The 144,179-nt window shown below is 40.2% G+C and overlaps 1 protein-coding gene, 1 long non-coding RNA gene and 1 other non-coding gene across 3 annotated transcripts; 2 read left to right on the top strand and 1 right to left on the bottom strand.

The window, feature by feature from the left end:
- Positions 1-35,123: 35,123 nt before the first annotated feature.
- Positions 35,124-99,187, top strand: LOC132237921 (uncharacterized). The gene is made up of 4 exons (XR_009453694.1): positions 35,124-35,243; positions 39,767-39,914; positions 74,057-74,192; positions 99,065-99,187. It is a non-coding gene; the product is annotated as an uncharacterized LOC132237921 (long non-coding RNA).
- A 27,543-nt stretch (positions 99,188-126,730) lies between these two features.
- On the bottom strand, positions 126,731-127,951 carry LOC132238805 (PC-esterase domain-containing protein 1B-like). Its single transcript, XM_059704855.1, has one exon. The coding sequence runs from the start codon at positions 127,949-127,951 to the stop codon at positions 126,731-126,733; it is 1,221 nt and encodes a 406-aa protein (XP_059560838.1).
- Positions 127,952-140,898: 12,947 nt separating this feature from the next.
- LOC132238958 (small nucleolar RNA SNORA28) lies at positions 140,899-141,022 on the top strand. Its single transcript, XR_009453924.1, has one exon. It is a non-coding gene; the product is annotated as a small nucleolar RNA SNORA28 (small nucleolar RNA).
- Positions 141,023-144,179: the final 3,157 nt, after the last annotated feature.

Raw genomic sequence — 144,179 nt, 5'->3', positions numbered from 1 at the left:
TGAAAAAAAAAAGGCCAGTGTATGGTGATTTATTAGATTAGGAAAGTAGGACAGAGCTAAGTCAAAGATGAAGTTTCATATTTGAGTGACAGGAGAAGAATCATGGAGGGGCTAACATATGAAACTGGGAGGGATAATTCATGAGGAATGTCAGATGAGAAGTTCTGAGCTTGAAGAACTCAGATTTCTACTATAGTTGTCTGTAAACTGGAAGACCTACAGGCCTCGAACTCAAAGGAGAAGCTAGGCCTAGTAGTAGTTCTGCTTTTTTTTTTTTTTTTAGAGGCTTCAGCAAAAAAAAAAAAAAAAAAAGTGTTTATGGAAATTGTGAGAAAGTTTCCAGAATTCATTAAGGCTAGTCACATTTAGAGATAAAAGTTCAAGCCAACAATAGTACCAACAGGAATAGCCACAGTTGGGGAATTTTAAAGGGAAGGAGAAGAAGAACAAAGTTGGAAGCTAACTGTACCTGATTTCCAGATTTATTATAAAGCTACATTAGTGAAGATGCTGTGATATTGCTGTAAGAATAGACAAATAAGGCAATGCAATTAAATAGAAAGAAAGCCAAATGCAATTAAATGGAAAGAAATCCATACACATACAGGCAACTGATTTTCACTTAATTACCAGGGCATTTCAATGATGAAAGGATAGTCTTTTTGACAAATGATGCTGGAACAGTTGAAATTGCATATGCCCACAAAATGACCATTGACTCATACCTCACATATTAAGTAAAAAATTTAACTAAAAATTGGACCACAGACCTAAGTGCAACATTTAAAATTAAAATTTCCAAAGAGAAACAAAATATTTTTATTTTGGGTTAGGCAAAGATTTCTTAGATACAACACCAAAGCATGACCCAGCAGAAAAAAAAACAAAAAAAAATCAAAACATTGATAAATTGGAGTTCATCAAAATTAAAAAAATTTTGGAAGAAGTTCTTAAGAAGAAAGTCACAAACTGGAAGAATAGTATTTGAAAATCATATATCTGATAAAGGACATTTATCCAGAATAAATAAAGGATTCTCAAACTCAACATAAGAAAACAAAAACAATTTTAAAAATCTGGTAAAGGTAAAAAAGACACATCACCAAAGAAGATATACAGATAGCAAAAGCATGAAAAGATTTTCAATATCATTATTCATTAGAAAGATGCAAATTAAAACTACAATGAGATACTAATTCACATACATTAGAATAGTTACAATTCAAATGCTGACCATAGCAAGTGTTAGGAAGGGTGTGAAGGAGCTGAAACTCATGCACTGCTGGTGGGAATGTAAAATGTACTGCACTTTGGAGGACAGTTTACCAGTTTTCTAAAAGGTAAATATACTACCATGTGATGTATGCACTTCACTCTTAATTATTGCTTAGGGATGAAGTGGGTGGCAATTAGAGGAGAGAGAGAAGAGAGTGATCACAAGGGTCATGAGAGGTCTTTTGGGGATGATGGAAATGTTCACTCTGTTGTGATGATATAATAATAAAAGTGTAATATGCTTATTAGACCAGACATCCTTCCAGACGACCTTCCAGGTGAAGCTGGGGATGCGAGGGAAGCCTGGGTCCTGGGTGCTGGAGGGAAGCTGGTGCTGGCAACTGGGGGGAAGGAAGGCCTACTCTTGCACAAATTTCGTGCATTGGGCCTCTAGTATACATATATCAAAACATCAAGTTGAACACTTTAAATGTGTTCCATTTATTGCACATCAATTATATCTTAATAAAGCTGCCAAAAAGATTAATAAACTCATTAAGTCACCACTATACAGAAGCTCTAAAATAGAAGAAAATAAATGTAAAAACAAAAAACAACACAAGGGAAATAGGACAGATAGCTACTGAAAGCTGTAGGAAGAGACAAAAGGAAACCAAGAATAAAGCCAGTGTTTGAAAGAGGAGTGAGCAGTTAGAACAACATGACATAGCTATAGCAGGGATGAAGACTGTCCGATGAACTTGGCAACGAGGACATCACTGAGCCTCACATGGTAATGGTGTGGGAGCCAGAATGTCAGAGCCCAAAGGGAGGTTGCATGAAGCAAGGAGGACAGTAGCGCATTGAAATTACTTGTTTTAAAAGCCAGCACATGAGAATGAGAGAAACGAGACAGTAGCTAGAAGGGACAGCAGCACAAACTCAGTTTTTTTGAGTGAAGTTTGAAGGCAGAAAAAAAATAAAAAGGGAATGAAGAAGAAAACTGAAGATTCTAGAGATGAAGGTAAAACATGTGGAAACAAGTTCCTAGAGGAATTTGGAAGTGACTGGATCTAAGGCACAGGTGCCAGAGTGAGCCTTGGAAAGAAATCTGTAATTGTTAACTCCTGACAGCCCTCCACAATGAGGGGTTACAGAGCACCTACGTGCATTATTTTAAGCTTGGAGAGAAAAAAATATCTTTTTTGCTGGCAGATTTCTTAGAAAACATGAATGACTGAACCTTCTGACATTTCTTCAAATTGATCTCAATAAAAGAAGACATTATATTAATCCTCACCTCTGACCCCCCAAACTGTGACCTATGCAGGCTGTAATCTACTGACCACAGCCCCTTAGGTCACTGTCCCATGTGACATCATAGTGCTTCTACTTCATTAACCTCAGTGCCTTGCTACTTCAGGAAGATTACTCTGAGTCAGATGTTTTAGAAGGAACAGAGGGCAGGAAAACAGTCTGGGATAAACTGTGGGCGTATGTGTACAAGGTGATGGGGAAATCTCCCTGGAGGGAAAACACAGCCATTACTGGATGTCTGAAAGGCATTGCTGCGGCCTACAGGGAGTGGAAGGGATATGAACTTTAGAACTAGACAGACTTGGTCTCCAATCAGCCTCTTCCTCCTGGATATGCTATCACATGGGTACGTATTTTTGTTTCCATTATTCTCGTTGCCTCATCTACATCTACGTAGTGGCTATACTGTTTACCTTCCGTGGTTGTTCAAAGAATGAAATAACCAGTTGGATTTAAACATTCAATAGAAACCAGGCAAGCCATATAGGGTAGTTATATTTCTTATACTATTCCATAGTAAGTGTTCTGAACCCATAAAATAATACCCCAAGCTGTCATTTGTCTTCCGTTGAGGGTCAATTAATGCCTGTTGACCTTTACGTGATTAATTTAGCAGGACTCTCCAAACAACAGTGGCAAACTGTCTAAAGGTCAGGCAACACATCGGCACACAAGGATGAAGTGTCAATGCAAGCAGTTGGCCTTTCTCCATGTCACCATGTTGCTTTCTCTCTTGATGCATACGAAGACTTACTACAACCATTCTCCCTTCTTATTACAACTGAAGCTCTTATTACAACTGAGGAGGAGATAGTAACTGAGGAGTTCTGTGATCCCAGCAGTTGAATCCCTAAGGAGCAGTGGATTCCTCAAGTTCTTGATATTTTGTGAGGGTCTGAAATATGGCTCATGTCCCAGCATATGCTCACACTTTTAAATTTGTAAGTGTAAGAGCCTGATCCAGAGTGAAGGATCGGAACTCAACTGTTCTCTGGGATCAAAGGGAACCTCTCTTTAAAGCAAATTAATCCTTTAAATGCATACCACATATTACCTTGAAATACTTTAATTATAGCATTAGGCCCACTGCTGAATTATGGCATTTTGATATAATTGAACTGTGCCTTTTTAGAACAACTTGACGTACATTTCAGGCATTTGCTGCCTGGCAAGTTAAAGGATCTAGAATTTGTGGACTATATCTCTTTGCAATTCATCAAGGTAAAAGAAAAAAATGTGTGATAAATCCTTAGAGTGAGAGCACAGACTCGGTATTAAGGCCTCTGAGTCATTACTGGAAATGCAAATATGCACCGCGAACATATCACGATAACCTTAATCACTGGTGTTTGAGCGTGGATCAGTTTTATGCTATCATCAAGAATTAGTTCCAGTTTGAAGCTACCATCAAGCATTAGTTCAAGTGCGAAAGGGAATGTGGTCTTGGTGATCAGGATACATCTGCTAAAGATAGCACACCCCTTGCCCATCTGATCCTCCTGGTGGCAGTTAGCTGCATACTGAGTCCTATGACTTCAGAGCTATAAAGGGTCTGGCATGAACCTTTCCTTGCACTCTATCATGGCTAGAATTAGTTGATAACCCAATCCTGGGCTTTGGGTTAGCTCTAGGCACGACTAAATTAAGTCCTATTACTGTTAGAGGATCTGCCACCAAAAACGTATTGTATTCCTTTCCTAGGACTCTAGAAACTATGTGATTGGGCAGAATATCATTGAAGCAAATACTGTCTTTGAGGGAAAAGAGAGGAAAATATCCTACGTGAGTCAAAACCTATAAAAACTGCCTAAACTTGTACTGAGCTAATTGTGTAAAATGAACATTACAAAGTTGGTATTTAAAGTTAATTTGACACATGTTTTCTTTTTTAAAACCTTTATTGTTGGAAGTATTACACATGTCCCCTTTTCCCCCCGTTGAGCGCTCCTAGCCTGCCCTACCCTCCACACCAGAACCTCACCACTTAATGACACAATTAGGCATAAATGGTAAGCAATTCATATATATGGCTGAAAGTAGAAGTTTTACCCAAACCAAGTTGGAATTGATCTTTTTCCTCGTGCTTCCTTAATTTCCCATAAATAGCATGGACGCTGACAGCTTCTTTGGCACCTTGCCTTAGGAATCTCAGTAGAATATTATTGTGCTGTTTTTAAAAAGTGCTTACTCTAAATCGCTCATTCAAGAGTTTGTGCTGCCCACCAACCCATACTGGCTGCATAGATACGTATGGTAAAAAGTATTTCTACTGTAAATTTTATTTTTCGATTAAAGTTTTCATTTGATATTATTTTGTATTGCCTTCAGGGTGCCTAGTGGTTAGACAATTGTATACTTTATAAAGCATTCTCCCTCCCCTGATATGCCCAGTATCCACCTGGCACCATACGGAGTTAATACAATATTATTGACAATATCCCCAATGCTATACTTTACAATCCCCTGACTACTCTGTAACTACCAGTTTGTACTCTTTTTTTTTTTAATATTTGTATTGGTTTTTATTAAGAGAGGGAGGGGGGAGAGAGAAACATTGATGTGAGAGCACATCGATCCGCTGCCTCCTGCACGCCCCCCACCAGGAACTGAGCCAGCAACCAAGGCATGTGCCCTGACAGGGAATCAAACTGACACCCTTCGGTGCCGGGAGTGATGCCCAAGCAACGGAGCCACAAGGACCAGGGTAGTTCGCTCCTCTTCACCCTTTGCCCGTTTTATGATAAGGTATTAAAGGAGAGCTGAACAACGTCCCCTCTGGGTCTCTGCTCCATTCTCCGCACTGCCTGCGCCTGGGAGGCTGAGGTGTGTGGGCCCATCAGTGAGCCGCCTTCTCTGACTTCTCCACAGGAGGGTGAGGGGATGCTGAGAGGGAGGGGATATGGATGACTCAGGCCCCAGCCCCATGGGGTTTCCCAGGTTTCAGCTCTGCCCTGCTGCCTCTTCATGAACACCCTGTTTGTCTCCAGGTTCCAGAACTCCCCTCTGCCCATTGCCCCTCAGGTTATGGGCTCTGGGACTAGCGCACCGCACTGGCCCCGTGTCTCCTTTCTTCCAGCTCATAAAAGGGACATGATACTCTTCTCAAACCTTCCTAGCTCAAATATGCCATCCGTTTTGTGCTTGGACCCTGACTAATGCCACAGGTATGGTTTTTACCTGTAAGCATTTAGTTTTTCATAGTTAACAAAAAGCAAGGCTCTCACAACACCCCAGTATTTGTTTAGCTCCTGTTGCATTTTTTCCAGTCTTGGTGTGTGGAATGTGGTAGGTACTGAGTATCTACTTGTTGATTGATGGAATGCATCTATGTAATGTCTAATATTTCCTGAATTACAGTTCCTAACATCAGTATAATTCCAGTAACACAATTAATTGTATGTTGTATATAGAATAGTGTAGATAGATAAATAATTATTATTTGGCTATGAATAAAAAAACATGCTCTACTCTGCAGTCATATTGATGAATTTAGAGCAAACTACATACTTCATACTCAAACCTTGTTTTCCAAATTGAGTTTCTTACTCTTTAAATTGTCAAAGTTTTACCTTCTTATTACAGCATATGATTGATATAACCATTTGAATCACCAAGGTATCTGTCTTTCTTTGCATAAAATATACGCTTAATCAATTCAGCAAAACAACTGGTTATTGAGTGCCTCACATAGGTTAAGATCATTTGAACCTTCGTGTGGGGAATGTATTGGACAGGAGAGACTGGAGGTAAAAAGATTAGTTAGGAATCTATTGCAATATTCCAAGACAAGCTTAATATTTACTGAGCTTTGCTATGACTGTGCTTTGGCCATTCCATCCTGCTTAGTTTTGGGGTGGGGCTTGTGGAGCGAAGCTGGTATTTGAGTTGTTCTGGCAAATTCTTCTGAGTGACCTTGTTTACTTTCTTTTTCAGCCTTGCCTTTCCTCTTCTTTCTTTGGTCAACTAATTAAAAGAGAAAAACTTAACTCTACTTACAATGTACTTGGGAAACAAAATATTAACATGGGAAACGTAATAGCAACATATTAAAGTGGCAGAGGAGTTCTCAGAATGTAGCTTGGGATTAATGTTCAAACAAATGGAATGACAACAAATGCCAGAACTTTATGAGACTAAGAGGCGACTGTAGGCTGGGACCTTGGGAAATTTTTCTGAAGCGCTTGGCACTGAATGATTGTCAGGGACCTAGAAAGAGAAAGGAAGACATTCATGGAAAGACGAATTCTAAGAAAAGCAGGGATTAAAAAAAAAAAAAAAGACGTATTTTTTTTTTTTTATCTTTCCTTTTATCCCTTGTCCTCTTCTCCTCAAAGTGCAGAGCTGTCTGAGTTAAGAGCAGGGTGGGGAGGTGTTATCTCTGAATGGGGGAGGCTAACTCGTTTCCTTTTTTCCCATTCCTCCAGGCTTAGCCAGAGCTGAAATGCTTGTCCAATATGCTGAGTTACTGCATTTTCAAGTCTAAGTTCATGCTAAAGACCCACTGAAATTTCAAACAAGAACTAATATTATTTGTTTTACATTTTAATTCTAAAATTTATAGCGGTGTTCTTTCTTTCAGGGATGTTGTACCCATGGAAGACATCTCTATATTCTTTAAATGATTCTAAAAGTCACGAGGAAAAGCTAAAATGCCTCTCAAAAAGGGGAGTTGCCCAAAGAGTTTATCATTTTTTTAAGTGCAGATTAGCAGCAAGTGCTGATTTCAGTGGTTTGTATATATGAGTAGATTCGTGTATTCCTTGCAACGAATCATCCCAACTCTGTAGGCAGAAAACTATGGCAAAGAAGGATAAACATGCTTACTGCCCGACCAGTGAAAAATGCTGGAGCCCGTCATCACGCTGAGGTTGTCTGACTCCCAGGCACTTGCCAAGAAATGCCTCGAGAAGTTATGTAACCGATCTGGTTCCTTGTCTGTAAAATCTGGGAGGTTGAATGAGATAATCTTGACATCTACCCTCATGTCAGAAACTAAATGTTAGGTTCACATCCTCAATTTCTACTTTTCTCACATGACTCAAGCTTGAAGCACTCTGTCCTCACTTCCAAAGGAATGAGTTCTCCCTTCATAGAAATACTGACATTGATTGTTCTGGGTTTTTGAATGACTTCCTTCAAGAGGATCAGATTGCGGGGCAATAATGAGCAACTCCTGACTCAGGTTTGCAAACTTCCTGACTTTTCCATGTGATCGAGGACCTATTTTCTGTAGGCAATTAGAAAACTGCCCCATATAATGACAAACACTGACATGTTGGTAACTGAAAGTGGCTCCCATTCTTGTTACTGACATTAAATAAGTCATCTAAATTGAGTGACTACACCTACTCTCACAAAAGACCAAATGAAGCGATTCTCATATTGAATTGTTGAAGTGGCCTGTAGAGTTTTTCCTGAATTGGTCTAAAGGAAAAGGCAATTTCTGTTCCTTACACTAGCTCATGACCTCTGCATCACCAGCCTGGTAGGACATACACATATTCCACATCTTTCCCAGCTGCTTCAGAATCTGAATGACCATGGGTACCAGACAGGGAGAAAAGAGAGGCAAGGTCTGGGGCGGGGGTAGTTAGAAGAGGGCAAAAGGATGATAAATGATGACAGAAGGAGAGTAAACTTGGGTGGTGAACATGAACATGATGTATTATAGAATTGTACGCTTGAAACATATAATTTTAGTAACCAATGTCACCTCAATAAATTCAATAAAAATTTTGGGAAAAGGAGAAGGGTGAGGTCTGCTTTAGAAGCAGAATCCAATCCTGCTTGTTCATCACGAGTTCCATGTCTCAGTTTTGACCAGAAGACTTTCAAACCAGCCCCAAGTTCCGTTGTTATCTATACGTCCTGCAACTGGGTGTGCAGCACGGGCCCTGGGAGCAGCCTCTTGCGTTCCCTCCAATGCAAAAGAGAAGGTGGGGATGAGGGCAAAAATCACCCTCCACCACCACTTCCTCTATCTTAGACTCAGTGAAGGAAGTTTACTGTCAGAGCCAGTCTCTTAAGTTAACATGATGCAATAACTGAAATGTCTTAGGGAAAAGGCTTTACAATGCAGAACTGGATGCAAGGGTTAACATGCAAATGCCCCTGAGGAAAGCAGCACAGTGCTAGACACTCCCAGGCAAGTGTAAAGGAGAGAAGAGGGGCCAGAGAGTTTTCTAGCTGAGATCCCAAGAGGAGAGAAGAGGACAGAATTGGGGTTGAGATCTGAAAACAGATGTAGTGTACTCAATTCTTCGTGTTTACCAAACTAAAAAGATCCCATGCATTTAGTATTTTCCATCTTAAATAACAACAAAGAGGCAGCCAACAGAGCCATGGATTGAATCTGTAACAAGCCTAGAGATTATCCTTCACTTCATGTCCAAGTTCCCACAATAAATATGAAGCATCTAAATTTAGAAGAAAAAAAAAACCACACACATTATGTTCTCCTCTTTATGATACACAATAAATTCTAGGAAAACAGTCTATAGAAAAGAACATTTGAGATGGAGGTGGGTATTTGGGGATAGGAGGGTCTGTTTCAGGATTTAGCCCCTCATCTTGTTTAAGCAAAGGTGCTGACAACACATAGGATAGACGGGAGGATGGTGAGGACTGTGGCCTTGGAATTCAGGGATGTGCGCCTGAGGGGCAGAAGGATGAACTTGGAAGCTGCATGCTCTCCCCTGCAGTGTGGTTAAATGGCATGGAGATGAGTCCTGAAGTTAGAAGCTTCACAATATCTTGATATCTTCTATGTTAGCCCTTGTCTTTCTTTCTTCCTGTTTTCCTTTTCATTTTTTCCCCCTAGCAACCTACACAAGGTTTAATTCATTTCCATCACCTTTATACTTTTGTTTCTGTTATGTGTATGAATTAACCTTCAGTATTTAAAGGTAGTTCCTCTCTTCCATTTCCATTATATTAGCTCAAGGAAACACGTATTTGTCCTCCCCAGTTACAGATCATTCTGGACTTAAGCCCTTTACCACTGGATCTTGGCTACAGCGGCAGGGGGCGGGGGGTGTTCTTGCCACTGTTTTTTTTTGTTTCATTTGTTTGTTTTTTAAACGTCAGGGTATTGCTGCTGGTTTGAAAAACTGATGGTTCTTAAATTAAATAGAGTTTGTCTGGGAAAACGTCTATGCTGTGGATGAGCATACTACCTTTTATAGCAGTTTCTGACTTCACCAAAAGTCAAAGTGGAATATATTGACAAAAATGTAAATTACTGCTAAATATGACATATAGAGATGGGATAATGGTTCTGTATGTCTTTGATAATTAAAGAAAGGGGAAGGGAGCAAAGACATATTTAACTTGATTTTTTAAGAGGTAGCAGCTGGAAGAGAATTCAAGTTCCAACATGGTTCATTAACAATGACTACATATATCATTCTAAATATTTTAATCGCAGGTAGACAACTAAAGAACTGAAGAGTTCAATCCCAAATAAAAATACATTTGAGCCCACCTGCTTATTTGGCCTTCTAGCTAATGTTACCTGATGAGTCTCTTCCTGTTCACTTATTAGCATACAAGAAGGTTCCACTGGGGTCTTTTCTTCACAAGCTTACCTTATAAGGATAAAAGATAAAGAGAGGGCCCTAGCCTGCTTGGCTCAGTGGACAGTGTCAGACTGTGGACTGAAGGCTCAATCCTCAATAGGGGACATGCAGGAGGCAACCAATCAATAATTCTCTCTCAGTATTGATGTTTCTGTCTCTCCCTCTCCCTTCCTCTCTGAAATCAATAAAAATATATTTAAAACAAAAAATAGCAACCACAAAAAAAAGATAGAGATGTAATATTTGCTTTATTTAGCTTTTTGTTGTATTTTCAAATAGAGGACACCTAGTTCTAATTTTCTAAGTATTGAATAGTTAAACTTTAGTTAAAAGTTTGCATTTTATTCCCTAAAGAGACCCAGACAGGTAATTGAATATGAATTTCTACTTCAGTGATGACAATTAGTTTGGAGTAAATAGATCACTGAAGAGTATTTTGTCTCCTCTGCTAAGACTGGAGAAAATTAGGGTCTCCATATACCACTGTCCAAGCAAAATGAAGCATATTCTCAGTGGTAACATAAACCACAAAGAAATTCAGTTGTTCACTTATTAAGTGTGACACAGATTAGGACAAACTCAGGGAGGCGAAGAGCAATTCCCGGTTCCTCTATAGAGAACAGACTTCTATCCTATTGTCTTGAAGTTATTGTGGTCAATGTAGGAGGTGCGGTACTGACGTGAGTCAACTTTTTCTAAACCTTGAGTAATGAGGAAAATGAACAAGTTGGGTGGAGCTCAGGAATAAACAGAAAATACTTAGCATGTACAGGCGTGATTGAGACTGGTATCAGCTTTGAGGGAGGAGGGGACATATTTGTAAACAAAATGCAAATTGCTGCAGACAATTTGCAAGCAAAACAGAATGAAAGGAGTGCTATACATATACATATAAGCTGCTTGGAATTAACCCTTTTGTCCTAAAGGAAATAGAAAGCAGAATCACTTGGTCTCTTGCCTTCGAAGTTCTTTCTTGTCTCTGGAGTAGTTCAAGTTACCTATCCGCCCCGGAATTCTGTATACTGAGGGTGGAGTGTAGACTGCGTGCTTTCTACTGGGCCGTCTTCTTGACATGGGATCTTGACTCACTGTGTGAATTCTCACTAATTGCTCAGTACCTCCAGGCCACTGGTTTCCCCCAGCAGCATAGGAAGTGCCTACTTGCAAAAATGTCCAGGCATGAAAATTGTGTGAAAGACCCACTTAAAGGTAATTCATAAACATGTTTTAGAATCACAGGTATTCGTTATATTCAGAAATACATTTAGAAGTTTCAGTTTGTATGTGGACTGTTTTTGTTTGTTTGTTTTTCGAGAACAGACATAAAATAGCCTTTATTGGATTAAACACATTTTACCAGCTTTTCGTCTTACCAGTGGGCCATTCACAATATGCTATTGAAGTACAGTTGTGGTTTTCTTCTATGGACAGAATAAACTTCATAAGTAAAAATGAAAACACTACAGCAGATTTTTTGGCATTTGGACACAAAAATAAACGGGGGTTAGGAAATACCTTCTATTTCAGTGTAAACCTCATCGTCACACTGCATCGTATGTGTTGTTTTGCTGAATATGGTAGATATATGGCTTTTTCCCCCGCTTAATCCATTCACCTTCTGTCATCCATACCCCCTCCCAAAGTGTCTTCATGCCCCAGCTTTTGTTTCTTTCTCTTCTTCCTAGGGGTTAAATTTATGATATTTATGATAATTACCTGTAGGGTTGCATTCAGAATTTGAATAGATTTCTGCACACTCTTTAAAGGTTCCTGCAGGGTAGGATAAACTTACTCTCACATACAGCTCTGTGATGTTTTCACTGATCTGTTTGGTGATTCCCAGTTTATTACCCTAATTATGAGCTAATGAGCACACAGCTTTGCAAGGAAATTTGCATTACTTGCTTAAGTAGGACAGATTATCAGCTTAACCAAGATAAAACATCTCATTGTTTGAGACCCTAGAATTCACCAAAAGAGATGCCTGGCATGTAGAAGGATGCTGACTGCTCCCTTGAAAACAATAAGTCCACTGCAATTTTAAGGAGTTTGCTCGGCAGGGTCCAGTCATCTTTAGCATCCCTTTCAATTCCTGTTTTTGTTTTGTTTTAGCTACCTTTACATCCATCTCCTAATACCAAGACAGAAGAATGTCTCCTTACAACCACAACAGAAATGCAGGAGCAAATTTAACATAAAGAAAATATAGCGCAAGTACAGACTTTTTACATCAACTGTTAAGCTTGCTTCTCTCCACAAAGTGCAAATTATTACATTTTAATGTTTTTCCCTCTTGGAGCCAGAAAAATATAGAGCTGGCCGTTTATTTTCATATCTCTTTCCTTCATATTTTCACTTACAGAGAAACAACTTTGGGATTTGTTGTGGTGTTAAATAATCATCACTTTAATAAGTAAGTTAAAGGCCTTGATTTTAACATCCATTTCCTCTTTTCAAGTTTTTCCTTCTTATATTAAAGATTATTTTGAGAATTTTCTGAGAAATGATACAAAGTTTAATATTAGGGGACTGACCGGATATCACTAAGAGATTAAGCAGAAAAGGTGAGTAGGCAAATCAGCCAGCTAAATTAACTAGTTGTTCTAGAAGACGTGAGCTCTTTAGTGCCATCACATTATGCCTCGTTAGCTCCATTAGCTGCTTGACATTGTCATTATTCTACCTACTTTTCTCTGTGCAGTTTCACTGTGTCAGCTTTGATTTCCCCTGTACTTATTTTTTCCCCCAACTTAAAGCTATTATATCACCTTCCAGGAGCATTGATTTTTAGTCAGGTGTCACAAATTCCCCACTCATCATTTCCTTGCAGGCATAAAACTGACGATTGCAGCTAGCGTTGCACCCTTTCATTATTTCAGAATTAATCGCTTATTCCTATCAGCCAGTGCTGGCATCCTCCTCCCCTATTAAACTCAATGTTTAATTTCTAAATGTGTTCATCGACAAACATTGCAATAACTTCCCATCACTGTGGTTTGGCAAAAATAAATCATTAAGAGGGCAAAGAGGAGGTAGGTGATTTAAACATTTGTTTGAAACAATCAGGCATCTGTAGAGCTTCCAGTATTTGTCCAGAATGGTAATAGGTGATGTTGGAGGGGTGACAGAAATGGAAGGTGGCATCACTCCTAACCCTGATAGTACTTAAAATCTTGCTGCGTGAAGCAATTTTGAAAGGTTTAGAACCTTGACTAGAAAGTTCACAGTCTTTATGCTTCACTTAGTTTTAACTTGCCTGATTACTTGAATCATTGAGAAAACATCAGTAACCAGTGAAGGAGCTTTATTTATTTATTTATTATTTATCTTAACAATGTACGTAGCCATCCTTTTTAGAGCTTCAAACAATAAATTGACATTTTAGACCCAGAAATTAAAAGCGTTGCATGTTGAAATTTTAGTACAGTTCTCACTAGAGAAATTTATATGCCCATACCAAACCATAACACATCTCTCAGAAATTGGTATATACACCACAGCCTCACCAGTGTTTTAGATTGAAAAATTTTGTAACGAACCAAATATTTTATTTCTCTAGAGAAATAAAAACTAAAATGACCTTTAGCAAAAATTCCTAGAAAAGAACTCTTTCACAATAGTATCTGTTGTAACTGGCCTGGAGACCATTACTTTTTAAGAAGATGATGTAAATTCACAGGACACAGCCACATAGAAGGCATGGCATATATACACTATTTCTAGGAAGGACATCGACATTATAAATATAGTCACTTCATTTTGTCAAATGTTATATACCTCCAGGCTGGAAATGATAACAATGGCGATTTTAGGGGAAAAGAGTGAGGATCGTGGTCAGGAGGAATTTATATCATGATTCATTGAAATTCAGATATTTTAAACTTCCTTTTGAGATATGTAGTAAAGAATACTTTTCAAAGCATGTAACATGTGTAAAAAAATACTGTAAGAAAAAATGTTATTTCTCCAAAGTGTAAGGGGATGGATTACGAATGCCAACCAAATCAACCTGAAGTATTATAAAACGGCATAATCTTTACCTGGCAAACCACCTGTCTGTCTCTCTTTTTAAAATAATTTCTTCTTTTCATGGTACTTTCCAATTTTCTGTTGAATTCCATCCTGCCTCTAATTTTAAAAGGCAAGCAGCAAGTTTTATTGAAAGAACGCCATGGTGGCAGAATTGTTTTCTGAATGCAAATTCCATATTTCTCTCCTTAAGCAGGTAGCAAGTTCATTTTCTACAGTGAAATTTGATTAATTTTCAAGGCCGCATTTACCCATATCATAGGAATGTTGTCAAAATAAAACAAGGTAATGGTTTGCAAGGACACGGAGGGAAAACGCCTTTACACAAATGCCAAGTGATATTCTATTCTCTCCACGTTTTGTGAACTTCTGCTTCTCCGCATTTCCAAATCATGAGCTCTGTCCTTACATTTGGTCTGTTTAAGCTCTATTAAACTTGAAAGCACTATGGGAGGTATCATTGAAATGGTACTGGAATGCATTAGAGTAAAAAAAAAACTTGAAGAAAGGACTTTTCATCTGACTGCTAAGCATTGGTAATGCTGGATCAGATATGCAGAAGTTTTCTGGATGGCCATTCCTGTCTCAGATGCCATTTATAGTTTTGGGTAGCCTGAGTTCAGGGTTTGACTGAATTTACATTGGTTTTTATGTTTTTATTTTTAACTGCATTATATTGATTGTTATCAATATGCCTGTAATTCTCAACACAATATATCATTTGATGTTACCAGAAATAATTACAAGGTCTCTTTGTATTTTTGTTCCATTGATTCTGATGCACCATGTAGAGTACTTTGGTGAACACATATCCCTCTGCAGTCTTCCCTTAGGGAGATTGCCTGCTTATACACCTATTTCCATATTATATATTCTGTTAAATGAGCAGCATATAAAACCTGCTCTACAGATAGTAATACAATACCACAATATCATATACCTAGAATAGATGATTTTTCTTTTCCTTTTATTTATAATGACACTTCGCAATTTTAGAAATTCCAATTTAGTTTGCTCTATTACTTAAGACAGATTAAAACATAATATTGGGCAGCTCTATTATTTAAATTGAAAGACAGCAAACATTTATTACTTGCTTAATGTGACTTGGAATTATCTTTTCTAATCCCATGCACTACATCAAGAGACACCTCAAAAAAGTGCCAGAGAATGTAGAGTAATTGACACATTAGCATATTTTTTCTGGAGTAGCTAGTATTTTCTGTCTTAATGTGAAGCATTGTAGAAAAATGCATTTTCAGCACTGGCCGGTGTGTCTGAGTTGGTTGGGAGTTGTCCTATGCATGAAAAGGTTGCTGGTTTGATTCCTGGTCAGAGCACATGCCCCATCCTCTGTAGGGGATATGCAGGAGGCAGCCTATCAATGTTTCTCTCTCACACAGAGTTGTTGTTGTCCCTCTCCCCCTCTCCTTTCCTCTCTCTCTAAAAATAAATGTAAGTTATTTTTTAGAAAATGCATCTTCAGGGCTTTCAACTTGATGCTTCTTTGGGAATGTGCACCATGACCTACACACCTATGTACTCAACATGTGTTTGTGGACTCAAAATATAATTCTTTTATAAGTAATGAATCTTCCAATCAAGATATCTAAAGATATAGGCCTAGCTTTTCCAGTCATATACAGAAATATGAGTCTTGCTTAAGATTATCTTGCATCTATGCTAATATTGCTCAAGATTCCTAATCATACAAAAATTTACTCATCACCCGTGGAAACAGAAGTAGATTACAATTATTGCAGTAATGCCTAAGAAAGTACATCAAATGATTCAAAATACTAGCTTTTCTGCCCTAATGTTGCTAAAATCCAACCATGCATGTCTATAGAACTTTTAATTCTAAAATTAAAAGGATCCTTTGTGGGATCCTTTTCTTTCTCCTTTTCTTTTTTTCTTCTTTTTTTCTTTCTTTCTTTTTTTCTTTCTTTCTTTCTTTCTTTCTTTCTTTCTTTCTTTCTTTCTTTCTTTCTTTCTTTCTTTCTTTCTTTCTTTCTTTCTTCTTTGAAAATAAAATTGCTATCTAGATAGCTACCTATATACTTTAATGTTAAACTTGTCCAACAAATCCCTAAATTTCTTATATTTTCTTAAGATCTCCATTTTCATGTGGCTACCATTTCACACTAATTTTTGCCTCAACTCATTCCTTCTTTCAAAAAAATTAAGTTGATGAGCAATATTATATGCAATGTGCAGTAAAGGTTTTATTTAAAACAGAAAGAGATGCACTGGAATACCTATAGAGAACAATAATTCAATATTTAGAAAAACATAGAAAGCCCCTTGCATAGAACTCAACTTCTAAGATGCCTAGTAATTATTAAACATTATTATTTGGCACTCTCCTTACTCAGCCCTGTCAACATTTTTAATAATAAACTTAAGGCATTATAAGAAACTGAAGTACTTTTTGAATCCGAAAATATAGGATTGTATATCATATAATTCAAAAGTTTATGTTATACATTACTTATTTAAAATTAGAATGAAATCCATTAGCAAATGTGTAGGGAGAAAGAGGAAAAAGAAGAGATTATTTTACTGTGTTAACTGTAGACAGAGCCAGCCTTTGACCCCAGAAAATTTAGAGATGTCAGGTCCTAGTGAATTCCAATCTATAATAACAAAAGAGTAATATGCTAATTAGACTGGACATCCTTCCGGATGTCCTTCTGGATGACCTTCTGGATGACCTTCTGGATTTAGCCAGGGCTGGGAGGGCCAAGCCCCTTGCACAAATTTTGTGCATCGGGCATCTAGTTTGTAATAATGTCAGAGTTTATCACATTGATAATACTTTGCTATTCTACATTGTTTTAGTTACATTTCTCATCTCAGTTTTGATTATCTTTGATGTTTCTTGGTTCACCATTCATATTTAAGAGCCCTTTTGCTACAGATATGTTCATCTAAATGCTGCAAACTAGTTTCCATTGCTGGGATCACATAATTCTTTGCTGAAAATCCCTTAAGTGCCTGAATTGGGTTTTGAGGTCATCTATCAACATTCCCATTGTTATACCTGGCTATTGCTCTATTTTTCCTACCTGCTTCTTCTCCATGACCTGGCCGTTAGCCATACTTTCATCTGCACTCATTTCTAAACTTTTTCCCAATACTCAGCTCAAAATCCACTTTAAGTCATAAAACCGTTCTCATTTTTTATAAAGGCAAATGGAGCCCTTAGGCCATTTTAAGAGATATCAGTGCACACCTGTTTCCAACTTGACCAATGCACACTTTTCCCTGCTTGAAATGAGGTTAGAGATTTGTTATGTACAATCATGTGAACACGATCACGTATAATTAATTGACTTTTCTTTTCTCAGATTACCTCAAAGGTAGAGACTACAACACATATGTTAAGCTTCTCACCACAACTCACATGCATTGATATAAATATCAAGCTCTCACTTAAACATATTTCATGTGGTTCATAAATAAAGTCTATATAGATATATGATCAGGTGCATAGATCCATAATTGAATTGGCAAATACAAATACCAATCTTCTCCTATCCGGCTACAGTTCTCTAATCGCCACTGCAACTCACAGTAATTCTGTCTCCCATCTTTCCAAAGAATTTATCTGCTTCCCAGATGTGTTGGAAGATGATACTTTATATTGGCAAGTGGGGCAGTGAAAATACTAGCTTTGGGAGAACTACTTTTCTGTGTTCTTTTGTACTCTTTTAGTTATTTCTTTACTCATAGTAATGTTACAGTTTTTGTAGTGTTTGGTTTACTTTTTGTCCATAGTCTTCTTAATCTTTGGTCACAAAGTCACATCTGCTTGATCAGCCAAAGGCATCTTGGCCCTAAAACCCAATTCAGGACAAAACCACGAGTCTAAAGTCTTATTAGAAGATATCGCCGGATTCCCAGAAGGGCTGCTGGTCACAAGCTGCTAACAGAGATGACATCTGGTTACCAGTTTGTCTTTACACACCATGCAATCTCCTGTTTTTGTTTTTGTTGTTGTTTGTGCTCCACAAAATGAGTGCTCTGAATCCCGGGCTAATTTTTCTAGAGGGGAAATAATGTCAAATGAGTCGCCTCAAGTGTTCAAATAAACAACCGACCAAGATGGCTGTGGAATTGGGAAATAGGATGCTGAGGTGGAGTCACTTAAAATGGCATGAAGTCCCTGGATAAGATCAGAGAAAGTTCCCTTTTCGGTTGATACCACCTCTGGGATGGGAAATGGCACCTTGCTGTGGTCAGTACTCTGTCTGCACAAGCCTGAGACAGGCTTATCTCTGGTCCCACAGTGCGAACGCCTTTGAAATAGACTTGGGTTACCCAAGAGCGTGCGGAGCGGAGGGGACTGCAGAGGGCAGGGGCAGCCCGGCCCGCTGGGCAGCTCGGTTAGGGAGATTTCAGGATTATCTATAGATGCCATTACAGGGAGGGAAAAAGATGTTTCTGGCTCATGCTTCTGAATTGGAAAATTATTTCTCACATTTTATTACTAATTATATGTCCAGAGAATGTTATTTTTAAGCTAAAACTGATGTACTAGGCAGGGGTGGGCAAACTTTTTGACTCGAGGGCCACAATGGGTTCTTAAACTGGACCGGAGGGCCGGAACAAAAGCATGGATGGAGTGTTTGTGTGAACTAATATAAATTCAAAGTAAACATCATTACATAAAAGGGTATGGTCTTTCTTTTTTTTAGTTTTATTCATTTCAAACGGGCCGGATCCGGCCCGCGGGCCGTAGTTTGCCCACGGCTGTTAGTGTTTAACAGCGGTTAAAAGTCTGCTTCTCAAATATGGTTTAGAACTTCATGTATACAAACACTAATCCTTTCCTTTAATCAGTTATAGTTCTTAATGATATAATTCCCTTACTTTGGACATTTTACATGTAGTGTCCTAACAAATACCTTTCTCCTCCCTTCTTCCCCTTGCTCCTGTTTGTGCTTTGCAAACTTTCCATGAGACTCACTCCATGATTCTCTTTCTTTGTATTTATCTCTTAGAAATAGACAGTGAGCACACACATCGACACTGAGGACAACAAAGTACCTCTCATTGTAAAGATAAAGGACTACAGGTAAGAAATAGGGAACCTGGAGCTTTAATAAGCATGGAAGGAGAAGACAATGTCCTCCTAAAAGAAAGACTTTCAACTCATTCACCAAAAATCCACAGCAAAACATCAACAACAAATGCAGGTGATGTCTGTGTCATGGGTTTAGATTTTATAGAAACCCCTCTTAGATTTTAGAATTAGAGGGAATAGTCAGTATCAAACAGACCAACCTTTCCACTTTACAAATGAGAGAACCAAAGCTCAGAAATGCCTACGGTTCACCTCCAGGCTACACAGCTAGTGAGGTCTGCCTCCTCATTCATCTCTTATTTCATTTCTCTTTTTAAGCAACCACAGTGTCTCCCATAGCATTGTGAAAGAATGAAATGGTTGTGCTGTAAAGATAAACTCTCATTTGGAAATGAAAAAGGTAGGAAAAAAACAGTTTAAAAAATTAGAGGATGAGAGATATTTAATAATTAAACCTAGATTCTAGTTATTTCAATCATGTCACTTTTCAAAAGAGTATTTTTAAAATACATTTTTATTGATTTCAGAGAAGAAGGAAGAGAGAGATAGGCACATCCAGCCCGCAACCGGGGCATGTGCCCTGACTGGTTCATAGGTGGACACTCAACCATTGAGCCACACTGGCCTGGAAAGATTATGTTTTTAAATAAATAAAACAAGCCTATGTTGTGAGTCATCAAAGTCACATACAATCAGTTAAAACCTCCTAGGAAGGCAAGGGAGGTTAGAGACTACATCACCAGTCACCAGTATATTTTTCTCACGTAGCATTGTCCTCAAATAATTATTTTTCAGTGCTCATCACCTATTTTAATTTTAGACCATTTGAAACTCGGGGCTTCATTCTTTTCTTTGGAAATATGATTTCAGTGTAATCTGTCTTGAGGATCAAGGTATGATACTTAGGAAACTGATGCGCCCCACAGGAGAATTTTGTATGGCATCTGATAGGGAGGCCATCAATCCGATCTGAAGATGTGAAATCGCCTGGGAATCTCCCAACATCACTTGACAAGTGACACATAACCAGGGCAAGGAACATGATTGCATTCCTCCTTAACCAGCCAGGGCCATTTTGTAACTGGAATATCATCTGGAAGGGATAGCCAGCCAGGATGCCTGAAATGTAAAGTAGATTCAGGCTGGCTTGCCCGGACTAGTCCCCAGAAGGAGAAAATGTATAGTGCCGTTGCTTGGTTGCCATGGAAGGATTTACTAGCCAGCTGAGCAGAGTGAGTGACATTTGGTTGGGGCAGGGTGTGGGCACAGCACTCCAGGCAATCTGGCTTTCCTTTTCTCTAGTATTTATTTGGCAAACTCAGCCATCGATCCTCGCTACTCCCCCTCGTATCTGAAGTAGGCATCCTGGGGTGAGATGATGTATGATGAATTTCACATAGTATCACTTAAAGAGCTTTCCGAGGGAGGCAGGTCCTCCTGCAGGACACCGCCAGGTCCAAGAGGAATGGATGGCAGCCCCGACTCTGGCCTGGCCTGACTGACCTCAAGTTCTGGCTTCCTTGTGTTTCTGAGACCTCCCTTTGTGCTTGTAGATGAGCCCTAATCAAGTTGCAGCCTCTTTAGATAGGGGAGAGAGAACACACCGTGAGACAGAAGCTGCATTTTCCCCAAGAAGCTGAGAAGCTTTGAGGCTTGGAAGGAAGAAAGGCATACAGACATCTTCTTTGTTTACTGCTTCTATTTAGGGGAAGGTCAGGGTTTCCTCAGCCGATAAAGGGTGGTGAGGAGAGCACGTATTCCCAGGTGACTTCTTGGTTTTTAGGTTTCTTTGTTCTCCCAGTGCCTCACCTGCTTTATTCAGGTCAAAGGCAGGGAATCAGCTGTAAGGCATTCTCTAGTGCATCAGCAGTCAAAGGAGGACAGACACGTGTGTGCAAGCACATACATGCACACACATAAGTGGGGGCGGTTTTGTTCCCCAGTGTCACAGTCAGCCTTTTGATTTCCTTTGTGCTTGGACCATAAGTAGGGCATGTGACTAGGACAAGGAGGTGACCGTTTGAAGGTGGTAATGGAATGGGTTACATTTGTTCCATTTCCTATGCTCTTTACATTCATGAGATCATTATCATGAAAACGGATTTGTGCTGTGCCATTTCCTGTTCTTGTTACAATCTTTATCATGACAAGAAGGTACCAGGTTTTAACGCCTGGTGTAATATTTAACTGTCTTCAATAACTGCTGTGGAGTGTGACTTTTCTTCCCACATCATGTTGTCTGCACAAAGAGTAAAGATAGTGCTATCTGGGTGTTTGAATGATGGTGTACTGAGTTCCTTTGAGGCTCTAAAATAATGAGGGTCAGGAAGCACACCTTCTTCCTTCTATACCCCAACCTAACCAATGTGAAAACTTCTCCAGAGGCTCTGACTTGCTCCTGTAGCCCCCACCTTAACCCCTGTAGCCCCTACATTGATATTATAGCCCCTGCATTGACTCCTGTAGCCCTCTCATTGACTCCTGTAGCCCTCTCATTGACTCCTGTAGCCCACACTGAATCTTGTAGCCCACATTGACTCCTGTAACCTCCACATTGACTCCTGTAGCCTCCACACTGACTCCTGTAGCCTCCACACTGACTCCTGTAACCTCCACATTGACTCCTGCATCCCCCACACTGAATCCTGTAGCCTGCACATTGACTTCTGTACCCCCTACACCAGCGATGGCGAACGTATGACACGCATGTCAGAGGTGACACGCGAACTCATTTTTTTTGGTTGATTTTTTGTTGTTGTTAAATGGCATTTAAATATATAAAATAAATATCAAAAATATAAGTTTTGTTTTACTATGGTTGCAAATATCAAAAAAATTCTATATGTGACACGGCACCAGAGTTAAGTTAGGGTTTTTCAAAATGCTGACACGCTGAGCTCAAAAGGTTCGCCATCACTGCCCTACACTGACTCCTGTAGCCTTCACATTGACTCCTGTAACCCCACACTGACTCCTGTAGCCTTCACATTGACTCCTGTAACCCCACACTGACTCCTGTAGCCTTCACATTGACTCCTGTAACCCCCAAATGGAATCCTGTAGCCCCACATTGACTCCTGTAGCCCCCACATTGACTCCTATAACCCCCACATTGAATCCTGTACCCCCCACACTGACTCCTGTAGCCTTCACATTGACTCCTGTAACCCCCACACTAACTCCTGTAGCCTCCACATTGACTCCTGTAGCCCCCACATTGACTACTGTAGCCCCCACACTGACTCCTGTAACCCCCACACTGACTCCTGTAACCCCCCACATTGATTCCTGTACCCCCACATTGACTCCTGTAGCCTCCACATTGACTACTGTAGCCCCCACACTGACTCCTGTAACCCCCACACTGACTCCTGTAACCCCCCACATTGATTCCTGTACCCCCACATTGACTCCTGTAGCCTCCACATTGACTACTGTAGCCCCCACACTGACTCCTGTAACCCCCACACTGACTCCTGTAACCCCCCACATTGATTCCTGTACCCCCACATTGACTCCTGTAGCCTCCACATTGACTACTGTAGCCCCCACACTGACTCCTGTAACCCCCACACTGACTCCTGTAACCCCCCACATTGATTCCTGTACCCCCACATTGACTCCTGTAGCCTCCACATTGACTACTGTAGCCCCCACACTGACTCCTGTAACCCCCACACTGACTCCTGTAACCCCCCACATTGATTCCTGTACCCCCACATTGACTCCTGTACCCCCACACTGACTCCTGTACCCCCACACTGACTCCTGTAGCCCCCACATTGACTCCTGTACCCCCACACTGACTCCTGTAGCCCCCACACTGACTCCTGTACCCCCACACTGACTCCTGTACCCCCACACTGACTCCTGTAGCCCCCACATTGACTCCTGTACCCCCACACTGACTCCTGTACCCCACATTGATTTCAGATGCCCATTTTTCTTATCCCTGGCTCTTTATAGCCCAAGTGACACTCCCAGTGACAGTCAGATTGTTTAACTTAAGGGGCATGGCAGTGAACTTTCCAATTATCATCAAAGAATTTCCCCAGCATTACCATGCTGAGACTTCAGGCTGTTGATACGGATTAGATCAAAAATAGAACAAGGTATAATAAGAACCTTTGCTTCCTGGTATGGACTAGAATCAGAATAGCTAATGGTACAACACTTTCAAGTTCTCTCTCTCTCTCTCTCTTTTTAAAATTGGTTTAGTTCCTGTGAGAGCTGCTGAATTGACAGCTCAGGATACGACGGATAGGAAAACGACAAGCTTCCCCTCTTTGCCTTCCCCAGTGTACCTTCGGCCTGCCCCGGAGGAACTGTCTCAAGAAGAGAGAGGTTTGTTCTGTCTCCAGATACTTTTAAAGCTTGAATTCAGGAGTAGGAGTACTCTCCAAGCTGCTTATTATGAAGAATGTATCAAGAAGTGGCTATGTGTTTTCTAAAATCAAAGCTAAAATTGTCAGATCATTTCATATAAGCAACTGCAAAACCACCCAGCTAGAGCCAGGTTTGAAATCTTGTACATCTTTCTCATAAGTGAATCCCTGAGCGCTCCAAGTGAGTTATGCAATGTGTGGTCTGTGGTTGAAATTTGAAAAACTCAACTTTTAGGGGAAGATAGGGTAGGACATCTGCCATTTGCTTCATGACCGGCACTTACGAAGAATCCAGTTCTTGCTATTGAAGACTGACCTGTATTTTTTATTTTTTTTTTATAGTAGAGCTCAGAGCAATGGGGCTAACTAAGAAGCCCTAAAGACTTCATCCATAGGCTGAGATATAGTGGGGCATGCAAAGTCTTCCAAAACTCAGTAAATATTCATACCCTTTCATTATACAGGACTTATCTAATATTCATAAACTTTTGGGTGAGGGACCATTGTGCATGTTAGCAGGATTCTGAAGTTCCCTAGATCTTATATAATATTAGAGGCCCAGTGCACGAAATTCCTGCACTCAGGGGAGGGGTCCCTCAGCCCAGCCTGCACCCTCTCACAGTCCAGGAGCCCTCAGCAGACATCCTTAGCGCTGCCACAGAGGCGGGAGAGGCTCCCATCACCGCTGCTGCACTTGCTAGCCATGAGCCTGGCTTCTGGCTGAGCAGTGCGCGCCCTGTAGGAGCACACTGACCACCAGGGGGAAGCTCCTGCATTGAGTGTCTGCCCCCTGGTGGTCAGTGTGCACCATAGTAACCATTCGTTACACCATTTGGTTGATTTGCATATTAGCCTTTTATTATATAGTATTTTTTTGTGAGCATATAAACATTTTTTTCTCTCTAATGTACCGTCTTAGTTTTTTACCAAGTTTTCAAGGAAACCTGTGACATCCACAACCTTTGACCCTCCCACCTTTTCCTGCCCAAGAGATTTAGACAGAGAAACCTGGTTCAGGAAGAAGAACTAAAAATGTCATCTGAGCCTAATTTGAATTAAATTAGTAATTACTCTTACTAGGTACCCCAGGTCTCATTATTTTTGAGTCGTCCAGCAGGGATTTTACTAGCATGTATATTCTGCTCTTCCTCAATGACCTGTAAATTGCCCATTTTCACTTCTGAAATCTAATACTCTGTCTCCTCCCCCTTTCTCTTTAGTATAAAAATGTCTTATATACTCAATGTTTCATGCCTATGTAAATTCCACATGCACATGTATTAAGCTTTAATTTTCTCCTGTTAAAAAAAAAAATCCCACATTCTAAGAGTCACTGCTTTAGGCTGGACCCCGGCAGACAGTGAAGTCTCACTCCTCACTTTTCTCCAGATTTCTGAGACCTGTTGTCACCAGTCCCACTCAGAAAACACAGAGAAAAAAAAGGTGGTAGATCACAAAAAACACAATAATGTCTTCTTAAAAGTGAACTATTAGAGCACTTCTATAGTCATGGACATGCTTATCTATCAGCAACACCCTCTGTAAGAGAAAAAATATTTCCCTAATGAACAGTGTCATTTTAAGAAAAGGAAACTAAAAAATATTATCCAATCTACAAAGGATGAAAGTCCATAACAAAATATAACAATTCAATTCTGTCTGAGAGATAATCAGTGAATGACAATACAAACCACCACATTACCTGCTTTAATGAGAGAGAGAGAGAGAGAGAGAGAGAGAGAGAGAGAGAGAGAGGTAGGTTATGGAGAACAGCTCCTCCTTTTCCATCTGGGAGTTCATAAGGTCAGGAACCTGACACTGGTTTCGAGTGGGAGCCAGTCGGGCAGGGTTTCTTCGCCCTCTGGACAAATGGTTGGCCTATTTCAGGAATTTTGAGTAATTGTGGCTGTTCTCTTCAGCCAGGAGAAGTTTAGCTTTCACAAAGAGAAGAGTTTGTGGAGTTCATTTAATCCCATTGCCTGAGTGCACAAAATCGACTTTGCTCCCGAAGTTATTGTTCCCAGTTTATGAGTCTGAGACTTATTTTGTCTTACTTTTCAGGGTCCTCATGAAAACGAAGCACCCATAGCTTTGCTTAGAGGCTATAGTGCCCAGCACCCTGTACTCCCCCCAAAAGAAATTCCTTCACAAATGCAAGGTAGTAAGAGGAGTGTGCTGCTGTTTCTGCTATGTGCAATGTCATTTTCCCCTAAGGGGCATGGAGGCAACAGCTTGTACCTGCAACCGTGACACTCAAGAGATTTTTATCCTTGCTCTCTTTCCACTCAAACTATTCCCAGTCATTCCCATACAGATCATCTTGTAGCAGCTGAATAATATGAGGCAGCAAAGAGAGTGAGCAGTCAGATGTCTTCGCTGAAATTATTATTGTGATGAAACAAGTAGTTGAATAAGCTCAATTCTTCCATAGTCAGGTTCTTGCACAAAATTAGCATCTAAGATGATGTGAAGAGGACATAGCATTGGAAGCCACTGGCCAAAATTGCCTGCAGCTCTCTTTTCATCAGAAAAGCAAGGTTCCCTTCATTTTTAACTCCGTCTTACTATTCCTTAGTGATTTCTATTGTTTTGGAATCATCCTCTGCCATGCATAACAAGTACTTTTAACCATATGGGATTGCCCATCTAAATTCCCAGGGAACAGAGAGTAGCTGTGAACATTTTTGTATGCTTGCTGTATTATTGCCTTAATGCCGCTCAGATTACTAGAATGATTTTCACCAAGAATCCCCAAATAATTGATATCTCAGGAATTATTCTTCTCCTAATGAGAAGCCCATTACCCCTGAGAAAGAATATGTTAGTCTTGTTTCACAAGTGCTGTGCTGACTTAAAAATGTGTATATACTTTGATCTACTATAGAAAAATCTTGTTTTGGTAATCTCTGAGGATTTAAAAATTTCGGTGTGTGTGTGTGTGTGTTTCATAACATCAATCAATCAAGGCATTTAGTCTTTCAGCCCAGTGAAAACACACATAGCTCAAATCTCCAAAAAATGTTTTTGCAACCTATGCAACTAATCCTGTACGCAACTGAGCAGGCAACGACTAGTGTTTTGCACAGAGTTAATCTCTCAATATTTTTGATTCATGTTTGATGACTGCTTTATCATTATTGCAGTACCATCGTTTCTAGATTTACTAAAACATAGTTTAGCTCAGTGAGTTCTTACACAATTTGCTTTTGTGTCTTGCAAACCAAGATTTTAATTTGCATCTTTATATCCCATTTCATGGACATAGTAAGCAACAAGTGTTAATAACATTTATTTATTTACCAAGTGCTTTGAACTCCTTGGATAAAATTCAATATTCACAAGGAACTTTAAGTTAGTATTTGATTATATAATTTGGCCTAACTTTTGAGATGGGACAGAGTTAAATTTGTAGGCACGCTCTATTTCAGATTCTGTTGTAGGATTTATCTTTATTTTTTGCATATATACTAGGCCATGCAAATCAAGTGGCCCAAACTGATGAATCCTGATTTAGAAATGTTCACTTTTTTTGCTCAAGAAAATCCAGATTTTTTTTTTACCCCTTTTTAAACCTAAACATGAGTTCTACTCTCTTAACATTTTAACTGTACAGTACAGTATTGTTCACTATAGCTATTATACTGTATAGCTCTCCAGAACATATTCATCTTGTATAACTGACACTTTATATCCTTTGAATAGCAACTCACTATTTCCCCCTCCTCCAGCCGCTGGCCACCACCATTCTCATCCCTGCTTCTATGAGTTTGACTATTTTGTAATCCATACTAATAAAAGGGTAATATGCTCATTAGACCAGATAGACAGGACATCTTCCAATGTCCTTACGGAAAAAGCCACAGCAGCTGTGAGGGTCGAGGGCAGGCAGCTGCGGCGGCTGGCAGTGGTAATAGCAGCAGGATGATGGGGGTGGCGCCTTCCCCTGATTGGCCCAGTCACCTCCCGCAGGGGGAGGCCAGACTGTGGCTTAGACCCGCTCCCTGCTTAACCCGTCAGTAGGACATCCCCTGAAAGTTCCTGGACTGTAAGAGGAGGCAGGCCAGGCTGAGGCCCCCCTCCCCCAGTGCATGAATTTTCATGCACTGGGCCTCTAGTCTTCATATAAGTGGAATCATAAGTATGTGTCCTTCTGTGACTAGCTTATTTCACTTAGCATAATGTCATCAAAGCTTGTGTTGTCCCATATGGCAGGATTGCCTTCTTTAAGGCTGAATAATATTCTATTTTATGCATATGCCACCTTTCCTTTACCCAGTCATCTGTAGGTGGTTACTACAACTTGAATACCGGAAATATGCTGTAATGAACATATCTCATGGACAACCTTATGTCAATTATTTTAAATAACTATCCAGAAGTAGAATTACTGGATTGTTACAGAATTTACCAGGCTACCAGAAAATATGGTACACACAGGAGTACTCAGAGATATAGGAAAAAAAACATTTATTTCCAGATGTACTAGTACCATGACTCAGGAGAGCCTGTTTCCAAATCCTGAGCAAGCCAATATGGAGGAAGCTTTTTCTTTTTTTCTTTTTTTCTTTTTAAATATTTTATTGATTTTTTACAGAGAAGAAGGGAGAGGGATAGAGAGTTAGAAACATCGATGAGAGAGAAACATCGATCAGCTGCCTCCTGCACATCTCCTACTGCGGATGTGCCCGCAACCCAGGTACATGCCCTTGACCGGAATCGAACCTGGGACCTTTCAGTCCGCAGGCCAACGCTCTATCCACTGAGCCAAACCGGTTTTGGCAGGAAGCTTTTTCTTTATACCCTTTGGTTTCTTTGTCCCCCAAATATGGATCAGACTTCTGTACCTTTCATGGGCTTTGCAAAAAGCCCTGTGTGTTGGGATGGAGGACATGAGACCACGCCTAAAGGCCTCGCTTGACACCAGCACTGATAACCTCCTCTGGGGTTCTGTATTGTTCATGATTTATGTCCTCTGTAAAATGTGAGTATTTAGGTAAATAGGTCTTGCAAGACCAGATAATTAAGGAAGGGCAGTGAGTTGATTATCAGCTAGCAAGAATGTGCATTAGGGATACTGATTAACTAGGTACAGAGTCAGATTGCTAGCCCCCTCCCAAAAATCTATTTTTATGTTTCCCATCAGGATCACATGATAATTCTGTTTTATTTTTTTATTTTTGAGGAATCTCCATATTGTTTTCCAGAGTGGCTGAACCATTTTTATATTCCCACCAATAGTACATAAGTGTTCGAATTTCTCCCCAACACTAAAAAATATAGGCATCCGAACAAGTGTGAGGTGATAGCTCATTGTGGTTTTCATTTACATCGCCCTAAAAATATTTTCATGTGCCTATTGGCCATTTATGCCTTTTTTTTTTTTTTGGAAAAATGTCTACTTGAGTCATTTGCCTATTTCTTTTTTTAAAATATATTTTTATTGATTTCAGAGAGGAGGGGAGGGAGAGAGAGACAGAGAGAGAGAGAGAGAGAGAGAGAGAGAGAGAGAGAGAGAGAGAGAGAGAGAGAGAGAGAGAAATGATGAGAGAGAATCATTGATCAGCTGACTCCTGCATGCCACCCTCCTTGGGGATTGAGCCTGCAACCTGGGCATGTGCTCTGACCAGGAATTGAACTGTGACCTCCTGGTCCAGAGGTCCCAGACACCATATCTAACAAACCTCTCTTGAGTCCCAAATCCCTCTCTTGCTACAGCCCCATGTCTTTGTTCTGCTCTGTAATAGAACTGCACCCAAGAGTTGTGTAAGGCTATGGTTCCCACTTCCTACTTTCTGCTTACTTGTTAATCCCCATCTGTCTATCTTTTATCACCATGTGACCCTGAAAAAGCTATCTCTACTGAAACAACCCATCTCCATGTTACAAATACAATGACTATTTTCCTGTCATTGTATTTTGTCTCTCAGTAAAGTTTGACATCTTTTTTTTTATTTTTGGAAGGGGATAGAAAAGCTACTTTTCTTTTGCAAAAGCTGCTTTTCTTTTAGAGAGCAATGTTGAACTTGGGCAAAATGTTTAATTCACTGTGCCTCAGTTTCCCTGCCTATAAAATAGTATAACAACAGCACCTTGCTCTTGAAATGGTAAGAATTAAATTAGTTTAAGGCAATTAAAGCAGTACTTGGCACAGGAATTGCTAATCATCATTGTTATTATTCAATTACACATTCTTTGGTTTTTCTTCCATTTCTGACAATTTCTATTATTCTTTGCTGGCTTCTTCTTATAAATGAGACCTCTCAATGTGGAAGGTTATATTTCCTCCTAGCCCAGTGAATTTACATTCACCCAGGTGCCATTAGCTCCTGAATGTGTCTTTAGCCTTGACCCATATCCAACAGTGTATTTGACATTTCTCCTTGTATAGTATAACATATAATAAAGTTTCACTTTCAAAAATAGAATTCTTGATAATGCTTCATCTTACACTAGGCTTCCCATTCCACTTTTTCTTTTCATTTGCTCAAGTTGAATATCTAAGACTCTATGATGTCCCCCCTTCTCTTCATCTTTACTACCACCACCTTCATATAAACCACACTAGCTCTGGCCTGGGTTATGGAAATAGCCACCAACCTGGACTCCTAGATTTTTGTTCACTTCTGCAGAGGATTAAGCATACAATTGCCAAGTTTACTGTTTTAATATGTAGTAAAATTATGTCATCCCTTCCTTAAAATCTTCTTTGGCTTCTGACTGAATTTAGAATAAAGTCTAAACATACTCCTTTGGACTATACTAGCACTATAGGATCAGGTCCCTGCCTACTTCACCCACCACCTCCTTCCAGATGTGTTTATTCATTATGCCTCCAGCCCTACTGGTCCACTGGTCCTTGAACATGCTAAACTCTTACCTGCTCAGGGGCCTTAGGTTTGCTCTCTCCTCTAAATGCAATATTTTCCCTTGGCTTACTTTACCTGGGTGGTTACTTCAGTTCGAATTTCAGGGTTTTGCTCAGTTGGCATCACCCCGGGAGGCTTCCATTGAGCAGTAATGTAGAGGAACATACACTACTCTTATTCCTTATTTTTCAGCCTTTTCTAGCACTTTTAAAAATTTGAAATTTCCCTGGTTGTTTATTTGCTTATTATTATTACTTTTTTAAATTCTAAAATGGGATTTAATTGTCTTCAGGAGAAAGACACTACCTGTATTATTCACTTCTATATGTCCACCACCTAGAACAGTGCCTGGTACACAGCAGACACTTCATAAATATTGACTCAATTAATGCATAGCTGAATCTTGGCAGGCAGTGAACATTACAGTAAAAGAGTGACATAACAATGATTGACAGCTTACAGGGACCACTCTGGATAACAGAATGTACAGTAGGTAATCATCTCTTACTGTCTGCACTAGAAATTATAGAAGTCAGGTAGATGAACAAAGCAATAATATTAAAAATATAAACTAATATCTAAAAAACGGAAATGTTAACATTTTAGTTTATGTTAAAGTTTACATAGATATAGGAGTGAAGGGGAGTTCAAATTTCTTAAATGTATCTTATACTAGAGGCCCTGTGCATGAATTCATGCACAGGTGAGGTCCCTCCGGGTGGCCTGCGGAGATCGGGCCCCAACTCAAGCCCCAGCCTCACAACCCCAGCTCACGCCTGCAGCCTCACAGCCCCACAGCGTCACCTGGCACCCTGCCTTGGCCTGGCACCACCCCCTCACCTGCTCCACCATCCTGCCTGCAGGGTGATTGGTTGGGGTTGCGCCCCCACCCCCAGCTCCCTTAGCGCCTGGGAGCCAGGTGGTGCCCCCCCCCCCCCAGCCGCTGTCACTGGTCGCTGTCTGCCTGGCGCCACCTGCTCACCTACTCCACCATCTCACCGCGGTCCAGCTCTTGTTGGGGCCCATAAGAGCTGGCAGTAACTCCACTGCTGCCCACTGCCATCTTCTGTGCCAGCCCCTGTGGCGCAGGTTATAGCGAGCAGTCAAACTCCTGGTCTTCTGGTAGAATGACCGCCGGACAGGACAATTTGCATATTAGGCTTTTATTATATAGGATGCTTAGAACTCTTCCTATAAATAAAAGAAAAATAATATATATGTTAGTCAGCAAGTGTTCACCTTCTACTTTCACGTTAAATTATAAATAAGCTATAGTATTTATGTGTAATTATACAGTTGAACTTTTACAATTTAATACTATTTTATATTTGTAAAATAATATTTGATAAAGTTCTTACATAATATGAAAATTGGCTTCTTAAAATAAGAGCTTAGGAACCTATAAAGCCATTTTCCATTTGAGGGATAATACATTTTACATGTTAATACACTGTAAATTAGAAATAAAAAGTATGCCATGTTTTATTATAAGTAGAATACCTTCCTGAATATTTTTAGTGATTACATAAGGGAAAGGGAGGCATTTAAAAGATAAAAATGACAGCTACCAGCTAAAACTTGCTCCATGGAAATTATTTGCTAAGTACCAATAGGACTTCAGTGAAGGGATTGACTGTCCATTTTACAGGTTTCAAAAACTGAGGCTTAGAAAGGTGGAGTAACTCACCTACATACACTCAGTAATTATCTCAACCAAGACTTGAGTCCACTGTTAAGGGCTGAATGTTTGCACGTTCTGCTCTTCAAATAGTACGTTGAAGCCCTAACCCTAATGTAATGATGTTTGGAAGTAGGGCCTTTGGGAAATACAAGTCTAGGTTTAGATTTGGCCATGAGTGTGGGACCCTCATGATGAGATTAGTGGCCTTTTAAGAAGAGGAAGACAGCTGCTCTCTTTTTTGTTCTCTCCAAGGCATGTCCCGGGAGAAGGCCATCTGAGCACACAGCTGGAAATCGGGAAGCAGGCTCTTCCCAGGAAAGGAGTCTGTGGGATCCTTGATCTTGGACTACCCAGGCTGCAGAGAATTAAATTTCTCCTATTGACACCACCAGGTCTACAGTATTGTGTCATAGCAGCCCAGCAGACCAATACCACCACATTGCTAAAAATCACTATATCGCTTCTACCATATGAAAAAGAAATGTCACCTTAATGAGAAAAAGCTGATTTCCTTACTGCTCCAGTTCTAATGCTAAAACCCACAAGGGATTTTTCTCTTGGTTCAAATAACGTTTTATTAGAAATTAAGTTATAAAAGTATACGATGAGCTTCGTCACCAGAGAGACCTAGATCTCTCTCTCTCTGCAGAGTGCTGGTGGGGGCTCTGTGGATCCTTTAGTGCCTCTGCGCGCCGTGAACTCTCCGGGGCACTGGGCTTTCATGAGCACTGTACACCGGCATGAGTACTGAAGGGAAGACTTGACAAGCTCTCTGCTCTGACCCAGAGTCTGAATGTTCCTTGTGGGAGCTCCCTGGTAGGAGATTTTCTCAGATTTTCACTCATAGCCGGCAGCAACTGTACATGCTGCACAGGCGGTGCTTGAGGCTCCCGGAGGGATGAAACGCCTCATCATCACTCGGCAACCACTTTGGCAGACTAAAGGGTGACATTGATCGGCTCTGAACAAGTGAGTAAGAGAAACAGTACCCAAATCTCAGGAGGAAAATATGATAGAAAAAAAAAAAAAAAGAAGAAGCAAGCCCCTTTAACCCAATCTCGCAATGTTTCAGATCCATAAAATAAATGCAAATCCATTTGCAGTGGGAAATCCAGTCACTCGAATGAGGGTTCCAACAAAGTCATCCTTAGAAAGTGACACATCAGTTATTTTATTCATTCATTCACTGTGGACTGAGCTCCCACTGTGTGCCAGATACTGTTCCAGGCCCCAGGGATGCAGCCCGAACAAAATGTCCCTGATCTGGAGGAGAAAGACAAATAACTAGATAACAATCAGGTGGTGATAAGGCTGAGGAAGACAAGTGAAGTGAAGGAAGAAACAGAGTGTACTGTTAGGAGGGAAATGGATGCCATCTCCACACGGTGGTCAGGGAAGGAAGGCCGGATTGATAAGAGACCTGAAGGAAAGGAAGGGGCGAGCCTTCCTGATATTTGTGGAAAGACAAACTAGCAAGAGCAGGGTGGCACATAAGCCTTTGGAAGACATCAAAGTGGCTGGAGCAGAGCGAAGCGAAGCAAGGAAAGAGGCGATGTAAGGGGTAGTGTGGGGCCAGGCCTGATGGGTTGTGCTACGTCTTAAGCTTTACTCTGAAAGAGATGGAGGATGATTGCAGGGTCTTGAGCAAAGAGGTACCATGACAATGGGTCACAATTTAAAGGGACCACTCTGGATAAAATAATTTAGGAAGGAAGGTGGAAGCTGAGAAACCAGTTCAAAGTTACTCCAGTTGTTCAAGAAAGAATTGATCATTTGAACCAGATTAAGGGCAGGGGAGATGATAAGAAATGGTCAACTCCAGATATATTTTGAAATTAGAATGGACAGCCTTTGCTGGTAGCTTTTCATTTTTCATTTTTATTTATTTATGTTTACAAGTTATCATTTTGATATTAGTAAAACAAATGTAGATATATCCGAGTTATTTCCTCTGTAGATGTACAGCAACTCATTTTCCAGCCTGATAGCTTTTTGAAAGGAGAATAGCTGTGTTAAGGGCCATGCTTGGATATGGTAGGTTCACAGCAAATACTTTGAAGAAAATAAATATTGAATAAATTAATGAACGTACTGAGAGTTGGCCGCATTTCAGAGGAACTGGCCTAATGCTTTCAGCTTAAGCATGTATATATAACAGTTCCACTCTGTGTCTCAACAACAACAGTATGCATGGGAACCCCGAAACACACACAGAACACAGAAACATACACAGTGTGTTTAGGCAGCAGTGTGTTTGCATAAAGGTTTGTCTAGTTAAGTGGGTACCTAAACATTTTAGAGGTCTAGTCTTAGATTTGGAGGTTTAAGTCTACGAAAGGGAAAGGAAACTCTTCCCTTCAAGGGCCTTCCTCTTTGTTTAGTTAGTAATGATTGATTGATTGATTGATTGATTGATTGAAGGAAAGAATGAGTGAATGAGTGAATGCTCAACTCAGCTACTACTCTCTTCCATCTGAGCTTTCTCAACTATCCCAAATGATTTTTATAAATGAGTATAAAAATTTTTATAAATGATTTTTGTAAAATTGAGATTGATTTTGAATGACACATCTTTTATCATTACTGTTTTTACATTACTGTTTCCTCACAAAAGTGATATTCAAGATTACATTTATGTAACTTCACTGGAAATCTTTTCCTCTCTCACTTACTCCTTCCTTTCTTTCAAAAATCTATTTTCTTTATGGATCTGTGTGTTTGCAATGAAATAATGTTAGCATTCTTGTCCTAATCTTGAATCCACATTGTATTATAAATGTGTACTATTTCTTCATTTTGTAATTAGAAAAAGAAATTATTCATAGCACTAAGGGAATTATAGTGGGTATTACTCATTGTATTACCTGAATAAAATGTTAAGGTTATTAATACCTGGAGATTACTGAGATTTCTATTAAAATTTATATTTTAAACCCTGAGTGGGTTTGCCCCTTTTTGAGGTACTACGGAAATAAATGCAATTAGACCATTTGTCATCAAGAAGAACAAGTCCATAAGAGCAGAAGAGAACAGACCTGCAGCTGGTGTGACCACATTAGCCGGAGACTCAGAGAAGCCTTTAAGGTATAAGACTCTAATGTATGCAAGAAACATAGACTAGGATGTCTTTAACCAGTTAAACAAAAATCCTAAATACTTGTGTTAATTTAGAGAGACTGGATCTGTGTTCAGAGGATTGGTGCAGATTCATATGATTTTTTTAAAGAAGGATGACAAAAGGAAAGGTCTTGGCATTTGTAGGTTGACTTGAGCAAGTTCCAAGGGCCAGCAACTGAAGGTGAACTCTGATTCTTTCCTGGCTTCTTCGCATTTTTTGGAATTGAAATGGATTAAATACCATGAGTAATTTGGAAGTTCTCTGGAGGGTAAGTTAGTGCTCTGATTAACACTTAATTTCTGATCATTCAACTGGAAAGATAGTTGAGACACTTGGCCGGGGCAGTTTCTTGGGGTTGGGAGTGATATGCAGAGTCACTGTGCTTGGAACTTCATCAGTTTATTCCTAAATCCTGGCAGAAGAAATTCATCACTGGCTTGGTCATTGCTGTTGCCTTTTCATGCTTAGGAAACAGGGCCTAGTCCTTAAATAACTACTCTCCTCATCCTTAAATCCACAGCACACCTTCCTCTCTCTCTATGCTCTCATTGCAAACTTTATAGAATATTCTACTCAGGATATTTCTAAAAATTAAGTGATATAGTATGCTATGCTGTTCTCTGAAAATACTCGAAGTTTTGAGTTTACAGCTTATAAGGATTCCACTGATATTTCTTTACATCCCAACTCTTATGAAGATCGTGCTTGGATAAGGTTTTAGCCTATGGGCTTTGGTGATTAAGAGTAACACAAATTATACTGGTATAACACTTGCCATTTCTCATATTCCTCACTAGAGGAATTCAACATCCTTTAGATATTTTTCTCTTTGTGTCAAAATGCTTTTTAAGTACGGGCACTGGCTTATTTTCAAGTAGTTTACTTTTATTATTAAAATACTTAAATAGTCATGCAAAATTAAATGTCTCTTATAAAATTATGATACAAAGAACAGGTTTCACTTCTTTCACTCATTCTTTTCTCAGTCACCTAATGGGGCTTTATATCTTTGGGCTCCAGCAAATTCTATCGGGGCCTTGCATAATTACATGGATGGCCAAATGCATATGTGTTTTAATCCACGGCTAAGAAAAACCACCTGTAGATAACATTTCAAGCTACAAATTAGTGAAATAAGCACCACATTGTAACCATGTTTTAGAAATAATTTTATGGTTCTTTAGCTTTTTATTGAGTTAGAATCCTTTTTTTTTTTAAATACATCTTAATCACTCTTTCTGTATCCAGAGCACCAAAAACAAAAGTTATAGTGCTAAGCTTTTACTATTATAATTTTCAAGAAAATGGCATCTGAGATCATTATTTAAGGTAAATTTTGCATGTATAGAAAAGAGACTTTTGGTCAATATTTCCTGATTCAGTAATATAGTAATAGTAATTGCAAGTGATGAAGGCTCTTAAGCCACAGAAAACTACTAGGTTTTTTTTCATACTTTTGTGTGATATGATATTAAAAAGCTGTGAAGAAGGTTCTAGAAGAGTTTTTAAAATATATTAACAATAAAGTCAAGGTGTCCTTGTTTTTTACTGCACATTCATAGACCTTCAGCTCCTTAAAGTTCATGGCAGAATTAGAATCTAATAATGCTGCCTAGCTCAAAGTTTGTTCTCAATTTATAGGTAGAAGTAATTAGAAATCTTCATTGTAAACCATTCACAATATGGTCAAATCACTGAATGACATTTCTAAGAACTTTCTATTTAAATAAGAGGAACAAATAGATCATGTCACTTTCTTGACATTTGTAGTGGTAAAAACCCTTCACTGAAACGATTGCTTTTGGCTTTCTTACAGAAAGAGTGATTAGAATATGGTTTTCAAAAAGAAGTTTCCTAACTTCCTAAAAAAATGTTTTAAAGAACCACGGGGGGGGGAAAGCACTAAAAACAAAAATTCTAAATTATGCTAACACCTAATTACAATTGATGTCTTCTTACTCATTTGTAACTTCTTCGGTTGTTAACCAACAGCTAGGCTTCCATTGTCTTACCTCTTGCACCCGTTTCCCCATTCCCAGGGTCCCTGAACCAGTCCTTAAGGACTCTGGAGCCTACTTGGTTTGCCACTAACTATAGGACCCTAGGTAACTCATTTAATGGCGCGGGAGCTCTGCGAAGCCCCTCATATATAAAACAGGAGAGTCAGGGGGGATTCAATTATATCTAACATGCCTTTTCCTCTAAATTTCATTACACAATATCCCCATCCAAGCTCCTCTTACCTTATCTTGGGAACCTGCCCTTGATGATCTGTCTAGCTCCACTCTGAGCTCTGGCTTTTAAGGTTGTTTCTAGCAACTTACGTATGACTTCGGGGAAATATTTCTATTTTCTTTTGCCACTTATAGTTAAAACTATCACCTGACTTTCTCAGGCATTTCCACCTGTTTCCAAACTTGAGTAAAACCACCGTGAAAGCTGGAACTATTCTTATACTTCTTGGCAGAATTCTATGTGGGCAACTGGTCTTGTTGGCCGCAGGTCTCTTAGTCACAGCCACAGGTAATCCATTTCCTTCTTGGCTGTTAGGGAAGGGCCTGGTTAGCCAGCCCAACACATTCCGCGCCCCACCCCCTGCTTCCCTGCCTTTGCTCTCTGCTCCTGCCTCAGGCTGCTTGCCAGGTTGTACTGAGAGGATCAAATTAAGTGATTAAATTACCTTTGCAGTAGAGCCAGCAAGGGCACAATGCTATTTATCTGCCGTCCACTCCGTATTGGCCTTTTCTACATCAAAAGTTCTGCTTCCTTTGACTCTCAGTGGCTCTTTTTTTCCCCTCAAGAAACCTACCATGTCTCCCATTTGTTTATAATGAATGGATGCCTGTTGTAATTTCCATCACATAATTTTACCTCTTTATTCCCAATAACATACAAACACCTCACTGCATTTCACATAGTTTTCGGTGAGATTTCAGCAGCAAATGACAAATTTTTAAAAATATTTTCACCTGTCCAAAGAGTCAGGTGCTAACCATATTCGAACACAAAATAGAATGGTTCAGAAAAGTTAGATATTTACGATTTTCACAGATATGGGAACTGAACTAATTTCATTTTAGTTATACAGTTTCCCTGAAAGTTGATGCTTTCTTATAACTGTCTTCGCTGAGGTTAGTAAACGAAAAGAACTCGTCAAGAAGTAAAATCTATACCATGTCAAGGCACATTTGGCAAAGAGAGTGACTCATCTTCATGCTCTCTGTGTATGAAAGAATTCAGCTGGGCGGCCAGTGATCGGTAGGAGTGGGTTATTTACCTGGGAGGACCTGGAAAGCTTTTTACAGTGTCAACAGGATTGTTGTTAAGCAGCAAGTTGGCAAACATGGGAAGGTTGTCATTAAACAATGTTGGGATTCAGAACTGTTGACGTTTATTTGCTTTTCAACTCTTCAACAGCTCGGAGAGAGATCCAAGCTATCTACAAGGAAAAGGCACACGCATCATTGCACGCCCTCTCTCCCTCTCTCTCTAAAGCTCTTGGCAACCCGAAGGGTGAAGCCATCCTTTAAGTCGAGGGCTTTTTCACACGGGCTTCCATGAATGGCCTCTGGGGGGTTCATGAACTCCTGCAAATATATGTGGCAGTGGCCGTATAATGATGGTCATCCATGCAGTCTTCTGTTTGGGAGGTATGGGAGGGCTGACATCTTTTATTAGATTTTAAAATGGGCCTGTGAAACAATACAAGCTACTGCTTTGGGCCTAAATGGAGCAGCTTGAATAATGTGTCGTGGTGTATGCTGCTGCCATACACAGTTTTTAAAAGCAGAGCCAGCGAGGCAGACATGGAAGGAAGGGATGGAGCCCCCTGGTCACTGATGCAAAAGAAGAATAGTATGTTGGGAGCAATTGGTTGGAGGCCGAGAAAATTACTGTAGCGCCCCCAAGAATGGGCATCAGGATTCCCTCATCTATGCACCTAGCCCAGTGGTCGGCAAACTGCGGCTCGCGAGCCACACGTGGCTCTTTGGCCCCTTGAGTGTGGCTCTTCCACAAAATACCGACTTCTGCGCATGGGCCACGAAGTTTCAATCACACTGTACGTGCGTGCCCGCACGTGGTATTTTGTGGAAGAGCCACACTCAAGGGGCCAAAGAGCCGCATGTGGCTTGCGAGCCACAGTTTGCCGACCACTGACCTAGACAAAAGTTTCTACCTATTGGTGCTTATTGAAGAGCTGAGAGCAATTCCTGCTTCTCTCGGATCTCACACCAATTCCACTTCAGGTGCAAATGGGTTCAGCCCTTTTTGCTCTTATGCTTGGCTCATCACGCAGTTCTAAGGCTTACTATCTCCAGAGACCCCTGAACAGCTCTGTATTCACTAAATCAAGAGGAAGTGACGGATCAGGATTGGTGCTGCTCCAGCCCCACATTGGGGTGGTTTCCCCAAATCCCATTGAGGTAGCCGACTTCAGAAATGGTCACCGAACATCTAAGACTTGGCCTCATCTCTGCTTATTTCACAGCAAGTGAACATCAGAGATGCCTTGTTCCACCTGGGCTGCACATGGGACTAGCGCTCACTCCTCCAGGTGGATCCACATTCATCCAACGTGTGTAATAACAACAACCAGCTTTGCCCCAGGAGGCCAGCTCTGCGTCTTTCTCTCCAAGGTAAGCCTCTTACTTATGTTACTCTTTTTTTTTTCTTTCTTTTGTCTTAGGGTTCCTTCTATCAGGGAAAAGTTAGTTAAAAACCTGTATTCTTCTTTGTGTCTCTGGCTCATTTGTGAGCTGTAACTCACTTGTGTGGTCTCCTAGGGCCATTGCCCTGCCAGTGTCTGATCAGTTTCGCTCTTCACAGCTTACAAACCAGTGACTCTAGGGCTGTTCCCTCCCCATACACCTTGGCACCTCCACTCTTTTTGGGGGTGTGAGTAATCAAACTTTGACTTGCCTTGTAGTCTTTTTTTATTGTTGACAGTATGACAGGTGTCACCCATCCTCACCCCCCATAGTCTTAACTTCCTTAAAATGGGTTCTTTTGCTTCCTACGATCCTTTCAGCTAAATGCACGCATGCACACACACACACACAGAGAGAGAGAGAGAGAGAGAGAGAGAGAGAGAGAGAGAGAGAGAGAGAGAAGAGAGAGAGACACAATCCATTTCCATAGAATGTGAGGGTTCACTCATGAAAAAGTCAAATTATCTGCCCAGCCAGTGTGGGTCAGTGGTTTATTCTCATACAGGTCTGGAGACCTGAAGTCCACATCAGCTTTTCCACTAGGCTAAAACCAAGATGTCAACAGGCTGTGTTTTCCCAGAGGCTCTGGGAAAATTCATTCCTTTGCCTTTTGCAGCTCTATCTTAAAAAATAGTAGCACAATACCTACGTCTCTCTGACCCCTCTCCTCCTTAGAAGGACCCTCTGATTGCATTGGGCCCACCTGGATAACTGGAATACTCTCCCTGTTTTCAGACCCTTAATTTAGTCACGCCTCCAAAGTCCTTTGAGTCATGTAACATCACATATTCACTACTCCCTGAGATCAGAATGTGGACAGATTCAAGGGCCATTATATTTTTTAAATATTTTTATTAATTTCAGAGAGGAAGAGAGAAGGTGAGAGAGATAGAAACATCAATGATGAGAGATAATCATTGATTGGCTGCCTCTTGCACACCCCACACTGGGGATCGAGCCCACATCCTGGGCATATGTCCTGACTGGGAATTAGAACAGTGACCTTCTGGTTCATAGGTCTTCACTCACCCATTGAGCCACGCTGGCCAGGAACAGGGTCATTAATAATCCCTCCACAGTAATTTAATGATTACAATATAACACTCTAAAGAAGATATTGAATCTTTTAAATTTCATTAGACATCAAAATATTTACTTTTCATTAGCCAAATCAATCCCAGCCAGGTCAGAGCTGTTGTAGGAAATTCAAATGAGGAACTTTGCAATTCAACTTCACCAATGTGTTTTGGGAGCAAGTGTAGACTAGAATATGGAGAACATACAACAGCACTTTGGGTAAAAGAAGTTGTTGAGGTCATTTCTTTCCCGTCTGTGGATTTCCCCACAGATGTTGCAGATAAATCAGAATGAGGATGGAGCCATGCACGTGTGTTCAGTATTCTGCAAACTGTGCTAAAGCTGACAGACCATAAAAACTGCTTCCCATCCTTGCTCCCAGTAAAGGAGTCATGTAGTGAGTTCACCCTGCAGTTCTGACTTTTCCAGATTTTGTAACTTTATGCCCTCAGACATCTAAAACAACAAAGCCCGTGCCCAGCTCTTCAGGTGACGGGTGACCCTCCTTTCCCTGTTCCTTCTCAAGGCCTTCCTTCCCACTGATGATGAGTGACGTGCGACCAAGGTGAAGCAGGTGTGCGGTGTCTGCCCTGGGCATGTTGGAGCAAGACTGGAAGGAGGAAACTTGTTGTGTTTTTTGTTTTTTTAATTTCTTACAGAAGGGAGCTGAAGGGCTGACAGACTCCCATTGGAAATGCACACACACCTGCGTGTTTTGGTATTTTTTTTGGATTGGGTGCTTTAGGCATTTTCAGAAAACAAGCCCCAGAGGAAAACCATCAATGTGAGAATGCCTTTGTGCTGTTCAATTTATTCTCAAAAGCTAAGTAGCACTTTCTGACCAGGTGCAGAAATATATGTTTTTCCTTTTTCCTAAACACAGAACTAAATTGTATTACCTTTCTGGGCAATAAATCATGTTTTATAAATCAAATTTAGATAAAATAATCCGGGAGGAAATACTGATAATTTTTAAATACTGATATATCACCCTCTTACTTTAGATTTTATTTTCAAAGGTTAAGAGTGAGAAATATCAGTATTTGAAAATTGAGATACAAGTATATAAATTACGCTTGCATGTGTCATAAACATGTAGCCTATCCAGAAATTAGCATCATTAAGAGAGCTATTTATCTGATTGTTTAAAACACATTTTTTTTTATTAATTTCAGAGAGGAAGGGAGAGGGGGAGAGAGAGAAATATGAATGATGAGAGAGAATCATTAATCAGCTGCCTCCTGCATGCCCACACTGGGGATCAAGTCCTCAACCCAGTTATGTACCTTGACCAGGAATCGAACCTTGACCTCCTAGTTCATATGTTGACATTCAACCACTGAATCAGGCTGGCTTGGCTCTGATATTTTTATCTGCTTGTGGCCTTGGTACAGTTGTGTGTTGGTAAATTTATTTAAAAAGAGGCTCTCCCGGGGAAGGAAAACCCCGATTTGCAGTGTTTGCCAGTTTCTATGGTGTTAATAAACACTCCCACCAAGGCCAATTTCAAGCCACCATCCTGAAGTCACTGAAGTCAGGGGTGAGAAGCGATGGGCACAATTGGCTCTCCTAAGCAGATGTTAGTGTCTACAGATAATACAACTCAGAAGATTCATATGGATAACAAGGGGATATGTTCAGAATGAATGAATCCTGACTCTGCAAGGAGAACTATATATGACTTTGCTATTCGGTAAACCATGAGAATATATCACAGTGTCTGTAACCAGGAACATGATTTCAGACTTTGGATAGTCTGGGTTTTTCTTTTCCTAAATTCTAGCAAACCTTTCCCCCCATGTCCTATCCTGATCATTCTCAGAGTCTGCATCTTATTTCAGGGGCTTTAGTAAAAAAAGGTCACAGGAAATCCTGAGCTCTTATTTATACAGTTGACACCAAGTATACTTTTTATACATGGAGTTTTCCCCAATTGCTTGATTTCCTTCCAATATCAGCTGAAAATCCCAGATGCCTATTTGTTTGTGTGGAAATTTCCCGAGGCTGCAGCTTTTAACTGTCTGACCCGAGTCGTACGTGTGCGAATTTCCCACTGTGTTGTATTTTCTGCATTTTCTCTGTTGTGCTAAGGCAAATTCTTTCACTAATGCACAAGAGCCTCTGTCTGCTCCCACCGCAGTCCCAGTCCTGCCCTTAGACCTGGGGAAGACAATTCCTTCCCCTGAGCTCCTGTGTTAGGCATTTGACTCTAGTTACCTGCTGGCTTTGGCCCTTTCCACTGAGCCTGTGACCCCTCTTAACACCACTGTCTGGATGCTAGAGACACTGAACCTATTGGACCTGTATTAGCCTCTCTGTCTTGTCCATCCTCCAAAGAGTCAACTATTCAATCTCCCAAGATTTTGATTAAGGGTAGCTTTTTTGTTTTTTGTTTTTTTTTCAAAAGGTTGGGCCTATAAAATTTATTTTTTTCTTCCAATTTTACTTTGTATTGGTTTCAGGTGTACAGCTTAGTGGTTAATGGCTGTTTTTGTTGTGGATAGAAATATACCTAAGGCAGCGGTTCTCAACCTGTGGGTCGCAACCTTTGGCAGTCAAACGACCCTTTCACAGGGGTCGCCTAAGACCATCCTGCATATCAGATATTTACATTAGGATTCATAACAGTAGCAACATTACAGTTATGAAGTAGCAACGAAAATAATTTTATGGTTGGGTCACAACATGAGGAACTGTATTAAAGGGCCAGAAGGTTGAGAACCATTGACCTAAGGGCTAAGATGCCTCCTAAATTTGAACTTGGTTTTCTAGGCAAAGACATAGGTTGGAACATATTTCATTAAACACCTGTTGGCTTTAACTTTTAAATATTTATACACATACTATATGGACCTTCATTTGTACTTTTGAACCAGACCCTGTGAATATTAGAGCAGGCTCCCCCGAACCACCGGTTAACAAAATGTTCTCTTTGCTCTTTAAAGTGTAGATAGTCTAGGCAAGAAGGATGAGGTTTTTAGCAGGGAAAAGTACCCGGGAAGGAGGCATGGGCATGGGAATTAATTTATCAAGAATAGAAAGCTGATGCTCCAATATCAATGTCAGGAAGATTGCGGCCAGCCTGGCCCTGGGAGCTGCCATGAGGACATATAAACATCAATGGCCAGGCCAGCAGCAATACCAGTGGATGGCAGCGGTCTGGTCTTCAGGGCAGAGACACTCTTATTTCTCCTCACGGCCTCCTGATTCTGCTGTGCATGCCTCACTCTCCTCCAGGAGTGCTCAAGAGGACTGTCCTAAGGGAGGCATTACAGGCTCCTTGTGGGCTCTCAGGTCACCCTAACCTCATCTCTTCCATCAGGGGCAGTCTGGGATTTGCTGAAGGGAACCAACCACGGGCATTTTAAACTCCTTTGGGTGGGAATAGGCATTTTCTGCATGGATTCTGGGTTGTCTTTTTCACTGTGCAGCACCATGGTATTTTCTGTCTCATGTCATCAACCTCCTTCTCACAACTGCCCAGCTCTAGGACATTACAATATAATTGCTTCCTCCTCAAAATCATTCAGGTTACATACATGAACACAGTATTTCCTGAGGCTTTTGCAGCAAAACCTATGTCAGGGTGGAAATCCAAGTTAAGACAAATTCTAAATTGGTATCATTTTATGTACTCAAAAATGGTGTAATAAAAATTCAACATCCAGCCTATCTCCAAAGAGGTCTCCATTAGTGCATACATGATAGCAATGTTCATTTCAGTGGCAAGTGCGTCCTGTAGAAGGGATATTCTAGTATTTTCTAACTGTGAGGCTAAATAAAAATCAATTATCTCAGATTTGGGGGGCACCTGAGGACTGTGAGGTGTGTAGTAAAATAGGAAAACATTCAGGTCTTGATGATGCTACCAGTTAGGTAGAAGCAAGTCTAATAGACCAAGAACAAGAGTAGAACATGAAAGAGTAAATAATCCTAGATTAGCTTGTGGTATTGGCTCTTTAAATGCTATAGGCAGTTGAGACAAGGAGGAAATTCACAAAGGGAAGTAAGGGAAAGCTTCTTGGAAAACACAGGTCTTGATCTATGCGTGGAAAGATGTGTGGTGGAAGGGGTGGGGTGGGGAATTCTAGAAAATGGGAACATGATCAGTGTGATAGTTAATTTTGTGTGTCAATGTCACTGGGCCAAGGGGTGCCCAGATATTTGGCCAAACATCATTCTAGGTGTTTCTAGATAAGATTAACATTTAAATCAGTAGAGTGAAGAAAGGTCATTGCCCTCCCTAAAATAGTGGGCCTTATACCATTAGCTGAAGGCCTAACTAGAAAGAAAAGGCAAACCTTACCCTGAAGAAGAGAGAGTTTTTCCTGCCTTCAAATTCAAACTGAAACCTCAGCTCTTCCTGGTCTTGAGCCTATGGACTGGAGCTCACACCATCAGTTCTGGTTCTCAGCCTTCATACACAGACTAGACCTAAACTAACATCACCAGAGTACTGACTCACCCTGCAGATCTTGGGAGACTTGTCAGCCTCCATAATTACATGAGCCAATATCTCCATCCTATACATTCTGTTGTTTTGAGAACCCTGTATAATACAATAAGTAAAGATATACAACTTTTGCAGGATAATGCAACATTTCACTTGACATTAGAAAGAAAGTATATATGTGGAAATATTCAAGATCAAGTTGATTTGACAGAGTAGACGATGCAGAAGAGTTAGCAAGAAGGATTTGATTGGCAATGCAATGGGCATACCCCTCGCCTAAGGTAATCACACTCTCATTGGTCCATTTTGTCACTCCTCCCATTGAGCCCAAATTTGAAAGATTTCCTCTCCTATACTATTTCCCCTAGTACTCATTACCAATCATTTAGCATAGGCATACTAGATTCTACCCTTTAAAATCACCTGGGGATCTGGTGAAAATGCAGATCTGGATTCAGGAGGCACGGGGTGGAGCTGAGCTCTATTCCCAAGTGGAGCAGATGCTACTGTGAGGACACTTTGAACAAGGAACATTGTTGTTTAGGTCATGCTGCTTGAACCAAGGAGCAACTGAAGAAATACTACCTAGCCTCTGGGGATATAAGGCCTGGCCTGGAAACAAGAGTACAGTACATTCCAGAATTGTTTTTGAATTGTTCTGTGCATATTACCTCCTAATTACTGTTCTGGGAATGGGTTGTCAATAATTTTCAAAATCATAGAACAAAAATTAAGAGGAAATCAATATTCATCCAGAAAATGTCATTTGAGGTAAGCATGGTGAGTTTGTCAGAGACGATGCGAACAGATGATTTTCAAATATTAAAAGGAACGGCTTGTTAAAATGGGAACTCTGAGAAGCATTTGATGTAATTATTTATAAAACCCTAATATTAATTGACCTTGGTAAAAGCTTGATAGGAAGAGGTCAAGGGGTTTAGGTAATTCAACCAGAACCTTTCAACCAGGGTTTCTCCTGGGAGAGGCAGCATGGAGATGGCAATTCCAAGGAAGCCAGGTGGCAAGCCTTTTCCAATAAGGAGCTGCAGTGTTCCTACAAAGACACTGGGTAGAGGCCCTGGCCGGGCAGCTCAGTTGCTTAGAGCATCATCCTGATATGCCACGATTGCAGGTTCCATCCCTGGTCAGGGCACGTATAAGAATCAACCAATGACTGCATAAGAAAGTGAAACAACAAATCTCTTCTCTCTCTCTCTCCCTCCCTCCCTTCCTCTCTCTCTTTAAAATCAATAAATAAAAATAATTTTTTTTTAAAAAAAGAGTAAAGTACATGTACAATTGGAGATCCAGTAGAGATGGTCTCTTTGGAAATAATATTTTATTTAATAAACAATCTGTCCTCTGCCCTTACCATTTGTAGAAAAAGGATATTATAATATATAAAGTAAAAATTAAATAGTAAATATGAGGAAATGAAAAATGAGGCTAAATGCCAACGTATGCCCACATTAAAATATTCAGAGCATCATAGTAAATTTACATAGCTACTGTAATTTTAAAAATAAATTGAGGCAGAGAAGACTTTGGGTGATTAATAGGAGTTTCCAGGAAAGAGAACACACATGCATACACAACAGGCGTGTGCTCATCTCGGTCTGCGTGTGTGCATGTGTTTGGTTGTTGTGGTTCAGTGCTAAAGGGGTGATGAAGTACAGTTGGGCCTGTGTTTGTGATGTGAATTGTCTCAAGTGATGGGTTTAATGGAACAATGAACAGGATGTTAACTTGAATTTCAGTGTTGGCACTTACTACATTGGAGCCCTTCTGTCTTGATTTCATTAAAAGACACTCTACTACAAACTTTTGAACATCAAAAATGTACCAAACTCTGCTGGTTGCTTCAGAAACAACATATCATGGAGAAGGACTCAGTCCTAGTTCCCTGGAGGTTAATTATGTATGAGCTCTGACTCAGATTTCAGACCGACTTGGCTTCACCTACAGTCTCTCTCACCTACTTGCTGTCTGATCTGCAGGGACTTATTTAATCTTCCTAAGTTTTGGTAAAATGGGATTAATGACAGTGTTTACCTGCATTGTAATGGAAGAAACAGAAACCCACAAACTTAAAGAAGAGTGGAAGCTGGTAGAAGAATGTGGAGGTCCATAAAACTTAAGAAATGGAAGTGCAAACAGAACTCCAGAGAGAGAGAAGCAGGAACATGGCAGAGATCTGGGTGAAGAAATAGGGACAGTCTCTTTGGGGAGTTGTAATCCACTCAGCTCCAACCATGATCTGTCCTTGGGCCAAATTTCTAGGATTTCTATGGGACTGGTCTTGGCAAGTGGGAGTAGGAATGGGGGAGCAGTGCCAATCCACCCCCTTGCACTTTGATCCATAGCTTGCTGCTCCTACCAGAGTGGTACATGGTGGGGGTGGGCAGATCCCCAGAAATCAGAGGGGTGCTATCAAGGGGAAGAGATAGATGCTGGGCTGGCACTAACAACAGCTGTTCACCATGGGCACTTTTGTTTTATTAAGGGAAAAAAGGGAAAAACGTTTATCTGATTCAGTGCTGCTGCGAACTTTCTACACATCTACATTGGGGTTCAAATACTAACCATTTTTAATTAAATGTCAGGGCACTTTTTATTATAGAAACATTAGTGAAACTTTTAGACTCCTAACTGTTCATTGTAAGTATTTTGCAGTTTCACCAGGGTTTAGAAAAGCAGCTAATTTTATTTTATTTATTTGTTTATTTTGTTTGTTTTTTTAATCCTCACCCGAGATATGCTTATTGAGTTGAGTCAAAAGAAGAAGTACTTAATGTTCTTTTTTACCGTGTAAAATGTAAGATTTTTTATTTTTATTTCATGGGATATTAAAGTTACTCAATTTTCACTTGAAACCTACTAATAATTATTATTTTAACCATAACCCGGGTTTGGCTTGTCTTATTTTCTCCCTAACATTCAGGACTGTGGAGAAGGGGTAAAGGAGATGCCAGATGTTAAATATAATTAATGTAAAAAACAGATCTGATGAATCAGGTTGTTATTTCTGAAGAGAATGACTCAACGGAGGCTTGCAGGTCACAATTACTAAAAATTAGTCATTCTGTGAGATCCTTTCGCTGATACTAATAGACAAAACGCCTCTGAGGGAAACCCTTTTGAAAGTGCTACAATATGACCTCAGAGAAACAGTCTTTTCCAGACACAAAGGTAGTTATCAATTCATCCCAAAGGAAGTGAGCCACGTTTTCTTAGAATTTAAGCAGCACTGAGAAGTCCATTATTGAGCAGCCTTCTTTTCCTAGCTAGGTTCTGAGTAAGTGATTTGGGCTCGACACTGTACATTCCATAACGTTACTGAACACTAAGGACATAACCTCTGTAGACCTCAGCTTCCCAATCTGTTCAGTGGGGACAATATTGATGCCTGCCTCTTAGGGGGACACTATGAACTGAAGCAAAGCATGTGAAGTACTTTAGCAGAGTACTGGATACATACTAGATACTGGATAAATGTTCGTTAATAACATTATCATAAAATGATTTTGCAATGATCCCAAGATTCCAGTAATTTGTCCCACGCATTTGGGAGGTCTCTTTACTTTATCATACCAGTGAATCTTATCTTCCTCTGAATTTATGTTGCAACTCCTCTTCCCTAAGCCTGCAAGTTCCTTTTCCAAGTCATCATTAGGGAGCAATCAGCTGGATCCTTCCCTCTTGGCTTCTCATGCGGCAATGAACTGGCTCATCCCCCTCATCCTCTGGCCTTAGGGTGCTGAGATGATAGATCAGTTTCTTTGACGTTTGTCCCTGTGCCTCAGGGGCATCTGCTTTCCCTTTTTGCCTGGTCACCTTTAGAGAAATCTTCTTTTGTTCTCACAATTGCCAACGAATTCCATTCTCACACTTTACCAGAAGATGTACAGGCATGCCCAGTGCTGATGGGTCATTAAGAAAACCAGGAGTCCTTGAAATAACATTTATACTGATCTGGACAGAGTCCTGATTTTAAAAGATGGTCTGTTTTGGAAATATTAAATAAATTGCAGGTAATCATGGATTCTTTGCATATGCTACATCTCGTATGAAAGAATGCTGAGAGATATAACTTGGGGATATTTTCTTCCACATGACTTGGATTATACTATTTTTATAGTGTTTATTATCTAGATCTTAAAAATATACCTAGGTTTGCCGGGGACATTCATGTCTGAAAGGAAATGTCCGAAATTAACATATTTTGCTACATATGTCAGTTGTCACAACTTAACCCCCATCTTATATTCCGTAGAGCCAAAGAGGTCATGGGGGCAAGGTTTGGTTGAATGATCAATTGATTTTTAAATATAAGGGACAGTTTCATACCCAGAAAAAATAATCCATTCTTTGAAATATTTGTAGCTGGTTATATGTTGAGGTTCTACAATTTATTAGAAAGAGTTAAAGCATATGACTTGGGTATTATTTTTATCTCTCCTTTTACAGAAAATAAACTAAGATTTAAAGAGTATACATCACTTGCCCAATGTCACAGGCTACTTAGTTCCTGGGGCAGGAATTTCATCAAACTCTTTTTTCATCCAAATCTAGTGTACTTAATTCCCATGCCATGCCATAACATCTCTTCTCCCTGAGAGCTAATTTCCCTTTCCACAAAGGTCCTACAGGTGGTTCTACTAATTTTCTTCAGTGAGTTTTGGGTTTGTTTCCCCTTCATGACTTGTCACTCTCAGCATTCCCATGTGAGTGACTTATCTACAGATCACTGTTCTCCAAATGGAGAGAGTGGACAGACCTCAAGCAAAATGCTGGGCCGGGATGTCAAAGCCTCAGCTCCTTCAGGGTCTGAGCAACCTTCCTTCCAAGCATGCCCTGGCCTCTGGGCTCCTTTCCAGGCGCAGCCTGCCTGCAGGACTGGATTGCTCCATCTCGCCCAGTTCTCAATGGAGAAATCTTTGTTTTTGACCCTGTTCTTGTATTCTGCTCAGTGAACTTGAAAATTGGGGATTTCCTTGCTTCCTGGTCCTTCCTGTGCCTGGGAAACAGACTTGGAATTCTTCTCGTCTTCTCTTTCTTCAGAAAAAGGTCGCCCCCACCAGTTATCATCCCTGGTTTCAGCTCTTGGCACCCAGCCTGGGCCAATAGTTAGGCCCTTGAGAAAAGTTTAACTTCCTTGGCCTAGTTTCTTCCTCAGTAGAATGAAGAACTGAGTAAAGAAAAGCTTCTCAATACACGGGGTGGGGCAAATATAGGTTTCCAGTTGTTCGTATGGAAAACGGCACGGTAATTAAATACTAATATGAGAAGAAACAGTTTTGCATACTCACAACTGTAAACCTACTTTTGCCACACCCTGTATACTACATAAGTATAGAATTTACTTTACAAAAGTAAGCCTCTGCATTGCCATCATTTGAGACAATTTATATAAGCTAATATATGAGATAATTATAATAAAACTTAGAGGCCCAATGCATGAAATTCATGTAAGTGTAGGCCTTCGCAAATGCAGCTGCCTCGGCCCTCGCAGCCCCGGCTTCATCTGGAAGGTTGCCCGGATGGTTGTTCCACTGTTCAGTCAGTCGATTTGCATATTATGCTTTTATTCTTATCGATATGCCATTTCTTTCTTTTTCCCTCCTCTACTGAATTAAGCATAAGTGGTTGCTTATGTAGAATGAATCCTTACTGTTTATATGTGTGAATCCTTTTGACAAACCTAAAGCCCATGATTATCACATATGTCGTCGTCTTTACTTTTTCTAAGACAGAAATGTATTTAGAGCATGCAAAAAATGCCTGCAAGCAGGTCACCAAGATCCCTTCTCCTCTTCTTCCTAAGTACACAGGACACCACATTTCTCAGTGCCCCTGCAGTTTAGGTGTGGCCAGGTGCTAGAGCTTCTGCACTTGTGTGCTCTGACATGCCTGTCCGCATTCTGGCTTCCTGAGGAGTCAACCACAGCTCTCTTGAAAGGACCATAGAGCCCTTGTCATCTTAATCCTCTGAGGGACTGCACAGAGCTGGGCACACTGATCTGGAACAGCCACCCTTGCTTGTTATGTGAGAGAAGAGATAAATGTCTTGTTCCCTGAGACGCTGAATTTGGAGGTGGATTTGTCATCACAGCAGCCTGTCCTCACTGTGTGTGTGGTCTTGAGGATGCATTTCTTAACTAGTGAGAGTGCTTGGTAGAAGCACAGTGCCTGCCCTTCACCATGACTTGCTGTCTGCTGTAACTCTTGCCAAGCAGTAACTCTCGCCAAGTGGCAAGTCTTTTGAGTATTGGTGGGACATGACAAAAGTAAATCACTAAATGTTGGTAGAAAAAGTAAAATGAAATTGAATGTATGTAAGAAGGCAATGGTTCTTAGCTAAAAGGTGAATATTTTCTACAATTTAACACTTAAAATACAGTGGGGCTTTGACTTACGAGTGTCCCGACTAACGAGTTTTTTGAGATACCAGCTGTCTCTAGGCCGATTTTTCGCATTGAGTTGATAGAGTAATTTGAGTTAATGAGCTCCTTAACAAGCTCGGTCTCAGAACGAATTAAACTCGTAAGTCAAGGCCCCACTGTACCTTATAAATTTTATATCAGTCTATGAATAATTCCATCATATGCTCTATATACATGAAGAATGAAATATTTAATTCTTGCCCTAACCGGTTTGGCTCAGTGGATAGAGCACTGAAGGACTGAAGGGTCTCAGGTTTGATTACAGTCAAGGGCATGTACCTTGGTTGCGGGCACATCCCCAGTGGGGGGTGCTCAGGAGGCAGCTGATCGATGTTTCTCTCTCATCGATGTTTCTAACTCTCTATCCCTCCCCCTTCCTCTCTGTAAAAAATCAATTAAATATTTTTTTAAAGAAATATTTTATTCTTAATTTTTGAACTGTTTCAGTAAACACTAACCTGATTTTAAAGATAGAGTTCTAGGTAACTATGGTCCTGAGTTTATAATACGAGTCATATATGTAAGGATCATTTGCATTTTATTACATTTATACTTTGCCACTGGGCCAGGTAAAAAATTATATATATATTTGAAAATTTGATGAGTCACACATATACACAGAAAAGGTGATCACTTTATAATATAGTCCTTCTCAATATCATTTGGTTGGTCTAAGTCTAGGATGAATTTATCTTCTTGATTCTCTAAGACTATGTTTTCAGACCAAATATTTTAATATCTTACACTGTAGAATTCCAGTATATAGTAGAAGGAGCAAAAGAAATAAATGATAGTTATTTGTGACTATTAAATTTGTATGGTAGGCTGAAAAATGGTTCCCAAAGATATCAGCTCCTAATCTTTAGAATCTGTAAATGTTGCCTTAAATTAAAAGGATGATCTTTGTAGGTATGATTAAGTTAAATATTTTGAGATGAGATTACCTCCAGTTATCAGAGTGACTCTAAATGCAGTCACATAGATCCTTTGAAGAGGGAGACGGGGAGATTTGACACAGAAAGAAGAGGAGGAGGCAGAAATGTGATTGGGGGGACAAATTGGAAAGATGCAGCCACAAGCCAAGGAAAGCTGGCAGCCACTAGAAGCTAGAAGAAGCAAGGACCAGGTTCTCCCTGAGAGCCTTCAGAGGGAGAATGGCCTGCCCACTCCCTGTTTAGGCCCAGTGAACTGATTTTGGATCTCTCTTCTTTAGAACTGTGGGAGAATAAATTTCTGTTGTTCTAGGTCACTGAGTTTATGGTGATTTGTTACAGCAACCAAAGGAAAAATACTTAAGTCCATTTTCTAATGACTAAGTTTTACTTTGCTGACTTTATATCTATGATATTTTATTCTAAGCCTTTAGAAACCTAAGTTTAGCTTTCTTTCCTTTGGCCTGGATATACCTTCCATTGTATTGTGGATTGTTGGGATTTCTAGGAGGCTCAAGGCAAAGGGCATCTCCCTTCCCCAGCTGTCTACAAACCATTGAAAAATAAAAGTCCAATAGATAAAGAACAAATTATCAATTTCCTCACCAATAAGCTGATTTTGTAGAATGGGTTTACTAATAATGAACTTCAGATTTAGAGAGACTTACCTGCTCTATCTCCAGCATTGGACTACATAGTCCTCCTCCAAAACTTGGGGTCTGAAGTAAGAGAGTGGAATGTATGCTTTCTGGAGGCACCTCGATCCCAGAAGAATTGGGAGATTAAGGGGCTCAATAAAAGTGAATTATTCCTTCTTTTTCTAAAGACAGAAATAAGAACCCTCTGCTTGGTAGCAAATGTTAGGAGTAGGGAAGAAACATTTCTGATGGCCCAAACCCAAGATAATCAGCTATCCATGGGCAGAAAATGTAGCATTCTGCCTTTAGACGTTGATTGGAAGACTGATAAAGGCAGATAGTAATATCATAGCTGTTCTATATTTAAATATATGTTTAATGTTTAATAATTACACATGTTAATAAGATATTTAATAAATTAAATATTATCTTTGGGCTCTGACTCTAAGATCCTAAATGAATCCCTGAAGTTAAATCCTGGGTATTTTCAGATTTCACCCATGGACCTTTCCTTACATATACCCTTTTAAAAAGGAGACTTCTACTTAACATAGTCTTTCAATAGAAAGTGGCTTTGTAAATATATTGGTTGATATGCACCTAGAAATGTCATTTTTTCATAGACAGATAGTGATAAGTTGCCTGCTTTTCTTCCCAAAATGATTTTTTTCTTGAACATTAAAAGAACATTGTTTTTTTTAGTGTTCAAAGCTTACAACCTCATCATGAGGCCTGACAGCTATAATATTTGTCTTTGCAGATGCATTCATTCTTTCCTAAGGTTATTTCAGCAACTTGTGTTATTTGTAATAGAAGTTATTTTTGTTTTCACATTGGGCGGATTGAGTAATAACATTAAAAAACACCTTGAACTTAAGTACCTTTCACCCTAAATCCTTTTCAAATGCTAACTTATTGTCTCCTCAACATTCCAATGGCTCAGTGACAACAGGCATTATTCCCATTTTTCAGAGGGAAAGGGGAAAAGACAAAAGAGAGCACATCTGTATCTAGAAATCTGAGCCTATTACTCTCATACCCTTTTCTCTTTTTCTTCTAAGAGAGCACATTGTTAAGTATCTCTCCTGGTTATTCTGAGTGATACTGCTGAATGTAGCCTTAAACTGCAGTGAGGTAAGCATTAGCTGGATTCTTATGGTTAGCTTTTCAATTGCTTAGTATGACATAGAGAAACATTGAAATGCCTACTGTGTGCAGGGCACAATCCACTTCTACTCTGAACCTTTGCCAGTCTGTAAAACCTTGAGGTTTGAATGAGGGTCAGAGTGGTGGTATTGACTTACTTTCGCTCCTATCCTTGCAAGTTTGCTCAGGTAAAGAAGCATTTTAAGACTTAGAAAAAAATATGATCATGTTATTTCAGGTTAATTCAGGACTCCAGGGTTAGCACCAAGGAATGCTGATTATTTCCAAATGGTTACAGAGCTATCTGGTTCACCATTTTTAGGTAATGTTTTTTAAAGGAAAACTTTGCTTTTGAAATTAAAATTTGTCAGTTATAGCATTTGATTTAAAAACAACAAAAACAAAAACACAAACATACTTGAGTTCCAAACCCCACAATGGCCCAAAACGTCAGGAACTGCCCTGGCCTGTGTTGCTAAGTGGTTAGAGTGTCCAAGCATTCAAAGGTCTTGGGTTCCATTCCCAGTCAAGGGCATGTATCTGGGTTGCAGGTTCGATCCCTGGCGGGTCACGTGCAGGAGGCAACCAATTGCTGTGGCTCTCTTACCTCTCTCTTTCTCTTTCTCTCTCTCTCTCTCTCTCTCTCTCTCTCTCTCTCTCTCTCTCTCTCTCTCTCTCCCCCCCCCCCTCCTTTTCCCTTCCACCCTCCCTCTCTGTCACTCTCTCTAGAAAATCAATGGAAAAAATATCCTCAGGTGAGGATTAAAAAAAATAAATAAAAAGTCAGGAACTGATCTCCTACCTGCAGGGAATTAACAGACCTGCATTCTGACTTGCTAATGTGTTGTAGAATGCATCTTCTTATGCAATATTCATTAAATCAATAGTATTTTGGAAGATTCTTCTCTATGTTCAGTGCCATCCTAAAAGTCATGAAATCTGTAAAAAGCAAGCTCCTAACTTTAGGGAGCAAAAAATATAGTTGGAAAATTAGGGAACAGAAGAGCCCCCTAAAAGAATAGTGAAGGAATAGAGAAAATAGACCTCAAATTAAGTTCTAAAGGACCTCACTGGAAGTGAAGAAAGACCTTTCTCATTAGATGAGTATCTTATCTGGGAAGACTTTGTAAAAGAAATGAATCCTGAAGGCAGTGAAATGGAGTTTGCCTGAGAGGGGCTCTCTGAGAGGGAGTTGTATAAAGCCTAGTGAGTCTAACATCTGGTGGAAATAGTAACTTAAGCAAGTAACAGATTGAAATGGAAAAAAAAAAAATCGATGTTTTCCCAGAATTCTCTTCTTGTACCTGGCACATATAAAAAGTTGAGTTTTTTTTAAAAAAGATTTTATCATCATTAATTTTTTAAAAAATTACGTCATTAATGCATGGAAATTGTAAAAACATGAGGAAGAAAATAATAAACACATAGAGATGCCTAATTCAATTTTTTTTATTTCTTTCTAGTATTTTTCCTCTGCATAAGTATACGTACTTATATAATTGGAAGTATATCATATAGGGTGGGGCAAAAGTAGGTGTATAGTTGTTTGTATGTAAACTAATACTATAATTAACAAGTAATATAAGAATAAACTGTGCTTCCCATATTCACAACTGTAAACCTATTTTTGCCCCACCCTGTGTGTACACTACATATTTTTAAGAATTAATTTTATAAAAATCACCTCTTATACAGAACAAGCCTGAATCTCCAAGACTGACCTCTTGGGAATGAATATCTTAACCAGTTTTCTGCCAATCTACAGAATTTTAACCATTAACCATTCTGTGTAATCCGCATGCTCCTTTCCTATGAGAGCTGGGAGTGGTATGCAGAAACAGGGAGCTCATCTCTTTCTCATGGCTCCCTGAAGTCATGGAAATGGCCACATGGAGAAATGGAAATCGGAGACTACACAATCACTTGTTTGTTTACTCAGCCTTATTTAGTGATTGCATAATATATGCCAGGTATGTTGCTAAGCTATGGTGAGATAACAAGACAGACACTCAATGAATTCATAGGGTAAGGGAGATAGAGAGAACTGACTAGGAAATACTAAAATAGTGTGGTAAGTGCTATGGCAGAAGGAATTAAGGATGTTATGCTAACCCATAGTCCAGGCTGTTCAGGAACTCTATTGAAGGCATTGAATGTAGGAGTGACTAAATGAAGCCAAGAGGTGACAAGGAGTTAGCTGTAAGCTAAGGAGGGAACATGAGTTTCAGGGAAGAACATGCATAAATTTTCTCTTAGCATGACACTAAAACCACAACAATGCCCTCAGTATGGTTGGAGCTAGAGTGTAATGAAAGGTATAGGGACCCATAACATAACTGAAGAGATAAGAATCAGAGCAGAAAAGATATTGTAAGTCACGTAAAGAAATTGGGAATTTTTAGAATGAGAAGAACTCATTAAAACTTTCAAGTAGATTTTTTTCTTTTTTATAGCCATGTAAATCTTACCTTTTGTGACAGCATAGATGGACCTGGAGATTATTATGCTAAGTGAAATAAGCCAGTCAAAGAAAGACAAGTACCACATGACCTCACTTATATGTGAAATCTAACGAACAAAATAAACTAACAAAGTGGAGACAGACTCATGGATACAGAGAACAGACTGACAGCTGTCAGAGGGGATGGAGGTTTGGGGGACTGGGGGAAAAGATGAAAGGATTAGTCAAAACACGGGTAACTCATGGACACTAGCAACAGTGTGGTAATGGACAGAGGGAAAGGGGGGCAGGGGCTGGGTGGGGGGCAGTAAAATTGGGGTGGGGGAACGGAAACATCGGCAATAGTGTCAACAATAAAACTAAAGAAAAAAATTTAAAGTAGAAAGCAACATGATCAGATTATATGTTCACCCAACAATTCTGTTGAAGACACTTTCTTAATTCCAGCTAGAATTAGTTTATATATTGAATTCCATTGTGATGCTAAATACTTCCCTTACATTAAATCAATGATAATTCACAACCACCCTGCAAAGTAGATGCTATTATTCCAGTTTTGTAGAAGGTGAGCTAGAGAAGGTAAATAAATTGCCCAAAGTCACCTAGCTATTAAATGGTAGAGAACTCAAAGGAAGATCTATTTTACTACAAAGCTTCTGTTCTTCCCAGTAGACCAGGCTGCTCTCCAATTATGCTCAGTACTAGCTGTTGGACGAGGATGCCAACATCTATTTGAAACCCAACTAGAACTGGAGGAGCTTCAAAAAAGGATGAAAAGGTGTGGCAAGCGTAGGAGGTGAACTGGGTGGGGGTGAAAGAGTTGAGTGAATCAATTCCTTTTAGCAATAGATTCCACTCTATTTAGGTCTGCTTAAGTGGGTTTTTATGCTCAAGAACTTGTCAGCCAACTGATATAATCCTTTTAGAATACGCAAGTTTCCTCTTACACAGGGGGGTTTGATTACATTGGCAACTCCAAGTAGTCCCCATTTCTCAGATTGTTTGAGTTTCTGGGCTTATCTTAATAGAGGAAATAAAAGTGTTCTACTGGAAATAAATGATGATGGTGATCTTTGTACGAATAGTCTGTAATTTATATGAAAACTTCTAAAGGATAAATAGCCATTAAGAAAGTTCTAGTAAGGCAGAGAGAAAAGGTAGGAGAACTTCCCCCAAAGCTTTGGGGTCGATCTTACATTGCCCATACACTGTTGTGTTTGAAATCCCTGATTCCTGCATGCCATCAACAAATCAAGGCTAGGTAGTCAAAGCAACTCTAGTAAACTATCAATACTACTCAATTGCTTTTGTTCACAGTGACTAAATACATAGTATATGTTTATGAATTAAAGAATACTCAGATCCAGTCAGTTTTCAGCATGATAATTGTTCTTACAGATAAATTAGTTTAGACCCCTATTTCTGAGATTAGGGAACCCAGTCTTATCATGGTTTAGAACTACTCAACATCATTGCCTGATTTCCTAAACAGGTGTTTTCCAGCAAATATGTGATAGTTGACTCTATAACACCAATGGTTGTTAAGCCCTTCTGATTTTAAGAAACTAAAAGCTCATTCATACCAGTTCTTTATTAGATCAAGCTGCAAATCTCTAACTCATCCTGGTCTAGATAATGTACTACAAATTATCTCTTTTATAGACAATATAAATTACTTGACTTCTTTGCCACTTTGTTTTTTGGAGGTATTTTGGCTACCTGCATCCTCCTATAATTGGCAGTAGCAAAGAATGCTCCAGTCAAGAAATAAGAACTGTTGAGGAAGTGTTTAATAAAATGTATTAGCTCCATGGAGAAGCACATCCAGTTATTTCAGCTCACCTGTTTTCACTGAAGAGTGTTACTTCACAGTGAGGAAGTGGAGCATTTAATGTCTTGCTCACCTTCTCTGTGACCCCTTCATACCACACCTCTGTTGGGGGACAAAAACAAACATGACAGAACTGAGAATTCCCAAGGGTTGAGGGCCTGGTAATCCTTTCCGAACTACCCTGACCTGATACTCGATGAGTAAGGTGGGGTTTGTTAGTCTTTGAGAAAACGAAAATACCCCTTACTTTATTCCTTTGCTTTCCCTATTCTTTTTGCTTAAAAGTAACCATCCCATAATCCAAACTATTTTATGATAACTCCCTCACCTACTTTCTGTTTGAAATTACCCTCTTCAAAGAAAAACAAATGACAAGCAAAGATTTTGTAATGGGACAGAGTTGTTGATCTGGGAATAATCGAATGACTAAAGTAAAATGATTGCCTTACATTCACAAGGAAGCATGCGAATGAGAATCTCAAAACACCTCAAAAACCCTGGCTATTGTTTTCTAATTGTCCTACAAAGGGGACCTGGGAGATGAGACAAGGATGTTGAATAAGGATTCCTGGTAGAATCTGAAGCCATCTGAGCCCTCCTCTCTAGAGAAAAGGATACATACCTTGGTTCACTTTTTGTGTGTGTGCTGGGGATACGAGGTACTCCAATTCTTACAAGAGTTCCCAACTCTCAGCACCTAATGGCTCTGGATAGAATACAGATTTCCTGAGCAGCCCAAATATTTTGTCCCTGATTTCCCAGAATGCCCAGGTGGATGTTAAGAAAGTTTAACATCCAATTTTCCCTAATTTGTTCAGGGAGTGACTGTTTGGAGCTCTCAGTTTCGGTCAGACACTTCATGGTCTTGGTGACAAGATGTCTCTTGCATTATTCTCTCCAGGATTCTAATTAAAAAAAGCTCATGCTCATTCTATCCAACCAGGAACTGTTGGCATCAACCACAATGGCCATGAATACCATAGTTGCTCCGGTTTGCAGTAGGGCCTAATAAATCAGGCAGCATTGGAGAACGTCAGATTCTAGACCCTGACCACATGTATTTGAGCCCTTGCTCTACGACTTACTAGCCGTATAACCTTGGGTGAGTTACTTCAGTTTTCTCATCTGTAAAATGGGCAAAAAGTACCTATCTCATGGGATTTTGCAAAAATCATATAAATTAATGTGCATAAACTGCTTAGGTGCAGGGTGTACAGTAAATGCTAAATATATGCATTCATATTTTAAATGTGGTCACTACTGGTGAACACCAGTACAGAAAAATGAATGAACTGTTTAAGACCACAAAGCAGGTCACCTAAAATTTAAAGCACCAAAGGTAATCTTCAAGAACACCTTTTGAATAATGCCATGGGCTATTTCACATGTTTTGTGCAAATGGTGCTCATGGAATTGTGCAGCTGGACTCTGGTGGGCTTCGACTTTCTCTCTGTGTTCCCCTGGCCTCCTGTTCTTTTATCTTGCTGCTGTTGTTGGTTTTTTTGTGTGTTTTTTTCCTTCTCTCTCCTTCACAAATAATGAATATTTTTACTGTTATGGTTTGTATTGATTTTTTTTCTGGCACCAGTGAATACAATACAATATATCCAAGGACAGTTGAAAATGAGAACAAGTGTATTCTTTCCTCACTGGTTACTCACAGATCTCAGACTCCTGGGTGGTTAGAAGTGCAGAAATTAAGATATAAACCCAAGTGATTAAATCCCTCCAGAATTGGATGGAAAACTTACCTAAATTGCTGTTGTTGCTGCTGTTGCTGAACCTGTCTGGAAGTTACCAGTCTTTTAAAACAGTTCTTTCTGTGCCTTTTTCTTTTAAAGATGAAAATCAAACCAACTGGCAATTATTGAGCATGTACTGTATGGAAAAGGCACTACATGGATATGCGATTACAAGAGAGACATTAATCAGAGAGATAGTGCGGAAGCCCTATGTTAACCATATGAATTGATGTAGTTAATTTTTCCCTTCAGAAAATTTTAAGTGCACTTTATTCAGAAAATGAAAGATTATTACACAAGAAAAATAGAAATCCATTTCAATGGAAACTGAATTTCTATGAAAATTCAATGGAAACCAAATTTCTATGAAAATATACAAATTCACTAATAAATTAAATCCCTGTTTATTTTTTTTTTAAAGGCCCAGATGTTAAATACTGGGGCTGGAGAGACCCCTAGCTTTTCTACAGGATTTTAACCTACAAACAGTCCCAGCCAAAAAGCCTGCCAAGAGGATTAATTCCTGAGTGGAGTTTTCCAAGCTCTTACAATAGCAACATCAACCATCTCTTCTGCCTCCCATGGGGAAAAGTTGTGCCAAACATGCTCTGTTGCTATCTGTCTGTGCTCTGCCCAGCCCTTGCCTAGCCTTCTGTCATTGGTCCAAGTTAAAACAAATCAGCTCATACTGAGAGGAGCCAGGCATTTTCAAAGCTCCATGCATATTATCTAGTCTCCTAGGCCAAGGTGGGTTCTTCTGTTTTACAGATGAGGAAACTGAGACACCTAGAGATTAAGGACTCGCCCCAAGTAGGAAAAGCAGAGCCAGAATTCAGAGTTCGACCACGCAGCCACAGTTTCTGGTCCCCTGACCGCCTCCCCCGACCCCATCCCCTTGCTGCACTGCTGTACAGTGTGAGTGGTCTCAGTGGGCATAGTACATGCACCTATGGGGCACGTGTTTATGTCCTAACTTTCTTGTCAAATTCAATGCAGTTTCAAAATTTTAGGAGATTAGAAAAAGACTATAATTGAGCACCTGAGTTTAATAACTTTTCACAAAATAGGCCTCTCAGTGGTATCGTCCCCCTGGACGAAACAGGTGAGTCTCTATCTGTGAAGAGGAGGCCCCAGAATCCCAGTTTAGAGAAAACTTATTATTGGTTGCTTGGGATAGAAAGTGAGACCCTGCGGGCACGACCTCTGTGAAGGGGCTTACTCCTCAGCTTGAGAAGGGAAAAGTGGTTGTCACTGCTGATGAGAGGAGGGAGGGTGGTGGGGTGAGTGTGCTCGAAAAAGGAAAACAGTAACATCAAACGTCTGAGAACTGCATGCTGGGAACGACATGGCTGAAAGAGCAAGCAAAAATTCACCCAGGATTTCTGGGGTATGGCGGGGTGCAGGGGAGGAGGTTGTTTGTGTAAACAGGGATATTTGAGTAGGTAAGCGTGGGGCTTCTTAATGTTTGATTTGAAGGTGTTTGCATGGTTTCAGTGTATACCCTAGTAACCCCTCCCCAGCCCTACTGTGTACACTGGGTCCCATCCGTACATCTCTGATGATGGGTGGAAGTGTTTGGTGGGAATCTGGAAAGGGCAGATTCCCTGTGGTTATAAGAGACCTTAGTAGAGACGCTGGAGCAGAGAAGCAGAGGAGCTCATGGGAGATGGTGCCCTGTAGAAAGTTGCAGAAATCACAGGAGCAGCCCTAGATATACACAGTTCTTGGAATTGAGGGAGTTTGCACAAGCATCATCTAAATTTCAAGGGACAGGGTGGCCCCAGCTGTCGTGGATTTAGTATGTCTCCTAATCTGTGTGTACTTCCCTTCCCTAAGCACCCAGAGTTCTCATGGAGTCACTTATTCAGTGCACTCCAAATTTAGCTTTACCACTTTCTTGACTGCCTGGTGAAGTGATTCACTGTCTATTTTTTATGTTCTATATTTCCTTGACCCTTTATCATAGTTGCTTTTTTTGTCTTTGTCAAGAGAAAGAGAGAGAGAACAGTCGTTTTTATTGGTGAACCTCTCCTTAGAATCTTTAATTTTTTTCCTGGAAATGACCTGGGGCTCCTTGTACACAAACACCGAAACCAAATAGTCATATTATCACTGTGTTCCTAACTATAGAGACTCTTAGCATGGGTGTGGGTTTACATAACAGGGAAACTAGCATTGACCTGGTACAAATGCTAATTAAATGTTGAAAAAAATTCAAGGATAATGCTGCAGTGATGCAAAGGTGCGTGCGTGTGTGTGTGTGTGTGTGTGTACGTGTGTGTATGTCTTAATCATCTACATATGCTGGACAATGGATACAAATTTCAGGTCCACAACACGGGGAGGGGGGGAGTTTAGATCAGTGGATAAGAAAGATGGCTCTCTCTTCCAGGGAAATTGGTGACTCACTCTGTGACAATGCATAAGTCATCTGCTCTCTATGTTCTGTCCTCCACCTTGAAAATGGGGACTGGAACACTTGAGAATGTCAGTACTCAACAACTAACAACATCTCCAAGATACGTGAGAGGCATATAGTAAAGTGTGTGCATCCTTGGAAGGAAGGATTTGAGTTTGGGGTAGAAAATTTTATGTGAAAAAATAGACTTTTAAAACTTTCTGTGACTCTGATTCTGTGATCCTAGCTGAAAAAGTGAAAGCAAAATCATACCTCACAACAAAACTAAAAGAAAAATTCAAATTGTACTGAAAAGGGAAGAGAATAGAGTGGGGGGAAGAGGTGAGAAAAGAACAAAACCACTAATATTCATCAAGGAAAGTATGTCTGAACTTTTCTTTTTAAAAGAGAATTGCTAGACCACATTCCAGCTTTTGCTGCCTCCAAATGTAACTGTTAAGTCACAGCTCCAGGGACACCTGCATGGTTGGGACAGATCAGCATTCAAGGCACTGGGACTTGCAGATAAACAGATAAGAAGCCTCACTGTCTTCGTTCTTTCCCCTCCCCCCACCTCTCCTCACCCCCATTTTAAGTCATTGGCAGATACTCTTTAAACGGGATATGTAAAAATGAAGGAAAACCAATCTAATCCACTTTTTCTTTTTGCCCTTTGGGATAATATTTCTTGTAGAAAATAGAAGTTTCTAATGCTGGTACATCTGATTCAATTAAACAAATACTTTCTGCTTGCTCACCAGCAAAATGAGGAAGCTGCCTGCCCACAAATTCTCTAAAGGAAGATTCAGAAGAAAAGGGAATTGCAGTTAATCCTTTCCCAGGTCACACCTAAAATAGGTCTCTGCTAATAGGGAAGTTACTTGTATTTAAAATATAAATATACTTTAGAATAGGTTGAAGGAATCAAAGATGCAGGAGCAGAGTCAGAAATTCAATCCCACCTTAAAGGGATTGACAAATAAGGATAGAATAGTATTTTCCAAACCATGTCAGAGGGTCTGAGAGCTTCTATTAGATATTCCCAGAGAAGTAAAAAAAAAACAAACAAACATAGATGTTCCTTCGTTAAGTACTTCTGAGCAAGGTGGAATTAAAGTTACTGCCTTCTACTACATAACTTTGGAGTAATTAGTAGGCTAATATGTATTACGCATTTCCAAGAAAGGGTTGTGTAGAATAAGCAGCAATTTTCAAACATAAAACAATTTGGCAGTACCAAATAATATCTCGTGTATTTTGAGAAAAGCAGGTGGGAATATGTTGGCATGGAACAAAATTGTTCTTGAAGTTTGGTCTAAGTTTTCTGAGTAGGGTATATCATGTTGTCAATATCTAAATATATTGATAGCGTGCCCAGTACACACTTGCCATCCAACTTTATTTACTTCTGGTCATATGTGGATTTAATATTTATGCTCAGATGTCCATACTTCTTGACACAGAAATGTAATCATTTATGACCCTGCTCCAATGTGTAGTGAACAGTGAAGCCAAGAAAAAAATCCAAGTTTAGTTTTACAGAAGAGGCCAGTCACTGAGCCCTGAAGGTAAGGACGTTAAATCAAAGCTCAGTACAAAGTTTGAAAATGTTCTTTTGTGTTTACAATGGGCACATGGTGTTTGAGAAAAGTCACAATATTTTTTCCCCTCTAAAGGTATATACATTGGGGGGAAATCTGCTTTGTTTTCATAATGTAGAATCTCAATTATTTCCTAAACAGCCCTGTTCCTCCGTTTGGACCTCTGTGTTTGTCTAGTTGTGTGTGACCACCCCAGTGGTTTTGTTTGTTTGTTTGTTTGTTTTTTGCCAATTCCATACCTATCCTGGTGATATATTCTCTCGTTGTGGTAATGGCATTCTGTCCCTGTCTAGTTAAGATATGTTGGAATTTGGCACTTAAAGGTAAAGCTCCATATCAGCAATAGGTGATTCCGGAGTAAGCCATTGATGCAGACTTTAATGAACTGCAATTATTGCCAATTGTGAGAATAATGGGGAAAGATATTGATATGTCAAGCAACAGATATTGAAAGATCCCAACTTAACCATCGCAAATAACTACTCTTTAAAAACAGAAGAAACCAAACTTACTAGGAAGGGAAGAAGACAATGAGCAGAGTACAAGAGCGAACTTGTACCTGACTTTCCTGGATCGTGGCATCCAGAATATGAGGGACACAGAACAGTTGTATACGAGGCAGGAAGACTGCAAACGAAATTGCCTCATTCATGATTGCAGTCATATTTCCCAGAATCAAACTTCAAGAAGGATGTTGATTCCCACCGTATGGATCTTTCCCCTTCTATTTAGTTTTGTCCTCCTTGTCAACCAGGCAGAAATCGCTCCAGCACAGGTGAGCGATACAGGCTTCGTGCAGCACCTCATCAGTCATGTCGGACACACCCCGCAGCGATTACCATTCTGATTCAGGGCAGGATAAAAAGTTCAGTGCACAATGTGGTGTGTGGGGAGGTGATCGGGAAGCATTCACCATACCACTCTGGCAGAAACTGTTTTGTGCATGTGTCAGCGATCTCTCAGGTACATGAAAAACCAGCTTTGCTATCCCTTGATATGAGATTAATTTTTTTTTATTATTTCTAGCGCATTTACCATTGTAAGTTGGACAAATATTATCCCTGTTTTTCAGCTGCAGAAACTGAAATGCTGAAAGGTTAGGCAACGTTCACAAAGTTACACAATGAGTCATTTTCCGAATCAGGAAACAAATTGGAGGCTCTGATTCCCTTTTCCCTGACTCTACCGGCCGGCAGCAGTCATTTGACTCTATTTACAGAAGTAGTTTTTCTTTATTGTCTTGCAATGGGCACTGAATAGACTTTTTCAGGCTTAAAATATACAAAATGAAATATGTTTTAGGAGCAGTGGAATTCGCATCAATTCATGTAACAAGTTTTTTTAAGTTTATTTTTATTGATTACAGAAAGAAGGGAGAGGGAGAGAGAGATAGAAACAACAATGTTGAGAGAGAATCATTGATTGGCTGCCTCCTACACACCCCCTACTAGGGATCAAGCCCACAACCTAGGCATGTGCACTGACTGGGAATTGAACCATGACCTTCTGGTTCATAGGTCAATGCTAAACCACTGAGCTATGCCAGCCGGGCACAAGTTTTATTGATAATGTCTAGGGCCAAAAGTTGTCAGTCCTAATTTAAACTCTACTCATGATTTGGAAATATGCACATAATACCTCTTCACTTCTGGTAAAATGGGAATAATTATTCCTACTACAGATTTTATTTTAAGAATGATTATATTGCATGACATGTTTGAGCTGAATGGATGGAATGACTGATTACAATTTTTAAATACCATATCACTCTTCCCCTTTCTGGAAGAAATTTAAATTTCTTATGAAGAGTTCTAAAAAATAGTATCTAATTTTAGCATATGTGTGTATACTTGTAAAAATACTTCAGAACTATGTGCCATATTACTTCCCTAAACACTTTTGCATATACTGTCATATTTAGTCCTGTGACAACCACTTCCATACTCTTCCTAGTAGGGAATTAACGTCTAACCAAATGACTGTTGCTTGAAGTTTCTTGGGTGTCACTCATTAACATTGCTGTCCTCAATATTATGTTTATCTTCTGTCTCCAGTTATATCCCTTTCCATGGTCAGAAATCCAAAATGGAATTCATTAGCACCCTGAAACTTTTTCTTTTCACAGGCTGCTGAGTTTAAAGGGGCTCCACCAAATAGTAAAGAAAAAAACAAAAAGCACACAAATATAGAAATGACAAAAAGCATAACAGAAGCCTCGTTTACACACTGCTGGTTTCTGATTCAGTTACAGCTAAGGAGAACTCAGCCCCAATAAGATTCCAAATGCCACTTTGAAGAATGGACAGTCCAGCTCTCACCTGCTTCCTGTTTCCCTGGAATTTTCACATTCTAGTTTCTGGCCTCATTCCACATGGGGGCGCCATCAAATGAGCCCCCAGAGACGCTCCCTTCTAGATGTCCAAGCCCTCTGTTTCCTTGGATAGTGAGTGATGATAGAATTCCATCTGCCTCATTTGCCCTAAAAAGAGACAAGAGGTTGTAACCACCTTCGGGTCAGTGAAGGAGAACAGCCAGCCTCAGAGAGCCCCTCGCGGTGCGAGCAGTGGTGGTAAAAATGAGACAACCTCATAGAAACATAAGCGGAGGGAAATGCCATGAGCAGCTTGGCTTCCACCCATCTCTTCACCAAGCTGCTGCTTCCATGACGATGGGTTTCTAGATTTGGTTTTAGTAAAGGAAAAGGTTGCCTTTGTAAGTTGACACATGAAGGGAGAAAGAGAGCCTCAGAAAGGTGAGTAACTTGCATGTATGCATGAATTGATAACGCCTGAATTTGAATCCATGTGCGTTGAATGGGAAGGCCCTTTTCTCAGCTTCAGGTTGCAGTGCTTTTGTCAAGTAAGTGGTCAGTCCTGTGGGTCAAGAGGACATAGCCACCAGCTAACTTCCAGGGAACTCTGAAACAAGCCACTCTAGGAGCTTTAGCTTAGAAAATATCTTCAATGAAGAGCTATCCATAGGAAGGGGAAATTAACTAAAATTTGGCTAAAAAAATTAAAAAGTAGCCCAACCAGTGAGTCTCGTGGTTGAGCATCGACATATTAACCAGGAGGTCATAGTTTAATTCCCAATCAGGGCACATGTCCCGGTTGGTTTCGGGCTTGATCCTCGGTAGGGGGCATGTAGGAGGCAGCTGATCAATGACTCTCATCATTGATGTTTCTATCTCTCTCTTCCTCTTCCTCCCTCTCTGAAATCAATAAAAACATATTTAAAAAAATAAAGTATAATAAGAAAAGAAATGATGAGCATGAGACATACAGTAAAATATATCATCTCATTAAAAAATACCCCTACATATTAGCATCTTCCTCTAAATTCTTAATCTGACCTTTTCTGAAGACCATACAAATGTCATATATCTCATCAATTCTCCTTATTTGCAGTAGTTCTGGTCTATAAAATTTCCTGGAATACTAAACCATTGCTCCTAGGGGAAATACAGGATTTGGTTCCTATAAGCTTCATCACATTTTTAATCAGCCAATTGGTATATAATCTTCTTTAGTGTATGTTTCTGTGTAAAGGCACCTTACTGGATATTATTGTTGACTGATGAGCATTAAACTCAGAGGCGATACCTTCCTAACTCTTGTTTGAACAGAACTTACCTAACCCCCATATTTTCTCCAGAAAGCACATCAGAGCTGTCTTTCATATAGAAATGGTAGACAGCTCTTCATCTTAAACATTGATTCCCAACAAAAAGCAAAAAAAAAAAAAATGTGACACTAAACTCACCACAGAAGAGACACATTTATAGTGTGAGGGCTGATACAAGAATTCTTTCTGAGGTGACTCAAATTTGTTAACTGCTCTGCCCATGGCCATGAATGACTACAAAGCACTGTGATTATTGATTTTTGGGTAACAAATAAAATTTAGTGAGTAAGGGAATTCACAAACAGCACCTGCCAATAATGAGAAACAACTGTATATGCAAACAAAGAACCCCAAACCAGTTTTAATCCTGTGGCGGGTTTCATTTCTATCCACAGTGAGACATCAATGGACTTCATCTTTGTCTTGGGAAACTTGGTGACCAATGATTAGTGTAGTGATTAACTTTGCTTCAGTCTGTACCATTTCAAATTTGATGATGTTTTTTCTACTAAAGTTCTAAAGATATACCAATTGAAATATAATGAATATTAAAATCATTGTGTCACAAAATTAAATCACTGGGAGGAATAGCGAAATGAATGTTAATAATGTATCATAGTAGGGCCAAGATTGGAAAAGGAAAAGAATTGGAAGATGGTTTTGCATGTATGCCAGACTTTCATTTCAACATAACTGTTGCTGTCATGTCCTCCCACGAGTTTTTTCATACCAAGTGCTACAATCCCACGCAGTCCACATGATGCTCAGTGCTATTAACTGAAGTGACAGAAAAATAAGTGAGAACAGCAGGGTTATATTTCCCAATGATTTGGAATTTGTAATTAGAAAACAAGTAGTGAGAAGCATGTAACAGAGAAGTCTGGAGCACAGTAAGCACTGGTGGGTTGGTAAATGGTAGCCTTCACAGAAATTTTATTATCACCCTGGCGTGTGTTGCAAAGTGGTTAGAACATCAGCCCAGGCACTGAAGGATCTGCAGTTCAATTCCCAGTCAAGGGCCTGTACCTGAGTTGCAGGTCCATACCCAAGCTTGGTTGTGGAATGTGTGGGAGGCAACCAATCTCACATTGATGTTTCTCTCTCTCCTCCCCTCTTCCTCTGTTCCACTCTATCAAAAAAATAATTTATTATCAACTGGGCTTCCCCCCCCCCATCAAAAGTCCATGTAAAATGAACATTGCTACAAATTATACATTCTGGCTCTCTTTGATAGTCTATGGATTGTTGTGTGCTTGATTTATCTAGAAGAGTTTTGGTATCTGTTTAAAGGAAAGATGATGTGTATTAAGTGGTATATAGGGGCAGGGCAGTGATAAAGTTAAATATATTGTGTGATACAAACTGATGCTATGAAAGCTAATACGGGAAACGGTTCAGCCCTGGGATTATAGCCCACTCTGTTTTAGTTGCTCCAGGTCTAACAGGAATCTCTCTGCCTTCAGGCCCATGAAATTTGAAGTTCAAGAAAATTGAATCCAAGTATATAGCCAAGCCATTCTTCTCACAATTTTTTAACCAATGAATATTATGTGGGAAATTGATTCCATATGTTTTCAAGTCACTTATGCAAGTTGAATAATTAAAATGTTTACTAGTAAGAGCTGCCTGATGTCTTTAAAGTCAGGAAATTATCTTATGCCAAGCAGACAAACTTAAACACCAAAAGGTCAAGCCAAGCTTGAAATTTTGCAACATCCCCAAGTGTAATTATTCTAAAAACACTTAAATGATTGTTAGTTCCCCCTGCTGATTATCATATGGTAGTAAAATAAGGAATTCCTTTCTTCCCTTTTATGTTTGAAAAATCTTTGCCGGTGTGTCTTTCTAAAGTTACCTCCAAGTTATGTTGGATTAGAGCCTAGACTATTAATGACATTTGCAATAAGATCTTGTCCGCTCGTAAAAAGAAAATCATTAAATTAATGAATGCGTGTGATTCATGTCTAATTAAAAATAAAGCATAATAATAAAGATACATTTTGCTTCAATCATATCTAAATAATTCTAAGAGTTGCAATTACTTTTCCCATTTTGTAGATTTAGAAATCAAGGCCCAGACAGATTAAGTAGCCTGTGAAAGCACATCCTAAATGAATAAGTTAAACTTTGTTGACACACTTTAGAAATACTTGATGAAAAGCATGAATAAAGGAGATAGGAAATACATTTAGTCTAATGAAATACTAACCCAAAGTTAATCTGTTAACTTTTTGTGTGTGGTAGAAAGAGGAGAAGACTTGAGGAAAAATATGAAATGAGGAATACTCATAAATTTACAGTATTTGTAGCATAAAGATGAGTAAATTTGGGGCTGGAAATCCTACATTCAGATTCTAATTCTTCTGCTTATTATTAGCTCTGTGGCCTTGGGCAAGTCACTGGATCTCCCTTATTAAGTGAGAATAATGAGACTTTATAGTTTTGTGAAGATAAAATATCATTTTAAAAGTGTTTTATTATTTAAAAATTACTATGTGCATGTACAATAATAATGATGATTACAGAACTATAGAAACAATGGGGAGATCCTACCTATAATGAAATTGAACATCATTGAATTTGAAGCTGTTATTTATTTATTGTACTTGTTAAATATTGCAGTTTAAATTTTCCTCATCCTTACTGTGGAATATAAATTTACCAAATTATAAGACGTAAATTATGTCAGAAAAAGTATAAAAATCTTTATTTATGTCTCAGTCGTTGCATCGTTTTTGCAAAAAGGGATAGCCCTTGCTTTACTTTGTGTGCTCTAAATTTAATCCTTCTTTAATACCTTAGAAAAGTAGTAATTAATTTAATAAGATGGGCAATAGCCTTTCAAATAAAAAAATTCAGGAGGAAAAAAGAAATAAAATAAGTTATCCAGTTGGAAACAAGCTGATACCTGCCAGGAGGATCCAGGGAAAGCTCCCTATTGCTGTGTGCATTGTGTTCATGCTATAATTAAAAACGGATTAGAAAGAACTAGAGCATAGCACCTCTGATTGCTGCTTGCCTTCACACTCAACTTTAGCCGGTGGCACTCAACTAAGCCCAAACAATCTAGCCTGGTCTGTGGGCTAGGAGTGCTTTGACAAAAGGTGGACAGTTAGTTCCCTTCTCTGAGACAGTTCCAATAAAATAAAGGAAGGGGGGAGTTAGTTTTTTTTAAGACAGCAATGCCATATGTCACTAAGGAACTTGAGACATTCCCTCCTCCCTCCTTCTCTTAATATGATGGCTTGAGCTTTAGAATTGGTAATTCCGAATATATTGGCTCTTTTTACATGCCCTGTTGAGCTTTCAGATACGGTATTTTCCTTCTCTCACAGAACATATGACATTGTATGGGGGGGCGGGGGGGGGGGGGCTGCTAAACTTTTTTAAGTCCCGGGAATGTGGGACCTTTTTCTCAGTGATAAGGGGTGAGTTACCTACATTTTCTCTGAATAGGAAGGCTACCTCTCTGTTCTTTGTCCTCTCACCACCCCTCCTTCTTTCAAAATGAGTCCCTTTGTGTTTACCCAGAAATGGGGCTTTGTGGCAATTAAAAGATTCCGAGGTGGCAGCGGCTCATGCCCCAGCAGAGCAGGATTCCAGCTTTCCATGGTGACACCCAACTTCCCTTCTCCACACCTCCTTCTCGTCCACCAAGACAATTCTAATCCTCCCTCTGCGGTTACTCTGCAAAGGCTTCCAGTCCAGCTCTCAGAAAGAATCTTTCTTAAGCAAATATTTGCCAACGTCTATTTTCCTCTTTAGGGGAGTGAGCAAAGGAAGGGCTCCAGTCTCTTAATCCCCTTGGGTCTCCCTAGTGCAGATGGTGACAGACTGTAGGCCAGGCTGCTGGTGCTGGAGCCCACCTGTGCCGGGACTGACACTTGGCTCCATGGGCTCAAACCTTCAGTGGCTTGATCAGCTACTCATCACAGGGGTGATGATTTGTCCTTATGGCAACCACTGTAAGTCTCTTTCTCTGTATGGCAGAAATCCAGGAACATTCCATGAGGGTTACGACATTTTCCGTTTACAATAATGGGCTTTACCTTTCTCTTGGTTCCATGAACTCTTTAAATGTCAAAGTGATTCACATGGGAGGAATTGATCCTACACTCTTCGGTGAAAAGCTCAGAGATCTATAAGCTGTTTTTTTATTTTTCATGAAATGTCCTGATGCTTATCTTTTGAGGAATAATGCACTCCCTGCTTATCATCATATTATCAGTCTGCGTGTAGCCAAGCAGTTGGATAAAAAGGCACAAGGAATGTACAATATGTGGAGGAATTATTTTCTAGAGCTCTCACTTTTCCTACCTGCCTCAGAATCCTGTGAACGACTGTGAAGACCTTCCCAAGAGTTAATTCTCTGTGTCCTTAGCAGACATTTCACTAGCCATGTCTTAATTTGAGGGTAGTTGGCAGCAGTATCAGACCAAAAGCAACCTGCCTTCCACAATCTGACTATATTTCCCATAAACATTAATGTGTGGAGGGTCATTCCTTTGAGATGCCTATTTACCCCACCTGAATTCTGAACCACATTTTAAATTACAAAAGAGCAAGTCAGAATATATACACACATATGAAAAAGAACAGAACGACATTAACATCTTGAGAAAGAACATAATAAGCATTTGAAAATCCATTCACAACTATTTACTGAGAGCTTTCTCTGCTAATACTATCCAGGCCCCTAGCAGGGGCCAACTCCCCCACTTAGGATCTAGATCAGATCCACTCTTGTCTACTTAAGGATATCATCCCAGCAGTTTTTCTCTGTCTTACCAACATCATCAACATTCCCATCTCTTCTGGATCTTTCTCATCTACCTGAAAACATGCTGTTATAATTCTCCATCTTAAAATGCCCTCTTTGGACCAGTGGCACCCCAGGTAATGCTCCATTTCTCCTCCATTTAAGACAGAGTCCTTGGAAATGTTGAGTATATTTGCAGCCTCTAACTTCTCCCACTCTCTCTTGCACTTACTCCAACCAGTCTTTTGCCCCCAGCCCCACTCCAAAAATGACTACTCTTGTCAAGGTCACTAATGATCCTCCTGTTGCTAAATCTAAAGGTCAATTCTTAATCTTTATTTCACTTAACTTATTAGTAGCGTTTGACACTATTGGATCTGAAAAGCGTGAGTTGCAATTATGGTACACTATTTTTAAGAGCCGCAGCTTCTACTACCTCTTATTAATTTATGACCCCCAGATCTACAAGTCCAAACCTGATATTTGTTGAGAGTATGGATAGATGAATGAATTAATTTTCTTTTCTACACTTCATCTTAGGTGTTTGACCAACAGTATTATTAAATGTGAGGGGAAAGTGGAGTATATAGTCTCTGCTCATTTAACTGCTTTCAGAATTATGTCCTTGTTACAGCTTTATTGATAAGATTCTGAAAAGTGAAGTTACCTCATTCACAAAATAAAAAACACTACAATTTTCCCCTTAGGCTTCAGAAGCAGTGAAAGTCATACTGTATAGTCTGCCATGCCAATTCTGTATTATTAACCTATGGAAAGAATACATTTTGATGCCAATAATCAGCAGTACATTTCCAGCCCGTGACTAAAGATGTTTAATTAAATTGAATTATTGATCTAAGTTATTTACTACACAATGGCTGAAGTTAATCAGGTTTATGACCTTTATGTATCTGTGGTTTCATGAGAGAATCACAAAATATTTTTCTCATGCATTTGTTTTCCAGCATGACCACTGCCTCTCCCACCCAACATCCTGCTCTGGGCCTGGCACTGAGCTCATATGATTGACCTGCATTCTAACAACCAGGAAGCATGATGCCCAGAGGGTTCCCAGCCTGTCTGATCCTGCCCCAATGCTTGGTAACCAAGTACTGCTTTACTGATTGCGGTCTACTCACTCCATACTTCCTGGTTCCTGATCCTGGCTGCAAACTGGTTTTTAAAATATTCCTAAACTTTTGCTCTAGGAAATGAACTTCCTGAATCAGAGGACTCTGATAGTAAGGTGTTTAATTTCCTTACTAATGCAGAAATGAAACTATAGACCAGAGTTTTAGTATGGATTATTCCTATGGCTGTGGATGTGTGTGTCAGTAAAATAGACAGTACCCTATATCTTTTATCCTAGTAAATCCCCTCCCTTTACCAGGGGCAGTTTACCCTTGTCCAGAGTGTTTTAGTTTGGTGTTGGTAATCCCTGCATTATAGGAGATTATTATCTGTGACATAATGCACTTGCTTCCTGATTAAGAATGATACAGCAGGAAGAATATGAGTAGGGATGTGAGGAAAGGAATCTATATTACTGTGTACAGAGTGATTTATAATAATATGGTAGTTGGATATGACAACCACTTTTTATAAATGTAATTTTTCATATCAATAAGCAATAAGACCAACAGGAAGAAGGGGGAAGAGAAGAAAGAGAAGAAGAAAAGGAAGGCAGGAAATAAGAAAGGGAGGAAGGAGGGAAGGAAGGAAGGAAGGAAGGAAGGAAGGAAGGAAGGAAGGAAGGAAGGAAGGAAGGAAGGAAGGAAGGGAGGAAGGAAGGGAGGGAGGGAGGGAGGGAAGGGGAAGAGAGGAATGGAGAGAGGGAAGAAAGGAGGGAAGGAAGGAAGGAGAGAGACAGGAAGGAAAAATAAAAGGTAGTGATGGAGAGAAGGAAGAGTAAAAAAGGAGGGAAGGCAGGAGGGGCAGGCAGAATAAGAGAGAGAGATAGAAATTATTTTCTTCTCATAAAACCCATTAATAAAATATTTCAGAAAATTTGGAAATTTATTTAGAGAATTTAGTGTTCACCTCGTAGAGATTGTTTAACTCAAGTGGGTCCTAATGAAGTACCAACTAAAAATTATCTTTAATTTGTTGCATAGAGAGGTATAAATTAAGTGAAATTGATTAAGCTCCTAAGAATTCTTAATATGATAAAGAAATCACACCAGGCCTTGAGTGCATGCCCTGTTTTATGAGTGTTTTCAAAAGGGGGTGATTTATTGTGGCAGGAATAAAATAATACAGCAGGCATTGTTTTCTTTCTGGTTCTGCCTGCTGGTAAATCCTATGACCTTATGTTATCTATCCATGCTCTTGTTTCCATTTGTGAAAAACAGCAATCCTGTAACTTAATTTATTTTATATAAGCTTGGGGTACCTTTGAAGCATTTATGACAACAGAAATATCAATGGCAATAATATCAAGATAGTTCTTCATTTAAAGAAAAACCTTTTTTAAATATATTTTATTGATTTTTTATAGAGAGGAAGGAAGAGGGATAGAGAGTTAGAAACATTGATAAGAGAGAAACATGAATCAGCTGCCTCCTACACACCCCCTACTGGGGATGTGCCCACAACCAAGGTACATGCCCTTGACTGGAATCAAACCTGGGACCCTTTAGTCTGCAGGCTGATGCTCCAACCACTGAGCCAAACAGGGTAGGGCAAGAAAAACTATTTTAATATTTTTATCAGTGTCTCCTGGTAAGACATTCACATAACAAAATCCCTGATTGTAGCACTTGTTGGTGTGCATATATCGGAATTCTCAGAAGAGAAGCCAACATTTGACTCAGCTGAAAGATTGATCCCTACTGCTGGATCCTCCCATTTGGAATAATGTTCCAGACAATTTGTACTACCACTCCCTATACTGAACAAACACATTAATTCTGTTTTAATTATGTGCCAATATGTCCTTTATGTGAAATTCCCAGGTATGTACGATAGAAAGTCTTTGGGAGTTACTTTAGGGGAGTCAAGGTTTAGTCTCCATAGCTGAATTCTTGGAAAACCAATCTTGTGTCTAACATGGTCCCTCTAATGAACAGCTGATGGTGTAAAAAAAAAAAAAAAGTTAGACCAAGGAAATACTTGCCAAAAATAGGTTTAAACTAGACATTTGTTTCAGGCTTCACACATCTGCTTCCCAGTATTGAGATAAGCCTGGGAATGGGGAGGATATGCTGGTTTGGAAGTGCTTAAGTAAAGTTGTTATTTCCAGTTCTACAAAATGGGGATCAAGGATTAATCAAAATGTTTTGTTACTGAATGCTGGTGTGTGTGTGTGTGTGTGTGTGTGTGTGTGTGTGTGTGTGTGTGTGTGCAAATCTTGATAAAATTTTAATCTGAATTAGCAGACTTTTTCTGTCAATAAATATTTAAAACATTACATTCTATGAGTTACATTTATATTAGTTCTCCTTCCTTGATATTGGAATAATCCCTCATATTTCATACCCAATTAAGAAAGGTATATCTAGACTCTGAGTCGTGATGCAATAACTTCTTGAATGCCCTGGAATGTGGTGACCCTTGTTTTAATAGACTCACATATGCACTATGTGGATTTTCATGTCTCTATTGTGTTTCATGGTGTTTTTGGATCCCTTGCTGAAAAGAATCAACACTTCCAAAACAGAGCTTCAGCAATCATGTGCCTAGATTAATCTGTCATCACCACGTCAACACCCTTTGCGGCAAAAAGTTCAGAAATTCCGCTTTCCTGGCTTCTGAACAACTCTTTGGATACAGAACAGACAGGCAGCCTAGGTTAGGCCCCTAGGTCACATATTGCAGAGAAGAAATCAAGTTTATCAGATAAACTCAAATCAGGGAAAGTTAAAATGATTTTGAACAAAATACATCTCGGGGAGTTTCTGTGCGAATAACACAGAGCGCTGTCATCAACAAGGTGTAAGTCAGTCAGAATGAGGATTCTGAGAGAGATGACTCACGTCTCTTGGATAAATGAACATAAAAGCAATTAGCAGGGTGTGAGTTATTTGGTTTCTAAATGTCCTGACAGTTATGACAACCAAATTTAGATTTTTATCTGTCCAATGCTGGTTTAAGTCAGCATTAAATTAACTCTCTTTCTCTTGGAGTCACTCAGAAACTTTTTTTTCAAAAAAACTCCTTTTAAATACTTATGGTTACACTTCCTGTTTAAGGAAAGACAACATGACGAAACTATATGATTCCAATAAGGAGATGTGTCATCCCAGTGAGCATGTCCAGTGTAATGTGGAACTTCAGGACTTATGATGGACAGCAAAGTGCCTGCTCAGCACACGCCACACACATGATAAACTGAGCACTGCTAAATGTAATTGCTCTGAATTCTGCAAAGGACACTTCACATACTCAAGGCTGTCTCATTTCCTTGCTCAAGTGAAATTGATCACCTAAGATGCATACATTGACACAGGCAGAGAGAACCGAGGACCACGAGGAGATTAAGAAATTAATCATATCCCAGTGATTTATTCCTTGGTTCATCTGAGTGTTTACATAACAGTATGGGAGGCAGGTAGAAGACTGCTGATTAAAAGGAAAGTGGTGGGAATATGACTGAGCAGCATCCAAATATGGGCCCTGTAAATTTCTAGTCGGATAACCTCGAGCAATTTAATTTAACACGTCCCTCCCATGACTCAGTTTCTTATCTCGTAGATCTATTTTGAGTATTAAATGCAATAATGCTTACTAGATTATAAGCTTCTTGAAAAGAGGGTCCACGTTCAACAGTCTAGTTCACTGGTAGATCTCTGGTATCCAGCATAATGTCTAGTACATAGTAGATGCTCAGTAAATGTTAGATGCGTGATTATTAAAATGTTTACCATAGTCCCAGGCACAATGTAAGTAAATATAATGATAGTGATAATGATCACATTTCTTAGGAAACCCTTCAATATTTTCCCAACACACTTAGAATAACTTGCAAACTCCTCTAAGGCCCTATGTGATTTGACTTGTTTCTATCTTTGCAGCGTCATTTTAAATTAACTTCTCTTCTACCTTCAGCCACACTTTTCTCCTTCGCTGTCTTAAATAAACCAAACTTCTTCCTATACCAGGACCTTTGTGTGTACTTCTCTCACTGTGCTCTTTCCTTTTCCATTCTGCATCCAGTTCTTCCCAACACTTGGTGCTTCTGATCAAGAGCTATCTAGGCAGAGCCCACCAGCAGATCCTTTGCTGTAAAATCACAGAAGCCATGCCCATAGATTTCTACATCAGCCTACTTCATGGTCCACAGAACCATGTGGCCATGCTTAACTTCCTGAAAACTCAACTGGTTTGCTCATGCCAGGGTTGAACAGTGACATCTTTCTGATCGTTTTTAGACCTTTATTACCTCAGGGTCCATAATTGTATAAGGTGTAATTCTACAATAATTTTTTTATACTATAATATCATAGTTGTTCTGCATCCCTGATTATACACTAATTGCTGACGTTATTTGTAACGGAAGCTTTAAAGTTCCAGGGCAAAAGAAAGTTAAAGATGAGTGTCTGGAATTGGTTTTCTGATCTTATTAGATTTGAATGCCAGTGATAAAAGAGATACCAGGAATCCATTGACAGTTATTTAGATGTTTACTTTCAATACCTGTATCAAGTACCTACAAGAAGCAAGTCTTTAGGAAGATCAAGTTTCTGCTATAGAATATCCTAGTGAAAATAACTGTATGATGGGATATATTACTTGTTTTTAAATGTTCTGGACAAATTTGGGGAAAAATTATGTGGTTAGAGTTTTAAATTCCCAGCTAAGCAAATCAGATTAGATTGGAAGGAAATAATGTTGAATCAAGCTGAATTTGTTAAAAAGGGTGTACTATGTAGAGATTCTGGGTTCATGGAGATGCCTTGAGCAGTGAAGAAAAAGTCTAATAATTTGTTTGACTGGTTGACTGGAACCTAGACCCAAAGTTAACTTACACTCAATACAACTGTAATGCTAGAACTTTCTCAGTATATTGTAGAGAAGGTATCCAAAGGCTTAGAGAGATTGGAATGCTGGAGTGTGTTTATTATATAAGACCTGCTCAGACACCCCTTAATCTTGGGAAGGCCCAGAGGACATTCCCTATCCCAGGGCTGAGCAAGGTTGCAAGAAATATATTCATGAGGAGAGCTCTGGCTTCTTTGAAGAGCTTTATGGGGATGTTTTCTACAGGCCAAGAATGATAGGGGAATGCTTGCCAGAAACTAAACTCCTGGAATTCAATGGAGAAAATGGGAATTGCTAGATGGCAACAGATAGTGATTGCTTATCATTACCAAAGACAATGTGGACACCACGAGTACAGTTGGCAGCAGAGACACTGTAGAAATCAGGATGACTTAGCCAATATAGATCTTTGATATTGGCTAGATGATAATGATGATGATCCTAACATTGAAATCAATGACCAGCTACTAAAGTTTTATTTAATAAAGTAGAACAGAAGTCTGATGTGAGTCACCACAGCAAAGAGTGATGACCAGTCCTTCAACCAATTCCCAGGCTTGGGCTGGTTAATAGAGTCAGAGTTGCTTGAACAAAGGGGAGTCCAGATTCCTTTGAGGAAGAACCCTGCTCTCTAGCCCAAAATTTACAGGACATTTTCCCTTCTAGCATTCTTCGGTGGGAACTGAAAATACTCACCAGCATGAATATTCATTGGGAAAGGGGAAAGGATCCAATTATTTAGGGATTACTAGACACTGTCTCTGAAATGACATTCATTCCTGGAAACTCAAACATTACTATGGTTCACCACTCAGAACAGGGGCTTAGGGGGGTCAGATCATAGATAAAATGTTGGCCTGGACCCAGTGTGTCCCCAAATGCAATGAGCTCCACATGTCCACAAATGCTCCCTGGGAAGTTGCCCCCCCCGAGCCCCCCATTTCAGGATATATAGTTGGAATGGATGTGCTTGGCAAATTTTGAAATCCTCACATTGCTATTACGGCAGGAAAGGCCACATGGAAGCCATTGCAACTGCCCCTGCATACAAAGATAGTAAACCATGAGCAAAACCACAGGACTGCAGATCACAGTGACCCGACCAAGTACCTGAACGGTGCACAGATTTACCAATAGAGTGAGCTCCTTGAAGGCACAATCTAGGTGTTGTTTCTTATTAAATCACAAGGTCAGGCAGTCAATAAATGTTTGTTGATTTTTTAAAAAAAGAATTACCTTTAGGTTTTTCTTTTCTATTGTCATCTATTAATGTGCTAAGAATTAAATCAATTTTGAATTGGGAAAAACAGATTTTAATCCTCTTATTTTAAAGATAAACAGAGGTTTAGTACTTACTCAAATTTAAACAACTACATTAGGAAGGACAAGCATTAGAATTCAGGTCTCTTGGCTCTTAGTCCCTGCTTTGTCTTCCCCAGTATGTCGCTTAATTGCAATGAAAATAACTTGCCCTTTGAAAATTAATGTATACATTTCAACATGTCACATGTGCTATCTTACTTAATCCTTTCAAGAACTCTCTGAGGTGAGCAGGGCAATTATTTCATCTTTCAAATAAAGGAGTAGAGAAAAAAATCAAGTTACTTATCCAAGGTATATATTTTTCATGTAAACATAAAACAAATTTTCCTTTTATATTTTTTAAAGGATATTATAAAAGTGATTTGTATTCTTTTTTGTCTTGCACATGGCTGAATTTGTTGAATGTGTGAATTAGCGGATTTGTGGATGATAGGCTAAGAATCGCTTATTTCACTGTATTCATGATGAATGTGTGACATCAAAGAATCCACCTGACTCTCATGGCCAGCGTAGATGGTAAAGACAGTGACAGTCATTATTATGAAAGACTTTTGTAATGGGCAATCAAAAGATTATCGAGTGTCTTTTCAGTAGACTACTGAGTGTTGTCTAGATAGCATAGCATCTCTGGGGCTTGTCTGATTCCAGGGAGTGTGATCATTCGATTGTCTCTGGTTGGTGTGTTGAAAATTCTGTAGAGATGGAAGTTAGCTTGTGGGAGGCAGATGGTCATGCAGGTGTTTCAAGACCATAGTGAAGCAAATAAGTCCTGTTCTGCAAGTGGGGAGAATTTTATACCCAACATGCCATTTGGGGCAGGGTGGCGGGGGGCGGAGGGGCGTTGGAAAGAGCTGGGTAACTTTGGGCAAGTGTTTTAAACATAAAAGCCTATGTTATAAGAAGTACTGTTTCTGCTGAAGACTGTGTCGTGTTATACAATCCAACAAAATGGACAACTTCCTCAAATGTTTCACTTTCAAAAATGGCTGCATTCAAATGACAGGTAGTGTGATATGAGGAAAAGAATGGTGAAAAAATACCTGGACCCTACTTCTGGCCCTGGGTCCCACTAGCTACTTGACCTTCTGAAACATATGTAACCTCAGAGCCTGCAGTCCTTCATTGGTGCTATGAACTCCATAACCACTCTCCTTTCCTCACAGGGTGTCCTCTGGGAAGCATTTTACCAACTGCATGAAAACCAAAGATGTTACCACATCAAGAACTGCTTTATATACTTTCTTCTCACTCCATACTTCTCCTTGTTAGACCTTAAACCAATGCAGAAATTATATAATTTTCAAATTTTTTGCAATGTTTAGGGTCTGCCTCAATCTCTGTATTATTGACTCTGATTACACAGACCATGTCTTCCTTCCTTCCTTCCTTCCTTCCTTCCTTCCTTCCTTCCTTCCTTCCTTCCTTCCTTCCTTCCTTCCTTCCTTCCTTTTTTTTTTTTTCATTAGTTTTCTATTACCTAGCAAAATAATACCTGGCACTTAGAATCTATTCAATAAGTTGTTGAGTAAGAAAGTTAGTGAATGAATAAATGAATGAATGAATAAAATCAGGTTGCTTTTACCTCTGTGCTCCTCTCCCCGCCTCCCCCCCCCCCCGACTGCATTGCTTTTTCTAGTAGAAATGCACAAGTTAACTGAAACAGGTGAAAGAGTTTGTTTAGGAAAACAAAACTCATCACATTCCCCAGACTTAGCGCAGTAATTTCTTAGAGGTTGAGAATCTTCCCCTCCTCCACTGGGTTAGGAATTCCATTAGTGACAGGGATACCCTAATCCACCAAAGCCAGGGTATCTCAGCTGTGCAGTGAAATACTTACAGGACTTGCTCAGCCCTGTAGCCTAATGGGTTTCTGGACAGCCAGGAGCATCTTCCTTCAGGATTTTTCTTTTAGGTCCAGCCAGAACATTTAGAAAAGTTATGGACTTTCAGAATGTCAAGCAAACAGCCTCTTTTGAAGCACAGGCTTCATTGTTCTTTTATTATAATGACAAACATTTACGTACCAATAGGATAATGGGATCATTTGCATTAACAAATGAAACCAAAGCAAACCAAAACCCAAAGGCTTTTCTTGCCCTTTCTTCATGTTGATGGCATGGATCTTGTGGTGAACTGATCTGTACTCAGGGCTACATTTGGCATCTTTGAACACAAGTTCAATGGTTAATCACTTATTCCCTGATGTCCTTTCATTACATTCCTGTGCTTGTATAAGTATCTTTCCCTGTACATCACATTAAGGGTATATAGGCAATTCTAAAATTAAATAATAAAGATCCTATAAACCAAGTTCTAGCTCCAAATAGTAAATTCTGAAAAATATTGGATTTTCTTTTCATTTTTTAACAAAGAGGAAGTAATGACTTTTTGAGTCCAAAGAGATAGTGAAGACATCTTGAGAAATGATCCAAGCTCAAAAAGTAGCTCAAAATGCATCTATTTCTCTTGCCAAAGGTGAACACACCTGATTTTACTTCAGGTGGGTAGTCCATAAATTGGTTGGCAAGAAGAAAGTGAATTTGGGAGATAGAATGAAGCATGAGAGACTGCCAAAGAAATAAACTTGAGCACATGTAACCATGTTATCTTGATTCCCTGCTTCCTCCTCCGTCTTCTCTGGCTATAGAATTCATGCAGCTTTAATCAGTCCTATTTGTTCATTCTGTCACCAGATGGTGCCACACGTGTGAGGGCTCTATGTGTAGCCCTCCGCTCTGGGCAGGCACAGAGCTGTGGTCTTGCTAGAACTCACAGTTAAGAGCATGACAGTGCTACCGGCTTATTTCCCATCAGCCTGTCTATATTTATGCCTCTCCTTGCCGTGTAGTGTTATTTTTTATTTTCCGTCCTCCAAGGCAGTTTCCTCTTATTTTGTTCCAATGAATTATTAAATATTACTTTGTGATAAAAAGTTTAAGAATTTCTTTTTCAAATTGTGCCTTCTCTAATTTTTGTGCCCTGATAAGGTACGGTTTAATAGGCAATGCCGAACTGAAATTTATGCCATACTGGGTGTGTGATGGGAGTTTTGATAATCTCTACTTCCATAGTTATTAAGGAAAAATATGGGAAAATAAAAATTGCATAAGGTAAATGGCATATTGGAGTTTATTCTGTCAGAACTTTTTTCAAAGAGTCACTATATCAGTAGTTTTTTGTTTTTTAAATCCTCACCCATGGATATTTTTTCCATTGATTTCAAGAGAAAGTGGAAGGGACAGAGGAGAGAGAGAGAGAGGAAGAAGGGAAGAGGGGGAAAGAAAAAGAAAGAGAAACATCAATGTGAGAGAGACACATCAATTGGTTGCCTCCCACACAGCACACACCCCTGCCAGGGCTGGAGAATCTGTTACCAATGTAAGGTGCCCTTGACTGGGAATGGAACCCACAACCCCTTCATCCATATGCCAATGCTCCAACCACTGAGCAAAACCAGCCCGGGCATATCAGTAGTTTTTGTTGATGTCATAGAATGTAGGATATGCTCATTAAGAGAAATATAACTATACAATAAATAAAATTCAGCAAAATGAATGCAGGCTAAGTGCATTAAAAGAAATATAACTATGAAATAAATAAAATTAAACAAAACATAGCAAAGAGAATAGCCCACACAAAATAAATTATGTGATTTTGATGTAATGCACACAAGCAAAAAATACAACATCAAGGAACACTTTGGTCTCTGAATTTTGTAGTCTAATATTCTGATTTCTTTGTCAAAGCTATAAATCATGAGCAGTAACCACAAGTTCCAACTGTTTTAAGTCAATTCTCATTTCAGTTATTATGCCCCATAGTCTCTTAAGCCTATACACTTGGAATCTGAATGCCATCTATCCCCATTTCATTTTTGTCCAAAAGCCTCTTGACAAGGCTTTTTCCCTTACTGCTTTGCACTTTCTCTTGTCCTCTTTCTTTTGTCAACCAGGATCACACACACCTGCTAAAGCACAACTCTTGCATTTCTCTTTGCCATAACTGATTTTTCTGACTATAGAGGTTTTGGGTTTTTTCCCTTTGCCTTTCATGATCATAAAGAACTCTGAGGCAAAAGTGTCCAGCTATAGCTGAGGCTATTGTAGAACCTCCCATTCTTAACATGGATTAGTACACATCAAGAACTAGTGCAGGAATCATCAGAGTATTTGATTACCCATAGTCATTGCTTGTCTTTCTTCCTATATTCCAGCAGCTGAACACTCAATCTGAAATCTAATCCCTCTGTGAACACCCGGTTCCCATAGCTATATTTTTATTTCATTTTTATTTGTAGTAACCCAAATTGCAGCGGGTTCTGAATTTGAAAAAGATAGGAAATATGAGTTTTACTTCTTTTTGTGAAAACTTCTATCACACTGGTCCCTGTAGAGAGAATGGGTACAATGCAAGAAATAGTAGTTTCTCCTTTGGTTAAAAAGGAGAAAAATTAGCATTTCTGTTAGCAGGCATTTATTTTTAGGTCACAAAGTATTGTACGATCACCTGTAGAACAATGGTTTATGTAGGAGGAGAACTTCCCCTCCATACTATAGAGTAAGCTACATCGATGGCTCATGAAGCTGTCAGCAAACCTTGAGTGTACTTCAGATGTGTACTAGCTGAGGGTTACCTTACCAAGTTCTCATTTAAAGGTGAGGGGAAAATAACAAATTTAAAAAGCCCTTTCAGGATACATTATTTTTAATCTTTTTCAATTAAATAAAAGGGCAAGAGAAAGCTTGATGTAGCTATGAATTAATTTAAAAGTAACAAGAGTGAATGTGTGTTTGGTAGCACTAAATAATGTACAAAAATCACTCATGTGGGAAATAATTGTAACACATAATGGAACATGGCTTAAAGGATTAGACAGTTCTATAAGCATTAATGAAATAAATAACCTGATAATAGAGGCAAAACAAAAAAGTGCAGAGCACATAGTCCCTTTATGACTGTCATTTTGACATATTATTCCCAGTCGTGTGTATGTGCGGGGGGATGTTTCTTTCTGACAGAGGAAAATATTTTGAGAATCTACATGGTAATTGACCGTACCTTCGCTATGCCTCCCATTGCCAATCAGTGTGATATGCAAATTAACTGCCAATGAAGATGGCGGTTAATTTGCATACATAGGCTCCAAGCAGTGGAGCGAAGTCTGATGGCCCAGGCTGGAGGAGCAGTGAGGCCTGACGCCCCTGGCACCAGCGGAGCAGCGAGGCCTCAAGGCCCCGGGGCCGGCAGAGCAGCGAGGCCTGACATTTCTGGGGCCGGCTCCGGCCAGAACTCGGCCAGAGCGAAGGCCTGGGCCCCAGGTGCTGGAGGCAAACCGGTGCCAGCAGCCAGGGGAAAGGAAGGCCTATTGCATGAATCTCTTCCTGCAACAGGCCTCTAGTCCTATATAATAAAAGGCTAATATGCAAATCGACTGAACTGCAGAAAGACCAGTTGCTATGATGCGTACTGACCACCAGGGGGCAGATGCTCAATGTAGGAGCTGCCCCCTGGTGGTCAGTGCACTCCCACAGGGAGAGCACCGCTCAGCCAGAAGCCGGGCTCACGGCTGGCAAGAGCAGCTGTGGTGGCAGGAGCCTCTCCCGTGGCAGTGCTAAGCTGGCAGTTGGACATCCCCTGAGGGCTCCTGGACTGTGAGGGGGTGCAGGCTGGGCTGAGGGACGCCCCCTCCCCTGAGTGCACAAATCTCGTGCACTAGGCCTCTAGTTATTAAATAGTAGTTTCCCTTATGGGATCCTAATGAAGGCTCACTTGGTCAGTAAAGGGGAGACATTGGTCACTCCATGGAGCGCAGCACAGAATTAAATAAATCCAAATAGCCTGTCTCTCCTCGACTTATCCCTCACAACTTGGATAAACAGTGAATAAGGCCCTGGCTCTAAGTATAAATTAATTCATCACTTTGGAAAAAATGACAGGTTCTAACATCAGTTAATTTTCACCAAACTGGATTCTTGGGGAAATGGGGAAGGAAAGCGTTGATACTGCTGCTAATGCAGTTTAACACCTAGTTTCAGGTTTTCTAGCTACTCATACTTTATCTGATGGATTATTTTTTTTAAAGGTAGGTATTTGCTGATCTAACTTATGTGATCACTTTATTTTCAAAACGATGTTTCTCTTCCTGACTGGAAGCTATATCATGAGAAAGTTGGTGACATTTTTGTATCCAATGATCAAGTTTCTCTGGCACATTTTTAGGTGTGACCACTGCTTCCACAGATATATGAAAATTTGTTAACGGTAAAATAAACATGATAGAAGGGATCTTAATATATGTATAGATATTTTAAAAGTCATATAATACTACTGAGTTTATAATAAAAACAGCAGAACCTTGATATATCCAATTCCATTTCACTTCCTTATACTCTTGGCAACCATCTGCAACACTTTTAACTTTTAACTTATACATTCAAGTATTTAAGTCTGTATTTCCAAGTGACATGCTTTATTAGTATTTCTTGATTCTTTAATTTTAGACATTATCTATGAACTTCCTGTTATTAAAGATGAGAATTTAGCTCTGTACACCCCTGCCCTGTCACTCCTGCCACATTCCCTCCGACATTCACTCATACAATCTTCTTTCTATTCTGCCAATAGAGATATTTTACAATTTGGTGTTAAATAAATATTCAGAGCTTATATTACTGATATTGTTATTATGGAAATATTATTTAGAGATGATCAATATAATGATAATTACAATTTGCTTTTTATACAGCTTTTTTTGTTGTTGTTCCTGAAGTTTACATTTGCCTTTGTTTTTGTTTGGTTTCATATATGCCAACCACTGATTAATCTCCTAACTTTTCCAATAAAGCTAAACTTCCCCATTTAATCTATTTTAAAAATTAAGTATCACTTCATTATTTGAATTATGCCTTTTGGAGCTTTGAAAATCTGGACTTTTCTATGCAGCTATAAAAAGGAAGGATCTCTTATCATTTGAGACAGCATGGAGGGACCTGGAGAGTATTATGCTAAGCGAAATAAGCCAGTCAAAGAAAGACAGATATCGCATGATCTCACTTATATGTGGAATCTAACGAGCAAAATAAACTGATGAACAAAATAGATCCAGAGACATAGAAGCATGGAATAGACTCAGAAGGAAGGTGGGGGTGGGAGCATGGTGGGGAGAGATTTACCCGAGAACTTATATGCATGTATGTATAGCCCATGGACACAGACAATAGAATGGTGAAGGCCTGGGAGGGGTGGGTGTGGGGTAGAGAGGGTCAATGGGAAAAAAAAGGGGGGGGACATTTGTATTATTTTCTATAATAAAGATATTTTTTTAAAAAATCTGGACTTTTCATCTCTAGGCCTTCAATTCCACTATCTTTTAATTAATATTCTAAGGCTTCTTTTAATTAATATCCTAAGACGTTTCTTCACCTTTTCTGTTTTTCTTCCTCATATTGGTAAAAATATGATCAAATAACTTCCTGAGAAATATTTATGAGATAAATATCTTAAATCTGTGTCTGAAAATTGCTTTTATTTACTCTCATACTTGATTAGTAGTTGATTTGAGTATAAGCTTATAGTTTGGAAATTATTTTTTAGTCAAAACTTTGAATGAATTATGCCACTACCTTCTAGCTTCCGTTGTTGCTATTAAGAAGATTGTGTTACATATGTTCTGATTGTTTTTCTACCTCTGAAAGCTTTTAGGATTTTTTTCTTTTTCTATGCTGACATTTAATAGGGATTCCCTTAGTATGGATCTTTTTCAAATCCTTGTATGAGATCTTGAGAGTCATATCAATGTAGGAATTAACATTATTTAGTTCTGGGAAATTTTCTACAGTTTTAACTTAGTCTCTCTCTCAAAACTCCCAATTTTGAAAATTATCTCCTTTGCTTTTAATTCAAATTTGTAAATCATTTTCCCTTAACTTTTCACAAACTTTTAATTTCTGCAATCATGTTTTTTGTTTTCTAAAATTTCTCTTATAATCTCCGGTTTTATTTAAATACTAGAGGCCTGTTGCATGAAAAGATTCATGCAATAGGCCTTCCCTTCCCCTGGCTGCCAGCACTGGTTTTCCTCTGGCACCCGGGACCCAGGCCTTTGCTCCGGCTGGAGCCACCTTCAGTCTTCGCTCCACCGCTTCGCACCTACATATGCAAATTAATCGCCATCTTTGTTGGTGGTTAATTTGCATATCTCGCTGATTAGCCAATGGGAGGAGTAGTGAAGGTATGATCAATTACCATGTTTGTCTATTATTAGATAGGATTCTGGGATCTTGTTCTTGTTTTATGAATATAATGGCTAATAATTTTTATGTTTCTTTTCTCCTATTTCATTTATTTTTTATTCTTTTAATTTTTGAGACTTTTTAAAAATGTTCAATGATCCTTTGATGTTTGTTTGTGTGAAGTTCATTAATATGAAATATTATCCCTGATTTTTATTCCTACCTCTTACCCCATAATTAGTCCGTCAATGAGTTCTATTGCCTCACCTCCATACTATATCCAAAATCCCACTACTTTTCATGCTATTCACTGCTATGATCGTGGTACTAGCCATCATGTCTTGCATTGATACCCCCCGAAATTCCTAAATCATCTCCCTTTTTCTGACCGTGCCCCTTTACAAACACCTCTTTATATAACAGGACAGTTCTCACCTCTCCTCTTTGCAAACTTGTGTTGGTTTAATGAGGATCCTGAGTTTTTTCCAGAGTTGTTTTTGCTGTAAGGTGCTATAATATGTTTTGTTAAAGTTATAATATATAGTAAGTGTCTAATGAATGTTGAGATAATCTTAGAGATTGAGTTTCTTCATTATCTAACCAAGAAAATCTTTGTTTTCTAACTAAGTAATATTGTTGTATTTTTGATACTAGAAAACAACTTCTTCACCTTTATTTCTAAAATATAAGGTATATTTTAAAAACAAATTTTTATTTACTTATGAAATTTTGAAAATTTGCTACCTGTGAATCAGTGAATGTGAGTTGGGTGATATGCTTTAGATTCTTAGATGTGTGGGTTATTTTACATAATTACATTTTTTAAAAGTTCATTAGCATTTTATTTTATTATTTTTAAGTATATTTTTATTGATTTCAGAGAAGAAGGGAGAGGGAGAGATAGAAACATTAATGATGAGAATGATTGATCAGCTACCTCCTTTACGGCCCCTACTGGTGATTGAGCCTGCAACCTGGGCCAGTTCCCTAACCAGGAATCAAACTGTGACCACTTGGTTCATAGATCAAGGCTCAATCACTGAGCCCCCCTGGCTGGCCTCACTGGCATTTTAAAATTGACTTGTCATTGTTCTTTGTGAAATAAAGACCACCTTTTCCTATTAAACCTAAGATTTCTACTAGAGCAGTTTGTTGTTTTTCGTAGTTTTTTAAATTTTTTTTTGATATTTTGAACTAACAAGAAAGGAAAGTAGAAAAAGAAAGAAAAAAAAAAGAAAGAAGGAAGAAATAAAAGGAGGAAAGGAAAAAGGATAATAGGAGAAAGGAAGAAAAAAACCTAATGAATGCAAACATTCCCATCACCAAAATTAGAGAAAAAGATTAAACTTTACTAGTAGTAATACTTTTCTTAGCATTGTTACCATAAGAATTGCAATAACCATTTATTGAACACTCTTTATATGCTTCGTCCAGAAAATTTTTCCTTTCTCTTTTAACAGCCATACTATAAGATGTTAAGTCATTTGCACTCGGTCCCCCAACTAGTAGGTGGCATTGCCAAAACATGAACCCAAGTCTTCTAATCTGATGTTCTGACACTATCTGACACTCATTTACAGTATATCTTATCCTATCTAATAATAGACAAACATGGTAATTGACCGTACCTTCACTACGCCCCCATTGGCTAATCGGTGTGATATGCAAATTAACCGCCAACAAAGATGGCGGCTAATTTGCATACTGAAGGCAGGGCGGGACACCGGGAGCCACCATCCAGGCCCCCGTGTATGACCCCAGGAGCTACCGGAAAGCTGGGCCGCAGGCAAGGCAGCCCCTGGGGACCCAGGAGCCGTCTTGCCTGCGGTCCGTGATCTTGATCGTGATCGTGATCGGAAAGCCGGGCCACAGGCAAAGCGTCACCCCGGGACCCAGGAGCCCCCTTGCCTGCAGCCCGTGATCGTGATCATGATTGGAAAGCTGGGCCACATACAAGGTGGCTTCCTGGAACCCAGGAGCCCATTGGCAAGGTCTGCAGGTGAAGAAGCGATCAAACTTTGAGGGGAGGGTGGGGGGCAGAAGGAGCTACAGGAGTAGCTCTGGCCAGAGACTGAAGACTCCCGCTGGAGCGAGGAGCAAAGACTGAAGGCTCCAGCCGCAGCGAAGACTGTGTCCAGAGCGCAGATGGAAGGTGGTGGCCAGAGTGAAGGTCTGGGTCCTGGGTGCCAGAGGAAAACTGGTGCTGGCAGCCAGGGGAAAGAAGGCCTATTGTACGAATCTTAAAAATATTAAAAAATTAAAAATTAATGAAATATTAATTGAAATGTATCTGCACTACATGAAAAATATCCAAATTGCTTCTAGCATAATTTATTGTGCTAAAATTTACCAGGGTTCAATTAAAAAATATCTTAATTCTAAATGATATAATAGAAAATATATAATAGTGCAGTTATAAGCACTTCTCTGAAAATAAAAATTTAAAGAAGTGAATTTAAAGAAGGGATTAGCCAAAGAAAATATATGCACAACCCATGGACACAGACAACAATATGGTGATGGCCAGAGAGAAGTGGGGGGCAAGAGCTGAGTAGAGGGGGCTAAAGGGGGGAAATAGGGACATTCTATATCCTATCTAATAAAAAAGAAACGTGATAATTAGCCGTGCCTCCGCTACCCTTCCCATTGGCTAATCAGGGCGATATGCAAATTAACTGCCAGCCAAAATGGCAGCCGGCAGCCAGGCAGCTTGAAGCGAACATGAGGCTTGCTTGCTTCAGTGTTGGAGAAATCCAACATTCCCCGCCTGCCACTGCTGGCCTCTGAGCTTTCAGTTTGAAACATTGTTACAAATAGGGAAGCTAAACAAAACCCCAGAAACCTGCTTTCAGCCAGCCGGGATCTCAGAGCTGGAGTTGAAACAGTGTTTTGATTATAGAACCCAAACAAACCAGATACCTGCTTTCAGCAGCAGAGGCCTCAGAGATGGAGCCCAGCTTCAGAGCTAAAGCTGGCCCAGAATAAAAAAAAAAGAAAAAAAGGAGCGGTTGGGAGCTTCAGTCACCCGCCAGCCTGAAAACGGCCCTCAGCCCCTCACCCAGACTGGCCAGGCACCCCAGTGGGGACCCCCATCCTGAAGGGGGTGTGACCAGCTGCAAACAGCCATCATCGCCTCATCCAGGCGGGCCAGGCACCCAAGTGGGACCCCCAACCTGAAGGGGGTGTGACCAGCTGCAAATAGCCATCATCCCCTCATCCAGGCGGGCCAGGCACCCAAGCGGGACCCCCACCCTGATCCAGGACACCCTTCAGGGCAAACCAGCCGGCCCCCACCCATGCAACAGGCCTCTATCCTATATAGTAAAAGGATGATATGCCTCCCAGCACCGGGATCAGCGGAGCCGCGAGGCCTCCCGGCACCGGGATCAGCGTGACAGGGGGCAGCGCCCAAACCCCCTGATTGCCCTGCGGCTCTGTGTGTGACAGGGGGCGGGGCCACAACCTCCCTATCAGCCCTGCTCTGTTCGTGACAGGGGAAGGCGCCCCAACCCCCTAATCAGTCCTGCTCTGTGCCTGATAGGGGGGAGCTCCCCAACCTCCTGATCGCCCTGCGGCTCTGTGTGTGACAGGGTGCAACGCCCCAACCCTCTGATCGGCCCTGCTCTGTGTGTGACGGGGTAGAGCCATAACCTCCCCATCGGCCCTGCCCTGAGTGTGACAGGGTGCGGTGCCCCAACCCCCAAATCAGCCCTACCCTGAGCGTGACTGAGGGTGGCATCGCAACCTCCCAATCCGCCCTACTCTGTGCATGACAGGGGGCGGCACCCCAACTCCCCAATCGGCCCTGCTCTGAGCCGGACTAGGAGCTGCACCTAGGGATTGGGCCCGCCCTCTGCCACCTGGGAGCAGGCCTAAGCCAGCAGGTCGTTATCTCCTGAGGGGTCCCAGACTGTGAGAGGGCACAGGCCGGGCTGAGGGACTCTCCCTCCCCCCCGAGTGCACAAATTTTTGTACACCGGGCCTCTAGTAATAATAATAAAAGGCTAATATGCACATTGACTAAATGGCAGAATGGCCGGCTGCTATGATGTGCACTGGCCACCAGGGGGCAGACGCTCAATGCAGGAGCTTTCCCCGGGTGGTCAGTGCACTTCTATATGGGGAGTTCCACTCAGCCAGAAGCTGGCTCATGGCTGGCCAGCACAGTGGTGGTGGCAGGAGCCTCTCCCACCTCCGTGGCAGCACTAAGAATGTCCAACTAATGGTTTAGACCCGATCCCTTGGGGGCCTAAGCCTTTAGTCGGACATCCCCCAAGGGCTCCCTGGCTGCCAGAAGGATGTCTGACTGCAAGCTTAGGCCTGATCCCCGGGGGAGTGGGCCTACGTTGACAGGTGGACATCCCCCAAGGGGTCCTGGACTGTAAATGGGCGCAGGCCAGGCTGAGGGAACCCCCCCCCCCGCCCCAAGTGCACAAATTTTTGTGCACTGGGCCTCTAGTCATCAAATAATGAATAAAAATGCAAAAATATCCTTCAAGGTTGAGTTAAGCTACTGGAAATATTTGTGGTTATAGTTTTTGTTTCCTCCATTGAAAAATAGATTGTGTTTCACAGTTTTAAATCACAACAATTCCATTAGCATTCAGCTTCTGCTGTGAGAGGGTTTGGATCTTTGCCATAAAATGCCCTTTAAAGTGAAATCTGGCCCAGTTGTAGCCTAGGAGCAATAGTGGGGCAGGATTGATCCACTAAAATGAAACTGCCAGACGTGAGTGGTCTAGCAACCATAATGCATTATGCTGACTACATGGATTCCAAAGTTCTTTTTAATGCCTATAAAGCACTAATTTTTCATGTTCAGAGATGTTCACAAATAGTTTACCTAATTTCTTTCCCTTATTTTGGAAGCATGCAATAATACCAGATTATAAACCACAGCTAGAAAAAGATGCTTATTTCACATCCCCCAATTCTCCACCCAATCCAAATTTACAGGAAGTGTAGGTAGGGGATACATAGCCTGAACTGTAGCTTACAGAATTACCAACATTTTATGTCTCTCTATTAAGGGGGAGTTGTAAACACTCAGAGCTCAGTGAAGTTTTTCTCATCATAGATACTAAAGTTACTCTCTGTCTCTGGGACTGTGGTGGAATGTAGAAGGGGGAAAAAAAACAACTCTCCTATATCATAAAAGCCTAATATGCTAAGTGTCCAACTGTTCCTTTGACCATTCAACCAGTCGCTATGACGCAAACTGACCTCCAGGGGGCAGTTGCTCCAACCAGTAGGTTAGCTTACTGCTGGGGTCTAGCTGATCAGGACTAGGCAAGATAGGCTGGACATGCCCTGGAGCCCTCCTGTGGTCCCTCCCTGGCCCCAATCGTGCACTGGTGGGGTCCTTCAGCCTGGCCCATGCCCTCTCGCAATCTGAGACCCCTCAAGGGATGTTGGCAAGCCAGTTTCGGCCCTATCCCTGCAGGCCATGCAGAGGGACCCCACCAGTGCACAAATCTGTGCACCAGGCCTCTAGTAAATAATACTATCAGAAAAGTATTAAACATTTAGCTGAAGGAATAGATATAGTAAGTTTTAGTATTCATATTATATGCAGCCAAGAAAAGTTTGTCAATGAGTTTCTGGTTGAAACTGAAGAGAAGAAAAGGTAAATGCTTAAATATAACAAAGAATAAAATGTAAATAAAAATAACTGCAGAGTGTTTATTATTAACCAGGAGTAAAAATAGTATCTAACTTGTAGGGCTGATGTGAGGACCAAATGAGATGATAATGTGAAAGGCTAGGCTCAAAAAAAGTCTTCAATAATTGTGGGATATTGTATGAAATAGTAAATTTCCTTCCATATACTTTTAATTATAGTAACAAAATTGTTCAGAGCTTTCATAAGTTCACTTAAGACCTTGGTGCCTGGCTTGAATTTTTCCAGAAGGTATTGATTTTTCTCAACCATAAGTTTTTCAATGCAAGTAGTTTTCATGTACCAAGTCTGCAGAGCCAATGTGGACAATGCATTCAGGGTCTTCCGTGGACCCTAAGAGAAAACTCTAGATGAGTTGACTGAGAGGGCCTTGGAGGGAACTTTCCCTTAGACCTTGGGGAGGGTGAAAGAAAGGGAGAGCTGGGCTATGCAATGCTGAGTTCTGCTCAGATTCCAGCCTTCAGCCTAAAAGAGTTCATCTGCCTGCCCCTGTGAGGCTTAAACTCATTTACAGAGCTGCAGGGGGTGCCTAGGGGATCTCTATATTTACAGAAAGCACAGTTAGCAGCTCCTTTTTGGACCCAGTCCAATCCATTCTTAGTTTTGTATCCTAATCTCTTTAAGATGCATTTTCTGTTATCCCTGATTGATGGACTGCTTAAGCAAGAAGATCTGGCATTGAGGTAGTCTGGGTTTTTCTCTCTCTATTTCTCACCCTCCATGCCCCACCAAACCTGTTCATTCTTCATCCTGAATATATAGGCATCCCTCTACTTTCCCTCCTCACTCCCATGACCCAGGTGTAGACACTGAACATCAACCCCTGGGACTATTGGGGGGGGGGGCATGTTACTGTCTCTTTTCTTCTTTTCTCTTATTTTTCAAAGCTTTCTAGAACAAAGAGCAACCAGAAGTAATCTTTATTAAAGGTAAGTTGGCATTTCACTTCTCTGTTCAGTGTTCCTTGGGAGCTACCCCTTAACCTATAGGACATATTTTGCAATCCTTCTTGTGGTCTTCAAGGATCTCAATGATGTCTCCCACCAACTGTCCCATTCAGGAGGTTGGATCTTTAACTTCCAGCCATCTACCAGTGAATCAGGTGTAGTTCCCTAAACTACCCATGCTCTCTACCCTCTGAATTTATACCTGCCTTCTACTCTACTTAAGTCCCTCTCCTCTTCCTTCTGCATTCCCATAAAACTCTTGCTTTTCTCAAGGCTGTGTGTGTGTGTGTGTGTGTGTGTGTGTGTGTGTGTGTGTGTGTGACCTTCCTGACACTGAAAGTCTTTAATTAATTTACTCATTCATTTATGATTTTGTTCAATATTTACTGAGCCTCTAACATGCATGAGCCCTTAAATGCTCTTTCTGTTGTTCCCACTGAAATTTCCTACTTGTTTATAGCAGCACTCACAATTGTGCTGAAATTATCTTTGTTTTTCTACCTCTTTCTATAAATAGTAGCAGATCCTAAAAGACAATGGCTATGTCTTTTAATTTAATTCCTACAGCATAAAACTGTATCTGGCACATAACAGGTACACACTCAAATAATTGTTAGATGAAGAAACTTAATTGGAAGAGCAGGAAAATTAAAGAGCTAATTGAATTATGGCAAGAAAATGAGGATCATTCTAACGGGAGTTACCTATACTGTGATCCTGCCTAGAACCAACCCATGTTCTCCTTGCACTGGGCAATCACACTGGGTAGTTGTTTTGTACGGCGCCCTTCCTTCCGGTTCTTCTCCTACTTTTGTGTGATATAGCTGTTCACGCTGAACGGGCATACTGTCCACTTACTACTCAAAAGAGTGAATGGGTAGGAACCCTTATTAGTATGACAAATTTATGATAAAATAATGTCAGGAGACATTGAACAATCGTGTACACACCCAAATAACTTTTTTAAAATCCCACCCAAAGATATGTTTTCCATTGATTTTTTTTAGAGCGAGTGTCGTGGAAGGAGGAATGGGGACAGAAGAGAAACATCAATGTGAGAGACATTGATTGGTTGTCTCCCACAAGCACCCAGACCAGGACCAGGGATCAAGCCTGAACCGAGGTATGTGCCCTTGACCAGGAATCGAACCTGAGGACTAGGTCAATCCTCTAACCACTGAAATAAACTGGCCAGGGCCCCAAAGAGCTTTTAAGAACTATATATCTCTTTCTCTTATAGGGAAAATAGCACTTCAGCTATTTTCTGCATCTAATACATAGGCAACTGGTTGCGATGGAGAGTAATTATTCTCCTGCTTAACTGGGTGCAGGAGATGGGCATGCTGATGGACATCGTGAAACATGTTATATAGTCCTGTTTCCAAAATATTCCCTTGATTTACTTTATTTTGAAGGAATTTCATGGAACACGGCAGCACATGTGTAACTTTACATGGTGATTCATTCATTGCTCAGCTATGGTTACGTACCTTTGTTTTTCTGGCAATATTGGTATAGTTCCAAACATGATTACTATACCATATTTTGAAGCTTTAACTCCAGAATGAATTTGAAAAATACTTGTAGTAGTATCTGATGCTATTTATATAATATACTAATATGTTCTTATTATGGCATCATGAGCAGTAAAAATATTGAATTCAATATGATTAAAGTGGATAAAGAAACAAAATTATTTTTTTTACCATCATACTATTTTTTTAAAACTTATTCTTTTTTTATATATATATATTTTTATTGATTTTTTTACAGAGAGGAAGGGAGAGAGATAGAGAGTTAGAAACATCGATGAGAGAGAAACATCGATCAGCCGCCTCCTGCACATCCCCCACTGGGGATGTGCTCGCAACCCAGGTACATGCCCTTGACCGGAATCGAACCTGGGACCCCTCAGTCCGCAGGCCGACGCTCCACCCACTGAGCCAAACCGGTTTCGGCACCATCATACTATTTTGCAACTCATTTTGGTTCCAGTTTCCCTTTGGGCTTAATATCAATAATCCCTCAGTCCATGACCATTTTGGAGTGCTCACTCTGTACCGGGCATGGTGTTAGGCACTCAAGGAGGTAGAAAGGATGTCAATAATTACTAATTTAGCACCATGGACCAAGTACCATGCCAGGGACATAGCATATGATGTCTCAGCCCTCTTTTAATCGAGGTATGATTGACACATTATATTAGTTTCAGGTACACAATGCAATGATTTGATATTTGTATATATTGTGAAATGATCACCACAATAAGTCTAGTTAACATCTGTCATCATACATAGTTACACACTTTTTTCTTGTGGTGAGAATTTTAAAAATCTACTTTCCTAGTAACTTTCAAATATGCAATACAGTATTGTAAACTATAGTCACCATGCTGTATATTAGATCCCATGACTCATTTATTTTATAACTGGACCCCCTTCACACATTTCTGTCATCCCTCACCCTTCATTTAACTCTTATAATAGGTGGCATTCTCTCTATTATAAGTAGCTAATATCTCTATGCCAAAAAAATGAAGAAACTCGTCCCTAAGAGGATTAAGAAAGATAAATAAGACCCATTTCTTTCTCTCAAAGGCCTTCTAATTCTACAATGAGAAACAATAACCTTGGGAGATCCTCAGAAAATGACATGCCTTCTAACCATTGCCATTCTCTTCTGAGCCAAATGAATTCCAGGGCCTCCAGGCAGAGCCTGCCTTCAGGTGCCTGTGAAGCTGGTACTGCCCGCACTCTGACAGGATGGAGGCCGGACTTCCACTCCTGAGGGCTGGTGGGGCTGGACACTGGCCTGGGAGTATACACTCTGAGCGGGAGCTGCAGGGTTGTGAGAACCCCTAAGATAAAAGTTGGTACCAACCTGCTTGAGTGAGTATGGTCTCGGGGGCCCTCATGCAACTGGGGAATTGTGACTGAGTCCTGGGGCCTAGAGGGGGTGTGAGGAGACTGGGCACTGAGAGTCCTGCCCCCCCCCCTTCTGCCACTCAAGGTATCCCAGTGGGAGAACAGCAGGCATTTTGGCTGCACTGTGGGCTGGCGGGGGCAGTGGTACTTGTGCTTTAGATGATGTATGGGACTCCAAAGCTTGCTGGGCCCCAGTGAGTAGACACATGGAACTGACAAAACACCAATAAGGACCCAGCTTCCAGGGATAAGAAGAATGAGAAAGCCTGGCCTGCATGGCTCAGTGGTTGAGTATTGACCTATGAACCAGGAGGTCACAGTTCGATTTCCGGTCAGGACACATGCCCTGGTTATAGGCTCGATCTCCAATGTGGGGCATGCAGGAAACAGCCAATCAATGATTCTCTCCCAGATAATTTTATCTTGGAGTGCATGTGAGGGTATACAACTTTGCATTTATATATTATTTATTTAAGAAATTAAGTTCTAAAGATTTTTGGGGTGTCCATGATATAATGTTAACTTGAAAATGATAATGTGTAGAATATGGTGCTATTCAATTTAAAAGTAACCAAGTCAAAGTGTGCACATGTGTTTGCATGTGAATGTGTGTGTATGGGGTATGTGTGTGAGTGGCGTATGTATGTATGTATTTGGACAGAGTAGAGAAAATTAAATGAGAGAAGAGATAAATTATTTTTGTAGTCTTCTTTCTTTTCCTTAACTTGTTACCAGTCATGTACTGCTTCTGTAATTTGGAAAACATCAACTTAATATAAAACAGTTTAACGCGCTAATGTCTATGTAATATAACATAGGAATGAGGTTTAATGTGGAATTGAGATTATACTTTGGGAGTAGTATTAACTCAATGCACTTTTATCCTCAGAAATTGCTAACTGCAGTTATGCAATGAGCACAGCGGACAACTCAGATCATGGGTCCTCCTTCTCACTGTAGGGACGAGCAGATGTCTCCGCAGTGACAGCAGCACTGGGCGCCTTGTGCAGTGAAGGAGGAGGAAATGGTGCAGACAAGTAATTCTTACAATAGGTTGAAAATCACCCCTTAGGGAGCATTTTGGAAAATGGAGGAGCTCTTTTGTCATTGTTGTCACATGATGCTCTGAGGTCACACTTTGTACTTAATGAGTAGAGCCCAGGGATTCCAGGCAGCTAAAATGAGTGGCCCGGTTCACTGAAATAAAGTCATATCCTAAGCCATGGACAGACATAGAAACTAGTTTAAAGTTATCTGAGCCTAGAACCTAACTCCATCGGACATAAAAACAGAAAGTAGTTTTGCCCAGTTTACTATGTACTATATTTTCCATAGTGTACTGTGGCATTAATTGTAAGAAAACCATACCTTGCTTCACTCACAAGTTTATTGAGATTTGGTCACTGTTTCAGAATATCCTCAACAGAGCACTCGTGGAGTTTAAGTCCCCAGTTCAGCATTCATGACAGTCACATGTAGGTACTTCTGCGTATAGATTTAACCATCAGACCAATCCAGTATGTCTTTCCCTATAGTTATGACAAAACATTCATTTTCATTGTGAATTACATAAAGAGCAAATTACTTTTGCTTTTTCTCTTTTTATTCCAACTGTAATAAATTGGAATTAATATTGATTTTTTGAAGTAATGCAAGGAGAGTCATATTATCTATGATTTTTCTTTCAGAATAGCAAAAGCAGTGACAAAAATTATTATTAAAAGGGGATATAGAGCCTGGCTGGTGTGGCGAAGTGGTTGAGTGTCAACCTATGAAGGAAGGAGTCATGGTTTGATTCCTGGTCAGGGCATATGCCCAGGTTGTGGGCTCGGTCCCCAATGAGGGGTGTGTAGGAGGCAGCCCACCAGTGATTCTCTCTCATCATTGATGTTTCTCTCTCCCTCTCTTTTCCTCTCTGAAGTCAATAATATATGTTGCTATAGAGTCTGGTAGGGGGAGAATGACTCTGAGCCATGGAATGTGAGAAGGGAGCAGAGAGTAAGGCAAGAAGCTGCCAGAGTCCTGGATTTCCTCACCTTCAGGGCTCACATTTTCAATGCAGCCATGGAAAGACCCACAGCTGGGGGAGCCTGGCATCGCCATGTCAGTGGCATGCACCCCTGGGTGTGTGGAGGGGAAGCTGCCAATACCTGGGATCATCCTCCCGCCCTCATGGCCCAGGAGCTGGGGAGCTGAAGTGGTGATAGGAGATGGGTAGGGCAGCCTAAGGTAGCACTTCTGCTTCTCTGTTTCCTACACCAGGAATGCAGAAGTTCCTACATTCCAGACTGGGGGGAAAACCAAGCTGCTGAGATGACTGATTCATATCAGAGGGCTCATCTGAGAACAAGAGGGGCATCAGACCAGGATGCTTAGACAGAGTCCAGTAGTGGGTACCACCTATCAGCCCAAGCCAAAGGCAGATGGGCCTACAAAACTCAACATTCACCAACCCAAGAACCAGAACAAATGAGTTACCCGGAAGCCAGAACCTGTGAAAAGGAAAACAATAGGACCAGGCACCCTTCTCTCCTCTGCCACAGGGTCACATGCATCTAAATGCCAAGAGGAAAACAGAGGCTAGGAATTTACCTGGACACAGGAAGTATTTACAGAAAAACACTGCTTCAAGGTGAAGGCCGGGCCTGAGCTTCCTGGACTGGGTTAAGTCTACTATTTTGCCAAGCTATCTAGTGGAAGATCAGAACAGTTATTAGGAAAATTCAAAGTCTGCCTTGTCTTTACTATTTAAGTGAAGTAAAAATGAAATTACAACCTGGTGATAAATATTCTAAGACATGTTCTTTTTCTTTTTTTGATACAGGGAAGATTTAGAAGCAGGAGGTGAAGGGAGAGTATCTCCAGGTTGGGAGGGAGCAGAGAAAGGGGAATTTCCAGACACAAGCCAAGTTTTTCCACTTGACAGTTTTGCCTTGGGCCTATCCTGTTTATCTTTACCTGGGCTCAGATAACTAGAAACTGAGGCCAAAGGCTTGTCTTTCCTCCTGCCTGACGGAGCAGAACCTGCTACGGAGAAAGGGGAAGAGAGAGGACACACTTTTGTGGAGGTGTTTTCTTTCCAAATTGGTCTGTATGATCTTTGCTTCCCAAATACAATTCTAAGAAGTGTATGGGTTTCTTTAATTTTTTCTCCTTTTACATTTCTTTACTATTTCACTTTCTGTTATCTCTTTTTTCTGTTTTCCTGCTCCAAGCATTCTTATTTTTATTGATTTTGGACCTTCACCACGACTGTGGGAAATGGAGAGAGTTTTAAGGGTGAGTCAATAAATTTAGTGCCAGGACAGAAGAAAGACATTTAACAGAGGGTATGGCCAACCTATTTGCCTACATTATCAATTTACTGTGCAAGAGATTTGGTTTAAGTTGTGAATAAAGATGTTGAATGATTTCAGGAAAGTATATGTCTACACAAGAATGTAGGCATTCAAAAGAAGGGTCTTCCTTAGTCATCCAGCAATGCTTTCTGCACTATAAATACTGTTAGCTGCTGGTGACATAGCAGTGAGAAGAAAAACACATAATACTCTTCCTACTCTCATGAGGCCTTAGTTTTATGTGGGGATGAGAAACATTAAACACACATAAATAATATTATGTATCAGGTATTAAGAACTCTGAAGAAAAATAAAACAGGTGAATGGATTAAACAGCGACTACCAAGGAGAGAGGGAGTGTAGCCATTTTTAAGTCCCCCTCCCCTGGAAGGGAACCTCTGAAAAGAGACCTAACTGAAGTGGAGAGCCAACCACTGTGATATTTAGAGGAGTGCCTTTGTCAACAGAGAGACCAGCAAGTAAGTACAAAGGCCCTGGGATAAAAAAGTGTAGTATATCTGGCATATTCTAGGAGATCAAGGAGTCTGTGTGTCTGAAGCAGAGTGACCTAAGACGGGAGTGGTGACTAAGTTACTCGGCAATAATCAAGTCAAGTTAGAACTTTAGAAAACACTGGAAGGCCTTTTTCTCCCTCAGTGATATAGGATGACATGGAGTTTTGACATGGAGTTTTGTTGAGCAGAGCAGTGACATAATCTCATGGTTTTGCCAAATCAATTCGGCTGCCGTGTTGAGAATACGTTAACAGGAAAAATCCACAAGTTAGAAGGACGTTGAGATGGGAGCAGAATGGGAATAGATAGTTGAGAAGCTGAGAATATAAAATATTCCAAGTAGGAAGTGGTGGTCGACTATGGTAAATGCCACTATGAGGACAGGTAAGTGTGTCCTTTGGAATTGGAATGCAAAGACAGCGTTGACAAGAGCAGTTTCCATAGGGTTGGGGACTGAAAGTCTGGTTGGAGTACTTTCAGGAAACTGAATAAAGTAGAAACATTAGTAGAGACAAAATTTTTATCAATTTTGTGTAAAAGAGCAGAGATGAAACAGAGAGACCAGCAAGTAAGTACAAAGAGGTATAAAGAACGGTGAAGAGAAGTCAAGGAAAGTTTGTTTTGATTAGTTTGTTTTAAAATGGGAGTTTATAGCATAAGCTGTATATTGATTATCCCAGTAGATAAGGGACAAGTGATTATTTAAGACAGGTTGGGGACATTTATAGAAAAGAAGCCCTTGAGTAGGAGAGTGGGAATGGGGTCCAGTGGATAGACTCTAAAACCCTAAAAAGGTTTTGTGAAAGTGTTGATTTTATTTTCTTATTGGCTTTACTGGGGTATAATTGACAAGTAGAAATTGTGTATATTTAAGGTGTATAACTTGATGTTTTAATATATGTACACATTATGAAATGATCACCACAATCAAGCTAGTTAACGTATCTACCACCTCATATAATTAATTTTCTCTGTGTTAAGAGAACACTTAAGATCTACTGTCTTAGCAAATTTCAAGTACACAATACAGTATCGGTAATATACTAATAGTATATATATACATATATATAACATTAGTATACATATTATATATATATGTAACATTTTTAATTCATATATGTATGGACAGACACACGTGGTTTCTATAGCTTGGCTATTGCGAATAATACTACAACAAACATGGAGATGCAGATATCTCTGCTAGATAACTGATTCTAATTCCTTTGTATATATACCCAGAAGTAGGATTGCTAGACCATATGGTAGTTATATTTTTAATGTTTTGAGGAACCTCTACAGTTTTCCATAATGACTGTACTTGTTTACAGTACCACCAACAGTGTACAAGTGTTCTCTTTTTCCACCTCTTCTCCAACACTTGAGATCTCTTATCTTTTTTATAATAGCCATTTTAACAGGTGTGAGGTGATGGGTTAACTTTATATTTGAGTACAACCATTGCAACAGTAAGGAAAGCAAAGTACTTAGTACAGATACAGTGAAGTATATATTGGGTGGTGGGAACATGTGGATATTCTTTTCTGATTGGTGCTTCTTTAGCAGTAAAATATAAAATAAGAGCATCAGCTGAAGCACAGAAGAACAGAACGTACATTAGAGATTTTGAGGAGAGAGGATAAGTGATGAAATAGGCATTTTGGAGAGTGGTAAGGTAAAATGAATTGGGATAGAAAATAGGACAGCTGCAAGCACCATGAGCCCACTGTAGGTAGTAGTCAAACATTTAACATGAGGCAGGTCAGTATGGCCATATGTCTTGTAAAATCATGTTCAGCTTCTCAAAGTCAAGCACATAATAAGCAAAAGTTAGATTCAGCCAGAGTGGAGTTTTTTTTTTTTTTCAGGCAACTGTACAGTAAAGGAATAAAGGGAATGATACTGTCAAGGAATTGTGTGAGGAGTGATTATAGGTTAGGAGGGATGTGAGGATGTGAAGAGAATGAAAGGTAAAAGTTGATACAATCAGTCTGTCCATGAAATTGAAGACTCTTTGGATGGTATATAAAAGGGATTAACTTGCAACAAATAAAAAATGATCAAAGTGGGGTGTTTCACAAGAAGTTGTTGATATCTGTGGTTGGTGGCACAAGATCTAAGATATAACCTTGGAGCAGGTGGCTGAGGAGGTGAGAGAAAGATCTCTGGACATGAGGAGGTCAAGGCACCAAGCCCAAGGATATGGAGAAAATCCTGCACAATGTAAGGTACATGGATATCAAAATCACTAAAGGTGATTGAAGAGTAGTGGCGGTGAGTCAGTGAGCTACGTGCTAAATTTCCCCCGAATGAGGAGGGGTGACCTTGGTGTTTACACATGATAGAACAAGGCTGAACAGGGGTGGGGTGGGGGTTGCTATGATAGGAGGTTGCCATATGGCATGAACTTCAAAGGAGCTGGGATTGTTTTTTAAAGGAATGAGGTTTGGAAGTACCAACAGAAACCAAGAAGAGCATTTACCCCAGGCTCTAGATTGATGGGATATAAGAGGTGAAAAAATACCACCTTTTTGGAGGGTATTGAGGATTCTGTAGCCACAAGGGCACCAGAAAACATTTAAAGAAGAATTCAATAATTCCAGGAATTGAGTTAAGTTACCAGACATTGCATAGGGCACATGGGAAGGACTTGAGGGAAGAATGGGGGAGTGGAAGATTGCTCCAGAGTAGGGGATATTACGATCCATGTGGGGATGAGAGTTTAAGTAATGAGAGATGACTTGGGGGTGACTGAAGCGAACAGGAATGTAGGGCATGATGGGTTTAGTCCAGAAACAAGATTGTGTTATCTGCAGAAAGGATTACTCAGCCTCCACATCATTTCTGGATACATCCAAGAAAGCACAAAAGGTGAGAAGAGGGATTTAAGAATATGTGATAGGAATGCCGAAAAAGAAAGTTTTAGATTTACTCCACATGTCCATCTCTTTCACAGGGAGCTGGATTTTCAGTGCTGAAATTTACCAGCAGAACCCTATAGTCCAAAACAAAATAAAACAAAACAAGAAACTGCACCCAAATCATGATGAGCACCACATGATCAGCAATTATTGAGGACTTATGGTGTTAAGCTATTCACATCCATTATTTCACTTAATTTTATAAACAACACTATATGTAGGTCTAATCATCTTCATTTCACAGTTTTAAAAAAAGGGTCAGCAAATATTTGAAATTCAAGCTCTCTTTCTATCTCTAAAGCTAATGGTGAAGGATCATGAAGGTATGGAGTTTTGAGTAAAGGTGGCATGAAAGTCTGATGCCAAGAATAATTCAATTCCACCAACATCAAGTGTCCATACTTCAGCATTGCACTCAGCTCTTGGATATGAAAGATTAATAAAACTTGATATTTTCCCCAGAGGAACTAGAAATCTACTGGACAGAACTTGTAAACCAAAATTACAGTCCATTATGACAAGTGTAAAGATAAAAAAGCCTGTGTCCAGTTAGAGGTGGTATAGAGGAAGAATTGACTAAGCCTGTATCAGTAAGGTTTCAAGGAGCCAATGTGATTAAAGGCCTAGCTGGATTAGTTAAGCTTGAATTGGAAGAGAGACTCAACATTTTCTAAGATTTTGGAGAAAAATATAAGGATAAATGAAGATATAGTCCCATGGGAGAAGGTAGGGCCAAAAAGAAAATTAACGAAAGGAAGACTGTTTCTTGGATTTATATGATATATGGTTTTTCTTAAAGGAACAGATACTCTGACAACAAAAGAAATTAAAATTTCTGGGCCAGAGCTTGTCTTATCTTAAAGATGGGGGTATGTCTTATTCCCATTATACAAATGAGAAGAAAGGAGACAGAGTCCAAAGGTGTTTGATCCCAAAGTTCATGTACCCTATTACCTCCCACAAAGAGGACTCCAAAAACACACCCTAAAGAGTATGTCATTAGGCCAAGTTGGAATCAGTGCCAAGAGAAAAGAACCCAGGAAATAAAACAAAACAAAACAAAACAAAATATAAGTCACATAATAACACAGGTGATTTTACAGTTAAAAATGCAGATTGCAGAAAGTTTTAATTCAACATTAGGAACACTGGCCTAATTTGTGTAAGTGAAAAAAAATAAAAGGTTTAGGACACATCTATATTTTGGGTAAGAAACATACTATATATAAAAATAATTTGTTCATTATTTCACAAATATACATATTTTAGAATTTATTATGTACTAGACAAAACAAATGTGTCTGTGCCCCCCAAAGTTGTTTTAACATTCATTAAAAATATGTATGAGACAATTTGCTGGTTTACATACAATTCATATAGAAATGAATAAGGTAAAATCTCTGCCATATAAAAAATGAATAAGGTAGAAACTCACAGTCAAATAAAGGAGACAAAACAAGTAATTGATGTTTGAAAAGTGTTCTAAGAGCACCTACAAGAAAGCACTTAGCTTGAGGATCACTCATAATAGAAAATAAATGTTATCCAGCAAATAGTAGATGCTCAAAAACGCTACAGCTATCAGTGTTGCCCAACAGATGCGAGTGGAAGGAGAGTCCCTGATTACTTTTTGGCTTCTGAATTGTGACATATTCAACTATAATATCAAGGAGGTGGGATCTGAATCCTATATAATAAAAAGGTAATATGCAAATTGACTGTAACAGCAGAATGACTGGGAATGACTGGTCACTATGACACACACTGACCACCAGGGGGCAGATGCTCAATGAAGGAGCTGTCTCCTGGTGGTCAGTGCGCTCCCACAGGGGGAGCTCTGCTCAGCCACAAGCCAGGCTGATGGCTGCCAGCACAGCGGTGGTGGTGGGATCCTCTCCCACCTCCTCAGCAGCACTAAGGATGTCCGACTGCAGCTTAGGTCTGCTACCTGCTGGTAAGTGGACATCCCCCGAGGGCTGCCAGGCTGCCAGAGAGATGTCTGACTGCCAGCTTGGGCCAGATCCCCCAGGGAGCAGGCCTAAGCTAGCAGGTGGACATCCTCCGAGGGGTCCCAGACTGCAAGAGGGCATAGGTCGGGCTGAGGGACCCCCCGAGTGAACAAATTTTTGTGCACCGGGCCTCTAGTATATTTATATTCAATAACTGCCTCAGGCGATTCCTCTGAAGAGATAAGTTTGGGAAGCGTGATTTCAGGCAGTAGTTTTTCACCGCAGGTACACATTAGAATCATTTGGGAAGCTTGAAATCAAGTAATAGAGTGCTTCCTGGGCTCTATTCCAGTTCCGTTGAACTAGAATCTCTGGAGATGGGTTTCATGCATTTGCATTTTTTAAATATTAGGTGATTCTAATGGTCATGATTGAAAAGCCCAGTAGGTAGATGATTTGCATAGATGTGATAGCCCCAAGAGGAGGCTAAGAAAGAGTGCAAGTGAAAAAGCAATGCTAAACATAGGAGGAGATGCAAGAGAATACCCCATTGTGGCATACAGTAGCCTTTCCATAGGGAGCAAATTTGTGGTCAACTTAAATGTCAACAAGGTCACTGGATTTATTATGAGGCGGCTGGTGAACATGAAGACAGTAATGAAAAGGATGGTGGGACAGAAAACTGATAAACTGATTATAATGGATTGAAGACTGAATGGAGAGAAAAGAGAGAGAGAGAGAGAGGACAAGTTCTTTCAAGAAACTTTTATTAAAAGGAAGAGAGGGAGGATGGAAGTTTGAAAAGGAACTAGAGTTGGTCAAGAAAGGGGAGTTGTTACAGGTGGAAGAACCTGAGACCTGAGCATAGTAATTACTAGGAGAAAAGAAAGTTGTTCCTCCAAGGAAAATCTTAAAGGTGTGGCTATAGACAGGAGGGGAAGTTCAAGGAATTCCAACCAAAGGAAATCATTCCTGCTGCTAAGCCAATAAGCTGGGAAGGGGGCTGTGATGGAAGGTGGTGTTGAAAAACAAGTGGATGATTTAAAGTTTGGGCCTTTTGCTCCTCTAGTCTTCTTCTGAGGACACTTCCCCCGTATGAGTCAGCCATCACCTCCGTGTAGAGGACACAGGCTGTACCTCTAGCCATGACTGCCATCCTGAGTTCCGGACCCAAAATTTCAAGTCCCCATTATAAACCTTCACCTGGGGTCCCTCCTGTACCTCAAACACAGTGTTTTCTTGTGCCCCCTAACATCATGCCTGAGTTGTTGCAGTGGTTTCTCAATTGGCTTGCTACATTTTGTTGTTGTTGTTCCTCCTTCGACTTGCGTTATGCACCCTGACAGAGCTGAATCTTGAAAAGGGGTTTAATTCATATTCTCCAACTGCTCCATTCCTTGACCTTCCTGGCCCCGCAAGGAAGGTTAAGGGACCCTCCATTGTTCATTAACTGAAGTCCTAAAGCTTAAACTTCTTAGCTTTTGCTCTCTGTCCCCTTCTCTTTAATAATTTGATCTTTAGTGGCAATAATATTTCTGTCCATCTTTATGGTTTTCTGTGCTGTTTCTTAACTTGAGTCATATGAAGCCCTCATCTTCATTTGGTTTGCTTGATAATTACACAAGTAAGCATCTTCCAACATGTCGGTATTCTGACCCGAGGTAAGTGCTTCTCACTTGATCATTACCTGCCCTGCATTTCCCTCTCTACTCCCAACAGAAGGTGCTTCACACTCAACTCCAAAATGTTCCCTGAAGGTGACTGTGGCCTAGCTATTAAAAAGGACACTTCTTCCTACGTAAAAGGTTTTAATGAGAAAATAGGTTCTACTAATTCTTTTGTTTGCTCCCCTCCCCTCCAACCCCCTTTCTTTAAAATAGTCTTTCTAGATGAGTAATCTGTGAGACAGACATCCACCCTTGTTACTACCTTCTTACACCAATTATTGCACACATAGCGAATGATATATTCTGGGGTCCCTCCTGGTCCATTAGCCTTTCTGGTTGCAGAATAGATCAGTCTCGACTTCCTTAAAGGACTTTCTTATGGGTACATCCATTTGATACCTAAGGTCCAATTCTTTAGCTGGAACTTCGAAGCTGGCTCATGCTTCTGTGTTATGTGAAGAAATGAATAAGGATGCACCCAGGAGATTTTTGTACTCTGCAGGGTCCATCCAATCAAAGCCCTCCTGGTTCCAGATACTTTTCTTTGTACCAAGGCTGCTTTCCTTTAGGAGTATTATGTTGAATGTCCTTTCATTCAGCTCCCCCAGTTGCTTTTCTAATCATCTGAGTTTTAATACATATAATTTCAATAGTTTGTTATGCCTGTAAAATATATTTTAAACAATTGCTTGAGGTTTATGTAGGCCTATTTTTTCTGCCAATTTTTAAATGCTTTCATTATGACAGGTTGCTTCATGAGAACTTTAAGAAAGAATAAGGACATGAGAATTATAGACTACTAGTTGGTATTGTAACTTTTTGCATAATATTATTTTCTTTTTAACATGATTATAAGATTCATGTGGATACTAATCGGTCATATTATATAGTTCCTTGTAACCATCATCAGCACCTAATAGGGGCATGTAAATAGTAAACACTCAGGACATGTTTATTGGTTTTTGCTTCAGAAAAACAATCTACTAGTGTTGGAAAGGGCCTGGCTGGTGTTGCTCAGTGATTGAGCATGGACCTATGAAGCAGGAGGTCATGGGTGGTTCCTGGTCAGGGCACATGCCTGGATTGTGGGCTTGGTTCACAGTTGGGGGCGTGTAGAAGGCAGCCAATTGATGATTCTCTCTCATCACTGATGTTTCTATCTCTCCCTCTTTCATTCTATATGAAATAAATAAAAACATATTTTTTAAAAAGGGACTTTTTCACAACCACCAACTTTAAATAAATCATGCTAATTTATTTAATTAATAAATAAACTTAGAATTTTTAAAGAAAAACCTCAATTAAAATAAGTTGTTTCCTAGAACAATACCCTGTTTGTTTTTCTTCACTTCTCACAATATGTAAGGAATTCTGTTACTTTGATCTTGACTGTTATCTAGATCACTATATGTTAATAGGGATGAAGTGTTAACTTGTCCCACTTATTCATGTGGATACTAATCGGTCATAAACATAACAATGATTTCATCTAGTACCACATAGCAAGAAAATCAAGAATAGTCTTGTTGCATGAATTTATAAATAGATTAAGACAATTCTATTCTGAATATCTATAGTTTTTAGAGATTAAGTTAAAGCTATCAGCTCTGAGGTGTGTGTATATATTTTTTAAATTTTTTAATTAGAAAACTTACTCAAAACATCCTTTTGTTAATAAATAAAAGTGTAATAATGTACCCTATAAAAAAATAGAAACTTCTTTAGAATGTTTTATTTAAATATACACTTAGTCCTAGCTGGTTTGGCTCTGTGGATAGAGTGTTGGCCTGTGGACTGAAGGATCCTGGGTTGGATTCCACAAAGGGCATACACCTTGGGTGCAGGCTCAATCTCCAGCCCTGGTTGGGGCATGTGTGGTAGGAAACCAATTAATATGTCTCTCACATTAATGTTTCTTTTTCTGTGTCTCTTTCTCACCCTTCCACTCTCACTACACACACGTATATCCTCAGGTGAGGAAAAACAACAATTTAGTTAGTATTGTAGAAAATCACTTGAAAAGCCCACATGAAATATGTCAAATAATTTTTGGAAAATAGAAATGTTAACCAATAGACATGATTTTCCAGAATTTGAAGACAATGTTAAAAACAAAACAAAACTTGTAGATATGGATTAATTTAGAAAATGTTTTATACTAAATGTTTTCCTTCATTTAAATTTGAGTTCATTATAGGAAAGTATTAGTTGCAAGTAAATCATCAAATCATACATATTTTAAAGTCCCTGCTAACCCTGTGTTTGTTCTCTTAGTTTATTCCCATTAGAGAGAAAAATTAATAGGATAAAAATTTAAATAATAAAAGACTTACAGATCACATTGAGATTAAAAACAGAAGAGAGAGCACAGGGAAATATGAATTCACAAACATATTCTTTGGTCTAGTTATGTGCTTAAACCTGTGTCCTTTTCTCCTTCCCTCAGTCTCTTCCAATGCCTGGTTGAGCAACTTCTGCATGACAGGCCCCATGCTTGGTATAGGGCAGTGGTCGGCAAACTCATAGGTCAACAGAGCCAAATATCAACAGTACAACGATTGAAATTTCTTTTGAGAGCCAAATTTTTTAAACTTAAACTATAAACTAAACTTAAACTTCTGCATGACAGGCCTCCTCTCCCCCTCAGCCTCCTCTCTCTCTCAACTGGAATCAAACTTAAGGCCCTTCAATCCACAGGCCAACAATGCTCTATCCACTCAGCCAAACCAATCTGTGCTTCTCTCCTCTCTTCTTTTTGCCTGCAAGAAGGAAAGGAGAAAGGCAGAGGGTTTTGAATCTGTACCAAAAGGAAGGATAAAGAACTCTACTTGGACACAGAGCAGTCCAAGTAAGACCCCAGAGGCTTGACATAGGGTACAAGTTGGGGAATTATGATGTGTTCCAACCATAAAGTGAAAGAAACGATGGAAGGAGATGAGATTGGAGAAAGGGGTCCCAAGCTGTCCTCACATGGAAGTCATTACAAAGCCTCTCTTTCCCACACTCCCTCCTCACTCTCTCCCTTTCACCAGGTTCATCTATTTGCTTTAAAATAACCCCTCAATTGAAAATTGAAAACAATTCTTTTTGAGGTGTTTTATCTTCCTTCTCAACAGCCCTGATTGGTTTGGCTCAGTGGATAGAGAGTCGGCCTGCGGACCGAAGGGTCCCAGGTTTGATTCCGGTCAAGGGCATGTCCCTTTCACCAGGTTCACCTATTTGTTTTAAAATAACCCTTCAATTGAAAACAATTCAGGCCTTACTCAGGATTTTCACCTTTATCCTGAGGACAATAGGAAACCATTTGGCAGACTTAATTAAATTAGTGGTCAGAGCAGGTTTTCTTTTTCAGTTTATTCTCGTTGCTGCATTGAGAACTGTCTGAGAAGGAATGGACAAGAAAGATTTGGACAGAGCAGTCAGGTGGTGATGGGTAAGAGAGATCATGGTGAACTGAAGTGGTGGTAGCAATAACATAGGAGTATTGGACAGGTGTGGAAAGTATTTCTCAGGTAGAATTGATAGCTCTTGCTGATGGGTTGAATGATCTTTTACCCTCTCTGAATCCACCCCCTTGGGCATTTAACTTTGAAGTGTCCTCTGCCTCTGTCTCTGGACTTGACCATGTGCCTGGCTTTGGGTAATAGAATGAAGCAGAAGTGCAAGTATGGTGCTTCTAAGTCTACAACTCGAGAGGCCTTGCTCTTTCCTGTGTTTCTGTCATCTCCATGAGGACATTCCTGAGGTAGCCTACTGGCATGGAACAGATACATGGCAGAGACTTGAAGTGCCCAGTCAGCCCAGTTGAGACTTGTCTAGAATCTAACTCATTAGTCAACAGAGCCAAATATCAACAGTACAACTATTGAAATTTCTTTTGAGAGCCAAATTTTTTAAACTATATAGGTAGGTACATTGTTATTAACTTATTTAGGGTACTCCTAAGGCTTAGGAAGAGCCACACTCAAGGGGCCAAAGAGCCGCATGTGGCTCGTGAACCAGTTTGCTGACCACGGTGACAAAGGGTGACAAAGAAGCATGAAGTACAGTTTCTGACCTCGAATGGGAGGCATAATTGGAATTTTCAGGAATCATCATTTGGCAGAGATGGAGGAGGGGGGAGGCGTGTCTCTGTAACACCTTCAATCTTTGAGTTCTTAGAGGCTTTTATTTTTTTTTATTTTAAGACTTTATTAAAATTGTTCCCTATGATAACTTCTTTTCTTAATTGTGTAATCAATATACAGAAAATATATGTAAGTTAAACCATTATCCTATACACCCTAAACTTATACAGTGATGTATATTAATTATATCTTGATAAAACTGACAAAAAATATAAATTATTTGTAATCTGTCATTGGTATATAGTAGCATCTCTCTCTAGCTCTGTGTAGGCTCATCCCATTCTCAGTGCTGTGGCTGCTACTTGGAGATGTCGGTGACAGCAGCTGTCCTTTCCCCTGGAGGAGAATAAAAACAGCAACTTCCCTTCCATCTAGTCTCTGGCCCAGTTGCTGTGGGTGATTGTTCCTTTGGTTGATGACAAGGTGACTCCAGACTAAAATGCACTTTTTATTCTTAGATATAATTTTCAGGTTTGGAGGGGAATTGTGTGTCCTGGGGAAGACAGAAGCAAAGGCTCTTGTGATTAATGGAAAGAAAGAAGTCTATTTTGCCTCTAGTCCCTTTTTTTGGTCCTTGGTCTGGCTCATTTTCCCTTATCCATTGTCCTGCACTGACCATTGTGATTGTGTGACCAACTACAGTTTTTTCATCTATTTATCAGTATGGTTCGCGCCTCCCAAGTTCTTAGAGGCTTTTAGCCCCTCCCCTGGAGCCTCCCGGGCATGAGGTCTGTTGAGGAGAAGTTGTAGCCTGCCCTATACAGCTCGACTGGAGCATCTTCATGTCACACTCAGTCTCAGCTTGAGAATGGGGACAAGATCTAAACTCAACTGTTTAAGAGGCAATAGGGAACCTGTCACTATTAGTAAATAAGACTAAAAAGTGAAATTGGAACTCAAACTGTAGGCTGTGCTGTCTCTCCAAGTCATTTTCATCAGATTCGAACATATTCTGATCACCAGCAGATGTTACTCCTGAACATCTGAAGAGCAAGGTGGATGAGCAGAGGTTTAGAATTAGGTAAAGGAAAGTCTACTGTGGATAAGAAGTGTATACCTTAAGGAAAACAAGGGTACTCCCTAAAGTTACCATGATTTGTATATAAAGAAATCATATAGTCTCTGAAACATAGTAAGTGATCAACAAAATTTTTTTAAGGGAATATCTATGTCAAAATGATGTCTAGATGCCAGAGGACAGCTCTGGAGACTATTTTCAAAGATAGCCTCATGCCAGTGTCTGTGACCGTCTGAGGAGGATGTCAGGTGTCCCCTTATTCTCCCAAACAGCTCAGAGTTTGTATGTGGGGATGGTGACAGTAGATTATTGTGTTTCCATTTGCTGACTTCTATTTCAGGAATGGTTATACTTGGCTGCCTTGCTTCTCTTGACTCTTCTGGCATTTAATTCCATGAAAAGGGACTGAGGACTCTACCTTTCCCCACTACCTTAACAGAAAGATTTACTAAGGAAGACGTGATATCCTCAGGCAGGCTAAACTGGTTAGTTTGTTTCCCTTATTTAAAGCATTTTTAGCCTGGTTGGTGTGACTCAATGGTTGTCGACCTATGAACCAAGAGGTCACGATTCAATTCCCTGTCAGGGCACATACCCAGGTTGCAGACTCGGTCCCTAGTAGGGAGTTTGCAGGAGGCAGCCAATCAATGATTTTCTCTCATCATTGATGTTTCTATCTCTCTCTCCCCCTCCCTTCTTCTTTAAAATCAATAAAAAATCTATAATAAAAAAAGCATAATATGCTAATTATACCAGCCAGCTGAACAACCTTCCAGACGTCATTCCAGACATCATTCCGGATGAAGCCGTGGTGGCAGGGACCAAGACAGAGGCGATTAGGGGTGATCAGGCAGGCAGGCAGGCGAGCAGTTAGGGGTGATCAAGCAGGCAGGTGAGCAGTTAGGGGTGATCAGGCAGGTAGGTGAGTGGTTAGTGGCGATCAGGCAGGCAGTCAGACGAGCAGTTGGGGCGATCAGGCAGGCAGGCAGACGAGCAGTTGGGGCGATCAGGAAGGCAGGCAGAGTGGTTAGGGGCTATCAGTCAGGCATGTGAGCAGTTAGGGGTGATCAGGCAGGCAGGCAGGGTGGTTAGGGACTATTAGGCAGGCAGGCAAGTGGTTAGGGGTGATCAGGAAGGCAGGTAGAGGGGTTAGGGGCGATCAGGCAGGCAGGCAGGTAGAGTGGTTAGGGGCAATCTGGCAGGCAGGCAGGTGAGCAGTTAGGAGCCAGCAGTCCCGGATTGCGAGAGGGATGGCTAACTGCTGGTTTAAGCCTGATCTGCGGGATGGGGCCTAAACCAGCAGTTGGACATCTGCTGAGGGGTCCCGGATTGTGAGGGGGTGAAGGCCGAGCTGAGGGAATCCCCCCCCCATGCACGACTTTCGTGCACTGAGCCTCTAGTTTTAAAATAAAAGAAAATAAAGTGTTTTATCTCTCTCATCAGATCCAGAGTTTGAGAACAGGTCCATGGGAAGTTGGGCATGGATTCTGAACTCTAAGGTATTTCCATTCTTTTAGTTCTAGTTCCTCAAATCTTAAGGACAGGTGGCATTATATAGTACTTTCTGACCCTCCCCTAGGAGACACTCCTAGGGCTTCAGCAAATCCTATGCTAAGATAATGAAGGACTCAGTATCAATGATGTCAGGCTGGTTGAGGGCCTAAACAAAAAGCTCGCCTTAGAAGCTCTTTGGAAAGGCGAGTAGCCTTGGTGCTAGTGACTTTACATTCTGAGGATGCCTATGAAGAGTGTGACGTCTGGTGGAACCTGGCAGTTTGTTAATTAATCTCTTATGAAAACATTAGGTGTCAGCGTGGTGGCTCAAAGGAAATGACTCTTACACATTCCTTTAAGCAGGGAGGGGACAGGTATGCTGGTTCCTTCCATTCCACATTAAAAATATGCCTAAGGGCCCCAGGGAAGCGGAAAGGGGTCATTGAGAACATAGAGGAGTCTCGGTTCAGTAGGGGTCTTAATTTGAGGGAGAAAGGGTTGGAAGAAAAACTTAAAACTTCTAGTTTAAACCAAACCTTCTTCCCCAATCGGGAAAGACTTTGGGGAAAAGGGTGGGCACTTGACCTGGGAACTGAGACTCAGCAGATGAGTGGGAAAGTAGAGTCAGGCTTTCAGGGTGAAGTGGATAATGCAGTGTGCTGTAAGGATCCAAATCTGGAGAATGGCTTTTCCCTCTCACTCTGGAGTCTTGGGCCCTGATGCCCCTTTGGGTAGGTAACTAGTCTTCTTTATCAAGTTGTGTTAATTCTGAATTTGTAGGTGGCACTTAAATAACTACTGAAGTTTGGGTGGAGCATTTAAGGAAACATCTCTCCCGGTTTGAAGTTCTTTATTCAAGTAATTTAGCTTGTTCTTTCAGTGACAGACAAAAAAAAAAAAAAAGAATATTTCTGAGGTTTTTATGTCTTCCAGTCCTATTGGTTCATCTTATTTCCATTCCAACTTCTTGGCTTTATTTAGGTTTTAATATTTTAAATGACTTCAACATATCTTAGGAAGTGGTACGTAAATATAAGCGTATAATTCAGTAAGAATTATTTTTTTCTTTCTTGTGTGTGCTGATAAATTATGTGGTACCATAACTGCCCTGAAAGTTCAACAGATTACATTGAGGAAAGAAAACTAATGTTGGACTGTAATCATTTAGACAATATTCTGGATGCTCGGGCAAAAAACTCAGTTATTCTTGCCCCCTCCTCTTCCGCACACCGTGCATCCAAAGCAGCAGCAAAGTATGAGGTTTGAACCCCCAAATATATACCAAAGCAACCTTTTCTCACCGCCTCCATCAGAATCATCCTTGACTGAACCTTGAAAAGAAGTTTGGATTTGCAATCATCTCCTAACTCATTGTATTCTGTTTCCTTCCTGTTCTCAACCCAGCAGCAGAATGGTCCTTTTATTGACATAATATCATTTCCCCATGTTTTTCATCTCACTTTCAAGGAAAACTGAAGTCCTTGTTATGGGCTACAAGGCTACGGCTACGACTCTAGGTTCCATTCAGCTAACCAGCTACCAACTCCCCAACTCAATCTACTTCTTACCACTCATTGAATATGACAATATGCATCTTCCTCAAAACTTGAGCATTTCATACTTTTCCTCAAAATACCTGTGTGGCTTGGTCCTTCATCTCCTTCAGTTCTGTGATCAATTTCTACAATGCCTTTTATTATTAGTTGTTATAATACCCCCCTCTTCCTGCTTCTAAGCCCCTTAGCCTACCTTTCTCTATAGCACTGATCAGTACCTTTCACTATATTTATTTGTTAGTATCAGCGGTTAACAATGTTTGTAGAGATCTTTTCCACTAATTTTGAGCCTAGATCAGTGTCTGACACATTGCATACTTCAACAAACTTTTGTTGATTAAACACCAAATAAGATAATCAGGGCTGGTCTTCTACCTATGTGAAGTAGATGGCACTAGCTAACAAAGAACAGATGGCTCAAAAGTCATGATCATGCCTCTCTTCTTATTTACTTATCTGCTTGCCCCTAATTAGTAAGTGAGTTTGCATCCCAAGATTAAAAGGAAGAATTAAAATATAGCAGGTAGCCATGGTTGCTCTTCAGGATGGGGGTCTGGGTCTCTGTCAGGATAGCTATGGACATCAGTACAGATTGTGAGCGGCATACAAGTGTTGGCTGAGAGGGCATAAGTGGAATTCTGCCAGGGTCAGCCAAGTAAATTCTGCGTCTGACCGGGGATTGCATTTCCCTGAAGGTCTTCCCAGAAGATTTTTCTGCTTTTCAGAAAGGCCCTAAATGTGATCGGAGCAGATGGGGTGTGGGAGAAGGACAGGCTAGATATTAGGGCTGAGGTGTGGAAGGAATACTTTTTACTCAGAAGGCTTTTCTCCTCTTTGAAGCTGTTTGCTTCCTTTATTATTTATGTATATGCATTGTCTATTTTTAAGAAAGGACTAAAGGTATATGTGACATATTCAACACATTGACATAATTTATCCTGAAATATAATAGGTGGATCAATGGTAGAGACTTCCTTAAGAATGAGTCTGCTATAAATCTTCCATCGGCCCTCCTGGTATGTTTTCTACCCTCTGCACCCTCTTTTGTGCCCTTTGTGATTAAGCCATGTGAATCACATAAACAAAATTCCTTTACTCCTGTGTCTAGTTGGGCTTATCACATGGAGCCCCAGTAAGATATCAGAAGAAAGAAGTGCAAGTTTTGGTTCTCTGTTTCCTTGATTCCACAGTCACAGCTTTCCTCAGAGTGGCCCTCTCTACACATCTCTCTCTCCTTTTGGACCCTAACTGCATAGGAAAGGTGTATCTTCTCTACACCTTCCGTATGCCTTTGTTCTTAGTCCTTTTATAAATCATCTTGGATTATCTTTGTTGGAATGTGCCATATGTTTCCTGCTGGAACCCTGACTGATACATGTTTCACAAGAAGGAAGATGACTATTAACAAGACTAAAAAAGGAGCAGATACATTGGGTCAGAGATAGGTCAGAAATAGGATCCAGGGAATACAGAAATAGGATTCAGGGAATACAGAAATAGGATCCAGAGAACACAGAAATAGGATCCAGGAGGACACCAAGATAAACCAACCATCCAAGACAGGGACTTGGAGAGTTTGAAGGAAATTTTGAGTTTGTTGAGCCCATATCCTTCATTTACAATCTGAGGGAAACTGAGACTTCACTAGATTTAATGATCTTATCCACAGTCATGTGACCAGTTGGTAACAGAATCACAATTTGGACCTGAATCTAAAACATAAGCCCATTACTCCATCATAGCCAGCAATTTTGCCTAGCCAGCCATGGGTAGGGGTGAGGGGGATGCCCTTTTGTATACATAATTGCTGGCCTCTTTCTTTTCTTAATGCACCAAAACATATGAATATACACATGCCCTATTCACTGGGATTGTACTCACTGAGATCATACATACCCATCAAGACAGATAGAATTGTGGCTATAGTAACTGTTTCTTTTCCTGGCCACATCACTTTTGACTTCTGGTGTGCTCATTTCCTGTGTTTCATATTGTTCTTCTATGAAGCCTTTTCACATCATGGAGTTTAACATTAACTGGGGAATATTTTTATTTGAATGATGATTGACTGCTCGAAGTTCAGATATTAAATACAGAGCTATCTATGATGACTATTGCTCTAGATTCAGTCACCTGTCTTCTGAATTACACAGGCTTTGAGGTTCTTCAAAAATAATGGTACTATTTTTCCTTATCTAGAAAATGGTGATAATAATGTCTGCTTAATAGGTCTGGGAAAAGGTTTAAATTAGATAACTCATACAGAGCTTAGAAAAATAGCTGACGCAGAGAATATTATAATTGAATGTTAATTACTAATGCTTACTTCAGTAGTAAGGTAACTCAATGCTATAACCTTCAGATCTGAGTTCTCTGTTTCTCTTATGTATTTTGGAATATATAAGTTTGAGAGAAGGTGTGAGATCTTACTTTACCTTTTGGCTGGAAAAGCAGTTTCTGGATTAAATCCAATCAGCAAACGATTCCTTCTTTGGACAATTATGATTTTCATGATGTTTCTCTTTAACACTATTGAATAGAGAGCTTATGCTGAGTGATATCTCAAGTCTTCTGGGATTTTCTGTTTTAGACAGTTGGTATGTCTGTCTGGTAGGCTACATTTGCTTAAGGGATTCGCTTTAGCTCCACAAATGTTTACTGAGAAAATACTATTGACTAGATGCTAGGGATAAAATGGTGACTCAGATAACACCCTCACCCCAGAAAGCTTACAGTCTCCTGGGAGTGTTTTGTCCTCGGTCACATCTTAGCTCAAGCCCATGAAACAGGAGACACATCAGTCTAACGTGGATAACTAAGTGCCAGCTCATCACGGGGTTTGGCCCCAAACCAGAAACCTGTCCTCATCTGATCCCATGTAGTTCCTGGTGACATTAGTGGGAATGTTGAGGGTGTATCTGAGAAGAATTTTATTCACTCTTTGCATTTTTTTCCTAAGGATAAGCACATGTCCCAGAAAGTTTGATGCATATCAGCTCTTCCTCAGGCTTCAACACGCCAGTCACCTACTGCTGTGGAACTGGTGAGCACACCTGAGACACAGTCATGAGGGGCTAGACTAGACGAAATTTTGAAATTATTAATCTAAAAAGAGCTCGTGGAGATTATCCAGTAGCCAGATTCTATAATGTAGCTCCAACCATGCATTTTTACTGATGAGGTTCCAGTGGCAAGGTTACCACAGATTACTCAAGGTGGCTCTGTGACATCCCAGGGTCACTCAGATAGTTTCGTTTGGGGCACTAAGAGTTTAGTCTTCTTTAATTCTGTTTCCTGTAACTGTAGAAAGATGTCTGATTATTTTAGCGCTCAATTTTTGTGATGCTATAAGATATTATTTCGTAAGTCTGGATGGTCTCAGCATTGGCAATTTGATTTTGAGAAAGGCCAGACAGAATTTATAAACAACTGGGGAAAAGATTTAATTTGCCATGAAGATACGTGACTCTTACCACCTCTTAGGGAATTCCTTTCCTTTATTCGGCTCTGACAGATGCAAGATGCATCCACTGCTCAGATGCGCCATGTGAAGATGCTTGGAAATGAGTACTCTTAAGTTCTGTGTCATTGTCCTAGGTCTTCTCATGCCGTCCTGCTCTTGAGGGGAGAGAGCGGTGGTAGGAGATAAGGAATAGTCAGTGAGTGAAGAACTATTTCTTTCCAAATGAACATTCAAAAAGGTGAGATGGAATTTTTTTCTGTTTTATATTTTACTAATTAATTACATATATGCCCAAGTAAAACTGTAGTCCAAAGAACCTATAACAGTTTTTAGAAAGAAGAGGACCTTAGAAATCATTAAATCAAAAGCTGAAAGAAAAGCGGCTAACTGAAAAGCAGCCCCTGTAGGAATATAAGATGCTAATTTTTAGAGGCACTCAGCAGTTAGAAAATCAATTTTTCCTAACATTGAGAATTATTGAGTGGCTGAAAAAGCATCTTACTCTATGAAATATAGTCACTGTTTAGTGCCTCTCCATTTTATTTACTATTTAAAGCACACAACAGCTAGTTAACCAACTACTTATAAAATATATTTAATGTTTAGAGGCACTCAGTGTGGTTATAAAATGATTTTAAGGGTATACAAATATGGTACGTTAACCACACTTCATGAACTATGGTTCCCTCTGGAAAAACAAAAACGTTTTCCCTGGCATCCTGCGGCGTTTCATCCTGAAGTTTGTAAATGACCCATACTGCTCAAACTGGCTGCCTCACTGGCTTTTGATGCCAGCCACTTTAGAGCACACACCAGAAAGATCAATATGACCCCTATTACATAATCACTTATGTAAGTGATAGAGCACCCTGCACTCAAAGGCTGTTAGGCTTGCCGATAAAGAACTGCTTGACAGATGCAGTGAAAGTAGGCAGCGTACACAAAACCCCAGCAAAGAGGGTGTTAGGGCTGTAGACCTTTCTCCGTCCTTGGTGGATTGATGGGTGCACTGTGACATGAGATGCATTGAGATGAGCTTTGGTCCCTGCCATGGGTATGCAGTAGCAAGTTTATGGGCCTGTGAAAACGTGGGGAGAGTCTAACAAAGGATGGGAAGAGAATGGAACCCTTTTCAAAGTAACCTGCAACAGAGAATTATGACAAGTAAGACATAAGGGGGCCCAGCAGAAACTTAACAGTGAGAGAATGTTCAACCACATTTATTTTTATGAAATATCCTAGTTTCCTGAAAACACTCTACATTGTAATGTGTTAATCTCCCTCTTTCATGATTGAAACTCCATGGCATTGATTATTGAGGCAATGCGATGGAAATGTGGCCTTTAATTTCCTGTTCATATAAGAAGCTGAATGTGTGATGATGTTCCCTTTGCCGTGAGGCCTGGCAGAAGGGCATCTAGCCCAAGATGATGACCACACTTAAAACAGGAAAAAGGATACGAAGACAGAGCCTGAGGACAGGCTGGCGTAAATCCATCACATAGAGGACAATTTTGTCACATCACGTAGAGGACAATTCTAACCAGGGTTAGTTGATAGGGAAGTATATTAATTTTTAAAGCAAACATTAAAAAATGCATAAACTATGAAAGAGACAGTATTAAAGAATAAAAAACACAAGAAGATTTGTGAAATATTATTCAGGGAGTATTCTAGCTTGCATTGCAATATGCTTCAATTCTCTGGGACATTTCAAAACGTGCTAGACCAGACTTCTGGCTTCTGGTCCAGCGTGTAAGGAGTTTGGAAGTCATCACTCCATTCTGACAAGCAAAAAGCTGAGTGAACTGAAAATCAACAACTTTCCTTAGATCTGTCAGAGAACTAAGGTCACAGGACAAATCACTGTGAAGAGACAGGCAGATACAGAGAATCACAACTTACTGAAACACAAACTCATGAGCAAAATCTTTGTAGGAACCAGTGCTAGGGTAGGAAAACCTAAACTGTAATTGAAAGTTTGCTAGAAGCTCAGTATGAATAAATCTTAAAGCAATCGTCTCCAGGAGAGCCCAGTCTTAGGGGAGTCCCAACACTTTTGTGAGTTTTTCCTCCAGGAGCCCTACCAGATTCTCACATTGAAGATGAGAGAAAAATTGTCCCATGATTTTGGCAGGGGAAAGGAAAAGTAGCAAGACTGAAGTATGGCAGAACTCTCTATCCTTAACAGGCCTGCCCTCAAGAAAAACCTGTGGTTTGTTGTTTTTTTTTTTTTTTTTTTTTTTTTTTTACCAGAGCCTAATCGAATGGGATATTTCAGAGCCTAACCAACTTGACAGAAAGGAAATATCCAACTCCAGCCCCTCTAATCATCCTGTCCCATCTAAGGCGGTGTGTGTGTGTGTGTGTGTGTGTGTGTGTAAATGAAAAGTATTTATGAAGGTCTTAGTCCAGAGGCTCAGGTTTACTAAAAGACTGAGACCTAAGTATAGTACTAAAGAATGCTTCTTCCCCCAGGGCTCACCCTACTCAGATCATGGCTTATTTATCAGTTTCTTTACCCGGTATTGTGTCTAGCTTTCAATAAAAAAAATTACAAGGCATATTAAAAGGTAAAAATAATAGTTTAAAGAGACAGAACTAGCACTAGAACCAGACTCAGATAGGGATGTTGTAATGATGAGACTGAGAATTGAAAACAACTGTGATGATTAATATGCTACAGGCTTTAAAGGAAAAAGCAGACAACATGCAAGAACACATGGGTAATGTAAGCAGAGAGACAGACATTCTAAGAAAAAAATTAGAAAGAACTGTAGACATAAAAAATGCTGTAACAGAAATAAAGACTGCCTTTGATGGGCTCATTAGTAGACTGACACAGCTGAGAGAAGAATCAAGGAGCTTAAAGGTATGTCAACAGAAATTCCAGAGCTAAAAAGCAAAGAAAATAGAGGCTGAAAAGAATAACAGAATATACAAGAACTGTGGGACAACTACGAAAGGGATAACATAGGCATAATGGGATAACAGAGAAGAAGAAAGAGCAGAAGAAACAAACAAAAAAATTTGAACCAATAATGACTGACAATTTCCCCAAATTAATGTCAGAAACTAAACATAGATCCAGGAAATTCAGAAAACATCAAGCAGGATAAATGTAAAAAAAAAAAATCTATATTTAGGCATATCATATTTAAACTACAGATAAAGAAAAAGATCTTACAAAAAGCCAGAGGAAATACCTTACCTATAGAAGAGCAAGGATAAGAATTCAACCAAACTTTTCAGAAGTCATGCAAATAAAAAGAGAGTGAACTATATAAAGTGTCGAGAGCAAAAATAAACACTCTTAGACTTCTATACCCTATAAAATTATCCTTCAAAATGAGACATACACTCTCAGGCAAACAAAAATTGAAGGAATCTGTTGCCAGTAGATTTACTTTGAGATAAATGTTAAAGGTTTTCCGAGAAGAAGGAAATGACATGTCAGAACCTCAATCAGTATAAGGAAAAAAAAGATCATTAGAGAAGGAATAAGTTAAAGCAAAATGAAAACTTTTATTCATAACTGTTTGACATTACTGCAGATCTAGTGTACATCAAAATAATAAGAATAATTAAAGAACATTATGAACAACCCTATTGTCCACAAATTTATTTATCTAGATGAAATGAACCAATTCCTTGAAAGACACAATACTGGCAAAAGTCATACAAGAATACACCATCTGAATAGGCATATAGTTATTAAGAAATTGAATAAATAACCAATAACTTTCCCAAACAGAAAGCATCAGTACCAGATAGGTTCACTGGCGAATTCTACCGAACATTTATGGGAGAAATGATTACAAATTCTCTCCAATTTCTTCCAAAAGTTAGAACCAGAGGGAATACTTCCATACTTATTCCATGAGGCCAACATTACCCTAATCCCAAAACCAAAGACTTTACAAGAAACCAATATCTTTCAAGAATATAGATGTTATAATACTGAAGAATGTTAGTAAGTCAAATCTAAAGATGTATAAAAAATTATGCACTGTAACCAAATATGATTTATTTCAAATACGCAAAGCTGGTTCAACATTCAAAAAACAAATTAATGTAATCCATCACATCAACAAGCTACAGAAGAAAATTCACATGTTCATACCAACCCCCAGTTATGATAAAAACAGCCAACCAGAAATTAGGGAACATCCTCAATTAAAAAACATACACAAAAACCTACAGTTAACATTTTACTTAATGGTGAAACTATAAGCTTTCTCAGTAAGATTAGGTGGAAGGAAAGGATGTCCCTTATCACCACTCCTTTTCAACATTATACTGGAAGACTTAGAGAATGCAATAAGACAAGAAAAGGACAACTGTACTTGTCAGCAGATGACATGACTGACTGTCTATGTAGAAAATCTGAAAGAATTAGTAAAAATATTCCTGGCAGCAATAAGTGATTACATCAAGGATGTTTGATACAAGGTAAATATACAAATATGAACTGTTTTTCTATGTACCAGGAATACACAACTTGAATTAAAAAATAAAACAAACCACATTGCCATTTACATTAGCACCCCCCAAAATGAAATGGGTATAAATCTAAAATATATGTACAATATCTAAGTAAAGAAAAACTATAAATCCTGATGGAAAAAAATCAAAGAACTAGATACATGGGGAGATATTTTATGTACACAAGTAGATTCAAAATGTTCAAGATGTCAATTCTTCTGAACTCGATCTGCAGATTCAGTGCAATCACAATGAAAATCCCAGCAAGCTATTTGTGGATATTCACAAACTCATTCTAAAATTTTTCTGGAGGCAAAAATTCCAGAATATCCAATCTAATATTGAAGAAGAACAAAACTGGAGGACTGACAGTATCCAACTTCAGGCAACAAATGGTACTAGATTAAATGGCTATCCACATGAAAACAAATGAATCCAAACAGACTTTACACCCTTCACAAATATTCACTCAAACTGGATCATGTGCCTAAATGTAAAATGCAAAACGAAAAAACCCCTAGAAAATAAAACAGGAGAAAATCTTGATGATCTTGGGTTTGGTGATAACTTTTTAGGTTCAACACAAAAGGCACAATCCACGAATGAAACAGCTGCTAAGGGGGACTTCATTAAAATTAAAAACTACACAGCTGTAAAAAAGAAGGAATTCTTACCTTTTGCAACAGCGTGGATGTAAGTGAAATAAGCCAGACAGAGAAAGACAAATACCATATGATCTCACTTATATGTGAAATCTAATGAACAAAATAGAACCACAGGCATAGATACATAGAACAGACTGACAGAGGTCAGAGGGAAGGGGGATGTGGGGAACTAAAAATTGTAGTCATTTTGGAAGGCAGTTTGGCAGTATCTTATAACACTAAACATACTCTATCACACAATCTAATAACCGTAAAATACTTATATACACACAAAAACCCGCACATGAATGTTTAAAGCAGCTTTATTCATAATTTCCAAAACTTGGAAGCAACTAAGATGTTTCTCAGGTAAATGGACAAACAGTGGTACATCCAGCAATGGAATACTATTCACCACTAAAAGGAAATGAGCTATTAACCCATGAAAAGACATTGGAGAACATGAAATGCATATTACTAAGTGAAAAAAAAAAGCCAATCTGAAAAAGTTAGTTACTGTATGATTCCAACTATATAACATTCTAGAAAAGACAATATTATGGAGGTAGATGTGAATAGGTGGTTGCCAGGGATTGGACAGGGGTTGGATGAGGAGGAGTAGAGAGGAATTTTATGGCAGTGAAACAATTCTGTATGACATCATAATATCATACATATAACCCACAGAATGTACAACAGCAAGACTGAAACTTAAACCTAAAAAATGGACGTTGGGTGATAATTATGTACAATGTAGTTTAACTGAAAAAGAACACATGTACTACCTAGGTGTGGGCTGTTGACTGGGAAGTACATGGAAACACACTACTTTTCTCTCCATTTTGCTGTGACTCTAAAACTGCATTAAAAAATATTTCCGTTTCTAACAGGAAAAAAAAAATCATTCATTAGTGAATAGAATCCTTTTTTTTTTTTTTAAGGATACATGTTGTGGAAGCACAGGCAATTTTAATGAAAGAATCTTCAAGACTGCTTATGGTGGAAACTTCGATTTTTTTTGTTCTATAAATGTATGTAAACACGAATGGCGATACTGTACTCCTTAAAGACATGTTTCAGTAATTTTTAAGGATCAAAATTGTATTTTGGTGTTTTTTTTTTTTTTAAGGAAGAATATCTATGGAAAGAATACTTACTATTCCAAGACATATTCAGTTAAGACATGTGTGCGTGTGTTCATTTAGACTGCACTTCTGCAATAAGTGCTCTGGAGGCTCTGGCAACGAAGACTGGGTGAGAATGTTTCCTGGCGAGAGTAAGAAGCCTAAGGAAACCTCACCATGGCAGGGTTGCTGAAGACGAGGCCTGAGTGAGGGACGCCTGGCAGTCTGTGCAGCCCACTGACTGTGCTGTGGGGAGCCTAGTTCTCCGTCTGGCCATCCAGGCCTTGCCCCTCGACGTGCCTTCTCCGCTGCCTGTGTGGCCTGCCGAGGTGCTGGAGAGGGTAAGGAGGAGACCCTCTGCTCTGGGGCTGGATAGAGACTCTGCGGACGGGACCCAGGCGGTGCTCCAGGCCAAGCCTCGAGTTGGTTTCGAAAGTATATTCCACTTGGAGCGTTGAAAGGCTATTGTAGAGCTGCCGGGGCTGCAGAGAATGGTGGGAGGGCGCGAAGGTGCTTTGGCCGTAGGAAGGGAACAGAGGTCGAGGCTGGGCCATGGCCGAAGGTCGCGGGGTGCCCAGGAGGGAGGACCTGGATAAGGCCTGTTGGCCGGCGTCCCCTCGGCTCTCCGGGTGCGGGCTCCCTCCGGCCGGACCTGCATTTCCGCTGCCGGCGGTCCCCTCCCGGAGCCACCGGCCCACGGGGCAGCGGCGGGGCAGGTCCACCCCCCAGGCGTCGGCCACGTGCGCCAGCAGCAGCTGCGAGAGGTGGCGGTGCGCGCGCTGGTCCCAGTGCACGCCGTCCCGCTGCCGGTGCTGCCCCGCGTGGCGGAAGTGGAAATGGAGGTCCAGCACGTCGAAGCCGTGCCGGCCGGCCGCCACGGAGCTGTAGAAGTTGGCCTCCATCACGTCGAGCCGCAGGTGGGCACCCCGGAGCCGCTGCTCCGGCAGCAGGAAGCCGCCCGACACCACCTCGGCCACGGGCATGGCCGTGTTCCACACCAGGAGGCAGGACGCGGGCAGCACCTGGCCCAGCAGCCCGAACAGGCTGTCCAGGTCTTCGCGGTAGCCCCTCCGGAAGTCCGGGCCGTACCTGGACAGGTCCCAGAGGCAGGAGTTGACGACCACCACGTCCGGGGCGTGCTGGCCCCCGCGCAGCTCCTCCAGGACCTCCACGGCGTAGGGCGAGAACACGCGCGTGAGGAAGTAGAAGCGCAGCAGGTGGTGCGCCGCGCGGTACTGGCGCACCTCGCGGTAGTGGGTGCCATTGTGCATGCGGCCCCAGCGGCCGCCCTCCAGCAGCACGTCCCCCTCGAAGGTCAGCTCACCCTTCGTCTTCAGCTGGCTGGTGGACAGCAGGACGTCCTTCTGCAGCAGGACCACCAGGTCCTTGTACACCGCCCGCTGCACCGAGTCCCCCATGACCACCACGAACTTGTTGTGCAGCAGCTGCCGGACTTCGCAGGAGCTCAGGTGGGCCATGTGGCGGCGGGCCGGGCGGCCGGGCTCCGGCCTTGGTTCCGCGGTGGGGCGGGAGCGCCCTGGAGAGAGGGCCGCGGGCGGGGTGGGGGTGGGGGCGTTCTGCCCGGTGTTGGGGGAAGGGAGGAGCCGGCAGGGTCCCTCAGCCCAAGCGGAGCTGGGCCCCGTATGTGCGTGACCTCTGAACCGCGGAGGCCCCTGGTGCGGGGCTAGGCTCCACCTGGCGGAGTGGAGGCGCAGGACCCCGGCGGGAGCCTGCCCCTCCGACCCGGTGAGCGCTGGTTCAAAGCATCGCGCGCATGTGCGTTCATCCCCGCAGCCCAGGCTTGGACGGCTCCTAGTGTATACTTAGTTTATACTTCCAGGCGCATCCAGTTTGCTGCCCGCTTTTGTTTTGTCGCTGTCTCATCTGGGATGTCTCTTTGTCTGGCTTTTGCCTTCTGTATGTGCTCCCACGGCTACTTAAGACTTTCTTCATTTTTTTCCATTGCTGTCTTGGTTCTCCTGTACTTGTGGCATTTGGGGCATGGCCCTACTGGGAGAGAGATGCGACTTCCAAAGGGAGAACCACACTGGGGACTGATCGATAGCCAGGATTTCCAAGCTGTGGTTGCTAAAGTACTGTGCAAATACTACGCGATTTAACTCTGTGTTTGTTTGCTTTTTTTTTTTTCGTGGATTCTCGTCCACTTGTAAGAAATAATAGAGAGATTCCCATACGCCGTTTATCCACTTTCCCCCATGAAGAACATCACGGAAAGCTAATGATACAATGTCACAATCAGGGTGCAATATGCATGCTCTTTCCTCACTGCGTTACTCCTTCCTGCCTCACTCCCCTCTGCCTGGCGACTGCTAGGCTGTTCCCCATTTCAGAATTCTGCCATTTTGGGAATTCTATATAAACGGAATTGTACATTATGTAACCTTGGGGGTTGACTTTTCTCTCTCAACATCATTCTTTGGAGATTCACCCAGGTTCTCTGGGTTTGCATCCAGCATGTCCAGTTTGCAAACCCTAACCACCTTTCGTCTGCATTAGGAAGTGAGTTTCCCAGGGGCACAAACGTGCCAATATCCTGTTCCCTTTTTATTTGCTGAGCACTATTCTATGACATGGACATACCGCAGTCAGTTTAACCATTCGCCCTTTAAAATGTCTTTGTTGGGGCTGTCTCCAGTTTTTGCCTATGACAGATTTCGTAGCTGTGAACATTTCAGTGCAGGTTTTGGTGAGAACCTGCAGGTTTTCATTCCTCTGGGATAAGCCTAGAACTGTGATTGCTGGGTTGTATCATGGCTGAAAATGTAGTGCTTTAAGAAATGCCTGGACTGTTTTCCGGAGAGGCTCATTTGATATTCCCAGCACCAAGGTCCAGTTTACTTCGGTGGGATATAGATATGAATAATCTGGGTATTCATTTCTGGTTACATAAAGCCTTGTCTCCTTCTTCCTTGGATACGGGCATAGCTTCAAGCTGCACCATGCAGGCCTCCATCTTTAGGCCTGGATGTGAGCTTCTAGTGTGTGCAACCTCAGCCTCTTCATTTCGACTGGGGATGTGGGCTTCCGCTTCCTGCTGAATAAACCCCGATCTCCCTCTCTGTATCCTCGGTCTGAGATGCAAACTTTTTGTACCAATTTTTAATCTCCTTTAAACAATCTCTATTTAAAATGCCCATATGATAGTTATATTTATGTCATGAAGATTTTCATATGAAGTAACTTACCTTAGAGCTGCAGTAGTTATTTTTAGTTATGAATGTGAATATAAATTCACAAAATCATAAAATTCATAAAATATCATGCATAAGTATTGTCAAGAATTGTGCTTGTCTATATGTCAAAGGAAAATTCATATGCTTTCAATATTGCTTGCTTTCTGTACATGTTAAAAATGTTTTTATTGATTTCAGAGAGAGGAAGGGAGAGGGAGAGAGAGATAGAAACCTCAATGATAAGAGAATCAGCGATGGGCTGCCTCTTGCATGCCCCCCATTGGGGATTGAGCCTGCAACCTGGGCATGTGCCCTGACCTGGAATTGAACTGTGACTTGCTGGCATCTGAGGTGGTGATACATATTGATGTTTGAAACTTGCCTTTCCATGTTTCCTACGTCTTACAGATGTAGCTCATTCCTTTGAACGGCTGAATAATATTACATTGAAAGGATGTACTACAATTTATTTACATAATGTGCTAACAGCAATAGTTTTGGTGATAATGAGGGGAAAAGGAAATTAGGCAATAAGATTGAAAAGGGCATAACATGGAATCTAAGTCTTGAGGTAGGCCATGTTAATGAATTATCTCCAACCAAAACTCAGCCTTTACTTCAGCCTCTATCTAATTTCCTGCTGGAACTTTCCAGTTTGTTTCTTTAATTATTCTGACATTTTTATATAATCTAGTCTTTTTTAAAAAAAATCCTCACCAGATTATATTTTTCCATTGATTCTTAGAGAGAGTGGAAGAGAGAGAGAAAGAGAGAAATATCAAGAGAGAGAGAAAGAGAGAAACACATTGATTAGTTGCCTCCTGCGTCTGCCCGGAACCCGGCAACCAAGGTGTGTGCCCTTGACTGGAATTGAACCTGGGACCCTTTGGTCTGTAGGCCAATGCTCTATTCACTGAGCAAAACTGGCTAGGGCTAGTCTTTCTTTTTTTGTAATTGTTAATTCTGAGCATGGGGAACCTTTGATGATCCCTTGGAAAACCAGACTCCTTCTCCTTTCTACTGAGGGCATTTGAGACCATAGTTTCCTGCTATGATTTCTCTAATAATCAGACCTGTTTATTTTTTCTCTTCTAGTATTTTCTTAAACTGTCGTTAGAATCTTTCTTTTGTTTTCCAGTACTGCCAATTTTTATTTAAATTAAAAATTTCTTATAATTTCAGTGTTCTGAAGAGCAAGAGAAAAGTAAAGAATTGTGTTTGTTCTGCTATCTGAATGCCATCCATTTAATTATGATATTGTGGAAATAAGTATGTGATCTTGTGCAATTAATTTTACCTTGCTAAGATTGTTTCCGTAAGACAGTGTTGGCAGCATGGGTAGCAGGAAAAGTAAATGATCTCTGAAGTAATTTTCGCCTCATTACAATGTATGACTCTGTGAATCTATGATTAGAAAGTTAAAACAACTTGTTAGCACATTATATTAATAGAAAATTTTTTCTTATCCTGGTCCTCTTTTCAACACTCTAATCCTTCAAATATTTCCCTGTGCTTCAGCTGCATAAAAATATTAGTTAAGCCCTGGCTGAGTTGCTCAATTGTTGGAGCATCATCCCGTACACAAAAGTTGCAGGTTTGATTCCCAGTCAGGTCACATACCTAGGCTGCAGGTTCAATCCCGGTTGAGGCACATAAGCAGGCACCCGATCAATGTTTCTCTCTTACATCGATGTTTCTCTCTCTTTCTCAAGTCAATGAGATCATATCCTTGGGTGAGGATAAAAAAAAATCAGTTAAGAAAAGAAAGGATGAAAGGAAAGAAGGAAGGAAGGAAGGAAGGAAGGAAGGATAGAAGGAAGGTTGGTTATATTGTTTGTGTGAGTTTAATTTGGGTCTATAGTCCAATTGTTTTGTCCTCTGTCATAAATAAAAATTTCCAATAAAGATCAAGAATTTTTATTTATTCATTAAATAAAGATAATGGCATAGATAAAAGGGAGGTACAAAACCTTTCTTGAAAATGGACAAGAGGCATAGGTAAAATAAGTGTTTGTGTTTCCTCCTGAAAGAAATAATCTGGGATTAGAAAGATAGGTTTGAGCCCAAATATGATAAAGTATTAGTTGGTGGGGAAAGAAAATCATACAATATACACGATGTATGAAGATATCCACATCATGGCTGTAAATGAAATTACAAGGATTAGGCACATTCTGTTTTTAAATTCCACTATGAAAGATTCACTACTAAGTTCTTCTGCTTTTAAAATTTAAGGTTATTCTCGGTTTAGGAGTTAAAGAGTAAACCAGATGAAGGGTAATTAACATAAGGAAGAAAAATGATAACAGCCTTAAAAAGAGTCCAGTACTGAAGGTTTAGAGAAGTTTGGTCTGATCAGGAGATGAGCACATTGGTGAGGAGGCCTTTCCGAACTCATATCCCTATCTCCTTTCCCTTCTTGCATCACCTAAGCTCCTTTCCCTGTTTTCGCTTTACAGCATTTACCATGACTGCCTGACATTTTATAAATTGTTTGTTTATTATTTACCTATCTCATCAGGACTTAAGCTCCATGAGAAAATGGCTTGTTTCTATTTGTTGTTGTATTCTCAGTTCTTAGAACCATGTTGGGTATGTGGATAGTACTCAAGAAATACTTATTGAATGAAAGAAACAATGAACAATGGAAGGTCGGCACTGGAAGTGATCTTAAAAAACGACTTTAAATAGCCATCTAATGCCGGAATTGCCTAACTCACACGTCTGCTGCAGAGTCATCTAGACTGTGCCACTATGTCATTCATGTTGAGTTATGGGAACCTCTGCTTCCCAAGGCAGTCCATTTTGTCCTCAGAAAATTGGACCATTAAAAACAGCTGGCAGACTTTCTTGTAAATGATCCTGTTTTAATTTTTGAGCAAGTAAAAGACAATGATAACAATTCCTCCATATGGCAGTCTTTAGTATATTTGGATACTATTACTCTCCTGAATTATAGTCTCTTATTATGGGCTCACAATCTCTACAATTATTCCCACTAAGAAATAATTTCTATTCTGTGCCAGTACACGGCTCTGTCTTCAAATAGGCCTAGCAAAAATTTCTGTATGTGGTCATAATGCATTCCTGTGGAAAAATAACTCCCTTCTATTCTAAAAGGCAGTGAACTTTTGCTTCTAGAGTCCCGTCTGGGTGGATTCTTAACTCTGCAAATTCTGGGGAAGGCACTAAGAAGATAAGAGTTGCCCATGTCCCATCACATATAACTTTGATCCCCTCTATGTCCTTTGCTCTTTTGTTTGCTGAATGAGCACTGATCTCAAAACTATCAAATTCAAATGGTCATTTTCATCAGTTTTAAAGCCAGATTACCTTTTGTCACTGGAACTACTTTTAAGTCCTTTGCCTATCATAGTTACTCTTCTCAGAGTCCATCCCAAGTCATCCATGACATTCAAAATAAACCCAGTTCTGGGTGTGGTTTGATCCACACAATCCCAGGTTTGGATTATCACCTCCTTTGTTCAGATAATGCTGCCTAAACCCTAATCTGCTTTTCTGGAGGATCCACCACATTCATGACTCACATTGACTTACCTTCCATTCAACTGCCTGAGTCACTCGCATTGTGTTTCCTGTCCCGAACCTGTGCCACTGGCTTTTTGAACTTGAGAGCAAATCCCAGGATTTACTGCTATTAGACTTATTTGATTGCTCCACTGGCCAAGATCTTTTTATCCCATTGCAACAGCTTGTCAAGACCTTCTTCGGATTCTAATTCTTTCACCCTGGTTAGTCACTGTCCCACTCAGCAATCTGTAAACCTTGCTTTCATAGTATCCCTTCAAATCTCCACGTCAGTAGTCAAAATGCTCAACTGGTTAGGACTGAGTGAAGGAACTGGGATACACAAACACCTGCAGGCTCACCACAATCTGGTTTTCAGTAGACTTTGGATATAGTTGTTTAACCTATTATTGATCCACATAGTTATTTTTGCTTCTAGGCCATTTTTTCTCCATATTGTCCAAAAGGAGTTCCTGAGACATTGTTTCAAACACCTTCCTGAAGTCCTTATAGATTAGCCTTGCCGTGTTTCACAGATTGAAGAGCAGAGTGCTTCACAGGGGCATGCGGCATTGTCTCCCTGCCTTTCCTCGTTCGTGCTCCACCCTCCTCTGTGCCCCTCGATGTTGTCCTCTATGCTCTGTATTAAGTGGATTCCATTGTCCTGCATGGTCAGGATTTGTAGAAGTGCAGGAGAAGAATGAGATTTAGGTCTGTATTTCCCCAGATCTGTCTCTTCACAGCCACAGATAATCAATGGCTTAGTTATAAGTGTCTGTGTTCTTTTACCAAAGGCCTCAATGTCTCTCCCAGGGACTCTTCTTCAACTAAAGACATACCGCTCCCTACAGGTATGTGTACATGAAACCTAAGGGTCAAGGATGACTGCAATGGGCTTGCAGGTTGTGTGGTCATATCTAGCCCTAGGCTTGATTTAGCACTCTGCTGTCCCTGTCTTGAAATGTGTAATAACTTTGCAATAAAAGGCTTTGCATTTTCATTTTCTCCTCCGCTCCTTAGTCCTTTGTGGGGTGCTATTAGATCTGAACAGTTGATCGCTATCCCTGTGGGTTTCCTTTAAACCTGCTCCCATGCTCTTGTGAAGAGTCCCTTCTGTACACACTCTTCATGACCCTCTGGTTGTGTGTGCCATCTTTTCAATGCCAGAACCCCAACTAATGCAGAAAGAAATGAGAACAGTCTAATTTCTTTCTGTGAGCTTTTATTGGCTCCTAGTGATAATTGCTTTTTTAAGGGTCTCTAAACCTATCTATACTAATAAAAGGGTAATATTCTAATTAGACCGGACATCTTCTGGACATCCTTCTGGACAAAGCCACGGTGGTGGGGGCTGAGACAGAAATGGTTAGGGGCAACCAGGCTGGCAGGGGAGAGCAGTTAGGAGTGACCAGGCCAGCAGGGGAGCACAGTTAGGGGCGACCAGGCCAGCAAGGGATGGAAGTTAGGGGTGACCAGGCTGGCAGGGGAGAGCAGTTAGGGGTGACCAGGTAGGTATGCTCAGTGGTTAGGGGCAATCAGGCAGGCAAGCAGGTGAGTGGTTAGGAGCCAGTGGTCCCAGACTACAAGAGGGCGGTCCAACTGTGGGTTTAGGCTCGATCCCCCAAGGGGTCCCGGAATGGAGAGGGTGCAGGCTGGGCTGAGGGACACCCCCCACCCCGTGCACGATTTTCGTGCACTGGGCCTCTAGTTTTTTTATATAAAAGATTCTATAATCTTGCTGAAATAAATGTGACTCTTTCTTGTCTCTAATTTAAGTTGGTTGGTATTTGCCTTTCTCCAGTTTTATCTTCTTTATTATTCTCCATAGCCCCTCAGAGGTCACTGCAGATATTTGGCTTAATGACCTTATTTGCAAATTCCTTATAGATCTTTAAAGATGACTCAAGCCCAGGAGATGTGGCCCAGGAGGTCATGGTTCAATTCCTGGTCTGGGTACATGCCCCGGTTGCAGGCTTGGTCTCCAATAGGGGGCATGCAAAAGGCAGCCTATCAATGATTCTCTCATCATTGATGTTTCTTTCTTTTTCTCTCTCTCTCCCTTCCTCTCTGAAATCAATAAAAATATATTTTAAAAAACAAAGATGATTCAAGGTCTGAAGCTTACCTGTCCTTCCCCAGCTAGAGTTCCGATTAATTCCCTCTTACTTACGTTTTGTCTTTTTCAATCCACAGAAAGGTTTGCTTTCTCTTTTGTCATCAGTGAAAGTATTAAATGGCCTCAAACAGAGAACATCACCTTCCTTGCCTTCTACTTGCTCTGATCAAGGCTTAAAAGACTTTTAATTTTCTAAATGTATTTTTTGGTAAACTGCAGTTTATTTGGTGCTATAGACTTCCTGAAACCACCTATCAATTCTGTGTCACTCTCTGATAGGAATTCTTGCCTATGTTTGTTTTAGTTCTTCCCTTGAACATGTTGAGAGGACACATATATTAACCTACAAATTCAGAGACATGGCAAGCCCCCACTTGCCTCTAGCTCTATGAAGGAATAATTCTTTATTCTTCTTGCACATTTAAGGATTGGGCTTTTAACATTTTGATTTGGGTCCTTTGAACAGAGAAAGACCAGATTGATTTTCAACAGAAAAAAAACTTAGAAAAAGAGTGGTTATAGGCATTCCTGTTTGGATTAAAAAGTGGAAGGGTTTTAGGGAAGAGTTTTAGAGAAGGATCCAGGAAGATGGTAGGTGTAAAGAAAATACCTGACATGAATGTAGATAAAGAGTAAAGAGAAGATATATGTCATTTTCATATATTGTCTCTTAAAGAGACTTCTATAAAGACCTGAATCACCTTGCCTTGCTTTCTTGGAGATGGCTGTGTTGCATATAGCATTATGCTCAGACCAACCGTGAGAAGGGCCAGGTATGTTTGGGTTTATATATGTGTATGTTCCTTAAAAACCTGATCTCCGTAACCACATTGATTTCTGTAGACTCTATGGTCCATTTCTTCCTCTGTGGCTTCATTTGCAATTGCACAGCTAGAATTACATTTATGTGAACTCCTGGAGTCATCTCACTATCTCCTGGAATTGACTCAGTATTTCCTGGCATAAAAACCAAGCCTACCTTTTTTTTCTCCTAAGTAAATATTTAATTTATTTTTGAGTTGATATTAAAAAAAATATTTACTCCCTCTACTGTTTCACAAAAAGTCCACATTTAGTTTTTTGTTTTAAATAATGGATATGCTCATGTCATAAAATAGTAATTGACTCTCTTCACTTTTAAAGGAAAGAATGCTATCTTGCAGTGGCATTTACCAATCCCAGACTAATTAGATGACCTGCTATTTTTTATTGTTAGCTTGCTGTGCAATTTTACAGTATCTCATGATGAAAACTTCAAATTAAAACAAAAATTATACATCTGTAGCTATCTGAACCTCAGTTTTCTCATTTGAACAATGGAGATTTTTATAACTGCTCAGGGCTTCAAAGATTGTTGTAGTGATCAGGATATAAAAGTAGTAAGAAAATAGCCCAGCCAGCATGGCTCAATGGTTGAATGTTAACCTATGAACCAGGAAGTAATGGTTCAATTCCAGGTCAGGGCACTTGCCCAGTTGCAGCTCCATCTCGTGTAGAGCATGCATGAGGCAGCTGATCAAGAATTCTCTCTCATCATTGATGTTTCTATCTCTCTCTCCCTCTCCCTTCCTCTCTGAAATCAAGAAAAATATATTTTTAAAAAGCAGTAAGAATATAAAGCTTTACTTAGATGCAAAGCAATACAAAGGTAGTGATAGGTGCTAATTCACATTAATGTAGAAGAGGAAAATGGTGTATATTATCCTTGCCACTCTAAGGCAGAATCCCTGTCCTTAAATTTACCCACCAATTTAAATATAGTTTTCACTATATTTATATGGATTTCAGCAAATTTTAGCTTAAGGTAAGTACTGTCATTTTTGTCTACCAGCTCAGCTTTAGTTTTAAATTTAATTCATTCTGAATAGAAAACTACAGCAGTGATCAAAGGCATAATTATAACATATTTATAGCCTATTATTATTATAACATTCTGAGGTAAAGGGCAAAAATTTCACCCAGTGAACTTGTTCTTCCTGTTACTGACACAAGATTGAGACATTTAAATGCTAAGACATAGATCCCTGAGGCAGAACATAAAATATTTATAATGAAGGGAGTATGGACCAATAAATTTCTGTTATGAATGTTTTTAGCTGGAAGAAATAATAAATAACCTTCTACAGGCAATATTTCAGTTTGCATTTATTGTACCTCATCTCATCAGGTTTTCAGGAAACAATAATGATTGCATAGTAGGACACTAAATTACTCTTACGTTTAATGAGCGATTAAACTGTTAAGCTTTGATTAAGATATGAGTCTCACTAATTAGACTGTGAGATGCAGTTTGCTTGGAAAGTCATAGTTTGTGATAGTGCCAATAAAGACATTGTAGTTTATATAATTTCTATTAAAGAAAGAACAACTTAAGATATAGGTGATCTTTGAAAAAAAAAAAAAAAAGGAATACCAAACTCTTAGGCTCGTGGGGAGAGAGGAAAGGAACAGAATTTAAACAATAAGGAGATGAATTATATAGTCAGGATGTCTTATCTGTAGTACATTTAAATTGTTTTAAAAATTGGTACGGGAAATGGAAATTAAATTTTATAAGATTATGCATATAGAATTGCTAGGACATGTTATGGTACTTGGGAAATAATGCAGGATTGGCTGTCAGAAAATTGAAATTAGAGGTCTGACTTGGTAGCTTACTAGCTGTGTGACTCTGAGCAAGTCATTTATCTTCTCTGGTTCTTCTGTTTCTTTATCTGTGAAGTAAAAATAAAAAGACATATCTGGCATGGTTGTTGTAGAGGTGACATGAGAGAGCTTAGTTGTTTCAGCCTGGGTTCTCAAGGAAGCAAGTCTTTTATTGGCATATGTGATCCTGGGAACAGAAGGAGTGAGGAACATGGAATCCAGGCTAAGAAAGAGAGAAAGTCAACATCAACATGCCAGCGGTCCATTGTTATAAGTGCCTACCTTTTGTATCACAAAATATAGCCTTTATTAAATGTGATTCAGGACTATCTGTCTAGGGCAGTGGTTCTCAACCTTCTGTGACCCAAACATAGAATTATTTTCATTGCTACTTCATAACTGTAATGTTGCTACTGTTATGATTCATAATGTAAATATCTTTTATTCAGGATGGTCTTCGGCGACCCCTGTGAAAGGGGTAGCGACCCACAGGTTGAGAACTGCTGGTCTAGGGGAAGAAAGAAATAAGAATTTATTCATCACTCTTCTTCCCCCATTGGTCACTCATGGGCTCTCCCAAAATCAACATGTTGAAGGGCTAATCCCAATATTGCTGAACATCACACTGTATTTGGAGATAGGACTTTGAAATGTGATTAAGTTAAAACGAGGCCTTTGGGGTGAGCCCTAATTCAACCTGACCTTGTCCTTATATGAAGAGGAAATTCAGACAGAGACACACCAGGGGTGCGTGTACACAGAGGAAAGACCATGTGAGGCCACAGAAAGAAGAAACCATTTGCAAGCCAAGGAGAGTGGCCTCAGAAGAAACCAAATCCGAGGTCGCCTTGAGCTTGACACCTCTAGCATCTAGAACTGTGGCTATACGTGTATATTGTTGAAGCTACCCAGGCTATGGTAATTTGTTTTGGCTGCCACAGGAAGCTAGCACGGGTGTTAACTCCCCACACTGTGGGTCATGCATGTGTGAGTGGAGAGTAGGTTCCCTTTCTGTCCTCAGCTCCAAGTGTCAACAGGGAAACTCTGAGCGGAAGTGAGACATGGGTTTCTGGGGCAGAGGGCTGTCCAGCAGCACCTATGGGTGCTGACCAGAGTCCCCACAGGTTAGGTGGTCATTTGGGCACCTAAAGTGGGATAGATGACCCAGGGAACCCAAGGAGGTGCACAGGCGGTACTGACCTTGTATGCAGAAGCATTTTAAAGGTTTTCATTAATAATAATCAAGGATAAAAGTATTGATTTATAAATAATAAATCAATAAAATTGATTGATTTAAAATCAATAAAGTACTATCATTATTGCTACTTCATGTATTTATGTTGGGTTCATTAGGAGTATAAATGGTTTATGAGCTCATATTTATGTTATGTATTTTGTTTTAAAACATACTTATTAGAGTTCTTCTGAGACCAAAGGAAAATAACAATTTTCCTCCAGAAAGCAAGCAAAAATTAGTCTTAAAAAAAAAGTGAACAAGCTGTATACTTGAAAAGAAAAAGCATCCAATTCTGGCATTGCTTTCACTGATTGTATGTGTGCCCGCTTCCCCTAAAATCCATAGCATCAGAAATTAGCCTTCAAGTTCCATGTACCATGGTCTATTGCAAAGATTCCTGAATTGGACATACTAGGGAGATGAGTGATTTTCTTGGTCACACAAGGCGTGCATATGGTTATAAGTTGGGTTACATGAGACCACGAAAGCTTTCTGTTATATTTGTGGAGATGTCGGGAAATATCTCCATATTTCAGGGGTGGTTAAAGGGTTTGTGGATTGGTGAAGTGAGGAATGAAAGGAAATGTGGTTTCTGTGGGTGAAGAAATGGAGTCAGGAGTCCTGAGTGCTCTGACACAGACATGTGTGGAGGGGCCTCGAAACATGCTCATGCAGAAACCAGCAATTGAGAACCTATCACTTTAGCCCATGGACACAAGCAATGGGGTGGTGAAAACCCAGAGGGGGGCGGGTGTAGTTAGGACTGGGAAGAGGGGGAAAAGGGGGAAGAAATGGGAGATATCTGTAATACTATCAACAATAAAATATATTAATATATATATATCTTTAATAAAAATATTTAAGATACAACAAAAAAAGAAAAAGAAGAAAACGGGTCAGTTTTGAATTTCCCATGCCAAAAAATTGGACACCAGACATGTTCATGTGCACATTCTGGTCTCAGAAGAAAACAGGCTGAAATTCATCCTCAAAGATAGTATTTAGTAGAAGTCAAACTGGTACTCATACCAAAGACTGTCAAAATGTTGCTTACTGAGGAGCCTGATAAATGTGGGTAAGATGAAATGTGAACACTCAAATTGTAGGCTTTGCATAAGTCATCATTTAATAGCTACCTTATTTACCTAATAGCTACCTTATTTACCTAATAGCTGAGAAGGGAAAAACAAGAGGAGACAGATGCGTTTGCTCACCCACTGCTCAGCTTTGTGTTCACGTCTGGCTGAAAGCCATTTCCAGGTGTTTGGTGTTGAGCCAAATCCTAAAGTTAGACATTTAGCACAGCCCTTGTTGAGACACTGGGGTGATGTAGACAAGCTTGCTCAGTCCTTGGCCCTTGACACTGCTATTAGGGCCTCTCTTAGGGCTGTCAAATTTACCCACCAATTTAAAGGGAAATGAAATAAATAAAGAAGAAATGTGATCAGAAAAAAGATAAACTAGTAGACCTAGATGTTAAATCAAGGTCTCCCTCTCACTGTATTGATTACTGACAAATTGTTTAAGTTCTTAAAAGAACATAAAACCATGGAATTTGAGTGGTGCTTTTACCATTTTTAGGGTTTGGTTCAAATCTAACTCTGCATGTGCTTATAGATATAGGACATTGTAAAGATAAAATCTGGACAAGCAGAACCAGAATTTGATACAGCAAGATTTTTTAAAATGGGAAAATGCCTTTGCAAGCCACACTCTGGCAGATGATCAAAGTGGTCCTACATAATTTGAGCTTGCTATAGCCCCAAAGTCTAACCTATTCTCGTGCTCTCTCCTCCATGAGACAAGCCATCATATAGACTTAGACAGAGTTAAAAAAAATAAGTGTATGACTGTATGTGAACTTATCAGATTATAGAATCCAATCCTCAATTTTGCAGATTCAGAAACTCTTTAATTTTTATTTTTGGTACTCAAGAGGGTTCTGCAGAATGATGCTATAAACTAATTCCACAATAGAATGATATCTAATATGTGTTACAATCAATTGTGATTAGTTTGTCACTTACATTGACGTGTCTACTTGATTCATATCTGTATATTATAGGATAAAGCAATTTTAACAAGAGCTTATCATCTAGATGGGTATACCTCATTACTTTGATTATTTGTGTCAGGTGTTGGGGTGGGGAGGACTAAGAAAGGTGGAGAGATTTGTTGGATAAATGTAAAGAAAAGTAATAATAGTTCAAAAGTAAAGGGTCAGAGGATTTCTAATCATGGTTAGCAAATCCTTCAGTTTTGTTATTAGGAAGTGGATAGTAAGACCCCTTTTAGTCAGATAAGTGAGGCCTCTGGCTGGTATCTCTCTACCATTTCAGAGATCCCAGGTCAGACCTGACTTGGTTTTTTATGCTCCACCTATCGAAAGGCTGTAAGGGTCCAGGAAGAACCGTTGGGTGAGTAGGAATGGTCAGAGAAGGGTTTGATTTGGTGTAGTTAACTTGTTTTGAATCTAAACCTGGGCACAGCCCTCTTTTCTCTCTCATCCCCAAAGCTTAAGAAATGCCCAAGTCTGTGGTTAAGGTGAAGATGGAGGGTAGAAGAGAATTGATGTGTTTATTATTCTGATCTCTGCACCGCAATTTATGGCCCTCTGCTTTAAGATCTGAAAAGGAAAGTTGAAACGAATAGGGCTGAGAGATTATTTTGTGCTTCAGGCTTCAAATGGAACCAAAGTTGACCCTTTCCCAGACTGAAGATACCTGGAAACAGGAATTAGCAATCCTGAAGATTTCTCCAAAAACAAGACTTTAAAGAAAAGGGAGATGGTCAGCCTTGAGGGATGATTTATCTCAGCCCCCGGAGGCATATAAAATGTCCCTGACCCAATATAGCCCTAAAATGAACAGAATCCCTGTCCTCATATTTATTTCTCAAGCTCCACACAGTAATTTTTAACTTTTTTGATTACCATCTTACTTTCCTACAACCATACTTTCGTTTCTCTCCACATACTCACTCTCCCCTCCAGTTTTGTTAAAATAATTGAGTAACTCTAGGTAAGCCCTTGCTTTTGATTTTTAGCATGAGCAGCATTGGATCTTTTATCATTGAACAGGCCATCCACAAATGTTGGCAATTATCGTTAAATAGTGTATTGGTCACATCCTATATAATAAAAGGGTAATATGCAAATTGACCGAATGGCAGAACGACTAGTTACTATGATGTGCACTGACCACAAGGGGCAGATACTCAATGCAGTAGCTGCCCCCTGGTGGTCAGTGTGCTCCTACAGGGGGAGTGCTGCTCAGCCACAAGCCAGGCTGACTGCTGGCTGGCGAACGCAGCAGTGGTGGCAGGGAGCTTCTCCTGCCTGTTAATGATATCCCACTGTTGGACATCTCCCAGGGCTCCCGGACTGCTAAAGGGCGCAGGCCTGGCTGAGGGACAACCCTGCCAGTGCATGAATGTTGTGCACCAGGCCTCTAGTTTTCAAATAATTGGTTCAATATGTTTTTCTTTGATCACTAGACACATTTTCAGCTGAAGTATTTTGAAACTCAAAGCAATGGGTTCAAGTGTTAATCTGAAAGTAAAATAAACAAACAAATATGGGAACAAAACTAATATACCACTTTCTCGGTGTTTATAGGTGTTTTGGATATTCAAGTGTATATCTAGGATGTGAGGGCGATCTGGCTGCGACATCTGTCACCCCATTGATCACCAGGGTTGATTCGGCTGATCTGGCTGGCTAGGCGGGTGTCCCCCTCCTCCCTTACCAATCCATGTGCATCCCTCCTGAAGCTGCGCGCTTGGTCGAAGAGGACGACCTTCCCCCCCGAGGAGAGGACCGGTCTTCGGTCAAGGGTATACGAGTAGCTGCGCTCCCCTGCTAGAACCTCCAAACAAGTGTATATCTAGTGTACTTTTCATCTTTTTTTTTTTAATTAAATCTTTATTGTTCAGATTATTACATTTGTTCCTCTTTTTTCCCCCCCCATAACTCCCCTCCTCCCAGTTCCCGCCCCACCCTCCGCCCTCACTCCCCACCCACTGTCCTCATCCATAGGTGCACGATTTTTGTCCAGTCTCTTCCCACATCTCCCACACCCCTTTCCCCCCCAGGAATAGTCAGTCCATTCCCTTTCTATGTCCCTGATTCTATTATAATCAACAGTTCATTCTGTTCATCAGATTATTTGTTCACTTGATTCTTAGATTCACTTGTTGATAGATGCATATTTGTTGTTCATAATTTGTATCTTTATCTTTTTCTTCCTCTTCCTCTTCTTAAAGGATACCTTTCAGCATTTCATATAATCCTGGTTTGGTGGTGATGAACTCCTTTAGCTTTTCCTTATCTGTGAAGCTCTTTATCTGACCTTCAATTCTGAATGATAGCTTTGCTGGATAAAGTAATCTTGGTTGTAGGTTCTTGGTATTCATCACTTTGAATATTTCTTGCCACTCCCTTCTGGCCTGCAGAGTTTCTGTTGAGAAATCAGCTGACAGTCGTATGGGTATTCCCTTGTAGGTAACTGAGTTTCTTTCTCTTGCTGTTTTTAAGATTCTCTCTTTATCTTTTGCTCTTGGCATTTTAATTATGATGTGTCTTGGTGTGGTCCTCTTTGGATTCCTTTTGTTTGGGGTTCTCCGCGCTTCTTGGACCTGTAAGTCCATTTCTTTCACCAGGTGGGGGAAGTTTTCTGTCATTATTTCTTCAAATAGGTTTTCAATATCTTGCTCTCTCTCATCTTCTGGCACCCCTATAATTCTGATGTTGGTACGCTTGAAGCTGTCCCAGAGGCTCCTTATACTATCCTCGCATTTTTGGATTCTTTTTTCACTTTGCTTTTCCGGTTGGATGTTTTTTGCTTCCTCGCATTTCAAATCATTGACTTGATTCTTGCGCTCCTCTGGTCTGCTGTCGGGCGTCTGTATAATATTCGTTATTTCAGTCCGTGTATGCTTAATTTCTAGTTGGTTCCCCAATATAAGATCGAGGGTCTTATTAGTTT

The sequence above is a fragment of the Myotis daubentonii genome, chromosome 7 (genome assembly GCF_963259705.1).
Source record: "Myotis daubentonii chromosome 7, mMyoDau2.1, whole genome shotgun sequence".
Classification (NCBI taxonomy): Eukaryota; Metazoa; Chordata; class Mammalia; order Chiroptera; family Vespertilionidae; genus Myotis; species Myotis daubentonii.
This window is presented reverse-complemented; position numbering and strand designations above follow the sequence as displayed.

Coding starts and splice junctions, on each gene's coding strand:
- LOC132238805 (XM_059704855.1), bottom strand. CDS start 127,951: ATGGCCCACCTGAGCTCCTGCGAAGTCCGGCAGCTGCTGCACAACAAG.